This window comes from Pan paniscus, chromosome 21 (assembly GCF_029289425.2).
Source record: "Pan paniscus chromosome 21, NHGRI_mPanPan1-v2.0_pri, whole genome shotgun sequence".
NCBI classification, from domain to species: domain Eukaryota; kingdom Metazoa; phylum Chordata; class Mammalia; order Primates; family Hominidae; genus Pan; species Pan paniscus.
In genome coordinates this window covers 8,720,958-8,842,853 of record NC_073270.2, presented here as the reverse complement: position 1 = coordinate 8,842,853, position 121,896 = coordinate 8,720,958, and the positions used below count along the sequence as shown (strand labels likewise).

Genomic DNA, 121,896 nt, shown 5'->3' with positions numbered 1-121,896 from the left:
CTAAAGTTAATAAAATTGTATCATATTAGGAATTTTTGTTAAATAAGTTGATTTTAGCTGTTCTTGTCATACACACAAAAAAGTAACTACGGGTGAGATGATACATATATTACATTTGCCTCCCTACTGTAACCATTTTTCTGTGTATATGTATCTCATAACATCATGTTGTAAACCTCAAATATACAGAATGAATAAAACAATTAGCTGTCAATTTGGCCTTAATGTTCCATGTTAAAGCCAAATGTCTATGTTTGTAATCAGCTAAATTTTATATTGTGCAGAAGCCCTGAATTTCATGGATGCCCCATATTTCATGGATGCCCCGTTCAGTTCATAAGCTCTTGTTTATATGATTTGTGCATGATCCAAATGTGGAAAGAAAATGAGTGGGCAGCCTATTCTGGGTATCAAGCAAAGAGCACAGGCACAGACCATGTGCAAGAAGCAGCCTTAGGCAAAACTGAACCAAGAGTGGTTTCATACAGGTATTCCTCTAAGTCTTTAATTTTTTACTTATTCCTTTCCCCTTTTTAATGTGATAGACACCTAATCACCTTCTGCTGCCTCCCCAACCTCAACTTCGGTGTTCTTTGGCAGATAGTGACTTCGGTGTTCTTTGGCAGATAGCCTACAAATGAAATTTCAAAGGCTAAGCATATAATGTTTGCTCACTTGATGTAAGCAACAGAGAACTAAATCTGAACTTTGGCAAAAGTCTATTAATAATTGACAAATAACAGAACAGTGAGGATGTAGAAAGCAATACATTAAAAAAAAAAAAACAACAAACTCCATCTGGGATAGCAATAACCTGTGAAAATGCTCCCCCGGCTAATTTGTATCAATGATTATGAACAACATGCTAAATCAGTACTTCCAAAGTCTATATATGACTATTACAGGTCTGGGGCAAATGATGAAGAAACTTTGGCTGATAATATTGCAGCATTTTCCAGGTAAGAAAATTTATTTTTTAAAATCATGTTTTAAAATTACACAAAGACCGTACCAAAATAAGATCTCCTAGTTTTACGTTGGTGGTGTGTAATTATTTGTTCAGATTTGTGCTTAGTAGAGAGGGGAAAGTTCTTGGGGCTGTAAGAAATCTTGGGCCTTTAAATTGTTAAAAAATATTCCAAGCCTGTGAATCTTGAGGAACTGACTGCAAAAGCCAAACCTATGTTACTTCACTTGGAAATATGACAACAATTAATTTAACTACATATAAAAATAGCGATAAATTCGGATGACTTTTCTTTTTCTTAGTATGACAGTAAATGCTTATGTTCATGGTGTAGGAAACAGCATTAAATGCCAGATAACCATCTTATCCGGATGAACCAGACTGGATTGTTGGCTCAAATGTTCTCTTCCTGCTGGCTTTTCGTGTTATCATTCATTTTGATTACTGTTGTCTAAACTTTCACTTTAGATTTCAATTTGTCTATGCAGCATTAATCTTTCAACTTTGCTGTTTCATCTCTCCTTCAAAGCACTTCATCTCTCTTCCCAAATTAGTTTTCCTTTGGCTTTCATATTTCAAAGCACAAGATGGTGGGTGACATGGTTTATGTTTTCTGTTTGTAATAAAAACAAGAAATAAAATCATTTCAAAGGGGTTTTTTTATAGCAGTTACAAAAATGGTTTATTTGCTGGAGCAAGAGAGGAGCGCCTTCACTACACTACACTCAGTCTCATCCATCTAACATTATGGCTGTTAGTAAAGGCAATCAGTATTGTGGGTACTCATTGATGGTGATAAATTAAAGACAAAAAGGCAGAAAATATGCAGGGGGAGAGAATCAGCCTTCCTCCCTGATTTATTCTTTAGTCTACAACAAAATCACTCAAAATCAGTTTTCCATATTTAAATTAGGAGAAATAAAATTATCCTGGCCAAGGTGGCCTCTGGTAGGCAGCACTGATTCACCCACAAATCCATGTAGAAGACTGAAAACGGCAATGGGGTGAAGGATACGGCCTCTCCCCAACCCTTTCAAGCCTTGACTTTGTCTCAGGTTTTGCCTGGAACCCCAATGAGCTCAACAAATGCCAGGGAAGTCATGGGAAGGGAAGTTGACTGAGAGTAGAGGGGCTTAAAATTCTGCACCATTATTTACTATTTTGGACTCATTTAAAAGTTTCTGCTCTTGGAAGATGCCCCTTCTTGGGCCAATATTAACTTTGTCCACCAAAATTTGCCTATGAGTGGTCTCTTGAAAACACTTTAACCCAAATAGGTTATTACAACCAAGGAAATTTCAGACCCTTGACTGATTTATAGGGTTAGTGTCTCAGCATTGCTAGACCTCCAATGCTCAAGTGATTATTTATTTCATTTGTATACAGCCTTCCTCACTTCTTAATTCCCTTTGTCACATGCTAACTAATTAACTAGAGCTAATTAGGAGTCTCCATGAGCTACACTGTGTACTACATGCAGAGGACAAAGCAGTGAGCCAGACAAAGTTCCTGTCCCTAGGAACTTACATTTCACTGGATGCATATCAGCCTCCATAATGCTGTTGGGTTGAATTGATGCAAAATGGGCCCAAAATAGTTGGCCAAGTGGAGGTCTCAGAGAGGATGCAAAGGGGTGCCCCAAAGCAGATGGATCACCTATGCAACCCTTTAAAGTGTAGAAACTTTGGGAGACATAGAAGGCTTGGTGACTTCTAAGTTGTGAACTGGAGAAGTGCCTCATGCCTTATGTGAATTACATGGTATTCAAGTGAGTATTCCCATCCTATGTGTGTACCGAGTAACTTAGGGATAGGACACAGATAATGAAAATGAATTTGCAGTGCCACCTTTTCCATGAACCTTGATCATTCTCTTTTGTTCAGCTTTAAATTAAAAAAAATATCGATCAACTTTCTTTGGAGGACAGCTGATGCTATTTTATTATCAACTAGTTGGGTTTTTATTGCAACACATTTTGCAATGTGTCCTCTTTTGCTGTGTGACTCGCTAGGTGACCCTTGATTCCTCACACTGCATCATGTAGCTGGTCACGTGAAACTAAGAATAGAAATTCTGCCACGGTTGTGGAGACTTTGGGTTGATGGCATGAAGGAAATCAACCTGAAATTTCACATTCTGATTCTAATGAAAAGTTTAAAACAATCAAACCTCAGATAACCCATTGTGATACAAAGCCAGAGTATTTCAAACACATTTACGAAATTTATACACCTCCCCATCTCACAAGTACAACAAAAGGTCATTCACAGTGACAGCTTTTATTTCTCTGTACTCAGCTCTGATGATCACATTTTGGAGTTCTGGGGACATGGACCACTCATGTGACCCAGCAGTTGCTTGGAGATATTTTTGGGTAAGACTTGAGACTAATATTACTGTGGCAATAGAAAAAAATGTTTAAGAGGACAAGTAAATGGAACCACCCAGAAGAACAAAATTTCTTATGGTAGTTATAACAAAACAGGGCAAATGTCAACTTGCTACATTTTGCATGGCTGGAATAGATTGGGATTAATTCAACGAAGAACAGTAATTTGTTTCTCTTACACATTTATTCAAAGTAGCCTTCTCAACTATGGACTTCACATTGTTGTAGCTTTTTTTCTGAAATTATCAATGATGGAAGATGATTAAACAATTTGGACACTTAGAAGCCCTCATGATTTCAGAAAAGGAAACTCTTTTCTGCTGCGTTACCTATTGAGACTGAAGATTGCATCATTTTCTTTTAAATAACAGACGGGTAAAAGTGATGTCATTCTCTCACTTTAATATTTGAGAAGTGATATAAACTCACCAGTGACATTGTGTTCTCATAGGCATAAATGTCACAAAATAATTTATCTAGTATCCACAATAGGTGAATAAGGTGTTTTTGCTTTATATATTTTAACTGTTTAGAGTAAAAAATTAATGTGGAGAAAATTGGAATGCAGTATTATAGGATTACACAACTTACAAAACATGAATCCACTACGTCCAGTTAGTGTGATTCAGAAACAGCATACAGTTATAAAGCTGGGTGAGGCATGGGTGTCTTCCTTCAACAGGGCAGCTACTTTGTGAGGAGTGTATGTATCATTTGATTTTTTTATAAGTTAAATTTGAGGCCCTTGTTAGATGTGAGGGGTGGGCCAAAATTCCTGTGAACAGATTCTCACCTTTACCCCACTTCCTTTACTCTGGCATCTCATTTTCTATCCTTTGAAAACGGTTTATTGTTCAATTGGTTCAACTGTTTGCCAGTTGAACCAATTCTTTTTCCAAAGTGGAGGCCCAGGAGAGCACAGCCCGAGAATATAGTGAGGTGCTATTTTATGTATGATTGTGGGAAATTTACTTAAATTTGGGGTGGGGTTGGGCAAGGCTTGGAAAGCTAGTGAGCTATCTGACATAGTTGTTGTTACTACTATTTGAAAAATATCAAAACATGGAGGACTCTTTAGATAACATGCATGTTCCCATTCCATTGATTTTATCTAATTTTACGTAGCAATTACGTTTTGTGCATTGGTTGACAAGCCTCTGTATTATGCTCAGAACAGAAAATACTGTTTAAGGGAAATTAAGAGCCCACAGTTACTAAAGTGACTGCGCCACCAAGTGGACAAGTGTAAAGCCACTGTCTGGAGATGGAAGGATTTAGCCTTGCTTTATAAATGGGAATTTGACCTTTAAAAATGTCCCTTTTGGCACGCATGCGCGCGCGAACACACACAAACGCGCGCACACACACACACACACACACACACACACACACACACACACACGGCTGCTGCCCTGCAGATTTGCGTGTTCTTGTCATAAAGCTTTCATTGTTTCTCTAGCTCTAAGTAAATATTAATGCCTTCCAAGGCTGGCATGCCAATGGCTGCTATTAAGATCGTTTTCTCTCATTCTAATAACACACTTAGAGATGATTGGTAATAAAAACTCTCTTCAAGGCTTCTGCTTCTCCCCCTTCAAAATGGAGATCAAAGAATCATGCTGTGAGGGTCCGTCAAGAAGAAAAGACTTTCAGCAACAGAGCATGTGGTGTGACATAAAATAATGACAATTATAATGTTCAAAGGAATAGCATAGAAATCACACAGTAAAACTTCTTTATTATGCTTTTCAGGGACTGGATGTTTTTACTTTATTATGTGAGGAAGGGTTAGATTACAGACCCTTAGCTATTCCACAAAGCAATAGAAGGCAGAATTTCTTCTTCCGCTACAGGAAGCACGCTTCGATTAAGGGCTTTTTCTTTTTCTTCTTTTTTTTTCTTTAAGTTACTGCATTACTATACTATATCATACTTCACTATATTTACTAAACAGTCATGCTGTTTCTGGAAGTAGAGTTACATCTAGGAAGTACTAGGTGAATGCTGGTTAGATATGCATGTGTGCCTAAACAACACGTTTATTATACTCATGCATACTAGAAATAGGGCTGTATTTCCTTCAATTTTGATCAGTACTAATGAGAATAATAAATCAAAACAAATAGGAGATATATATTTTGCCAGGAGGAAAGAGAACTAGTTCTTCTGTAAATTTTACTGGTGAATTTTTGGTTGCTGGTTTATTGGTAATTTTCATTCCAACACAGAAGAATCACAGAAACATTCATTTAAAATAATTTTCCGGAGTCAAAAACTTTTTAACACCCAAATTTCAGTTTTTGTCAAATAACATTTTTGAGAAAAGTGTTAAATTAAACTAATAAAAAACCTTCCCTCATCATTAGACTTTAATGAATATAGCATATAGCTCAATAATTCTGAAGAAACCAAATTATAATTTTAAAAGTAATTGCCTGAAGCTGCTGTTTATCACATAAAAAGAAGACAAACTAGACATAGCATATCTTCTTAAACTCTAATCTAAACTCTATGCATTTGTATACCATCTTGATTTTCAAGATTGGGGAAGTGAAACAAAAACTATGTTCACACAAGAACCTGTACGTGAATGTTTGTAGTGGCTTTACTTAGAATTTCCCCCCAAACTGGAAGTATTCAAAATGTCTTTTAGCTTGGGAATGACTGGACAAATGATGGTACCCCTGTACGATGGAATATTATTCATCAACCAAAAGGAACAAACTATTGACACGTACAACAACATGAGAAAATCTCTAATGCGTTATGTTAAGTGAAAGAAGCCAAACTCAAAAGGCTACATACTGAATGATTTTGTTTACATGATATTCTTGCAAAGCAAAATTATCAGGACAAAGAAAAAATGCATCAGTGGTTGTCAGGGGATTGAACTGGGGAGAGTTTCGCTGCAAAAGAAAATGGGGATGTTTTTTGGGAATGATTGAACTTTTTCTAGATCTTGATTGTCATGGCAGTTACACCACTGTATGCATTTGTCAAAATTCACAAAACTGCAGACTAAAATGAATGAATACTATTATATATTAGTTATACTTTAATAAATAATTGCTTGGGAAATTCATTATCCTCTAATTGTTAACTTTCTAACCAAACAAACAGTAAAATTGCCTCTTTTCCATTAGCTTTATGAAATCATTTGCTTGTTTGGAAAAAATCCAATTATATTTTTTCTTTTAACTAAAATGTAATGTCAAAGTTTTGGTTATGATTTTGAAACTCTAAAGCCTTTTATTTTATTTTATTTTTTAATTCTAGATGGAAGCTGTATCCAAGGATGCTCCGGAATGTTGCTGAAACAGATCTGTCGACTTCTGTTTTAGGACAGAGGGTCAGCATGCCAATATGTGTGGGGGCTACGGCCATGCAGCGCATGGCTCATGTGGACGGCGAGCTTGCCACTGTGAGAGGTAGGAGGAAGATCGTCAACACAGGGACAGAAGGAGGCTAACGTTTATCGACTTCCTTCTCTGAATGCACCAAGCAAATATGTTCCTTGATGTTTTTACACTCAGAAACATTAAGCTCATGGACTCTATCATCAAAATACTTGTTCTTGCATGTCCTGCTCCTCTTCTTTCCAGCTGTGTGACTGGGCAAGATATCCTCTCTCTGCATTGGTTTCCTTGGCTGTAAAATAGGGACAAAAATTGTACCTGCCTCATTGGGTTATGGTGAGGATTGAATGAGTTCTGGTATACAAAGTTCATGGCAGAGAGTAGTGGCTCAGTAACTGTTGGTTATATTATGGGTATTAATAGTACTGTCTCAGGAAATGAATCTCTGACAGGTAGACTCGCCCAAAGTCACAGCTAGGTAGTTACAGAATTGGAATTCAGCCCTGTGGCTACCTTATCTCAAAATCCGCCTGCTTCCCCAAAACCAAAGTGGTTCTCACAGCCAAATTGCAAATGGAGCAACGTGGTTGGTTGTGTTTTCTTCCGTGGTTTTGGATCATGATTCTTTTTTATGGATGAGTTATATTCCCAATAGAGCAGTTCCAGCTGTCTTAGGAGGGAGTGATGAGAAAATCAAATATGATGTAAAGAAATCTCTTATTAGGGCTAATTTATTAACTTTCCAGTTCTCTAGCAACTGTGAACATTTGAAAGGCTGTGCAGAGTAAAAAATCTCCCCAAATTGTGCTCCAGAAACTAATATAAAAGTTGGAAATTAATTCTTTTGATGCTAAGCAGAGCAGAAAAAGAACACGACTATATAATATTTTAAAACATTTTAGTTTTAAGAATTAAGCATCTTGTGAATTCACCTCCCTTCTTGAAATGTCTGACATAAAATTCTGTCAGGGATATCAGAATGGCACAATGAGGTTTTGCTGGACAGACTTAGCAGCTTCCTTAATTCTAGGACTACATACAAATAAGTAGCTTTGGGGCCTCAGCCTTTTGTCTATGGTAATCCTGAAACATAAGTAGAGAGAAGAAAAAAAAGGAAAATACTAAATGGGTAAATATCTATACAAAATCAAGATAATAAAGGCCCTTTCAGGCTTGAAGCTATAGGCAACAACCTTAGAACAAAAGAAAACAAATGAACACCAAAAAACTAAAACTTTAGTGCTCTTAAATCTCAATGAAAATAAAAAGTAAATGGTAAACTGAAAGAAATGGAAAAAAAATATGAGACTGTGAAGGGTTAATGTCCTTTCCACGTAAAAAGCCCTTATATTTGAAGAAGAAAATAATATATTGCTCAAAGGGAAAAAGAGAAATAAGTGAACAAAAGATATAAATAGGAAATTTACAAATGGAGACATAAAAGTGACCAATAAACATATGAAAAATATTCAATTTCATTAATAAGCAAAGACATGGAAATTATGACCATCTATTTTATTTTCCGTATATCGAATTTATATTTTAAGATCAGGCAGTATGATTAGGTTAGGGAGAAAATGTGCATTTCAAACAGTGTTGAGAAAAGTATAAAGTGGAATAATCTTCCTAGAAAATAATCTGGCACTGTATATCAAAGCTCTAAAAATGTAAATTCCATGTGATGTTAAAAATTCTCTTCTAGGAATTCCAAGGAAATAATTATGATTTTTGAGGAAAAAAATCATTTCTGCAAGGATTTTCATGCTTCTTATTTTTAGCAGGAAAATAATTTGAAAAAAATACCCAAACATCTTATAATTGGAGATAGTTTGCAAAAAATATGATGCATAAAAATGACATCAAATTTAAAAATTATACTATAGGAAGAGTGCAATAATGTAGAATGATATTTTAATTTAAAATTGTGAGAAATCAGTTGCAAACAATAGTCAGGTCCTAAAATACATTTAGTTTCAAAGATCACAATTTACAAATGTTTATTTATAAGTGATGAGATTACTCCTGACTTTATACTCTTCTGATTTTTGGCTCAACCTTATAAACTCTTCTTTGAATTATTTTGTAAGGAGGAAATGATAACAATTAGATTTAAAAGAGTAGAGATAAAGGGACAAGGGACCATGAAGAGAATGGAAATAAAGAAAGGAAGCAGAGAAAGCAAAAAGCAGAGCTCACTTGGTAAGGCACCCTGGAGCCAGCAAATTATTTTTACCACATGTATTAGTTCCTTCTCACACTGATTTAAAGATACTCTTCGAGACTGGGTAATTTATTAAGGAAAGAGGTTTAACTGACTCACAGTTCTACATGGCTGGGGAGGCCTCAGGAAACTTACAATCATGGTGGAAGGCAAAGGGGAAGGAACGACCTTCTTCCCATGGTGGCAGGAGAGAGAAGTGCAAGCAGGGAAATGCCAGATAACTTATAAAACCATCTGATCTCATGAGAACTCACCCACTATCATGAGAACAGCATGGGGGAAACCACCCCCATGATCCAATCACCTCCCACTAGGTCTTTCCCTCAACACCTGGGATTATAATTCAAGATGAGATTTGGATGGAGAAACAAAGCCTAACCATACCAACACATATTGCTTTATTTGATATTTGACAGGTGTTTCTGTCCCTATTTTGTGGGCAAGTAGCTAAAGTTCCAGAGAAAACTGTTTTTCATAGCTCGTCAATGACAGACTTATTCTCCAAGTCACATTTGATGGTTCCAAGACCAGTCTTTATTCTTGGTGGAGTTGGGCTGAGAAGAAAGAGGAGAAGAAAGAAGAAAAGAAAGCTTCCTTAGAAACTATGATTTGACAGTGTAAGTAGGACTATTTCCTCCAGAAGTAACCATAAGAAGATATTAAATGCCTATTACAGTCTTATCCCCTTAGGTTTATTTAACACTTATAAAGCAATTATCACGTTCCAGACACTATTTTAAGTATATTACGAGTATTATAGCATTGAAGGCTCAGAGCGGCCCAAATAAATAGATCATATTATTAAACCTATTTTACACAGGAGAAACTGAGGTACACGCCAGGTGAATAACCTTGCCTAGGGATGCACAATTCATAAGTGATAGAGATGGGATTCAGATAGAGGTATTCTGTCTCCAGAATCTGGGCTCCTCACCACTTTGCAAGAGCTTTAATTTCAGAAACTCCTATGAAGTGTCATGAGGAGAAGCCCATTATGATCCCCTAGAAGTAATTATAGTTTTAGGAGCATGCAAAGCAGACCCCTCAGGAAGATAAGTTACACAATAGACATTTGGATAAGGTGGATCCAGCAGAACAAAGAGAGGGTGGTGACATCGAGATTGCAGAGGAATTGGAGAAGGCAATGGAAGTGTACACATGTTGCCCTCAAAAACATAGGGTGCTCCATTGGGTTCCTATCAGGGCAGCAACATCAGAGTTTCTATTCTGTATTTATACTAGAAACCTCTCTCCAGGGTTTCTAAGTTTTCACCTATGTTTTAAAGACTATCTATAGGTTATTAGTCTATTTAATATTTAGGTGTATCCAGAAAGCTGATGGTCATCAGCTCATAGCAGGTGTTCTTTGGCTGGTGTGTTTACGTTGTGGGACAGTGGGTTACTTGCAAGGAAAGGATGAATGGCTGGAGTAGATGGTGCTTGTGCTCTGCATGTATTCCCTTCTTACTTCCCATTTCCATCAGACCTACCACTTTTGCCTGACATTATCTGTTGCAACATGAGCCCATGGATAGGTGTGATTGAAGTAGGGGAATGGGAGAGAGGGTTCCCTAGCTAATGATGTACAGCAGTAGGTGGATAAATACCTCAGCTCTCTTTGCTCAGGTAACTGAAGCATTTTCTAATATGGTCACCCAGTGTTCCTTGGAAGGATTGAGTCCCAGTTGCCCACTGAGGTTGCCTGCCCATGAACACACCCTCTTTTATTGGCTTCCTTCCCATTCTTTCCTCACTTCCCCATTCCTTCAATTCATTGAGATCGTTTCCAAATAAGATGACTTGCTCTCACATCTCTGTGTCATTTTTGGCTTCTTGAAGTATGCAAACCAGGATAATAGCTAACTGAAGGCTATAGATAGCCACAGGCAAATTTAAGTAACAGTGTAAGAATATTCATACTTGGCATAGATTTATTTATAAACACTCAGAAAATTCACATGGAATTATGAAGTTATTATTGTATTTATTCCATCATTCCCAGAAAGAATATGGAAATCCTCTCAAGCAAGCCAGTCCTTGGGAATATTGGGAAATCTATGCAATTTGTTGTGGAGTATTTTTTTTTTGTTACCCTTCTAAATATCTGGCCGCTAAGCATTCCTGTCTCCAGGGACTTAGACCCTAGCAAGGAAGAGAAGTTGGGGCCAGGTTCAGAAAACAGGAGTTAGTTATCAATCTCCCTGGAGAAGTGTCCCCCTCAGCATGGTCAGTGAGAGTAAGTGAAACCCATTGGTGCCCACAGGCAATGGTCTGGTCTGAGTAATTAGAATGGGCCTCTAGAAAGTTCTGGGAATTGCTATGGTGCCATAGTCTCATTTCCCCCGTTGACTCTCCAGATTTATTCAGAGTCCAACCTCAAGGGCCTTTCTGCCCTTCCTCTCACAACTGTGGGATAATAATAATCCACCTTATTAACTAGGACCGAGAACTGAACTCAACTCTCTTTTTTTGAGACAGAGTCTTGCTCTGTCACCAGACTGGAGTGCAGCGGCGCTATCTCAGCTCACTGCAACCTCTGCCTCCCAGGTTCAAGCGATTCCCCTGCCTCAGCCTCCTGGGTAGCTAGGACTATAGGCACGCACTGCGACGGCTGGCTAATTTTTTGTATTTTAGTATAGACAGGGTTTCACCATGTTGGCCAGGATGGTCTTGATCTCCTGACCTCATGATCTGCCTGCCTTGGCCTCCCAAAGTGCTGGGATTACATGCGTGAGCCACTGCGCCCTGTCTGAACTCTACTTTTTTACACTGCTGCATGTTTGTAGAGTGACCAATGAAGCTATACTTTTTTCATTTTCAAAATGATGATGAATACAAGGTTATCAAATAAAACACAGAGGGCCCATTATGTTTGAATTTCAGATAAACAACAAATCATAGGTGTCCTGTATGTTTGCTCAATCTGGCAACCCTAGATGAATAAGAGCTCTCACCTGAGGATTTCTTGTGAGGATTCATGAAATAAATGCTAGAAATGCTTACACACTATCTTTATTTGCCCCTCAGAGCCCAAAGTCTCCGAAATCTTTATCTTTCACACACAAAAACTCACTTTCAGAAAAGTATATTCCATTTACATCTAGTGGAAATAAAAATTGTTCTTTTTCTTTGTTAAAAATATTTTTATTTTAAGCTTTATGCAGAAACCTCAGGGAAAAAAAAGGTACTTTTAGGAGCCAGGCTTGTAATGTAAATGTCCAAAAAAGATGAAATTGAAACAAACAAACAAACAAACAAAAAACAGTGCAAGCTCCTGTGTGGAGACTGCAGTGAGTCTGAGATTGCATGTTCCATCAGAAGGGGGCAGCCACATCTTAGCTCTTGATGATCCAAGGGAGCAGGGATGTGGGGTTGCCAAATCTTCCAAAATTTTAAGAAGCCAGAAATCTTGATTTCTATGTACAATCTCCTGGTTTTTAAATGTGGGCAAATAAATCAAAATTCCCTAAAACACTGTTTGGGGCAACAATGTGTGGGCCAAAGTAAATACTTTTGTGGGCTACAAGTGTCCCCTGGGCTGTACATCTGGGACATCTGATTTATGTGGAAATTTACCACGAACTAGTTTTATTTCTGTGGCAGGTCATTTTCACTTTCTAGGATTATGTTTCTTCATTGATAAAGTGAGCTACTTGAGCAAGACCAGTGGATTGAATGCCACGTCCCAAGGAGGCTGGGGTTGTTCCCAGGGATCTTACAGAACTTAGGTGTGATACTGAGCATGAGCTACTTGTGTTGCATTTTGGTGTTCAAAAGAAAAGTTCTTTAAATAGTTCTGCTGGAAAGACAAAAAAAAAAAAAAAGAAAGAAAGAACTTTCACAACAAAAATCTCCAAAAACAAAAACCCAGAAAACTGGCATAGAAGTGGATGATCTTTGCAATTTTTTCAGTATATAAATAAATGATTTTGATCCCATTTAAAATTTTATCAAATGCAAAAAGAAACAATTCAAAGTATAGAGCTACCTTTTCTTACTCTTCTGAAATCTACACTTTATGTCAGCCCTGGAGGGTTTAGATGCACTTTATGTCAGCCCACTTCTTTCCACTGCACTATGTCAGCCTTGGAGGGTTTAGATGAGGCAGTGAGCATTTGAATGCATTTGATTTCCATTTTTCAAAGTACATTCTTGGTCTATAGGAGAGGAACAAGATATGTAACTATCTCTGACTATTGCTAAAAACACAAACGTGTTTAATAAATGTTGCATAAACTCAGAAAGTGATACTTCAAAGTCTTGTGAAAAATGATGATCACCAGCATTTATAGAGCAATTAGTATGTGCCACACAATTTGACTTTATTATTTATTCATCTATCCTTACCACCATCTTAAAATATGTGAGTGCAAAACCCTGAGAAACTTTCTCCAACTCCTGTGGGTGTGGAAATCGAGGCTTAGAGAGGTTAATGCTTTGCTCAGATTATTAATCACTTAGGCAGTGCTACCTATAATACCCTGCTCTGTTACTGGTATTTCCAAATGTCATTAACTGTAGCAAGAATCCTAAGGCAAGCACTATGCTATCATCTTAAAATATTTATTGCAAACATCCTATGTTTTATTGTTTTATCTTTTTAACTTTGAGAAGATAAAATAAGCCACAGAAGTGAAATTAATTGGGAAATCATTCGCTTTTTGCAAAATTTGGGAGCATAAACAATGGGTCATGAATTACAATCAAACAAAAGATAAAATTCTAAGAAGCCTTTTAAAGTGGAAAAAAAATAACTGAAAAATACTGAATGGAGGGCAGGTTTTCATGCACTGTGTTATGAATAAAAAATTTGATTCAATGGATTACTTAATCAACATTTTAATAGTTGTAAATCTTATAATATTTAAGCTGTTTTATAAGTGCCTCTACTTATAATGGCACATCCGTTTGAAACTCTAGCAGATCATTTTTATTTATTTTTTTGAATTTTTTTCTTTATATTCTTTAAAGAAGAATACAAAATTATTTCTATGAATATTTAACATATTGAAGGAAATAGCAATAATAAACATAAATGCTAACACATATAAAATAGGTGGTATCATTAGGCTAAATTTTAGTCTTCCAGGATAAGTAGAACATCTCTGACTTCTCAAATATCCAATTAATAAAATGCTTACTATACCATTTGGTGCTTTAAGAACATTGCCATGGAAACCTCTCAGGTTTTATGCACAGTAGCTACAATAAAATTTTCCTTCATCTTTCATGGAGCTACTTGAGATTTTTTTTCTCCCTTTAAACATGAGAAATCAAAAAGAAAGAGAAAAGAAGGATTAAATATTCATTTATCCTTTTGCTTCTGACTTGTTATGTGGGCAAGTGCCACATGAGGGAGTGCTGGGACCTCATATCAAGAAAAATTAAAACCTACCTAATGCGTTCCAGGAATGTTCAGCATATTAGCAAATTCTTATTAAACTGTCAAAAAAAAAAAAGTTTTAAAAGAAATTCCAGCCCCTGGATGCAATTAGAGGCTACCACACAGGATTTGATGGGCCATAAAACCATTAAATCTAAACACTTTCTTTTTGAGCCTAAAAGGCCAGAACATTCCAAAGTGAAGTTTTGGGACTCAGCTATGACTTGACCACCTATTAAGATGCAGGTGGAACAGATTGCAGAGTAACACAAAGAGCCACACAGACCCCAGATGACTGCATTAGGGTGTAGGTGAGAGTTTTAGCTGTTGAATTTTCTGGATTTTCCAAGATTAAGTGATCAACCTTAACATTGAGTGAAAGACCATTCAACAGGAAAAATTGTCATTTCCTTTGCTCTAAACCCAAACGATGTATTTTTTGAAAGCTTTATTGATTTATATATTTATGTGTTGTGCTAGGCGACCGACTAGATATATGTTTCAGCATACCTACTAGGAAAATATCCCCATTATTCTCAATTTTACCTAATCCAGGCAAAGCACTGGACTTGCTTTAAGGAAAATTTTTACTCTTTCTGAAGTGGAGTGCCTGTCACGTATCAGGTGCAATGCTTGGACTTTATGTTCTTGTGATTAATCCTTACAATAGGCCTGTGAAGTAATTCTCATTCTGTTTGACAGTAGAGAAGAAGGAAGCCCTTGACCAAGGTCTGGTGCCAGTAATGGTGGTGATGGGGTTTGAACCTAAGTCTGTTTCACTCTAAAGTGTAACCAAATTTTATGTTTTAGACTTGCTTTTCTAACAATAAAAAGTCAGTGACATGCTCTTTCTGTGTGTAAGCACTCACACACACACACAAACACACATCCATATTACATATGCTTATATATGTATTAAAAGATTATGGACATTTGATATATATACATATACTAAAATGTATAATTCATTGCTAAAGTATTTTCATATAAATAGTGGCTTCAGTGTTAAAATCACTTTGCAATGAAACAAGATTGTTGATTAAAACACCTATTAAAAAATTAGAATCTAGCCATATTAAAGACAGCCATCAAATGGAATGATTTCTAGGATTTTGCACCAAAATTTAAGCTATTGGGTGGCTTTCTTGAGAGCATGAGATTGCTTCTTCTCAGAATTATTAATGTGCCTGATGACATTAAAATGTGACAGTGAAAAAAGTCAGAGGCTCACATGTGTATCCCAACACTGAAGTTGTTAAACACTGGTAGGTTGGTTGAAGTTGTTGTGTGCAAACTCATTACTCCTTAAAACCATTATTTAAAGGCCTATCACTGTGTTGTGGTCTCCATATGATCTACCATTTATGCCAGGACTTGACAATTCAGTAAAATGACAGAATAATAACACAGGAATCACTGCAGTAGAGCTAATGTTTTAGTCTGTTGCAGAGTTCTGCCCTAGAAATACAGTGAAAACAAGGAAGGGAGAGCTAAGATGTCCCTGAGACTAACTGTTCCTTGAAAATATTTTCATAAGTAAAAAAGAGGTCTAGAGGTGTAGTGGCAGTGTGATCACTCAAGATTATATAGCTCCAGATTCTTTCAATGGGCCATGATGAAAGCACGGCAACGATTAAGTCTGGTTTCCTGGTCTTTCTTGGCAGTGTTTAAATTGGTTCAGTTCCATAAATTGTAAATTAAGATTTGTTTGACAACTTTTAAGTATTTCAAGCATAATTGTAGTTGAAGGTTTGTTCTTTTAGATCACTGACTTCAGAACTTTATTTTTCTGGTTAATCTCAATTGTAATTTTAGACATTCATAAAATAATGTTGACTGAGTCTATGTGATGGTAGATACTCTGTGAAGACCTTTATGATGGTAGTTCCCCTGTGAAGATAGGATGACACACTCAATGGACATTATGGTGCACAGTTATGCAAACACTTCACTATGACAGGCCCTAAGTTTAGAACCACACAACTGCTTGGTACTTGGTCATTGCATATTTTCCCCATTACGTAATGACTTCCTGTGCAGATGACAAAATGCGTTTTCTCAACAAAATTATTTTCAGTGCAGCTGTTTTGATGACTAAGTTTTGTAGGAGCTTTTTAATCAAATGCACCTAAGAAAACCCCAACACTTTAGGCCCTTTGAACATATTACACTTTTTTGTTTCCTGTTTCCTCTTTTTCCTTAAAACCATAATTTGGAAACTTGACTCTGCCTTCCCATAAAAGAGAATTATTTTCAAAGAAATTATTTGGGTCTAAATTAACATGTTACTTAATTGTTCTCTTTGAATCTAGGTATATGATTAGTCCCATATGAATTGATGTTCCAAATAATTTACTCTCATTGATAACTAATATTTTCTATTTCCCTCTATTGTTTTGTGGTGGTGGTGGTGGCTGTGGATGAACATCATTCTCAAATATATTATAATTCCCTTCCTCATCAAGCCCAGCATGATAAACTTCAGTTTTGCCTGATGGTTCATCATCTTATTTCTGTGTGTAAGATTGTTGGACCTGACATTAAACATTTGGAAACTATTTTATAATTGATAAATTGTGCTTTCTCAGCTTTGAGTAAGCGCTCTCTTCTTCATCTTATACCATTTTATTTTTATTTATTATTCACTTCTGCTTCTGATCTGAGATCTAGGAAGCTGGACAAATCCCAGATAAGCAAGCTAAACAAACAAACAACAACAACAACAACAACAACAACACAACCCAAACGAAACCAAACCAAAATCATGGGATAATGGTTAAGTGTACTGAGGGGCCATCATGCGAACACAGTTTAATTCCTTGGCTTTAAAACTAATAAGAGAAGAATGCATAAACAAATGTGGCAAATGTACCTGTGACCCTCTCCAGAGGGTGCCAGGCTAGAAGAAAGGCAGATTTATCAGCAAGGCATGGTGGGCCATTGGCAAACCATGGGACAGCCACTACCAACTTCACTGCCATTGCTCCATATTTCCCTCCCATTTTCAATGAGCCCCAACTTTGCTCAGGACATCACACATATTCTACTAATTTGGATGAGTCCTTTTGAAAGAAAATATCTACCTCATGGTTCTCAAAGTATGGTTCTTGGAACATCAGCATCAGCAGGACTCTGGAGCTTGTTAGAAATGCAGATCTTAGGTCCCACTACAGACCTACTGAGTCAGAATCTGAATTTTGTTAACACACCCATGTGATTCCTCAAAGATTGAGAAGCCCTGATCAGAGCCTGGGATGAAAGTTCCTTTTGGTTCCAAGCCAAAGGCATAGTTCAGGTCTTCACACATGACACTATTAGATGTAGATGGATATTGTTCCCTTCTGAAGACCCTCAAGGTCTTCTGAGAGCCTATTAAGTTTAGAATGACTGCCTGAAATGAGTGAGAAGTCACAAGGAGACTCTAGATAATTAAGAGATGTGTTCACAGTAGTCTTTGATAAAAACCTGGGACAGGCAGGCTTAGTATGCAGGCCCCTAAAATTTATGTACACAGTGGATTTCCTATTTTTGCTTCTTCACATCCAGATTACCTGGATCAGAAATAAATATTTTCATTAAGACTTGATGTGACAAACAAACAAAACAAAACTCTGCCAAGCTCTAGAAGAACAATTGCATTTCCCAGCCACAGGGAGAACACTGCCAGTTTTTGCTGTTTTCCAAAGCTATTTACCTGTCCTAGCTCATTTAAATCACTGTACTTTGGAGTTCAGGATTAGCATCAACCCCAGAGGTAGCTGCATTCATACTTGATGAGTTCTTTTAAATCTCAGCCGTTGATTGTAAGTTCCATAGTATAGGAAATTTAGCCAACCCTCTATTGAATGTCAGTTTAGAAAGGTCGAGCTACACTTACCTTATGTCAGGTTATTGCAGACCCTTGTGGCATTTTTCCACCCTAGGACATGTGATTTAACTCTAATAGAAATCTTTATTATGGGTGGGTCTGAGATTAACTTTTATTCTATAAAACAGAAATCATTCCACTGGCTGTAGCTCATTTTTTGAGATGGAGTGGGGGGAATGGATGATAGTAAACAAGGATATTAATCTCATTTATTTTTATATCATTATATTTATAGTTACATTGCAAATGGAAGAGTAGAGAAACCAAAAACTTATACTGGGAACTTTACAATTTTTCTTCCAAGTATTACTGATTGATGTTTGGACTATGCAAGTGCTGCCAGCCCCTTAGACTCACTCTGCAGCTCCTCCCATGGAAATTTGTGAACAGGTTAGGGTGGGGATAGGGAAAAGCATGTTCTTGTTTCACTTCTTGGATTATTTGTTCCAGGCTCTCCAAAGTAATGTGTACCTTGGGAATGCAGAAATTATCTCCTTAGATATTCTCTCCCTATATATGTCCTCACAGGGAGTTCTTGGAATTGGAGAAGATTCCACTCTCCTTTAGGAGCTTTCTCCATAAAGGCATTGAGCATTGGACACTATATTTGCAAGGGAAAAGAGGAATGGGTCTCTTGAGCATCAAAATCATTGTAGAAGAATCTCCAAACTGTTTTTCAAAATGTCTGTACTAACTTACATTCCTGCCATCAATGGGTTCCCTTTTCTCCACAAGGGTTCCCTTTTCTTTGCATCTTCACCAACACTTGTTATCATTGGTGTTTTTGATAATAACCATTCTAACAGTTGGAGGTGATACTTCATTATGATTTTAATTTAAATTTCCCTGATAATTAGTGATACTGAGCTTCTTTCATATATTTATTGGCCATTTATATCTCTTCTTTTGAGAAATGTCTGTTCAGATCCTTTGCCCATTTTTTTTCTTTTTTCAACTTTTATTTTAGAATCAGGGAGCCATGTGCAGGTTTGTTACAAAGGTATATTGCATGATGCTGAGGTTTGGAGTGCAAATGAATCCATCACCTAGGTAATGACCATAATTCCCAACAGGTAGTTTTTTTCAGCCCTTTTCCCCCTCCCAACCCCACTGTTGTATTCCCCAGCATCTATTGTTACCATTTTTTTGACCATGTGTATCCAATATTCAGCTTCCATTTATAAGTGACAACATGTGGTATTTGGTTTTTGGTTACTACATTAATTCACTTAGGTTATTGATTTCCAGCTGCATCCATGTTGGTGCAAAGGACATTATTTTGTTATTTTTTATGGCTACATAGTATTCCATGGTGGATATGTACCACATTTTAAAAATTCAACCCACCATTGGTGGGCACCTGGATTGATTCCATGTCTTTGCTATTGTGAATAGTGCTGTGATGAACATGCAGGTACATGTGTCTCTTTGGTAGAATGATTTATTGTCCTTTGGGAATATACCCAGTTAGTGGGATTGCTGGATCGAATGGTAGAAAAACTCTCAGGTCTTTGAGAAATCTCCAAACTGCTCTCCATAGTGGCTTATTTAATTTACATTCCCTACAGCAGTGTATCCGCCTTCTCTTTTCTCCACAGACTCACCAACATAGTATTTTTTGACTTTTTAACAAAAGTAATTCTGACTGGTATGAGATGGTATATCATTGTGGTTTTGATTTGCATTTCTTTGATGATTAGAGATGATGAGCATCATTTTCATATATTTATCAGCCTCTTTTATGTCTTTGTTTGAGAAGTATCTGCAAATGTCTTTTGCCCACTTTTAATGGGGTTATCTGTTTTGTCTTGTTGATTTGTTTAAGTTTCTTATCGATTCTGGATATTAGACCTTTGTTGGATGCATAGTATGCAAATATTTTCTCCAATTTTGTAGGTTGCCTGTTTACTCCTTTGATTGTTTCTCTTGCTGTCCTTTGCCTATTTTTTAATTGGGTTATTTGTTTTCTTGCTATTGAGTTGTTTGAGTTCCTTTTTTTTTTTTTTGGATATTAGCGCTCATTAGATATACACTTTACAAATATTTTCTCCCAATCCCTGGGTTGTCTCTTGATTCTGTTAATTGTTTTCTTTGCTGTGCAGAAACATTTTAGTTTCATAAAATTCCTCAAAAAACTAAAAATAGAATTGCCATATGATCCAGCAATTCTACTTCTGGATATTTATTGAAAGGAATTGAAATCAGTATGTTGAAGAGATATCTGCACTTCTATGTTTGTTATAGCATTATTCATAATAGTCATGATATGCCATCAACCTAAGTATCCATTGACAGATGAATGGATAAAGAATGAGGTGTATGTACACAAAGGAATACTATTCAGCCTTTGAAAAGTGGGAAATTCTGTAACAACATGATAGACAGATACTATATGATCTTACTTATATGTGGAATCTAAAAAGGTAGGTCTCACAGAAACAGATCATAAAAAAAGTGGCTACCAGAGGCTGGGAGAGGAAGGAAAAGAATGAGGAAAGTGACATGTTGATCAAAGTTGTACAAAGTTTCAGTGCAACTGGAGTAATAGGTTTTAATGATCTATTGTACTGCATGGTGACCACAGTTAATAGTAATGTGTTGTATAACTTAAAATTACTAAAAGAATAGGTATTTAATGTTCTCCCTACAAAAAAATGGTAAGTTGGTGTATTAGTCCACTTTCACACTGCTATAAGGAACTGCCCGAGACTAAGTAATTTATAAAGAAAAGAGGTTTACTGGCTCACAGTTCTGTATGGCTGGGGAGGCCTCAGGAAGCTTACAATCATGGTGAAAGGGAAAGCAGGTATGTCTTACGTGGTGGCAGGTAAGAGAGCCTGTGTGTGAAGTGAAGGGGGAAGAGTCCCTTATAAAACCATCAGATCTCGTGTGAGCTCACTCACTAGCATGAAAACAGCATGGAGGAAATCACCCCTATGATCCAATCACCTCTCAAAACATGGGGATTACAGTTCCCTCGCTTGATGCGTGGGATTACAATTTGACATAAGATTTGGGTGGGGACACAAAGCCAAACCTTATCAGTTGGTGAGGTGATGAATGTGGTCATTAGCTTGTCTAAATTTGTCTGCAATGTATACATAGATCAAAACATCACATCGTACCCCATAAACATGTGCAATTACTATTTTCCAATTAAAAATAAATATAACTAAATTAAAAATAATTGCAAAGGAAAGCTGGCTGTGAAGAAGATTAACAAATAATGACATTAAGAAATTCAGGTCCTTGGCAAAATTAGAAATACATACAAAGCTATCCAGAACTTATTTTTCCAAATGCATTAGGCATCCTCTCACCTTACCCTTTACAATTGCATGGCTTCAGAGATTACACAGAAAACGTTCAGAAACATTGCCCCAGTAGATGATCTTGCAATGCTATGAAGTGGGAAGAACAGCTGTGACTATAGCAATTGTGCAGATAGAACGTACTTCATGGATGGCAAGACTGGGACTCTAGGACAGGCTTTCAATCCATTCTACCCTGTTGTTGTTCTGAAATGAAAGTTTTATCTCCCAGTTTATATATGTAGCCTTATCTTTGATGCTTCCATACCTGAGACCTGGCCAGTGTCCCTTTTAGTGATTGTATGTATGTGTGTGTGTGTCATATGCAATTTCCTTATAGCAATGGCACAGTGTATCACTGTTTAATTAAAGAAGAGAAAGAAATGCCAAACATACGAATAAAGTCTGAATATATCTGTAACATTAAAAGTGTAGGTGTCTATCTTTGAAGATATGTCTTAAGGACAATGAAAGAGTCAGTGAGTAAAAGTAAGAGAAGAGAGTCCTGGGATTTCATACAAGATCAGTGTTACTTGATGGTGTAGGCTCCTAGGTATTTCATCTTTAGGATATACCGACTATTACAAAAGCCAAGATTTTTAGATTTGGATCAACATTAGGGAACTTCATTCTAGGCAAGAGCCAGGCTTTGCCTTTATGTTAATATGACCTCAGCTGTGAGCTCCATTTTGCCAGGCATCGTAAAACTGCAACACATATCATTGGAATCTTCCGTTACAGTCTAATACATAGCCACACATTGGGAGCAAGAATGAAACCCAACCCCTGTCCTTTGCAAAATGCAATGAGACAGTGTCTGCTTTGGGAGCAGGGAGTCAGAATTTCATTGTGGACAATGGATAAGGCGAGTAAAAGGGCTTAAAACATTTGTGCTTTCAAGCCATAGGCTAGGATAACTATAGTCAGAACTTTTTGATGAAGTCTGACCATGCTACGTCATTTATAAAATTTTGAAGCTTGTAAGTATTACCCCAAAATGAGCAGTGTGAACTCAAAGGGTTTATCATTGTCTCTCAGGCAAAGGTAATATTTGAATTATTTAGCAAAGGACTTTGAGCAATTGGAAGAGATACTCAGCTGCTGGTCTCTAGTGCTCTAACAGGGTGGATGCCCCCCGCTCTGCCAGCACTGATGTTTAAGTTGCTGGATTATGAGGAAGTCTGGGGATTCCTTGGGGAGAAAAGGAAGTGATGACATATTGAAGCACAATGACATATTGAAGAGACTCGGGGGCTAGGGTGATAAACTTCAGAGCCGTGGCTATTTAACAAACATAATTGCCATTCTGGTATGTACCAACTTCATCTCAGATCTGTCCTTAAGAAATAGTCAAATTCTTTATTGCCTCTCTGAATGGTTCGTATAAATTCCCAGGCTCCCTTTGCTCATTCTAACATAAAACTGTATTAAAAATAATGAATGTAATTCATCAATAATTTTCCTTTGTCATAGCAAATAGTCACAAGTGGATTGAGATCAGGGTGATCACTCATATTTGTTCTGGGGAGAAGGGAGCCTGTTGTTTTGCTCCTCTGTTTTCTCCTAGGACTAGTATCTTAGCTTCAAATGATAATACCTTAGCACAGACTCTGATATTCCTCCTACATGCAGGAGCATTCTCTTGGAATAATTTTGGGGACGCCAATTCAAAATTTCAGCAATGTATGATTTACTTATTGGAAAATAATCACTGAGCAGCAATAACTCCAGCAGTTACTTGTATCAAGGTAGAATCAAGAAATAGATGGTATGGACCAAACTTGCTTCTCTCTAAATATGCATACCCAAGTGATTTGGGTAAAATGTTTGTGAGGGCTTACATTTCCTGCAAGTCAGATGGTTTAAGAGAAGTAGAAATTATGTGTGTTTTGCAGCATTTTGGTAATCTGTGTGGAGTGTCTGTAGATATTTCTCATGAGTTCAAGGGAATCCTTTTGTGGATTTTGATGTTCCTATTGGCAGAGCTGCTGCTTGACTACATGATGTCTTTGTATTAACTACAAAAACATGCCCTATCATCTGAGTGATTCTCTCTGCCAGACCCCTTTGTGCATCCACACTCTGCACCTCCAGTGTACGGAGGACCTTCCCACTGGATTCTAAGATTCCATGCCTTCCCAATGCATGGCAGTGTCTCTCATGCACACGGCAAACCTACTCTCTTGGATGTCACTGCCCTGAAATATTGAGGGAGTACATTTATCTAGGCATGGTACCAGGGAGTCATTTAGGCATGTAGGGAGTCTCGAAAGATCATTGCCCTGGGAGAGTGGTCAGCCATGCTGAGTTCTCCTACTTTGTTGCTCATTTCTGTGTGACCTTAGGTAACATCCTCTTCAGGACATTTTTTTTTTTTTTTTTTTTGACAGGGAGTCTCATTCTGTCATCCAGGCTGGAGTGCAGTGGTGTGATCTCAGCTTACTGCAATCTCCGCCTCCTGGGTTCAAGCAATCCTAGTGCTTCAGTCTCCTGAGTAGCTGGGATTACAGGCATGCGCCACTACGCCCAGCTAATATTTGTATTTTTAGTAGAGATAGGGTTTTACCATGTTGATCAGGCTGGTCTTGAACTCCTGACCTCAAGGGATCTGCCTACCTTGGCCTCCCAAAGTGCTGGGATTACAGATGAGAGCCACCAACCCTGGCCAGGACATAATTTCTTTCAGGTGAATTGATTGTTGGAGGATTTTGATCCAAGCAATCAATGTCCCTTGGTGTTCCTTTCAAACAGCAGTAAGTGACCTGAATTTATTTTCCACATTTCCAAATCTTAATGAAAATCAGACAATGATCTATATGTTCATTTGTGTTCTTACTTAATAAAATGTGGGTTTTAGACAATATTTTGCCAGTCATGAATTCCCATAGAAGAAATTCCCAAAGGAACTCTTTGGGAGAACAGACTAGTGATCTATAGACATGATGACCTCCAACTGAGATCTTCTGTAGTTAACCACTGACCGGGAGAACATGTATGAAAAACATCTTCAAAGGCATTGAAAAATTAACATTTATCAAAAACAAAATACATTTTATTACATTTGAACTTAGACCTTTACTATCTAATGGCTATGGTACTATTTAAATGTCAAAGTGTGATCTAGCATCAGCCTAATCTGGTTAGAAATGCAAACTCTTGGGCCACATCTCAGACTTACTGGACCAGAAGCTCTGTGGGTGGGACCCAGAAATCTGTGTTTCACATGCCCTCCAGGGGACTGTCCTGCTAAAGTTTGAGAATCATGGAAGCTTTTTAACCTCTCATTATAGCTTTATAAGCAGCAACTCACTGGATTCCTATCAACATCCTATGAGTGTCATTTGGACAAGTATATTTATACCCATTTGATGCATGGTAGGCACGCAGATGAGTCAAATGACTTGAAGGAATAGAGTTTTACATAATATACTTTTATATATTTATACTTCTAATATATTTATACTTTATAACAGATTTGACTGTTTTATATATTGCATATAAACATTATATCAGTTTCTCCTCCACTAAGGCTGACTCCAATTTTACTCCAATTTTACTACCAATTTTTGGAAGAAAGCCTACCTATCACTCATGTTCTCTCAAGTACCCTCTAAAACTATTAGTTAGATGACTCTAATTTTCCATTTATTTGCCCGTTTCTTGCTACCTTTCCCCCCAAAATGTAACTGCTACCTTGCTCAAAAGGATGTGTCTACTTGGGATATCTAGCACACACATTTTATGAGATTTTAAAAGACAACAATTTTGAAAGACAAAATTTTAAAATTAAAAAGGAAGAAAAAAATTAAACTAACCCCATAATTCTCCCACCCATCATTAGCATGTAGTTTGTTTAGATTCATCTACCAATAAGTAGAATTGTACAAATTTGATATCATGTAATACATGTCATTTTGTAAACTTTTTTCTTTCCTTAATATATCTATATATCATAAACATTTTTCTATGCCTATATTATTTTAAAATTGTAATACCCAGAGTTCTCCAGAGAAACAGAATTAATAGGATCTCCCCCTTGGAGATTTCTCATCTTTTTCTCTCTCTTGATACAGATAGATACATACATAAGTCTATCTCTCTATCTCTATCTTTATCTCTAAAACACCTATCCATAGATAGACATTTTTAGGAATTGGCTCATGTGTTTGTGGTAGCTTGCAAGTTCAGATGTGCAGAGTAGGTGGGCAAGCTACCAGGGAAATGTTGATGTTGCAGTTCCAGTCTGAAGGCAGGCTCCTTGCAGAATTCTTCTTTTTCTTAGCAGTCTTACTTCCCCTTCTTCTTCCCCTTCTCCTTCCCCTTTCCCTTCTTCTTTTCCTTCCCCTTCTTCTTATTCTCCTTCACAGACTTATTTTTAAGGCCTTGAGCTGATTAGATAAGACCCACTCACATTATGAGGGATAATCTGCTTTACCTGTAGTCTACTAATTAAAATGTTAATCTCATCTAAAAAACACCTTCATAGCAGCATTCAGACATGTTTCACCAAATATCTGGGCACCATGGTTTAGCATATTGATGCAGAAAATTGATTATCATAATAATATTAATTATTTTTTTTGAGATGTAGTTTCACTCTTGTCACCCAGGCTGGAGCGCAATGCTGCAATCTCAGCTCACTGCAACCTCTGCCTCCTAGGTTCAAGCAATTCTCCTGGCTCAGCCTCCTGAGTAGCTGGGACTACAGGCGCCCATGACCACGCCTGGTTAATTTTGTGTTTTTTTAGTAGAGATGGGGTTTCACCACGTTGGTCAGGCTGGTCTCAAACTCCTGACCTCAGGTGATCCACCCGCCTCAGCCTCCCAAAGTGCTGGGATTACAGGTGTGAGCCACTGTGCCCAGCAATAATATTAATTTTAATGGGTGTGTTCATTTCATTTTATATATGACCTACAATTTAACCAATCCCCTAAGGCTGGATGTTCAGGTTCTTAATATTTTTTGCCCATATTTACAGACACCTTTGACTATTGGATTTATTTTGTTCTTCAGGAACAATATACAAAGTGTGGAAAGAAATGTATATTTCTAATAATTGGAAAATAAACACTGAGCAGAAATAACTCCAGTAGCCATTTGTATCAGAGGAGGTAGAATCAGGAAATAGATGGTATGGGCCAGACTTTCTTCTCTCTTTAAGAGATTTGACTTCATATTGCCAAATTGCCCTTCTAGATGTCTTTACTCATCCAACTACAATTCAAAGGCTTGGGAGGGTAAGCAATGCCAGGCCCATCTTGATCATCCCCTTTCTTTCTCAGCCTGTCAGTCCCTGGGAACGGGCATGATGTTGAGTTCCTGGGCCACCTCCTCAATTGAAGAAGTGGCGGAAGCTGGTCCTGAGGCACTTCGTTGGCTGCAACTGTATATCTACAAGGACCGAGAAGTCACCAAGAAGCTAGTGCGCCAGGCAGAGAAGATGGGCTACAAGGCCATATTTGTGACAGTGGACACACCTTACCTGGGCAACCGTCTGGATGATGTGCGTAACAGATTCAAACTGCCACCACAACTCAGGTAACCATGATCATGTGGGCCCTGAACTGAGGTGAAAGGGATCTTGACTGGGAATGTTAGGGTCTGGGTTCTACTGATAGCAACGTTGCTAAACATCTAGTTAATCTTCAGCTAATCACATCCCTTTTGTAGACGTCACTTTTTTTGAGATACACAATAGAAACAGAAATGGCCTCTATAAAAGTCCAATAAATTTTCAGACCAGAGTGCATTAAGGGCTTTGGCTTTGGGAAGTATGAATTGCTATACAGATGGAAGATACTTAATTTTGCCCCAGCAGCAGTTTATTATTATCATCCTGGTGCCCTATTTCTTTGTTAAAGTCAAAGAGCCACCTTTACCTTTTATTTTTAATGGTACATGGGACAGCTAAGGCTAAGAAGATTGAAGAAACAAAATAATGGAGGTTTAAAAAAGCCACATCTTTGATCCCTCACTGTCTACTTCTTCTTTCAGCAATATTCCTTTCACTGTGGTTCGTCCATGGGTCAAGATTCATTCATTCATTCACTCAAATCATTCATCTCAGCAAAAACAATATATCACACAATCTGATGTTGAACTATAAAGGTTTCATCAGGTCATTCATTCACCCTGTCCACAAGCTGTGAATTATTATCTCTTTCCTGGTTGTATTTTGGGATTACAATCATCTTGAGTCAAAGCTGGAAACTGAGTGGAAGTCTCTGGGAAAGACTCAAACCTCCTTAAGCTATACACCTCTTTTCCCCATCAGATTTTCCTTCCTTTAGTTTCCACCAAAATGTGCTCTTGGATTTTTCATATGAATGTATAATGTACCTCAGGCCTATAAGTATTTTAAAAGGGATCAAAATCTTAGTTTTAATGGAGGACATTTTTATGATGGACTCCTACAGCATCCATCAGAATATGTAAGATGATGAGGAATGTCTTACTGTGTTCCCAGATCTCATGCCACAGAGGCCCTTGCTTACTCTATGTTTGAATTGTATTTGGAAAAAACAAAAAACAAACAAAAAAACTAGGGCTAGCAAAATTGAAAAAAGATAAAAGACGAAAGAAGCCACATGTAAACATACTGTGTTTACTCTTCTAAAATATTCAAAAATGAAAAGATCCAAAATCAAATTAATATTCCCCTGGAATTTCATATCTATTTCAGTGACTGTGGAGTGAATCTCACCACGACAGTTGCTGCAGAGTCTTGTATAAGTTTCACATAGTTTTACTGTGTTTGTGCCTATGTGAGAATAAACTACTGTGCATAAAATCTTGCTGTTGAGCCATGTGTGAATTAGCTGTGTGATGTTACCTCCCTGTTACTACCAGGCTGGTTTAGGATATTATTTCTGTATGTGGCACCAGGATTAGACCAATGACAGAAAAAGAAAGTGCTCTCCCTGCCAAACTGGCCAATAAAACTGTTCCACATATCCCAGACTCAGGGTTACCTAAACAACCTGTGTTTAAAGAGAACAAAAACAAAAGCCTCTGACATAGTCTTACTCCTTGCCAAATTCGTCAGAAAGCTGATGGATTCAAATTCCCCCAATATGAATCCCGTATTTACATTATTTCTCTATTTTGACTACTTTTTTTTTTTTAAACTTTCTAAATAGTTTCCCACTATCGAGGCTTCTTACAGGAAACATTTCTCATTATTTCCCCTTGGCCATTTGAAAAGGAATTTGTTCTTCCTTTTCCTCCATCTCTTAATACTACTACTACTAACAATAGTAACAACAATAGTAAGTACAGTAGGTTTTTTTGTTTTGTTTTTAACTTAAGACATACTTTCTTGTTCTGGATACCAAAATATGTTTCACAGAGGCATCTACTTAGATGGGGTGCAGATGACACAGTTGTTAACTCTGGCAGGTACCTCTTGCTTCTTCACTGCTGGGGCTACTCAGTGAGTGGCAGGAAGGTTGATTTGCTTTCCCCCCTTTTCTTTTGCTCCTGGGCTCCTTCCCAGATGATGTGACGGGCCATGAAACAAAGACTCTTTTCAGCTGTCGGTGTGCATAGAACTGGCTGTGGCTTCCTAGCTTGTCACATCTCCGGTCTGAAGATGATCAAATAATAGGCAACACATCCAGGTTATAGGGAACACGGGAAACACCCCGCAGCTGGGTGTACCCCAGCCCCTCAGAGTGCACATTGGTGTTGTTTGTCCTAGTGGACTTCGGAGTAGGCCAGTGCCTTCTGGTCAGTTCCTCAGTGGCCCACATTCAACTCTTAAAGGCAGAGCATGCTAACGGGAGGTCCAGGCTTCCGCCTGAGGCCAAATACACCCCAAAAGCTCATCTGTTATAGCCTGATATGAAATCGGTTTCTTTCTGCAACTGACCTGACTCATAGAAAGTGAAGCCTGGCTTTTCATAAGTGAGGTTTGGCAGGCAAGGGAGGCAGGAAATCCAGAGGAGAATGAGCCTGTAAAGCATGGCTCCTTCCAGCCCTTGTTACTTCCTCTGCCCAAGTGTGGGGGAGGGTCCCGTCTCTTGGCATCTGGGCCCAGCAAGAGTTCAGAGGTTTGGTAGTCTCTGCTTGGTCCATATGCAAAACACATGTATGTGTATACATTATTAATGGCACGGGGGTTCCTGAAACTGAGAGGGAGTAAGGAGACTTCTCATCTGCTCTTGGAAGAAGCAAGGAATGAAGCCAGTTCAGTAGACTGATTCCTGAGGCTTTGGGGCAGGAACTTTTTCTTTCTCCATATCCCCATGGAGATGGTTCATTTACCCTGAATGAAGATTTGGCCCTCCAGTGCAGTGCCAAGGCAGTTTAAAGAGAAGAAAAGTAATTTCTGATCATTGACTAAGATCAAGGTAAATCATGACACTTATCCTTTCTATGATTTGCCAGTGACATGTTTTCTTAAGCCCAGAAATGATTTATTGATCACGGCAGCCAGAATATATCACACTAAAACAGATCAGCCTGCCACTGTCTTCTCAGGTCTCTCATGATTAAAGTGGCCTGCTTTAAAGTAGACTCAATGTGAATAGGTCTCCATGACCTCTGCCTCACTGCGTAGCACTCACATCCTCACCCACTCTTCCACTCTGGCTTCCCTGCGGTTCTTTCAATATGCCAGGCATGCTGGAACCCTGGAGGCTTTGCACTGGCTGTTCCCTCCGTCTGTAACAGTCATTCGCAGAATCAACGCATGACTAATAGCCTCACTTCCATTGAGTCTTGACATTAGGAATGGATATACATGTCTCTATATTGGGAAACCACAATAAAAATTGATGGTAGAGATGCAAATACGAGCAAGATAACAGGGTGGGGGCAGGGGAGAGAGGTCAGTGGAGGACTTGGCACAATAGCCTCTTAAATGGCACAATAGCCTCTTAAATTTTTGGTTAGGAAATCATTCACATTGATAAGTATGGCAGGATAAAGGTGTCCATGAGTGAATCCCGGGAACCTGTTACTTTATGTGGCAAAAGGGACTTTGCAGATGTGATTAACTTAAGGGGCTTGAGATGGGAAGATTTTTCCTGTTTTATATCAGTAGGCTTGATATAATTCAAAGGGTCCTTATAAGAGGGAAGCAAGAGTGTCAGAGTCAGAGAAAGAGATGAAATGACAGATGTAGAGGTTGGAATGATGTGGTCAGGAACCAGGGAAAGCAGGGGGTATCTAGAAGCTGGAAAAGACAAGGGAATAGGGCTTCCCCTAGATTCTCCAGAAATACAGCCCTATTGATATCTTGAGTTTAGTCCAGTAAGACTTATTTTAGACTTCTGACATTTGGAACTGTAATCTAATACCTTCATGTTATTCTTATTGCTGTTGTAACAAATAACACAAACACAGTTCTACTAATTTCTTTCTCAAGGTAGCTTCTCAATTTTGCCAACGCTGGTTACCATACATACTTAAAGTTTCATTTTGAGTCTCTGAAAACTCACATCTCTCTTAATCTGCTCTACTTTTTTCTTGGCTTTGTATAGTGCTTATGTTCTGCTACACTTTGTAATTTATTGATTATGCTTTCCATGGGCAGGGATTCTTAACTGTTTTATTTATTTATATATCTTAAACATTGAAAACACTGGCATGTAGTAGATGCTCAATAAGTAATTGTTGACTCAATCGATAAAATATACTAGAACATACAAGATTTTCCCAATGTAACATAACTAGTAAGAGGCTGAACTGGGATTTGAACTCAAAATTCATTCCCTGAACCTTCTTCTAGCAGCCACATTGAGGAAGAAATTACCAGGGCTGTGTTCTCAACACAAGTGTTTTCCGAACCACATAATTAAAGGCTGGTGGCCCATGTATCAGTGTCTGTATTTATGAGCCCCTCTTTCAATCTCTTTCTTTTCATATTGTGTTGATGCTGTAGCCTCTATTGGTCATGTTATTTTTTTGTTTCCCAAGATGGAATTATGTGGCTTTATCTTTAATGTTGCATTATCAATACTTATAATAAATAATATTATGTATTACTCGATATTCATGATTATTAGTGTTACTATTGGTTATTTAATAATGTTTAACTCACATTAGCAGTTGTTACTATTTTTATGATGCTAAATTACTAACGGCTAAAACAACTTCTATATTAAAAAGTATATTTGAGTGTCACTCAAGAGATAATGAGTACCTTACAAAGAAGAAATCTTGTTTCTTACCTCTGCGTCATTAAACAGATCAGGATTTGGAGAATTAAGCCCTAAGTAATAGTGTTATTATTTTGATCTCACCCCTTTTTTTCTTATGAAATGGAATACTTTGGTTATCAGAAGCCACTTTAAGCGTATATATATATATATATTATGACATATATATATATGTCATAATCCGAATAAAAATAGCATTCATGGAGGTTTCTTTCGGAGCCCTTGGTAAAACACTCCATCGTGGGTCTCTGTCAAGATATCTGAAAACTTTTTCTTGGCTTCTGGCTTTGAACAAAGTTTCAGAGTAACAACAAGGCTTCATTGTGCACTGAAATTTCTGTAAGGCAACATTCATTCAAGTGTTGATTCGCATTTCACCATCCAAGAATAACAACAGTTATTTATATAATTTTATCCATGTTTCTGTTTTTTCCTATCCATTTCACCCTTTCACCCCACCCCTGCTGAAACACTGGAGCTTGTTTGGGATGGGGGTGGGGTGCCATGCAGACTACATACACATACAGATGTTTTTCTTTTTCTTTTCCTGGTCTTGCTATGGGATAGACAGACTGGACTTTTTCTTATTAACAATATTATTTAAAAGTTTGGAATTTATTATCATTTAATCATTTGTAAGTAATGAAATAGGTCTCCATGGTAAGGGTGTATTTATTGACCAGCGGTTAGCTTTATTCAAATTAGGGTGACCACAGAAAACCAAGGACTGTGATATAATGTACAATCCTAAGTGGTTTGATTTAAATAAAAAGAAAGTCCAGGCATTTCAGCTAAAATCCCCACCAAAGCCCAACGACTAGATGGGCATCCATATGACTCAATGAAATTTTCTATGATCTTAAATGGCCATCTGAGTCCGTGAAACTATAGGACTAACTATTCAATCCTTATTGAGAAAGCCTTGTTAATAGCTTGAATTGAGTTATATGGGATAGGAATGTTCATATCTTTATGACAATATATGCCACCTAAGCTACATAACCAGCTATGTTAGCTAAAATACTCTAAAGTGTAAAAAATCATAGTTTTCTATTAAAGGAAGTCATGATTGTTAAAAATAATTTTTAAATAGTGTGCCTAGATTCTTCTAGTATAATACATAATTTTTTTTTTTTTTATTTTGAGACGGAGTCTTGCTCTGTCACCCAGGCTGGAGTGCAGTGGCTGGAGTTGCTCACTGCAACCTCCGCCTCCCGGGTTCAAGTGATTCTCGTGCCTCAGCCTCCCAAGTAGCTGAGATTACACGTGCCCACCACTATGCCGGGCTAATTTTTTTGAATTTTTAGTAGAGACTGGGTTTCATCAGGCTGGCCAGACTGGTCTTGAACTCCTGACCTCAGGTGATCCGCCCACCTCGGCCTCCCAAAGTGCTGGGATTACAGGCATGAGCCATTGCGCCCAGCCGATATATAAATTTTTATATGGCTCCATGATCTTCTGTACATTTAATGACAGAACTGGTGGAGGGGAAGAAAGAGATGGGACTAAGCCAGAGATCAATATACATACAACTATACTTTGACCAAAAAAAGGGAGATTGACTGGCAGGGGAATTAATAGTATGCAGAAGAGCAAGGTGAGTCCAGTCACTGTCATTATTCAAAAACAGCCTTTCAGGAGAAGTTTGCCACTGAATTTGGGACTGTGGGCAGATAAGTCACAGGAATGATTCTATTGTGTATCCTGAAGTCATCCATCCAGCTAGGAGTCAGAGGTGCAGGCTGAAAAGACATTGGCCCTAGAGTGGGGAACTGCCAAAATCTAGCCAGGATATTAGGCCAAGAGAAAAGACCTCAGGCACAGGGGAAGCCAGCTTCAGAATCTTAGAGGTGAGTTAGAGAAATACTGGGCTAAGCTGGGTCAACAAAAATAGTGATACGGGAAGGAAGCAACTCAGTGGTACTTTGTCTCAGGTTGGGTTCTCCTAGAAGCAGGCTGTGAGCCTATGATTTCAGTGCAAGTAGTTCATAGGGAAGGTGAAGGGAATACTGCTAGAGGAGTAGGAAAGTGAGGCAAAGGAGGGAAGGCATTGAACAAACGGCATAATACCAAGACAGCTACAGTCGGGGCAACTAATTCTGGGAGCTTAGGCAGAATTTATGTCAGAGTTAGTCTACCTAGCAGTGAGGGAGCTGGGGTATTTACACTTCAACATCCCTAATGCCTCCAGTCTGCTGTGTGGGTTGTGACTCAGGCCCAGGAGCAAGAAAAAACCACTGGCAGAGAAATGAAGGTATTGATAATTGAAAAGCTCTTGTCGTTGTCAAACTTGTCTGGAAGATTAAAGAAGTTTGAGTCAGCAGACCGAGAAGTTCAGAGAGAACCACTAAAAGGGGGAGGGAAAGGCAAGAGGTGACAACTCATCTGCTGGGAAACAGTTCCCACTTCTCCCATGCCCACCACCACCATCACTACTGCAATAGCAGGCAAGAAGGAGTCTACAGGGGCAACAGACAGTCGTGTTAACACCTGTTACTGCGGTTCCAACCTCTTCTAGAATTTTCTACAAGGGCATTGGAAGGTTTCCTGAGGTCAGGTGCAATAACCAGGAGGAAACTGAGATCTGAGCAAAGAGAATAGTGTTAGGAATGAAGTCAAGGGACCCAGTTTGGAGCTCAAATACTGCTATTAGCTAGTTCTATATTTGAGGCAATTCATTTAGTACCTCTGTTTTTATTTTCTATGGGAATCATAGAGTATCAATGTTACTTTCTAAGAGTCTTTTAAAGAAAAATTGTGATAATTTTGGCATACAAAACCCTTTGTAAATTATAATGCACCATAAAAATGCTTTTTTAATTGTGATTAATTTGCATTGCTGGCTGAAAATCGTGTCAACTCTATTGTCTATATCCATAAACTGGCTTAAAAATGAGATGTTTGAATATGAACACATTTTTTTTTTTCTTGAAACAGATTTGTTTGTGTAAACACAGCCTAAGATGTAAAATAAAATTTAGGTCACTGATTAAGACCACTAGAGTATCACATTTAGTCTAGAGTCCTACATCAAAATATGGAAAATATGTGTGCAATTGACTTATAGATAAATGAGGAGTGAACAGCCAATTGATTTGAAAAGGGTAACATTTTTCATTTAATGAATCATTGGAAAGGTATTTCTAATTTGGCAAATTTCTCATTTTATGCATTTCTTATTTTAGGATGAAAAATTTTGAAACCAGTACTTTATCATTTTCTCCTGAGGAAAATTTTGGAGACGACAGTGGACTTGCTGCGTATGTGGCTAAAGCAATAGACCCATCTATCAGCTGGGAAGATATCAAATGGCTGAGAAGACTGACGTCATTGCCAATTGTTGCAAAGGGCATTTTGAGAGGTTCGTTTATTTCTCTACTTGAATTCATACTGACTTTGTGATCCTTTGTGGATACATTCATAATATTCTTAAAGGAAAATAACAAGGAAAAATTAACATGGAAATTGAGAGAGACATTCCAACTCTCAATTCTCTGTTTTCATGTTAGTGAGTAAATATTTCTTCATTCTTAGGTAATATTCTGAAGCAGAGCTAAACTCTCATGAAGCACAAAGTGAGCTTTTTCAAAGAATTGGGATGCTATTGCCTTATTTCAGAGCTGTTACTGAATCATGAAGCCTGGCAAGATCTTGGTAGAACGTCATGAGTTCATTGCTTTACCTGAAAGCTGCAACAGTTGCTCTCAGACCAAAGAGAAGCCCCAAGGAGATATTATGACAGACAGACTTGTTTTAAGAGCTTTTACTCTTTTTCTTGTGCTCCCTCCAGTACAAATGGCTAGGACTAGTTTTTGAGTGTGGTCAAACCCACATCACCTCTCTGAAGAGAATGGCTGACTAGTATGGTCAAATGCTCAATTATCAAGTCATGGGTAATAAGAAACTTAACTATTTCCTCCAGCATCCCCATGTATTCAGATCCCACAGGGAGATACCAATGACTATAATAATTTTGGAGTGTAAATGTGTTTACCCACAAAAATGTTTTCTTGCCTTTGAAAACATATTTTTTTAGTATGGTTATATAGATAACTGCCAAAAACTTTTTTTTAACTGAAATGTTTGAGTAAGTGACTTTAAGATGAGAGTCTGTCCATTAATGTATGTCTATTAAATGACTTTGAATCAAAACTTTTTCATAGATTTTACTTGAACATGTCTGAGTCATGTGGTCCCTATTTATAAAGGTCTACCTACTTTGACTATTTAATTTTATGTGTGAAGAAATGAGCTTATAAAAGTAAAAGAAATAAGCCCAGTGCAGCATTTAAGTAGTGGAGATATGTTTAAATCCAGATGTTCTTATTCTGTGCTTAAACAAATTAAATTAGTTTTTTAAATCGATATATAATAGTTGTACATATGCATAGAGCATATAGTGATGTTTCAATACCTACAATGTGTAGTAATCATATGAGGGTAATTAGCATATCCATCATCTCAAACATTATTCTGTACTTCTACAAAAATTGTTCACTGTTTCCTACTGATCATTGTCCTAGTTCAAAATTTTTGTGGATTATACTTCAATGAATATGTATTGGTTTGGTTTACAGACACCTTTAAATAATGGTTTCACTTCCTTTACTTGCATCCATGTTGTTATCCATGATTACTAGTGCTACTTACTGTGGCTGCATTCAACTGTGGGGACTAAATAATATTAACCTGAAGGTTCTGTGCCATTCATTTATTTATTCATTCATCCATTCTCTTATTCACTCACTCATTCATTCCATAAATATCATAACTACTGTGTGCTAAAATATTTTTATGAAATAAAATAATTTTAGATCCTTGGATAAAATGACAGTCTATTCTTGTAGGAGACAGTTATATAAACAAGCATTTTGGGTGCAATAAAATGTTGCATAGAAATCTATGGGCATGGCTTAAAAAAGAATATGGACAATAATGTAAGAGTGGGTTAGAAAACACTTTTCAGAATGAAAGATGATGCTTGAGTTTTGCCATGATATCAAGCCAATAGACTCTACTTCAGACTGAAGTACTGGCAGAATAAAGCAATTATGCATAACAATTTATAAAACACATAAGCCATTTAGAGAATTTAGACTTTAAAGTGGCTGAAAACCACTGAAGTGTCTTGATCAGAGAAGCAACCTCATCATATAAGCATTTTACAGAAATCATGCTTTGCACAACGAACGTAATGGATGGAGGTGGCAAAATTGTGGTCAGGGAAGACATTTAGGAAATGTTGTTGCCCAGAAAAGAGATATTTGTAGAGATGACCTAGAGTAATGGCAGGGAGGGGACTGAGAAGGTATAATTAAATTAGAAAATTAAGACAGTTAATCACAGAGACGGCCCAGGGGATCTGGCTTTAAAACACTAAGGAAGAATAGAATTTTAGTCTTGTTCCATAATTGTTTCAAATAAGGAACAAAGAAGGAGGTCATTTTATTTTTTAACCACCTTTTCAATCTAGGATTTCCAGTGTATATCATTTTCTACAACTTTATTCCTTAAGATATGTGCAAATCAATTGAATTAGATTTACTATCACACGTTATGTTGAAAAATATTTTGGTTTCTAGATCTTCATTCTGTTATCACTTTAGCTAGGACCACTGCCACCACCACCACCACCACCACCGCTACCACAACCTCCATTACCAGGACAACCACCAGCACTGCTGCCACCCAACACCACTGCTATCACCATCACCACTCCCATCACCATTATCACCACTCCCATTACCACCATGACCACCACCACCACCACCACTACCACCATAGCCACAACCTCCATCAACACCACCATTACCAGGAACAACCACCACCACTGCCACCACCACCACTGCTATCATCACCACCACCATCACCACTCCCATCACCACTATGACCACCACCACCACCAGCACCATAACCACAACCACCATCAACACCACCATTACCAAGACAACCACCACCACCTCCAACACCACCACCAGTATCACCACTACCACCACCACCACTCCTATCACCACCATGACCACCATGACCACCACTACCACCATCATCACCACCTCTCTTTTCTTCTTATCCATATGGATTTCTGGTTTGTTTCTAAATATTTTTGTGACATTTTACACATAGTAGATAGCCCAAATATTTATTTACTGAACTTCTTGATGAAAACTATGAGTCTATCTAATTAGAGAAAGCTCAAAAAAAAAAAAGATAAGGAGAGATGGGACATTTGACATTTAAAGGGAAATAACTTATTTATACATGTACAGTTTACATCGTCTACTTTTCTGTAACTATTTGGTTCTTTTATTTAACAAACAAGAATCATCTCTATGACAACAATTGCACCAAGTAACACATATGCTCAATCTGGATCGGAAGGGAGCAGTGGCAGGGCCAGTTCTGGGAAATCCAATTTTCTCCATTTCACAGGTCCTCATGCAGAAATCACATGGATTGACTGAGAGTCACCCACCCTCTTTCATTTTCCTTTTTCAGAAAAGTGCAGATTATATTTTCAGGAACATGAAATCATGAGCAACTGTGAAGATCTAGACCAAACATCTGACTGTCTCACCATTTTAATAATTGTATTTTAATGAATGCAAATTAGAATGGAAGATGTAATCTCTTACTGTGTGTGGTTAAACTGCCCTTAGAGAACTTCAACGCAAGCTCCTAACATGTACTTAAGACAGAATTTGGTCTTTGTCAGAACTCACACTAGCAAACAAATGGCTTTTTTCAGCAAAGGCATGGTGCCTTTTAGAGTTCTTTTCTTTTTCTTTTAATTTATTTAAATTAGGCTGTCTCACTTCTACTGTGGCTTTGTGTTTCTGAGAAACTTTTCTCTAGTCAGCTCTTCATATACAGGCATACCTCAGAGACATTGTGGATTCAGTTCTGGACCACCACGATAAAGCAAGTCACATAATTTTTTTGTCTTCCCAGTGCATATGAAAGTTATGTTTTTGCTATACTGTAGTCTATTTTGTACAACAGCATTATGCCTAAAAAACAATGTATATACCTTAATTTAAAAATACGTTACTCCTAAAAAACGCTAATGATCACCTGAGTCTTCAGCGAGTTGTAGTCTTTTTGCTGGTGGAGGGTCTTTCCTAGGTGTTGATGGTTGCTGACTGATCAGGGTAGTGGTTGCTGAAGGTTTAAGGTGGCTGCGGTAACTTCTTAAAATAAGACAATGAAGTTTGATGCATCGATTAACTTTTCCTTTCAGGAAAGATTTCTCTGTACCATGAGAAGCTATTTGATAGCATTTTACCCACAGTACAACTTTTTCAACATTGGAGTCAGTCCTCTCAAACTGCCACTGCTTTATCTGTGAAGTTTGTGTAATATTCTAAATCTTTTGTTGTTATTTCAGCAATGTTCACAGCATCTTCACCAGGAGTTGATTCCATCCCAAGAAACCACTTTCTTTGCTCATCCATAAGAAGAAACTCTTCATTCATTTAAGTTTTATCTCATGATTGCAGCAATTTAGTCACAGCTTCAGGCTCCACATCTAATTCAGTTCTCTTACTGTTTCTGCCACATCAGCAGTGACTTTCTCCACCATAGTCTTGAACTCCTCAAAGTCATCCATGAGGGTTGGAATCAACATCTTCCAAATTCCTGTTAATGCTGATATTTTGACCTCCTCCTGTAAATCACAAATGTTCTTAATGGCATCTAGATGGTGAATCCTTTCCAGAAAGTTTTCAATTTATTTTGCTCTTATTCATCAGAGGAATCATTAACTATAGCAGCTATAATCTTATTAAATATATTTCTTAACTAATAAGACTTGAAAGTCAAAATTACTCCTTGATCCATGGGCTATGGAGTGGAGGTTGTGTTAACAGGCATAAAAACATTAATCTTTTTGTGTTTTTCCACCAGAGCTCTTGAGTCACTAGGTGCACTGTCAATGAGCAGTGATATTTTGAAAGAAATCTTTTTTTTTCTGAGCAGCAGGTCTCGACAGTGGGCTTAACATATTTAGTAAACCGTGCTGTAAACAGATGTGCTGCCATTCAGACTGTTGTTTTATTTATAGAGCACAGGCAGAGTAGATTTCGTATAATTCCTAGGGTTATACTTTGCAGCCATGAATAGACTTCTCCTCTCTAGCTATGAAAGTCCTAGATGGCATCTTCTTCCAGTATGAGGAAGGCTTGTTTGGAAGAAGATGCCATACAGCCTGTTTAATCTACATTGAAAATATGTTGTTCAGTGTAGCCACCTCCATCAATTTTCTTAGCTAGATCTCCTGGATAACTTGCTGCAGCTTTTCCATCAGCCCTCAGCTGCTTCATCTTGCACTTTTATGTTATAGAGATGGCTCCTTCCTTTAAACCTCAGGAATCAACCTCTGCTAACTTCAAACTTTTTTTCTGCAGCTTCCTCACCTCTCTCAGCCTTTATAGGATTGAAGAGAGTTAGGGTGTTGCTCTAGATTAGGCTTTGGTTTAAGGGAGAATGGTGGCTGGTTTGATCATCTACCCAGACCACTCAAACTTTCTCCCTATCAGCAATAAGGCTGCTTTGCTCTCTTATCATTTCTGTGTTCACTAAAGTAGTAGCTTTAATTTCCTTTAAGAACTTTTTGTTTGCATTCACAACTTAGCTGTTTGGCACAAGAAGCCTAGCTTTTGTCCTGTCTTGGCCTTTCACATGCCTTCCTCACTAAGCTTAATAATTTCTGGTTTTTAATTTAAAGTGAGAGGTATGTGACTCTTCCTTGAGCGCTTAGAAGCCATTGTAGAGTTATTAGTTGGCCTGATTTCAATATTGTTGCTTCTCAGGGAATAGGGAGGCCTGAGGAGAGGGAGAGAGATGGGCGAATGGCCAGTGAGTGGAGCAGTCAGAACACACACATTTATTAAGTTCCTCATTTTAAAGGCGATGTTTCATGGCACCCCAAAACAATTACAATAGTAACATCAAAGATCACTAATCACAGATCACCGTAACAGATGTAACAATGAAAAAGTTTGAAATAGAGTGAGAATGACCAAACTGTGACACAGGGATACAAATTGAGCACGTGCTGTTAGAAAAATAGTGCTGATACACTTGCTTGATGCGGGGTTGCCACAATGCCACTTGAGCATTGTACATACCTTAATTAAAAATACCTTACTGCTAAAAAATGCTAATGATTATTTGAGTCTTCAGCGAGTTGTAGTCTTTTTGCTGGTGGAGGGTCTTTCCTAGATGTTGATGGCTGCTAACTGATCAAGGTGGTGATTTGCAATTTCTAAAAAACTCAGTAGCTGCAAATTGCTATAAAGCAAAGTGCAATAAAACAAGGTATGCCTGTATACATTGTTCAAGATACTCTAAAAAAAATTCACTTAATGTTCCTGGATTGTGTTTTAAAATTGCTGTCATGTGTCTGGGATTTAGTTACTACTCTCCTCTAAGTCAGAACAGATTCCTAGGCCAAAAGCTCCAAGGGTTTGAAGGCTGAGCTCAAATCTTGAGTACTTACATTTTGAGTACTTGAGTACTTATATTTCACTTTTATACCTTGTTTTAAATTAAATATGGAAATAAAATATTAATAAGATAGCAAACAATGCCACTGCCCATTGACGACTGTGTTTATCAATCAATGTACTTAATGGCAAATTCACAAATATGGAATGCCACACTCTTAAACTCTAAGAATTAATAAAAATATCCAAGATTCATGAACATTTTGCTAAGTGGGAATATTTTGGCCCTTTCATTAAGGCAAAATTGCTTTTCTCTCTGTGTTAAAATAAATTGTAAAACTGTGGACGAGGCTGCATAAGCAGCTAATAAAAGGGGCTTATATCTGGTTATAAATTATCCTTATTGTCTTTGCTTCTCTAGAAATTCACAATCCTATCCTCTGAGCAAATCATTATGTCATTTCTCCCTATATTCCCAATACTACCTGCAGAATATAAAAACCACTTGAAATGATGGCAGATAACAGACTTTTACTTAAGAAACATTTAATTCAAATGGGAGGCACTTTATCATAGTAATCTTGACTAGGATAAAACTGTTATAAACAGAACCCAAATAGAGTTGCCAAACGCATCCTGCAAATAAATCTTTCTCCACCTACTCATCTTTTTAGTTTATATTCCCTGCACCATCAGAGGAAAATGGTAATAATAGTTAATATTTATCTGAGTGTTCAACATGTATCAGGCACTTTCTAAACACACATTCAACTCATTTAATCCACAAGCTAATCATATGTGGATCTCTATCCTCATTTTATGGCTTAGGACAATGATGCACCAAGAAGTTAAGAAACTTGCCACTTACACAGCAAGCGAGCAGCAGATGTGGGATTTAAGTCCAGGTGGTCTGATGACTTACCCTAAGCAGTGAATCACTTCTTCCTCCTGTACGGGATCTGTTTATTGATAATATTTAATTTCTCATAATGCAGGTTGTAGCTACATGGTGGCAGACACAGGAATGTAAACTGGAGAGCTATACATATGCTCAATTACGAGGTTTGAAAAAATACCATTGTCTATGTTTAAGTGTTTTTTTTTTTGTTGTTGTTTTTTTTTACATTTGACTTGAAGTTCAGGATCCTGTACATAACTAGATAACCAGGGCAAACCACACCAATTCAGAATATTATTTTATACTGTCTAATAAGGTTATTTATGACTACACCTAGGTTTTTAAAATAAATACCATGCTATGTCTATTAGGACAGGTAAGCTCATGGAAACATTGAAGGTGAGCTGTGCAATATGACAGCTATATAAGTTAATTAAAATGAAATAAAGGCAAAATTCCAGTTTCTTAGTCACACTGCCACATATCAGTTGGTCAGTGGCTACATGACTAGTGGTACTGTATGATGGAAGTGCACAGATCTAGAACATTTTTATTATCACAGAAAGTTCTATGGTAGTCCATTGAGGCCCTATCTTTAGAGAACCATTTATGAAATACATTTGAGATGAAAGTGTACTGGGCTTCTGGTTTAAAATGATGGACTGAGTACATATGAATTCTCTTGTTAAGTCAAGACTCCATTGAAATTAAAGTATAGAAATGCAAATATTTATACACCAATGACAGCAAAGCAAAGGAGGATAGAGGACAGAAATAGCAGAGAAATTTTAAGAAACTTTTGAAAGCCTGTTGACAGCAGGAAAACATACAGAAAACTGTACCTTGAGATAGGCTTTCAGGAAATCCTAGAGGAGGTAGGGGTAGATTATGTAATAGAATGCTTGAGAGGCTGTAGGTATATAGTCTGCAAGGATGGCAGAGAGGGTAGTGAAGACGAAACGCAAGGGGACTGACTGAAGATCAATATAGGAAGCTGTTATGCCTGCCAGCAATCCTGCTCCCACCCTACTTCTTGTGCAACAATGGACACTTGGCACTGACTTCTCAATAAGAAAATAGCTGATCCTTTCTAAAGAAATTAATGAATGGCTGGGATGAAATATGGGTGGGTGGCATTTCCAATATGACATGATGCTGTCCTGATTCTGACACTTGAGGAGCTCACAGTCTAATTGCCTCTTAGTTGACATTTCCTGCATTTTCTTACATGGAGTTCCAAGAAAGAATTTCCACTCCAGACAAGGACTTGGCAAGAATGAAACTAATTTACAAAACAGGGCAGTTCCTCAATCTTTCTTCCTTAAATATAAATGGAAAATTTAGCATCACTAGGCATATCAGAAACACCAAAACATAAAAAATCAAGATGAATCTATGGAAAAGCTTATCCCAGGAAAAAGAGATAAAACAAGAAAAAGAATTTTAAAAAATCCAAATGATACTCAAAAAAGTTGAAAAAATATATATAAATAGGAAGAATCTGCCATGAAAAGAAAATTAGAGCATAAAGAAGAGTTCCCAATGATTAGAAAAATGACTTCTGATTTTTTTTAAAAAAGGGGAAGTTGAATATAAAAAAGAGCTCTCAAAGATTAAAAACATGATTGCTGAAATGACTGAATGGCTGAGCAGTAAAGTCAATAACATTTCCCAAAGGGTAAAACAACAATGAGAACAATAAGATAAATAGAAAGAAAAAATTATTATATGAATGTACATGAAGACAACTTTAAAATGTCCAATATCCAACTGATAGGAGTTTCAGGTAGAAAAGTAAAAGAAAGAGGCCTAGAGGAAATTATTAAAGACCAACAATTTCCGAATGCTGATAATGTAAGTCATTAGAGTGAGAAAACAAATCACAACTTATCATGTTCCTTATGAAATTTCAGAAAAGTAATGTGTATAAAGAGATAAAACAAACATAAAACTGTTTACTTATAAAATAATTCAAATCAAACTGGTGTCAGTCCTTTCATCAGCAATGGGTACTAGAAGACAATGGACTGATGTCTTTAACAATGGACTGAGGAAAATGGTTTTTCCATTTAGATTATTATACCCAATCCTATTGTCATTCACACACAAGAGAAGCTATTTAGGTGGTCTGTAAGTTTACCTCCCTTGGATCCTTTTTAAGAAAGTAACAAAGGAATCTACTACAAACAAATGAGAATATAAACCAAATGAGGGCATACTCAGACTACAAGATATTCAATTCAGACAGAAGAAGAGCAAACTCAAAGCTGAAGGCAGACATTATGTCTTGTGAGTAGCCACAACAGAATGGAACAGGAAGGCAGAGGGCTCCAGGGGTTATCTCCAGGTGGGGAATAAGGTGACCTAATAGGTTAGATCAAATAATTGAAAAGTTTGAAGAACTTGATAATATTCTGAAGTTTCACAGTAAATGGAAAAAAGAAAAGAAAAGAAAGGCAGTTAGAAATCTAATCTAATCCTAATCACCTCCCAAAGACCCCATCTCCAAATGCCATCACATTGGGGATCAGAGCTTCAACATACAAATTTTGAGAGGATATAAATATTTAGTCTATAGCATATAGGTTTAACAGTTTCCTATACCTATAATTTTAGGAGAAAAATATCACTATCATCATTTGAAAAAAATAAGAATAGTTGAAAAATAGCCTTGTATAAAACAAAGTTTGGAAAATGATAGCATATAATTTATAAAATAATTATCTTGTCTTTTAAAATTATTCTTAGTCAAGTCTGCCCATTATCTCCATTGCTTAATTTTACAGATTACCAACGACCTATACCCATTTGCTTAAATTTCCAAAACCTGATTTTTGCTACGCTCTTGAACCAGTTGGTTTTGCTTAGTATTGCATTTTGAATGTTAAACTTGAGAACCAGTTTTGTTTTCATGATTCTTTTAGCAAATGGTTTGTTATTAGGACATGCTAAAAATAATAGTTTAGAATATAAAATATGTTTTTAAATGTTGCAAGTAGATTTAAGAGAACAGTAATCTATTTTTAAACTGAACTTTCAGAAATTAATATATTTTAAAACATGATTAGAGATGTAGCATAGAATTTTAATTTTTTTTTTTTTTGAGACGGAGTTTCACTCTGTCACCCAGGCTGGAGTGCAGTGGTGCAATCTTGGCTCACTGCAACTTCTGCCTCCCAGGTTCAAACGATTCTCCTGCCTCAGCCTCCTGAGTAGCTGGGACTACAGGCACCTGCCAATAGGCCTGAGGCCTGGTTAATTTTGTTTTTGTTTTTGTTTTTTTGTATTTTTAGTAGAGATGGGGTTTCACCATGTTGGTCAGGCTAGTCTTGAACTCCTGACCTCGTGATCTGCCCGCCTTGGCCTCCCAAAGTGCTGTGATTACAGGCGTGAGCCACTGCACCTGGCCAATTTTTTATACATTTCAATGAGCAAACATATATTTACTTATAGAACAATATTACTTAAAATAGTTACTAAAGCTATTACAACTTGTTATTAAAGATTGTTTTTTGAAATAGGTTTGTGCACTGCCTGTTACATTTACAGTGCTTGACATTTTTACTTTTTTTTTTTTTTTGGCTATCCAAATTGTTGAGGAATAATTTTGCTAAATGATAAAATGGTATAATCTTATTAATTGAAAATATTTAGCAAGAGTATACCCTTATAAAGATAAACACGCTTTATGTCAATGTATTATCTATTGATACTTTTGTATATTTTACAATTAAATTGCCGTAAGTGGTAACATTTTTTTTGTTGTTTTTGGCCAAGAAAACTACCACTAATATTCTAGCGCTAACCCTAGGGTATACTTTTATGCTAAGATTATTGACCCAGGTATGCAGATGGGAGTCAGCCTCCATTTGACTGGAATGTGGAGGACTCTAAACCCAAGCTGCCTGTTAAGTTACAGTTTCCCTAAGGTGCTTGTTTTACTCTCTCCAGGTGATGATGCCAGGGAAGCTGTTAAACATGGCTTGAATGGGATCTTGGTGTCGAATCATGGGGCTCGACAACTCGATGGGGTGCCAGCCACTGTGAGTTTTGGCAAATGCTAAGATTTCCTTTTGGAGTTCCCATTTCCATCAGTGTGTTACTATCTCTATGTCTTCCTCCTCTCTGTGTGTACTTTGTGTAATCACTCAAGGTGAAATACGTGCAAATATGTGAGATCTTGGATTTTAAGTTTAGTGGCACATAACTACCCAAGTTAAAAATTTATTTATGTTTAATTAGCCCAGTGCATTTATTTGTAACCTATGAAAGTCTCTGTTAAATAATAAGTCATTTGTGGGCAAGGATTATTCTGGCATTCATAGATACACCAATAGGTATGTAAACTGGAGTATGAAAGAAAGGATTATGCCATGAATGTCCAAGGACATGAGCTAACAGAGAATTGTGGGATTTCAAAGGCTGTGGTAGAATCTGAGATCATCAGTACAATTGAGACAAGAAATCAGGAGGAGGGACATAATAGGAATTTCCTGTGGGGTGGCGGTTGAAAAGCTGCAGAGAAATGGTGGAGAGTTGGGAAAAGGAGAAAAAAGGCTTAGGTCCGGGCAACGGGAAGTGAGCTGCAAATAGGCTACTCTGGCTGAGTTGTGAACCACCTTGGCTGCACATTGGAATCATCTGGGGAACTTTAAAGAATCCTGATCTGCTCCCCAGGTCTATTTATCAGAATCTCTGGTTGGGGCTTAGGGGTGTATAGGCACTAGTATTTTTTTAAAGCTATCAGGAGATTCCAATGTGCATCTTTGGTTTTTATGCACTGGAGTAGGCAAATCAGAGTCCAAAATCTAGATGTAAAAGTGAACTAAACTGTCCTGAAAGGTGTGGGACTGAATAGAACTGTATCGAAGAGCAATTAGACCCTGAAGATCCTAAAGCCAAGAAAACCGACAGAGGCACTTAGGGTAGATTTTAAGATCAGAGACTGGGGGTCCAGAAATGGATCCGAAGCCATGGAGAGGGACACATTTCCTGGGGTGGATTTTATGGACCCATGATCCAGAATGGGGGCCGGGGGCCGTTGGTGGGGTGCTATCAAGTGGTTCCCTTATGTGCTGTCCACTTGTGGGGATTTGGCCAAGCCTCTTGTAGATGGAGCAATGATGTTGCAGATATTTTTTGCTTCTGCTCTGGCCCCATGTGGACCCTCTTTGCAGTGTGATAAGCCTAAGAGTAAAATGGGAAAGAGTGAGATGTGCTCAGGGAATACTAAATAATCCATCTTGTTTGCAGTGTCTGATGCTGTAACTGCCCAACCGTTTCTCCTTGTCCACTGTATAGACAGAGCCAATTTATCAAGACAGGGGAATTGCAATAGAGGAAGAGTTTAATTCATGCAGAGCCAGCTGTACTGGGAGATTGGAGTTTTATTATTACTAAAATCAGTCTCTCTGAAAAACTGGGTTTTAGGGTTTTTAAGGATAATTTGGTGGGGAAGGGGTTGGAAAGTGGCGAGTGCTGATTGGTCAGGTGGGAGATAAAAATCATAGAGAGTCGAATTGTCCTCTTGCTCTGAGTCAGTTCCTGGTTGAAGGCCACAAGACCAGATGAACCAGTTTATCAGACAGTGGTGCCAACTGATCCAGGTACAGGGTCTGCAAAATATCTCAAGCATTGCTTTTCGGTTTTACAATGGTGACGTTATCCCCAGGAGCAATTTGGGGAGGTTCAGAATCTTGTAGCCTACAGCTGCATGACTCCTAAACCATAATTTCTAATCTTGTGACTAATTTGTTAGTCCTGCAAAGGCAGCCTAGTCCCTAGGCAGGAATGGGGTTTTGCTTTGGTAAAGGGCTGTTATCATCTTTGTTTCAAAATTGAAGTATGAACTAAGTTTCTCCCAAAGTTAGTTTGGCCTACACTCAGCAATGAACAAGGAAAGCTTGGCCGTTAGAATCAAGATGGAGTCAGTTAGGCGAGATCTCTTTCACTGACATATTTTTCTCAGTTATAATTTTTGCAAAGGCGGTTTCAGTGGGAGTGGGAGAGTTTTGGGAAATGCATCTGCCTGGATAGATAAGGAAGGAGATCCTTGACTATTATGAGTCATTGGGTGTGCAATAGAAGAGCCTTGGCTTGGCAGCAATGAGTCTCATAAAGTGGATTTTGTCATGACAAGAGGCAGAAAGGCCAATGAGGTAGTCTTTAAAATTACCATAGCCAAGAAAAGACAGAAGGAGGGCCTGAACTGCAGAAGGACAGAGGGAATTGCTTTCTGCTCCCTATCTTGGTTTCTTCATCTTTTAAAATTTAAACCTTTCAACTGTAATGTTTCATAATGTGATTTACACAGGCAAAGTAACTAGCATCATATAACAAAACTTTATATATCTATGCATATTTACTAAGTAATATATATATTTGTTAAATATATATATGTGTATATATATATGTGTATATATATATATATTTACTATCTATCTACCTATCTATCTATCTACTAAGTAATGTGGGTGAACTTTCCAGACCACCACCTCTCTCAGAACTGGATTCTTATATAAATATTTTCCCTTTTATCGGAACCCTTCAGTGGTAGTTATTATATAGATGGTTGGAATTGGGATGACCATTTGAATTTATCCACACAACTGGAAAAAGAGTAGAACAAATACTTTAGCCAACTAGTAGTGGTCTGTTGTTTCACTGAACTAGCAGGTTGATTTAGTGACATTCATAGACCAATTGTGTGGCTGTGATGGCGGAGTAAATGATGGCAGGGAATATTGGGTGTGCATATTGCGTTGAGTTTTTCCTAAAGCACTAATGGTAGGAACCAAGTAAGTCTTTGTATATTGTAGGATTATACAGTCAAGTGGTGGCTCACGCCTGTAATCCCAGCACTTTCAGAGGCCAAGGCAAGTGGATCACTTGAGGCCAGGATTTCGAGAGCAGCCTGGCCGATGTGTGAAACCCCGTCTCTACTAAAAATGCAAAAATTAGCTGGGCATGGTGGTGCACTCCTGTAATCCCAGCTACTTGGGAGGCTGAGGCAGGAGAATTGCTTGAACCAGGGAGGTGGAGGTTGCAGTGAGCCGAGATCCATGCCCCTGCACTCAAGTCTGGGCGACGGAGTGAGACTCTGTCTCAAAAAACAAAACAAACAAACAAAAGATGAAAAGTAATGAAAACTGGAAGTTGTCAGCTCTTTGCAACTCAGTTTTGCTCCCAGAGACACACTGTTCTAGGTGATATTAAATGTTGGTTGCAGGTAAACAGACGTGGAAAGTGAAGACCTCCTCTGAGGAGGGTGGAGAGGTTGGTCACAGCACAAAGCTTTTTCTCAGATTCATGACTCACTTGTGTATGGAGATGTAGACTTAGTGGGCGGGCCAAATTGTTTTCTAAAAATTAAATATAAATATACTGAAATCAAATCTAACTAGATTTTAAGGGAAAAATAGCCAAATGGTGTTGCTTATTTCCCTCTCGCTGAGAGAATATGGACACGTCTAGAAGGGCTTTTGAGTTTGTTCCCTGAGACTGTTTTTTAAAAAACAATAACCGAACCTAAGACTTGAAACTATAAAAATTCTGTAAGATAACATTGAAAAAACCCTTTTAGACATTGGTTTAGGGAATGATTTCATGACCAAGAACCCAAAAGCAAATGCAATAGAAACAAAGAGAAATAGCTGGGAGTTAATTAAACTAAAGAGCTTTTTGCACAGCAAAATGAAGTCAGCAGAGTAAATAGACAATCCATGGAATGGGAGAAAATCTTCACAATCTACACATCTGATGAAAAACAAATATCCAGAATCTACAACGAACTCATACAAATAAGAAAAAAACAAACAATCTGATCAAAAAGTGTACTAAAGACATGAATAGACAATTCTCAAAAGAAGATATACAAATGGCCAACAAACATATGAAAAAATGCTCAACATCACTAATGATCAGGGAAATGCAAATCAAAACCACAATGCGATACCACCTTACTCCTGCAAGAATGGCCATAATCCAAGAATCAAAAAACAGTAGATGGATGCAGCGATCAGGGAACATTTCTACACTGCAGGTAGGAATGTAAACTAGTACAGCCACTATGGAAAACAGTGTGGAGATTCCTTAAAGAACTGAAAGTAGAACTACCATTTGATCCAGCAGTCCCACTACTGGCTATCTACCCAGAGGAAAATAAGTCATTATTCGAAAAAGATACTTGCACACACATATTTATAGAAGCACAATTCACGATTACAAAGTCGTGGAACCAACCCAAAAGCCCATCAATCAATGAGTGGATAAAGAAACCGTGGTACATATATATGATGGAATATTACTCAGCCATAAAAAGGAATGAATTAACAGCATTTGCAGTGACCTGGATGAGATTGAACACTATTATTCTAAGTGAAGTAACTCAGGAATGGAAAACCAAACATCGTATGTTCTCACTGATATGTGGGAGCTAAGCTATGAGGTTGCAAAGGCATAAGAATGATACAATGGACATTGGGGACTTGGGGGAAAGAACAGGGGGTGGCAAGGGATAAAAGACAACAAATATGGTGCAGTGTATACTGCTTAGGTGATGGGTGCACCAAAATCTCAAAAATTACTACTTAAGAACTTACTCATGTAACCAAATACCACCTGTACCCCAATAACTTATGGAAAATAAAATAAAAATTTAAAATTAAAAAACAAACAAAAGACAATAACCAGCTGGGTACGGTGGCTCATGCCTATAATCCCAGCACTTTGGGAGGCCAAGACGGGCAGATCACCTGAGGTCAGGAGTTCGAGACCAGTCTGGTCAACATGGTGAAACACTGCTTCTACTAAATACACAAAAATTAGCCGGGCATGGTGGTTGGCATCTGTAATCCTAGGTACTTGGGAGGCTGAGGCAGGAGAATCACTTGAACCTGGGAGATGGAGGTTGCAGTGAGCCAAGATTGTGTCATTGTACTCCAGCCTGGGCAACAAGAGCAAGACTCTGTCTCAAAAACAAAACAAAACAAAAAAAAACAAATCATAACCCTCCTCTTTGCATGTCGTATACATGAGGGGAGATACTTGCTTGAGTTTTGCCTCACATTTTAGAGCAAATTTAAGGCTCATGATGATGAGAGAAATGTGAGAAAGGATTTGGTGTACCGCAAAGTACAAAGTTCCCTCAGTGTGTGGGTTTTTCTGTGAGCGGTAAAGGTCTTGGGGGAGGCTGTGGTGTCCAGGTCTCAGTACTTGCACAGAAGAACTTGCTATACTGCAGATTTTGTTATGTCATAAGTCAGAGCCATGGAGGCAGCATGATGTCATGGGAAGAGCACCGAAATGGGAGTCTTGTCTCACCTTTCTCAGGGGATAAGGGCTAGGTGAGTAAGCCAATGAGACTTTTAAGCCCAAACATCTTCACAGTATTGTGTTGCTTACAAAAAGAAAGTGGACAACAATATGAATTATACACTTCTATTAGGTTGGTGCAAAAGTATTTCACCATTACTTTTAATGGCAAAGACTGCAATTACTTTTGCACCAGGCTAATATAAATCACAGAGTTTGCTTATGTGGAGAAATACTTACTCTCACTAGGAGTCCTAGAACAGTAATTTAACTTCAGTTCATCTTATTATGTTGCTTCTGAGAAGAGTTGCCAGCCTCTGCTACACCCCAGAAAAACTAAAAAATAAGATTGTGTTAAAAATATGCTTATTACCTCATGGTTATAATGTGATCCAGATTGGATCTGAAGTAATTAGAGAATAATAGGATGGAATCAAATTGGTTTCTAAAATACATAGCACTAGATCTTCTCAAATTAAGATTCTCTGGAGTATTTGAATCCTATGAGCATTTTTTTTTCAATTTTGCATTTTCATTTTGATGCTATCTGGACACAAACTACCTCAAGCTTAGAAACAATGACTTTCTTTCACAGTGAAAATTATCAATGGCAAAACATTTTTATAGAATAAGCATTTGGGTTGTTAAGTTCTTGAGGATGTTCTGTGAAGTGCTAAAGGGATTTAAATTTTCTTCTGTAAAAAGAGTCCATGCAATTCCATCTTTGAAAAACATTTAATGTATCAGATGGCTTTTGCTGTGTAACAAACCACTCTGAAACTTACTGGCTAAACCACAATCGTCATCATTACATTTTACAATTTTGTGGGTTGGCAATTTGGGCTGAGATCTGCTCAGTGTTTCTCTGGTCTTGGCTGGACTCATTCACATGTGTCTGTGGCCAGCTACTAGGCCTACTAGGAGGCTGTCATAGGATGAGCTCAGCAGGGATGGCTCTGCATTGTCTCACATCTTCCAGCATTCTCATGAAGTGGCAGGTCTCCTAGAGAGTGAGTGGAAGCATGCAAGGCCTCCTGAGATCTAGGCTTAGAATGGGCATCCTGTCACTTCTCTCAATTCCACTGATGAAAGCAAATCACAAGTTCAATTCAGATCTAAGGTGGCAGAACAGAACCCTCCTTCCTTTCCCTTTCTCCCATAATGTTGCAAGGAAATGAAGATAAAGAGGAGATCATTGCAGCCATTTTTGCAGTTGCAAACAATCAGCAAAATGTATATGAACCAGTGATTTTCTAAGTGTGCTTAGGAAAAGCCCCTTAGGGCTGCGTGGTGAAGTGTGATGGGTGGGGTGGGTAGACAGTCAAGGGAGGATTTATGGGCAGTGACTTGGACTCTGTCTCTTTTGCATTTAACTAAGCACCTCTGGTTCCATCTACTTTTGTTTATTTTAAACTATTTTGATTTGAACAAAGGTTTCCATACCTAAAATGTCAGAAATCAAGAGTATAACAATCGATGCAGTAGGAAGATGGAAAGGTGAGAGCTCCTTGCCAGCAGAAGTTGTGTTTGGGGGAGGGGTTGGGGGAGCAAGTTGTGCAGGGAGCATTCTGGAAGAGTGTGACTTGAACACAAATGAGAAAGAGGATTCTCTTTGCGAGTCAGATCCCTGTGGGTTTCTTTCTACATCCCTTACTCTGCCTGACGTTAGTGCCTTAAATATACCAGGTCCTTTATAAAGTGTTTGATAAAACAGTGAATAGAGGGATGAATGAGCAACAGTATACAGGGATCTTACCATATTTTCCTGGAGATTAACTCCAGTGGAGTTAAACCCACAATTACTTGCCCGAAGAAGCACTAAGGAAATAGCTAAAATGAATGGTCTCACAGATGTATAGAAAGCTGAAAAGAGGGAAACATAAACAGGGACATAACATAGTGAGTCTGTCTACTGTATTTATTTATCTAATCTGTTTGATCAGAATTATTTTGTGTAATATACACCTAGTAAAACTGCAGCGATTGAAAGAAAAAAGGGAGGATTGAAACACCTAGCAATAGATGGAACATTGTTGTTCACAGACACACGAAACACAAATCTGGGCTCTGTTTTTTAACTCAGGATTCACATTTTTAAGTACCTTTATTAGTTTACTTTTAGGCCGGGGTTGGCATTGGAAATTACCTAAACACACTTGATTTGACTGACTTTGAAAATGTGTATTGAACCCAAGCTAGATAGTATTTTTTTTTGGTTCTGGTTTCAAATGGGGAAATATGCTTAATTATAGCTTGCATCATGGCTTGGAAATTGTAGCATTTATATGTTGATGTAACTTGCCTGAATGCAAAAAGAGGACTATGTATAGGAAAAGGGACATATGTAAATAGATCCAAAGCATGTTTGGCAAGGCAGAAAAGCTAAAAGGGAAAGAGGAAAATTGCATTACCTGCCAAACATTTAGGGGCCACATGCCAAGTGTTACCTTCACTTCCTTCCAATCTGTAGCCCTGTTTGGTCTTCAGCCTCATACATAAAACCCTCTAAAGTTTTAGGGTAGAAGTGGGATAACCTCTGAGTGATTTCAGCACAATTATTTCTGGAAAAGGTGGACTTGAGTGTATGGCAGCTTCCTCAGCATACATTTTAAATAGGAACAGTACTTAATTTAGATTTTTACATTTTGGGATGAATGTGGGTGATTTCTACAGATTTCGACCTCTAGCTCACCTTGTAAATTGTTTTAATTCTCAAATGCAGATTCACATCAAAGTAGCCAATTGTATTAGTTAGCTACTGCCATATGACATTATAAAATGAACAATCCCAAACTCAGTGATTTAAATCATTGAAATAAATGATTTCCACGAAAGTTTGTATTGACCAGTGTCTACTGATCTAGGCTTGGTACTAGCTAGGTGGCTGGTATCCAACTGTCAGCTCCAGCTGGGCTTGGCTGTGCTAGCTCTGCTTCCTGAATATTTATCCTGGGGCCAAAGATGAGGGGGAAACAATACCTGGTGGACGGTCTTCTCATGGCAAATGACAAGGTGCAAAAAAGTAAGTGGGAATACATGAGGTTGCTTAAGGCCTATGCTCAGAAATGGCATTCTACCAGCTCTGCTCACATGTTATCAGCCAAAGTGGCCAAGGCTAAGTTGCAGGCAAGTGCACTTTGATGCCAACCTATGTCCATCATCACCAACTGCCAATCAAGACCAAGATCTTTACGGTGCAAGTGGTCATATTCCTTAAAAACAAGAAAAATGTTTTCACAGAGTGTTCTTTAATATATGGTTGGATGCAAAATATTTTGGATGAGAAAATAAGAGACTAAGTTGTTTTATTATTAGTTGTGTTTGCATTTTACACACTGCTTGCACTATTATCTGAGTATGAATTTTAACAATTGACTTGCAATGAGTAATGTTCAGAATAATTTATGTCAATAAAATACTTCATTTACTTTTATACATTTTATAATCTCAGCACTTTGGGAGGCTGAGGCAGGCAGATCACTTGAGGTCAGGAGTTCGAGACCAGTCTGGCCAACATGATGAAACCCCGTCTCTACTAAAAATACAAAAATTAACTAGGCATGGTGGTGGGCACCTGTAATCCTAGCTACTTGGGAGACTGAGGCAGGAGAATCACTTGAACTCTGGAGATAGAGGTTGCAGTGAGCCGAGATCACAAAACTGCACTCCAGCCTGGGGGACAGAGCAAGACCCTCTCTCAAAAAAAAAAACAACAAAAAAGTTATGAAAGATCAAGTGTTTTATGTTTATAATTTTTTGATGACAATCTTTGAATATAAGAAACAGAAAAAAAGACAACCTTGCACTTTAAAAGAAAAATAAGCTGCTCATTTCCAAATTTAGTTGGTGTTTTAGTTACTAGCATTTGTACCTCTCTTCTTTGAGGAGGAAATAATTTTACCATTTACCCCAAACCTACTTGGCTTCTTTCACTCTAAGCCCTAGCTGGATGTGTCAGTGGTTTTTGGAGGTGGAGTTGAATAACAATTCAGTGTTAATAGAGTCACATTATTGAACTTTTCTTTCCCCAGATTGATGTTCTGCCAGAAATTGTGGAGGCTGTGGAAGGGAAGGTGGAAGTCTTCCTGGACGGGGGTGTGCGGAAAGGCACTGATGTTCTGAAAGCTCTGGCTCTTGGCGCCAAGGCTGTGTTTGTGGGGAGACCAATCGTTTGGGGCTTAGCTTTCCAGGTAACTGGACAAAGAAATGAATACATAAAATAGACAACTTGACAGTAAAACAAATGAATAAAACAAGTCAGACTGATTTACACAATAGTTCTGTATCTTTTCACTTGGTTAGGGGGAGAAAGGTGTTCAAGATGTCCTCGAGATACTAAAGGAAGAATTCCGGTTGGCCATGGCTCTGAGTGGTAAGACTCATTCTTGTTTACAACTTTCTTTTCTTTTATGATCTTTAAGTCAAGGTCCTTGGTGGAGAGAAGTGAATTTGAAAGGGAAGAGTGTGGGATCATTTGAGTATATTAAATTTGACGTTGACTCCATATTTACAGCTTTGAGGAACTCTGCATGTGCAGTCTCTAGTAATTACTTAACCTGTTTTTCACAGCTTTATTAGGAATATTTTGGTGAGTACGAGTACTTGGAGGTGGTGGTACGAGTACTTGTAACATCATATTCTTCCTCATCTCATAACACATGAACACACACATCTACCTGGATAGTCAACAGCTCCCTTCGGACATCTAAGTGGCATCCCAAACTCTTACCTGTCCAAAACTAAGCTGCTAACTTTCCACGTTAAACCTGCTCCACCTGCAGTTTCTCCATCAGTTCATGTTAATCCCATAGTTTCAGTTGCTCAGTACAAAAATCTTCAGTCATTCTTGACTCTTCTTTTCTCTCACACCTTCTTACTCATAGGGGCTCGATCTTCAAAATATAATCAGAATCTGACCTCCCTGTCATCTCCACTGCCACCGCCCTGGCTGGAGCCATCATTGTCTCTCATCCCATGGACATTGTGGGTGGGCACGTCTATTCTCACCTATCTCCCCTCTCCCAGTCTGTTCTGATCATGGCGGCCAGAACGGTTCTTTTAAACATTCATTGAGATCATGTTACTTTTCTGATCAGAAAACCCCCAGTGGCTTTTGGTTTACTCAGAGTAAATGCCAAAGTCTTTATAGTGGTTTACAAGGCCTCATATGGTTTGACTCCCATCATCTTTCTGATCCCAACTTCTATTAATGTCACCCTTACTTATTCTACCCATGTGACATTTTGCCTCCATGATGTCCCTTGACTATGTGAGATATGTTTCAGCCTTGGGGTATTTGCAATGGTTGTTCACTCTGCCTGGATGCTCTTCCTCCAGACAGCTACATGAAAAACTTCTCATCTTTCATGTGTTCACATAAATTGTACTTTCTTAAAGGTGCCTATCCTGATTACTGTGTTTCAAATAGCAGTTTATCCTCCACCCATCTATTCGACTCCCAGTTTTCTTTTCCAGTTTTCTTTCATCCTTTTTCCATAGCACCTATTGTCTCCTATATATCATCTATCATAGAATTTCCTTTTAAAATTATATGCATTATATATTATCTGTTTCCCCTTTACAACATAAGATACATGAGGCAGGGGGCTTTATTGTCTTGATTGCAGTATTTTCAGTGTCTAGAGCAGTGCCTGGCACACAAACAATACATATTTGCTGAAAGACTAAATAAATAAATAAATAAATACACATTAAGATATTACTAGTGACTATTTCTAATTTGACTCAGAAAGAACCTGTAGCTAGAAAGAATGGCTGTGAGTTGATTATCAGCTACCCCATTTTTGAAGGTAAAGAGGGTTTCATTTTCTGTAATCCATATGATCTGGATTGTTCCCATAGATAAAACTCCCCAGATAAATGGTCTACTCACCACTGTACTCAGTCTGCAGACAGAGCCTCAACAAGAAGAATGCCATTCTGTGAATCCTCACTATGCATTTTAATTTGCTACAGACATATCCTAAAAGAGAGCTTTCAGTCACTGACTCTCTATTAAATGTGGCAGAAAGAATATACTCTTTGTGTTAATAAAAATATGTGCCAGTCATTTTGTGTTAAGGACTGTTTAGGTAATAAAAAATGGTCTCATGCCACATAAGATTTGGCAAGCCTACCTTGAATCATAAACCTTACATTTGTCAAATTTTACATTCCTTGGGAAAACGATTACCTGCCTGATTATTATTGCATTCAGTTCACATTAAATGTGTGCATTATTTTTTCAGGGTGCCAGAATGTGAAAGTCATCGACAAGACATTGGTGAGGAAAAATCCTTTGGCCGTTTCCAAGATCTGACAGTGCACAATATTTTCCCATCTGTATTATTTTTTTTTCAGCATGTATTACTTGACAAAGAGACACTGTGCAGAGGGTGACCACAGTCTGTAATTCCCCACTTCAATACAAAGGGTGTCGTTCTTTTCCAACAAAATAGCAATCCCTTTTATTTCATTGCTTTTGACTTTTCAATGGGTGTCCTAGGAACCTTTGAGAAAGAAATGGACTTTCATCCTGGAAATATATTAACTGTTAAAAAGAAAACATTGAAAATGTGTTTAGACAACGTCATCCCCTGGCAGGCTAAAGTGCTGTATCCTTTAGTAAAATTGGAGGTAGCAAACACTAAGGTGAAAAGATAATGATCTCATTGTTTATTAACCTGTATTCTGTTTACATGTCTTTAAAACAGTGGTTCTTAAATTGTAAGCTCAGGTTCAAAGTGTTGGTAATGCCTGATTCACAACTTTGAGAAGGTAGCACTGGATAGAATTGGAATGGGTGGCGGTAATTGGTGATACTTCTTTGAATGTAGATTTCCAATCACATCTTTAGTGTCTGAATATATCCAAATGTTTTAGGATGTATGTTACTTCTTAGAGAGAAATAAAGCATTTTTGGGAAGAATATATCTAGTCCTTTTGTAACAATATGAAATTTTAATTTTATTTTCTGAACCTTAATTATCTCCTCGTTTCCTTTCTGCATACCTTATTGGTTCTCCTATACCTCCTACTTCTCTTTCTTTACTCTTTTGATTCTTTACCACTGATAGCCATGTGCAAGGGTAGCTACATAATGTGTGAGGACTATGCCAAATTAAAATGTGGGCCCCTTGTTCAAAAAGCAAGACAAAACCCTTTTCCTTCCTTCCACAGTTTTTCTCTTAAGCTGTCATGGAGACTTGCTGTTTCATGTCATGCTTCCTTGGGCATGGGGATACCCACATGGCAAGAGTAGAGCCTTCCAGGTGCCTGGGGTATTGCCTTACAACTTGCCTTGATCTTACCTGTGCCCATGCCCAGAACCCTGCTGGGGGTGCAGGGCAAAAATACTAAGCAGAATGCCTGAGCCAGCAACCAAGAACTCTCTTAGCAGACATGGGGAGGTGACAGGAGATGGAACAATGTATGATGCTAGGCTCTCAGTGTCCCTGGCACAAGTTCCATTGTTGCATCGTGCATCACTTATAAAACACAAATTCAATGATAACATTATTAAGTATTTCAAGCCAATAACCACAGAGCATCAAACCCTAAGCCCAAGTCCCCTTTCTGAGCATGGAGCCCTGTCCACTGCATGAGGAGCATGCCCATGAAGCCCTGATCACGTGACTTTTATATTCATTCCCAAACCAAGCATTTTACAAATTGGAGGTGAACTAGGTAGCCAAAGTAATTTTGAAGTTGATTTTTCGTCATCTCTTTGGTTGTTCAACCACGGTGAGGTACTTAATGAAACAATTCAGAATCAATACCTGAAAATATGATTATTATATTATGTTTTATTATTATTATGCTTTATTATTCCCAGAACTCTTTCTCTCTCCCTTTTTCCTTCTAAATGCTAGGAGATTCCTAAATATTAGCATGAACACACAAAAAACTTTTTTCTGAAATTATATACCAGTCTGGTAAAAAATAATCACTTAACTTTATGAAAAAGAAAAGTTATCCCTTAACTTTTTCTCAAAATACACAGAGCAAATATTTCTATCACATCATGTAATTGGTTTATGCTTTTCCAATTAATATTAATCAATGAATAAGTATATAGTAAGCACCTCTAATTCCCTCAACAGATTCAAAATGCCTTCTCTGTTGGCACAGAATTTCCATTTTGACTACATCACAGTGTGTGGTTGTGTGGGTGCTTGCTTAAAAGTTGATAACTTCCCAGAAAATAGAGATCTCCAAGTGGTGTTTTATGTAAGGTTTATGCAAGTAACAGTGAGAATGGGGATTAGTGGTCTTAATTCGTGAGTTTCTCATAATTTTTAAGATTCCCTGAGCCACAATAACTCCTTGAATGTAGATTTTCATTTATTTTTTCAGAGTTGGAATATATCTGAATGCTTTTTGTTTGATAATTTTTTTCATAATCAAAGATATACAGCTTTTTGCTTTTACTTTTTTTTAATGAGTGATATGGACCCAATTGTAACAGTACTGAAATCAAAAGTGCGTAATGGTTAAAAGAGGAATGGTGTGTGTTAGTTGTACAATCCCTTCCAAGAGTTTTGAAACTTAGGCTTGATAGATAGATTGCTTTGAGGAAGCCAACAAATGCCTCTCTTCCTAAGTTTCTTGAAATATGTTGGCGGGAGGGGTAACAGGGCTTCATAAGGGCCGCCTCTGCCTTTTGTGTATGTTATTTTGTGTATATAGTGCTCTAGAGCAGTTTCTCAAGCTTTGATAGTGCATCAGAATCAATGGCAGGGCTCGTTGAAACAGATTGCTGGGCCCCACACCATGGATTCTGTTGCAGCCATCTATGTGAGCCAGCTATTGGGTGTGGGCTCCAGGCAGAGAGGCCAAGCCTCACCTTAAAAGGCCAGCTGTTCCTTAGCCAATTGATACCTTTTCCATTGAATTGTATTTCTTATTGACATATGAAATTCATACAGCGAGGTGTGTAAGGTGCTGAAACCTGAGTGTATCGGTGGCTACACTTTACATTTACACCTATATGCCTACCTCCCAGATAAAAATACAGAACATTTCCATCATCTCCAAACATACTCCTTCTACCAGAGATAAACCTATGCTGATTTCCATTGCCATTGATTGGTTTTCACTGGCCTTACACTTCACATAAGTGGAACCATACAGTGTGCACTTTTGTGTTTAGTTTCTTTTGCTTAACATATGTGAAGTCCATTCATGTTTTTGAGTGTATCAGAAGTTAGTTCTGATTATTGCTCTGTAGTAATCCATTGTAGGAATGTACCACAATTTATCTATCTCTTATCCTATTGGGTTTTTTTCCAGTTTTCTGCTGGAAGTTGACTCTAAATGATTTTTGCAAAAATGCAAATTCAGTGTTATTTTATAATTTTTCAAGAAATGCAAGACATTCAGATTTTTATGTAAAAAAATTTAAATATTGGACGATATTTAACATTTTGAACACTGAGCAGGTCATGTTAAACATGGATGTGGCCCCCAAGCCACAAGTCTGAACCCTAAAACATTTTATCCTCACAGATGTTTTCCTCATGGCTGAAATCACTCTTATGCCCTGACACAGAATAATGCCTGAGACCTGTAGCAGTGATGGGTGCCTTCCAACAGAAATTGCCAGAATCTCCTTTGTTTAAGCTTATTTATATTCAGCTACCTGGAAGAATGTGGGTGTGAAATAAACCTTCTTCTCTTTACGAGGCTTGGGGAGCCCAGGTTCCCAGGCCTGTAGGAATGAATTGAATAGTATTGATGCCTCTTAGCGTGATGTTTGCAGACTGCATTTGGGTCATTGCTGTGTTATTCATTTGCTTGTTTATCTTGCCAAAACATTGGCGTTTGTGAAACAGCTTTAGAGGGCTGTGGTGGATTAGGAAAGCATGAAAGGAAGTTGTGGCTTGCTCTCAAACAGAGAGAAAAGACTTTTCTCTTCATTGTAAAATTCATAACTTATTTACTGTCTGATGGACTATGTTCCATGTCAGTTGCATAGCAACATAATAAAGTTTGTCTGTTTAGGAAAGTCCGAAGATTTCTTTTAACATAAAGACAGAGGATGCTTTCCGAACTTATATTTGCCTCAGCGTGCATTCTGTCACATGCCAATTATAGAACAACATCAGGATGACAGTTTATTTTAGGTAATGTAAATGTTAGCTCAAATGATAGGAGGCTATTATTATATGTTTATGTGATGGGAAATCTCATCTATTCTAAAAGATGCAATTTCCTGTTCTTACCCAAATCAAACTTGAGCAATAGGTGTCTTCTTTCCTCCCTAATGTAGTTGCCCATTGTTGGAGGAAATAAAAAGATAGTTTTTTATTTTTAAATCCAGTTATCTGTTTGCTTTTCCACTGATATTTTTCTGATCTTAGATAATGAGTATAAGTTCTATTGAAAGTTTTCCAGGACCTTCTAAAAATTAAGAATTGTGTTACCCTGAATGATGCCAAAAGAAGAGCTGGAATTCAAGTGAGAGATAGGCTTGATTTTGTTTGTTCTTTTGATTCAGCATCACAGGGGAAAAGAACCTTGCTTGGTTTCCTATGTATCTTTTCTGGTTAGATCATCTGTCTTTAACGCTGATTTATTTTCCATTACAGTCAACATCCTGAGTCTGTTTCTAACAGTGGAATCTTCATATTGATAGAGTCTTTCATGGTAAGATTCTTTACATGGTGTGTTCGAGCTTTCTTACTAAACTTAATGAAGATCAAGACTAACCTGCTCAAAAGCACTGAGTTAGAATCCTGAAGATCTGAATGATTAGCTGTGTGAAATGTTATGTAATCTGAGGACCCTCAGATGCTCAGCTGAGAAATGAGGGCGGCAGCATCTGCCTACCTCTCTGGGTCATTATGAACACAGCATGGTGAAATAGGTGAGAATTTATCATGAACTGTAAATCAACAGTCAAAGGAAAATATTATTTTATATTAATAGTTTAATAATGATTATTATCAGGAAAGAGAATAAAAGACATTCTAATAAGTATTTTATGTTATAGTATTTATTTAGAGAAAAGTTGAATATTTTACAGAGTAAAATAAACATCACCACAGATTTTACCACAGAGAGATAAACGTTATTTATATTGGGTGAATATCATCTCAGACTTTGCTGTGTTTGAATAATCAGTAGCAACTGGATAGATAGAAGTGGTTTTGAAGCCACCTTTGCAAAAATTATAACAATGAGAAAATTATGACAGTGAAAAAGACCTGATCTAATCAACTTCCATCTTACCTTTGACCTCTGAACTTGGGCCAAGCTAACATTGGGAGATATTTAGTTTATAGTTTAAATAATAACAGCCCTTCTTAAAAACTAAACAGCCCTTGTAAAGCTAAGGAGGATGAGAGGAGCCTAAATTCTGTTAAGATGTAGGCCTAAAGGATGATCAGCCTTTATTCCAGGGGTCACAATATTTGGAACTTCCCCAATTACTCCTGCAGATAACATCACCATTGTGTACCCTAAGATCGGCCTTTTGAGATGTCTTTTCAGGCTTTGGCATTTCTGAGGACTGGGTGGCCCCACACTGATCCATGACTCTTGACGCAGCTGGTCCGGTGGCCCCCACCCAGAAGCAGACTCAGTGCGCAAAGACCATTTTCCAAACTCCTATGATTACATCCTTAGCCAGTCAGCATTACCCATTCCCTAGCCAGCCAAACTGCCCTTGAAAAATCCTCGCCTTTGGATTTTCAAGGAAGTTGATTTGAGTAATAATAAAGCTCTGGTCTCCTGTTTAGATGGCTCTACATGTATTAAACTCTTTCTGTATTGCCAATTTGTGTCTTGAAAATTTGGCTCTATCTGTGCAGTGGGCAAAATGAACCTGTTGGATGGTTACAGCTTTACTAAAATAGGACTATACAATACATGTTATATTTGAGTAAGAGATTCAATTTATTTTTACTTGAATTTGTAGAAGGAAAAGTAAAGTTGGAAACATTTAAAATTAAGGTAATTTTTTTTCAAAAAGATATATCGTAGATTAAAAGTGCCTGCACAATGTATTTGGAAAATTATGAAAACTTAAAAGATTAAAGTAATTTTTGATTTATGGCATACACTTTCTTTAATTTTAGCACCAGTTAACTCATTGCTATAAAAAATGAAGTAATTAGTCTCTTACATCTACTCTCCTTTTTTCCTCTTCTCTTCCCCTTTAGTGTGTGTGTGTGTGTGTGTGTGTATATATATATATATATATATATATATATGGATATAAAAGGATATATATATATATCCTTTTTTTGAGATGAAGTCTCACTCTGTCATCCAGGCTGGAGTACAGTGGTGTGATCTTGGCTCACTGTAACTTCTGCCTCCTGAGTTCATGTGATTCTCCTGCCTCAGCCTCCTGAGTAGCTGGGATTGCAGTCATGTGCCACCACATCTGGCTAATTTTTGTACTTTTAGTAGAGATGGGGTTTTACCATGTTGGCCAGGCTGGTCTTGAACTCCTAACTTCAGGTGATCCCCCCCCACTTCGGCCTCCTAAAGTGCTGAGATTACAGGCATAAGCCACTGCACCCGCTTTTTAGGGCCAGGCACAGTGGCTCACGCCTGTAATCCTAGCACTTTGGGAGGCTGAGGCGGGTGGATCACGAGGTCAGAAGATCGAGATCATCCTGACTAACACAGTGAAACTCCGTCTCTACTAAAAATACAAAAAATTAACCGGGCGTTGTGGTAGGCGCCTGTAGTCCTAGCTACTGGGGAGGCTGAGGCAGGAGAATGGCATGAACCCGGGAGGCGGAGCTTGCAGTGAGCAGAGATCACACCACTGCACTCCAGCCTGGGTGACAGAGCCAGACTCCATCTCAAAAAAAAAAAAAATATATATATGTATATGTATATGTATATGTATATATATAATTTTTAAATTATCAAAGTATAAATCATTGTCTTCTCTATCACTGATTTCCAAAATTGTTTAATACTGGTTTTCATTTAAATGGGTTCGGTACTTATAATTGTCATAGCTTCTCCATTCTCTGGTTCTTACCTTTGATTCACCTCCTGGTTCCCTAGATTTCACTGGCCAACTGTAATTTCAAAAATAGCTGGTATTCTTTAAGTTTGTGCATGTTTAAAAATCTACTTGATGTTCTTGTATTTGAATGACACCATGGATAGGTATACTACTTTGGGGTCACATTTTCTGTTTGTAGACATTTTGGATTGCTTTCTGGCATTGAATTTTATGTGAAGAAATGAAAACTGGCTTACTCTTTTGCTCGTGATGTTTTAACATAATCTCCCCACGTCCACTTTCCAAACCCAATGTCTAAAAAATTATTTCTTTATCTTTGAATTTCAATGACTTAAGCTAAGTTAAAGCTAAATGTCACATGGCTTACAATTGTGAAGCACAGCTATGCCTAACCCACTGTATTTTATTTTAAATTTGAATATACAAAAAACAACCAGCATAAGTCTCATATCAATTATTAACATATATTTTTACAACATTGTTCTCTACTTTTCTATGTGATCCTTACCAAACACATTATAATGACATTAATAGCAATGGTTATTATATTCTAAATTATTGAACATTTTTTCTTTGACAACAAACTTCCTTAGAGGTTTTTGTTATCCAGACCAGTGCTGTCTGGTGAATGTGCTGTGATGATGAAAATGTTACCTGCACTTCCAATATAGTAGCCATCAGCCACATGTGGCTATTGGGTGCTTGAAATGTGTCTAGTTTCAATGCTTCATTTTATTTAATTTTAATTAATTTAAATTTAAGTAGTCATATGTGCCTAGTGGGTGTGTATTGAATAGCACAGATCTAGATGTTATGAATAAAATTGAGCATTGGGGAAACGTAATCTAATAGACTCAAGACTAGTTTAAGTTGACCAACCCTGCTATGTGATTATCCTGGGGAAGTCATATAAAGTCTTTTTGATGTAGCTTTCCAGTTTAAAAAAATACAATTTTATAGTAGCTCTTACCCTTATGGTAGACAGATAAACTGCAATGATAAATGTAATACAATTTATAAGTTATTCTATATAGCATGTAAATTAATTGCAATAACAAATATAATAAAATTTTAAAATTATTTGGGTAAATGCTATATTGATCTAAAGCTGCTTTGTGGAATTATTTTTGGTTTGTTTTTCTTATTAATCTTTCCATTCAGTTTACTGTTACCTTTTTGGTAAGGATAACCTAGAAAAGCACAATAATTTTGTCTAAAGTTTAGAGTTCATGGCACAGCCCAGCTGTTGAGTGGACAAACTTGAGAAATCTCAAGTCAAACTTGACAAATCTTGAGAAAATAATCTTGAATGTTAGATTTCATCCTTTAGGTGGAATAGTAATATAGCTAATCAGTAAGACGTAATGACAAGTAGTGATGCTTTCAAACAGTAAAAATAATGCAGGTGTAAGCTATTATGAAAAGAATGGTAATAAAAATATTTGGCATGTAATGTAACGACTTATATCTTGGAAATCTGGAAAGAATGAACAAAACTTTTAGATATAATGAAATATTTCCAGCAGAGTGAATGAAACCCTGTATCCTAAACAGCAAAATGGCACCAATAAGAAGTCTTTCTCAAGAAATGTTGGCATCTCTTTGACATAAGAACACAGGTTTCTTTATCATATGAACAAATAGCATTGCCCAAGTCAATAACACATTTTGGCTCTGATTTTTCTTTATTTTTAATACTATGTTATTTAGTTTTATTATTAATGTGCAAACCACTCAGTTTTTAAAAAATATTCTGAATAATAGTAGACAATAGCTATCCCATATACAAAAATATAGTTTTGGTTTGAATTTTGTTTTATTTTTTAATCTCCTCAAGCATTTATCCTTGTTGTTAAAAACAATCCAATGACCCTCTTTTAGTTATTTTAAAATGTGCAATTAAGTTATTATTGACTATAGTCATCCTTTTATGCTATCAAATACTAGGTCTTATTCATTTTTTCTACTCTTTTGGGATCCATTAAACATTCCCACCTCCCCTTGAATCCCCTACTACCCCTCCCAGCCTCTGTGTTACATAATATTCTACTCTCTATGTCCATGAGTTCAATTGTTTTCATTTTTACATCCCACAAATACATGAGAACATGTAATGCTCACCTTTCTGTGCCTGGCTATTAAACTTAACAAAATGATCCTCCGGTCCTATCCATGTTGTTACAAATGACAGGATCTCATTGTTTTTTACAGTTGCATAGTACTCCATTGCATATATGTACCACATTTTCTTTATCCATTCATCTGCTGATGGACACTTTGGTTGCTTCCAAATCTTGGCTATTGTGAACAGTGTGGCAACAAACCTGGGAGTGCAGCTGTCTTTTCGATGTACTGGTTTCCTTTTTTTTGGGTATATACCTGTATTAGTCCATTTTCACGCTGCTGATAAAGACATACCTGAGACTTCGCAATTTACAAAAGAGAGGTTTAATTGGACTTATAGTTCCATGTGGCTGGGGAAGCCTCACACTCATGGCAGAAGGCAAGGAGGAGCAAGTCACATCTTACATGGATGGCACTGGCAAAGAGGGAGATTGGGCAGGGAAACTCCCCCTTATAATACCATCAGATGTCATGAGACTTACTTGCTATCATGAGAACAGCATGGGAAAGACCCACCCCCATGATTCAATTACCCCCCACTGGGTCCCTCCCACAACATGTGGGAATTCAAGATGAGATTTGGGTGGGGACATGGTCAAACCATATCAATACCTAACAGAGGGGTTGGTTTGAATTTTGGTTTAAATATTATTTGATACTATAACCATACTATCTAGTTGAAGTACTAAAGAGCAATATTTCTCAAGTCTTTTTTTGAGAATTTCTGAATAATAGTAATTTTATATAATATGTGTCATAGTGTGAACAACCCTGTTTTAAGTAGTAATATTTTGGTTTTAATACACCACAAAAGTAGTCAGGAAGAAACTCTTTTTAAAAATTCTTCAATTATTTGACTTAATAAAGCTAACATTCACTGTTTCCAAGATTCCCAGCCACATATATGACAAAATAAATAAATAAATAGAAAAGCACCACCAACAACAAACTGGACAAAACCACAAAAAATATTGGAAGACTCAGAAATTAGTAAAATGTTAATCTACCAAAAATTTAGTTTATGCAGTTATTATAAATTCATCATTATGGGCAGGGCAGTGTATAAGAAAGCCAGAATCCACAACTTCAAAAGGTAATCACTGATGCAACTGTTTTGTCTACATAACTGCATAAACAGTTTGCCTACTTTCCACTGAGTTAACCCGATACTTTGTTGTCATGTAAACACAATCTAAATGAAATCCACAGATTTTCCCCCGAAATCTTATTTTAGCTAAATTTTTCTTGGCTAATCTTATTCCAGGTCTGTTAACAATTTATCCAGAATTATTTGATTGGCTTTGAACTCTTTTGCCATCTCTTGTCCATCCTTTATTGGGCAGGCAAATGATGGAGAAAATGATGCAAGTGCAAGCAACTAAACATATAAAGAAGGTCTGTGGAAAGCAGAGCACTCCCCACAGTTTTGGGCCTTTCTCTGGAGGGGAGTGGTTAAAAGGACATGGGAGGTTAATGTCGAAACTGCCTCCCCATTGGAGAGACGTCCTTTTTCCAGAAGTTCAGGAATGAGAATCTCTCCCTGCTCTACTAAACATCCTCTTTGTTAACACTCCTGCTTCCAAAGTTCTTCAAGGCTTCAGGTTAATAAAATAACAACATTTATTTTAAATGTTAATTAAAATTATATATGATGAATCAATTACAACTATTCAGTCTCTAGTTGTTTTCACAAATATTTACATTCCTATTGCTTATTCAAACCTTCCTGACGATGAAGGTTTACATGATCCTCTAATGTCTTTTACCTTGCCCAGTAGAGGGGAAATGAGAGATGATACAGCTGCAACAACAATAACAACAAAATAAGACTCACATCCTGCAAGAATCTAACTCTCCTATCAATTATAATTTATTTTATGTACTCCTGACCATTCTGTCTTTTTGACTCTTGTTCAGGAATAAAGCATAAATCAGGTATTCTTAGTAGTCTATTCAATATAAAAGCCAACATTATTTTCCAGTCTAGATTCATTTGAAACTCAGAAATATTGGCCCCTATCAGAAAATGTTCATAATCAGAATTTGTCTGCACTATTAAAGCATTTACTAAAATCAGTAATTATGCATGTCCTCTGCTATCACATGATAGGATTTCAATTATTAAAGCAATATACTATTTTAAAAAATTTGTAGGCAGTTTCATATAGAGAGTGAGAGGAAAGTTTGCAGGGGTGGAAGTTTTTGGACACAACCTATAATTTTCTAGAGGTTGTCCAGATGCCATTAGATATTTCTCTGAGCACTGAGGTCATTCCCTGATGAGTATTGGGGTAAGAGCTGCCGTCCAGGTCTTTGGACTCCTGACAAAGAGCTCTTTCTGTCAGGGCACATTGCTTTCTGCTCTGCACTTTGATAACAGAAATACAGTGTCTGGAACAATAGAAAGACCACCCTTCAGTGGCGGTCTGTCTACTCATGTGGCATTGCCTCCAGTTCTGGCCACACTGAACGCTTTCAGGGGTGAGAAAGCATGTGGAAAAGATGCCTGGAAATCAAGTCATGCTTATAGAATCCATCATAGTCTTGGGGTTGACATGTGATGATCTTTACTTCCTTACATGCTGTTAAGTAGACGTATGGGTAAACTTAATGTCGTCCTAAGCACAGAAGAAGCATCGATATGGAAAAATGATGAGGAAATAGTGCTAGAAACTAGACTGTCATTTTCATGAAAGGAGGAAATGTATCTTTTTTGCTATCTTACCAATACCTTGCATAAAAACTATAGGTATTCAGTAAATATTTGTTAAATTAACTAATAAACATGTTAACTAATGTCATGGATATTACTGACTTTTTAAAAAACTCTAACATTCTATGCTTAGAATCAAATATAGCAAAGACTTAAAAGTATGCCACTGAGAAAATGTAAAATCACAACATTTAATGGAAAATTTTAAGAACATTGATTTTATAAGAATTTTTCATGATCATAAACTGCTATTGTAAAAATGTGCTTAATTTTCATAATAGAAATAAACAGGGAATATTATAATATGAAAGTATGATTTTCTCAAATATAGATTGCAGCATTTAAATACTTATTTGATTCTATTCTCATAGCAAATAACTATCAAATTGAGATTAATAAATAATTGAAATATCACAAAGTCATAGAATTTTAACATTACTTAAAATACGTCAGATTATGTGGCTAGAAGTTACTCGTGTGTAGTCTGTGAAGCAGTCTTACAATCCAGTCTTTGAAAAAAGAATTCTGTGGGCACCTCACAGTTGTGGTGTGCCCAATACTCAGTACTGGGCACATCAGTTGGATGAAGATACATGCTGCATCTCAATTATGCAAGAGTTAGTTCCTAAAAAGTGGTGAGTAATTAATACTCCTTTAGTCTTTGTGAGAAAGTTAATTTTTATCTAAGCATCCTAAACAATGTTCAACTAAAATTTCATAACTCATGATCTTTTGTTGGAAAGAACAAAATGCAACTTGAACCAGGTGAAGGAAAAGGAGGAGTGTTTAGTATCTCAATCACAGGAAGTGTTGAAATACCAAGCCACAGGAAAAGCGTGGATGCGATTGGGCCCAGGGAAACTTGGGACCATGGGTTTGAAAGCAACAAGGACTATTTTTGCTTTTCTCCAGGTTTGTTCCCTCAGAATGTAGCCTTTATACTTTTTTACTCTAGGTTGGCATCCTCCTCCTAGCGAGGCACATGGCCATCTGCAGCTCCCCAGATTCCTATCTCTTGGTTCTGCCACGAGGAATAATTCACTCTCTTGTTCCAGCTCCAGTTCAATATTATCTGAGAGCAGAACGCTAATTGAGTCTCTTGCCCATCTCTTGCCCAATCAAACTTGGTCAGGAAGAAAGGGCACTATATGAATTGGGGGCTACTTTGAGTTCTAAATGTTGTAGTGTGGAGAAGAGGGAAGAGAAGGGGTACCTTTTTTCCCAGAGTAGGAAAGCTTTATTGGAAACAAAACAATAGGCATTTCCCACAGAAATAACAAATAATTTTTAGTATAAAATATTTTGGACATTGGCAAGATTTTGGACATACTTGTTCTAAAAGAGTACCTCTTTTTGGCCGGGTGCGGTGGCTCATGCCTATAATCCCAGCACTATGGGAGGCCAGGCAGGTGGGTCATGAGGTCAGGAGATCGAGACCATCCTGGCCAACATGGTGAAACCCCGTCTCTACTAAAAATACAAAAATTAGCCAGGCATGGTGGCGTGTGCCTGTAGTCTCAGCTACTCAGGAGACTGAGGCAGGAGAATTGCTTGAACCTGGGAGGCGGAGGTTGCAGTGAGCTGAGATCACACTACTGCACTCCAGCCTGGGCAACAGAGCGAGACTCTGTCTGAAAAAAAAAAAAAATTACCTATTTTTCTAGAATTCATGTGTACTTGGCACCCTGTATATTCTTTGACCTTAGTCTTATAATACCTAATGGATACAGCATCACGTTGCAACTGGGAAGTTACATGCTTTGGAAGAAATGGCCTGAAGACCCACTATGAGTAGTGTCTTATTTTGTTTGCTTAACCACCTATCAGTGATCCAGAACCGTAATGTCAGTTTAAGACCAAGAATGTTTGATGGGAGTTTAACATGTTATTCCAAAGTTAATGTGTTTATTCTTGGAAATGTAACTTCTTGGTTACTTTATTATTGATGTGCATAAATTAATCATGTAAACTTAAAGTTGAGTCTTGTGGTTTGAAAAGACACTCTGCTCATTAGCATGTCTTAAGTCTTATGGTAAGAAAATCTCATTTGTTAAACCAGGGATTTCCCATTAGTCCTTTGTGAATGTGTACAATTAATATGGGAAATAACCAGAGTTCTGTGGAATGCTGTGTGAGAAATGTTAAAAATCCAGCCCCTTCATCTGTAGTTTAGGGAACTGACCAGAAAGATTATGACTTACTCAAGGCCAGTCAACTAATGGTCACAGAGCTGGAGATAATTGATACAGTTTTAATAACAAAATTCATCAAGGTTTAATGGTAAGAAAAGTAAAAGTGTGTTTATGCAAATTCCTGTTAGAATTATCTTAATCAGTTTAAATTGACTGTAGACTTCAGTCAATTATTACTTCTAAAAATTATCAACTTTGAAGTGGTACAATTTTGTTTTCCACATTACAATGCAGAAGGAACTATATGAGACAAAAAAGGTACAGTTGGACACTTCAAGATCAACAGACAGTAAAAGGAATTCACCACAGAGGAGTTGGAAATCCTCAGGCATGATGGAACCCTCAAATCCAAACCCAATGTGTTAAAGTGGCTGTTCTACAAAGGTGCCCTTCTCTAACAGGTGTAAACATTGACCCCATGGAAGTGGTATGAGACCCTTTTGTACCTTGCTAATCATCTTGATTGTAAGCATACTTCAGTATAGAGAGCCAATACTGTTCCTTGAATCCACTGAGTAGTCTATCCGCAGCAATGGAAATAAACAATCTACTTTTCTTGAGTTAGTGTCAGCTCTACATATAGGCAGAACACACAGTTGTCTATGTGATATGCTATGTGATATGCTTTTGAAACCACTAAAATCATTGAGGAGAAGACAGAAGGAAGATAATATTTCCCAGACAATCTCAGGAAGATGCAGGCTAAGTGAAGCATATTGATGATAACTTGGTATAGCTGTGATCAACAGCCAAATAAGGTGTTAATAAATCTCCTCATAGAAAAGCAACATATTATCTAGATAGCAAAAGTGGCAACTGAAGATAAAAGTAGAGAGAATCAGCTAGAAGAATCCATGTGTAGGATGGTCATATGTTACAGTGTGTTCATAACAATCTTGGTTTTATACTCATTCTCCCAGTGTAATTAATAATGCCCTGTTTACTGTCAAAAATCTCTCAATTTAGGTTATAAATTACATAGGCCACATTGATGAGCTACACTTGTGATATGCATCAAGTGATCTGATTCTGGGTATCCAATGTTCTCTTGTCTTGTTGAAAATTCTAGCTGTGTATTTGAACAGGGGAGGTATTCATGGGGGAAAATGCAGCATTTCCAGAGAAGGCAGAGGGATAAAAAAATATATAACTCAAATAGTGGTCTTTAACATGTAAATATCCCTTTCAAGACAAAGAAAAATTGCCAAATGAGAGATTTTGTTTACTTCTGTCCAAGATCAAAACATAGAATCTCTTGTAAACAAGATTTTACAGGCCACTTTTGAACCTGGTGCCTTTCTTCTCTGTTAACATAAGTGTAATGAGTATCAAACTGGAATGCTTTTTGACATTGTGATCTGATGTGATTTGCAAAATGAGTTTCATAGAGAAGGATGGACAACTAATTCTGCTCTCTGCTACTTCTAGCTCAAAATTCTCAGTCCTGGGCAAGGAATAGAGGGAGAGGAAATATTTTCCTGCCTATGCTAACTCAGCTGGCCTCCCAAATGTCTCTGGACATGCATGACAATCCATCACTCCTGTATGCTGTCCAGTTTTTCCTGCAGAAGGTCATTGCCTTTGACACTGTCCCATAGCTCTTCATCAGGCCTTATTCTGGTGAGGGCTGGAGCCAAGGAGAACACAGTTGAGCACTGGCCTCTGGCTTCCATTCTGGGCCTGGCAAGGCTACTTCAGAATGGAGAAAGAGACAGCAACCAAGCCATGAGCATTTGTTCCAGTCAGCTCTCTTGCCAGTCTGGGAACTGCTCCTTATTTGAACACCTGAGACCCTTTTCTTCATCTCTTTGGTTTGGTGGTTTAGAAAGTTATTTCCACTGTCAGGTATAGGTAATATGGCTAACCCCATAAAAAATACAGAACAATGATTATAAGAGATCCTGATCTGTAATAATGAATTAAAATTCAAAAATAGAGAATATTCCCAACAATATTTCACCAAGTAGGACCTTGTAGTTAGTGACACTTCTTACAAATAATCTTCCAACCCTAAAATTACCCAATAAACCCATCATGTAGGTAACATTTCTACAGAGACAAGGAGAGACCAAATATTGAGCTTTGAATAAAACATACTGATGAGGAAAGTCAAAAGGAGAATATTGGACATTGATACATACATTCTTTATCTATAAAAACATGTCTCACTCTTTACATTCACTAATCATTGGGGATTGATTAGCTGTTGTGCTGTTGACGTTTTTGCTGTTCCATTTTTTATTTCACAATCATACATTTAAAAAATATTATTTAAAAGTCATTTTCTATTAGAATCACAAACCTCTTTCTTGTATCAAAAGTTGTGCCACAATCCTGGTTACTTGTGGATTCACCAAACAGTCCAGCAGTCATCTGTAGAAATGAATGCTTGAGAGGGGGCTGTAGTACTATTTGAATCAATTTGTTCCACAATTGCATTATCACTGTTACTCATCACTTTTTGCCTCTTGGCACAATGCAATTTTCAGAAGTGTTGTTGACAAAGTCTTTACCACCACTTTCAAATATGCCTCCTGTTTTGAAGGTGACTCTTCAGACCTCTGTGTTACGGGGACCAGATCCAGGAGCTCAAAGACATATGGTTATGCTGAGCCCAGAACAGGTTTTGTTTGTTCCTAGACACTGATGGCTATTTGCTGTTTGTTACCCTACGGTCTCTTCCATTCACAATTCACCTTCTACTAAAGTTTTATTTGAGTGACAGACCCTGGAAGATGAAAAGATTCCAGATTTTAAAGCATTAATTTGTGAGGAATCTGGACGACAGAAAGACCAGATCCATCCCAGACCCTATGGCAGGCACAATTTTCATTCTTTTTATATCTCATCATTGAGGACCTATTTGAAATCTTATTCAAAACTGTTTTCCAATATCTCTCTCTAACACCTGTCCAGATGCTAACAAAGCAGTAGAACCAGGTCAAATCAATGGTTTTTTTCTCTGCCTTTCACACAATAAATGCCTCAGGTATCTGTCTAGTGTTTGATATTAAAAATCCCTGACCCCATCATATCCATTGATATATACTATCAATATTTTGAGTTGCTAGCATATTTGCCTGTTATGTCAAGGCATCTGAAAGTTTAAAGCTTGGCAAAGCAATGTTTTTCTTTTTCTTCTTCTATAATCCTAGGGTAAACATTAAGCAGACAGCATTTCTGCTTTGAACATTAAAGGAAAAAAAAAGACTGGATTTGAAAAGCCTTCTAGTACACTTTGGGGATTTCGGAAAGTGTCATTTGGCTGGGAGCTGAGTGGAGAAGCTGCCATTCTGCAGATGGGATAGGAGGAAAGCCGCATGGCCTCATTCATAACTTCACAGCTACTGCAAATATCAGCTGATGAATATTTATGTTTTCCCTGGCTTAGGCCCGAAAGACAAACAAGGGAAAAAAAAAACGAAAGTTAGGAAAAGGTCGTCTGAACTCTGGGATTTTTTACCAGCACTTTCCATGCGCGAGCAGTAGCCCTGAATGAAGTCATTCTGTACAGGGGCCCGGCACAGGAAAACACAGTCTGTTCATTAGCTCCCCGCACTTTGTTTGAACCTTGTACATTCATGGGGTCCTGAAAGGGAAACTCCTTTTTAAAAAAATCAAACACACAGGATATAGAGCTACCTTATTATTATTTTGATAAATTATTGCAAATTGCTCCTCATCATATAGTGACCTCAGTGGTTCATTGAAAGAGCAAGTCAGTGAAGGAGAGTTTAAAAAAAATTATATATTTTTTAAAGAGGGCCATTCCAGTTCAGGTTAATATTTTACAGAGTTACAGTTTCTAAACATATTTTGAAGTCTATATAAATAATACCAATACATTACTACATACCGTAGTAAAGCAAATTATTTTTTAAAAATGTACTCTAGATTTCAGTCTTATTTCAGGAAAAATAGCCTTTAAGCCCCACTGTAGAAGAAATAATCACGTCTTGATCACTTGGGTTTATTATTTAAATTCTGTTTTCCTCCTTTTACTTTTTCTTGGCCCATCAGTACTGCTTTCACCCTCTGCTGCCATCACTGCCACAGCTAGGTTGACCTGAGGCTATGGAAACAACACAAAAACCATCAACAAGATGAGGGATTTTTCTACTTGCCAATATTTCCATTATCAATTTTGTTTCAGGAGAGGAGGCTCAAAAATTTGGCTGAAATGAAATTTGTGACTGCCTTATGGATTTCAGTGGTAGATACATCATGAAACTTTCTAACATTCATAGAGAGGCAGGTGTCCTCAGTGGGGATCCCCAGAAATGTTCCCCTGTGATGAGAATGGGTGCCTAAGACTCATGAAGGAAGTACTTCCAGCAGACATGGGGAGGTGAGAGGGAGGAAACCAGACACAGAATGGAAGATGACAAGCAAAGGAAATGCCCAGCCTCAGCTGGGTCCTGCAAGGAGCTCTGCGGTATAGTTTTACCCAAAAGTTTGTCCCCATTTGAGGGTAAGGGCTGTCCATTTTTGGAGTTTGGTGTGGGGGGTGCACTGGGTGACCAGCTGTCCTGGTTTGCCTGGCACCATCCTGCTTTCACACTAAATTATCTTGAGAAATCTTTTAGTCTTAAGCAAACTGGAATTGTTGGTCATCCTTGAAGCCTGTAAATTCCCAGGTACTTCTGACTCCCTGGGCAGCAAAGTGGCTCCAGTTGCCCAAGATCAGTCTTCTGAATGGAGTCACAGGTGCAAGCCATGTGAAACAAAGTCCACTAAAGCTTGTGGATGGGCATACAGACATGACAAAAGCCTCTGAATGGAGCTCAGCCATCTTCCCTGTAGCAGGTACTATCCTCCACCCAGTTTTCTAAGAAACAACATGGGGTCGATGGAGACTATTGTAGATGTGGGATTGAGGGCAGGAGTTGCAGATGAGGAATGCATTTCATTCTGTACGTCAAGTTCTTAGTCCTAGTGGGACTTAAGGACTATGATATGTAGGTTCAGGACTAGTCAAGATTTCCAAGCAGATTTGTAGAGGGCATTAGCACTGATTTAAGTTGGCTACCAATCTTTAAGTGTGAAATTCACAGAGTGGACTTGAACAAAATCTCTGTAGTTATCAAGTGGGTAGGAGGTAATGAAGCAATTGCCTATCAGTGAGTCTCTCTCAACATGCTGCTTCTCTGGCCACTGTGAGGTTCAGTTCTGGAGGTGCATGACATATATGTAATGAAAATTGAGGACATGGGGAATGTAGCTTCAAAGAGGATATAATGAAAATGAGAGTGAACATTCCCTAGCCCTGCCCGAGATAGGTGGAATCCCACATTTCTTTTGATTTAACTTCTAAGAGTTAACAATAACTACCCAAAATAAATAGCGAATATTAGTCAAAATTTGCCTTTTTCTTGTCTTCTGTTCTTGCCTTCTAAACATAAGGGTGAGATTTTTTTTTGTTGTGTTTCTCTCTTGGCTTATAAAAATAAAATACAGTGAGTGAGAAGTTGGTCCATTGACTGGCTTGGGCAGACATACTTGGTAATAGTTGCATGTATTTAACTTTGTGTGTTGGCAGTGATAACAGCCTCAAGTTTCATGCTTGCTTCTTGCATTGTTTTGCCCAGTTTTTCAAGTTCCTTATGGAGCAGCTCACATAGAGGATTTATTGTAGGAGTGCTTTCTTCTGCCCAAAGCAATACATTATCCACATGAAAGGATATCTCACACAGCCCCATGCTGCATTACTGCAGAGGAGAAACGAGGACCTGAAGAAATGGTTTCTAGCTAAACAGCTGTGGAAGAATTGCCCAAACAGTAAACATAGTACCCAGTAGGTAGTCTTTCAATTCTTTTCTCCCCTTTTTCCCTCCTCCCTTTTGGAATCTCCCGTGTTTATTGTTCTCATCTTTGTATCTCTGTGTGCACAATATTTAGCACCCACTTAAAAGTGAGAACTTGCAGTATTTGGTTTTCTGTTTCTGTGTTAATTCACTTAGGATAATGGCCTCCAGCTGCATCCATGTTGGTGCAAAGGACATGATTTTGTTCTTTTTTATGGCTGTGTAGTATTCCATGGCGTATATGTACCACACATTTTCTTTGTCCAATCCACCACTGATGGGCATCTCGGGTGATTCTATGTCTTTGCTATGGTGAATAGAGATGTGATGAACATACAAGTGTAGGTGTCTTTTTGGTAGAATTTATTTTCTTTTGAGTGTGTACCCAGTAATGGGATTGCTAGGTCAAGTAGCAATTCTATTTTTCATTCTTTCAGAAATCTCCAAGCTGCTTTCCACAGTGGATAAACTAATTTGCATTTCCACCAAAGTATATAAGCATTCTCTTTTCTCTGCAACCTTGCCAACATCTGTTATTTTTTGACTTTTTGATAATAGCCATTCTGATTGTTTTGAGGTGGTATCCCATAGTGGTTTTGATTTTCATCCTTCCGATGATTAGTGATGGTGAACATTTTTTTTCATGTTTCTTGACCACTTGCATGTCTTCTTTTGAGAAGTGTCTATTCGTGGCATTAACTCACTTTTTAATGGGATTCTTTTTTCTTGTTGATGTGCCTTTTCCCCATTGTTTATTTTTGTCAAATTTGTTGAAGACCAGATCATTGTAGGTGTGAAGAATCTATTTCTGAATTACTTATTATGAATATTTTGGAAGGGCAAATACTGATGGTTGAAGACATACAAATTCACTAAAATTGAGAACGATAAAATTATGACTAGGCTATTAAAGTTATAGAGAGGTGAATTTACGGCATGGTAAAAGAATAATATTTATTGAAACGCCATCTTAAAAATGGCACAGATCAAAAATATGGCTAGTTTTGCAACATTTTAGATCTCATTTCATTACAGCTTTTGAGGTCTGAGGGAGAGCTTACCTAAGCAATTAAGCTACTGGTTAAGAAATTTTGTGTACATCTTAAGACTTTATATGACTGATGAGAGTTATTACTCAAGTACATAATACGAATGAGGATTTTGAATTGCAGCACATTGTAGGCAGTAAATAAAGACTTGCTGAATGAATGGATATTTTTTCTACCAATGATGAACTTCGATGCAAAGAAATGGCATGACTAAATGTTCAAGATATTTCTGTTGCAGGAAATTCATAAAAAGTAAGAGTAACTATCTATTTCTAAAACAACATCTATCAGAAATCAGTCTGGTCAGATTCTACCTTCAGATGTACAGTGTCAGAACTAGAAAGGTTATGAAGACTAACACACTTTACTTTTTACTCTACTGATGACATTCTCTGAAAATTCAGTTTTCTTGAATGTCACTCTAATACCAAAGTATTTTCCCCAATTAAAGACCAAGTAATTATGTCATTTAGGGATAGCATTTTCTCTAGATAAAGTTTGGCCTCTCTGTTTTCACTTAACACCAAATGGATTACTTCAAATGGATAGCTACAGATCAATTAAATCAAGCTTTGAATTTTTAAAAAGTTTTACTGAATTTTTATATTTTCCAAGCATAATCTTTATCATGTGGCGAAGCTTTAATTAAAAGATTACAGAAAGCCAAAGACTTCTAAGCCTTTAGGGCTTTGCTCATATTTTCTTCTCTTACTGCCCATTTTCCTCAATCAACCTGGTGAATGGATGGTTAGTGGACATAAACCAGGTTAATGCTTATGCCCTCATAATTGTTTTTTCTTACTGACCATGCTCTATACCCCTCCCTTTGGTGACCCTGCCGTCCTCTCTTGTGCTCCTGAAGCTTCCCATCATCATTCTGATACTGTTGTGCCATAATTTCTGACTTTATGTATCTATATATCCTCCCTAGGATGGTGAGCTGTTTTAGGATAGTTCCTTTGTCTTTCGATTCACCACAATATCCTGAGTTTATTTTTAGCACAATACCTTACATAACAGACATATAGAAAACAATTGTTAAATAGGAAAATTTTAATAGTGGACTAGAGACCTTGGGAAGCAGCAAGGAAACCACTGATAAGATAAATATTAATGTGGCAAACTGGCTTTCACTGTTGTGAGGATTCTTAACAGTTTTTCTCCCACTTCTCGCTGATTTACTATCACTCCTGGCATCATAAATTCAAGTCAATAAATGTTCTGCATATATGGGGCAACAACATTTGAACTCTTTGGAGCAGAGCTGTCACGTAGGTTGTAAGAACAAATGTATGGCTCCATGAAGGTTGATAGGAATGTAAATTTTAAGCTTGAAAAGAAAGAGACAGCACTCAGAACTGTATATTCACTTATTTGTATTAGGTAAGCTACCAGAAAAAAATTTTAGAGGCATTTCATATGGATAAAAATTCATGTTAAAAGCATCTTCAAAGATTGCAACAAATGTAAGCCCAATCCACTGTCCATATTTTTTGAGACAGGATCTTGCTCTGTCAGATAGCCTAGAGTGCAGTAGAATGGTCATAGCTTCCTACAGCCTTGAACTACTGGGCTCTGGCAATCCTCCTGCTTCAGCATCCCAAGCAGCAGCTGGGACTACAAGCATCAGCCACCAGGGCTGGAAAAATTGTATTTTTTGTAGAGATGGGGTCTCACTTTGTTCCCGAGGCTGGTCTCAAACTCCTGGCCTCAAGCGAATCTCCTGTCTTGGTTTCCTAAAGTGGTGAGATTATAGGCATGAGCCACTGTGCCTAGCCTTACTATCTATAATAAATTTTGATTCTTAAAATATTCATAATGTAACCAACTATTCATATTGGACTAAAAACTTACCAATTAAGTTTCCATTATTTAAAAATATAGGATATTTGAGGCAGGAGTCACTATTCATTTTATTTTCTATATTTCCTTTTTTTAAAGAACAAATTCATTTATATAAACAAATAGTGTATGAGGGTAGAATATACTTTTAATTCCATGCTTTTGAAAAATGTATTCCGGACTACAGACCATTTTAAACATTTTTTTTGTTATCATCTACATACAGCAAAATTTACTCTTTCTGTTGTACAGCTCTGAGAATTTTTTCTAATGCCTACAGCTATGTAATCATCATCTCAATCAAGATATGGAACAGTTTTCTCACCCCCGAGTCCCCTAAATTCCCGTATGTACTTTTGTGACCAACCTCTCCTCCCACCCCAGCAGCACCCACCACTTATCTGTTTTTTATCCCTATAAGATGTCCCTTTTCCAGAATGCCATTAAATGGGATAATACAATATGTAGCCCTTTGAGATTGGCTTCTTTCATTTAACATCATAATGCCTTTGAGAGTCATCCACGTTGTTAGGTGAATCACTTCATTTTTTATTGTTGAGTAGTATTCTTTATGCCATAGTTTATTGACCTCTTTACTGATTGAGAGACAGGTTTTGGTGATCACAGCTAAAGGAATTATAAATGGTCATACAGAATTTTATTTTGTTCTGTTTTGTTTCTTGAGACAGGGTTTCTCTCTGTTGCTCAGGCTGAAGTGCAGTGGGATGATTACAGCTCACTGCAGCTTTGGCCTTCTGGGCTCAAGTGATCCTCCAATCTCAGTGCCCCAAGTAGCTGGGACTACTGGTGCACACCACCACTGTCTATTTCTTAATTTTTTGTACAGATGGGGTCTTGCTATGTTTCCCAGGCTGGTCTCGAACTCTTGGGCTCAAATCCTCCTGCCTCAGCCTCTCAAAGTGCTGCGGTTACAGGTGTGAGCCACCACAGTTGGCCCAGAGTTTTTTTAAAAACATAAATTTTCCTCACTTTTGCGTAAATACCTAGAAGTAGGATTGCTGTGTCATATAGTAAATGTATATTTAGCTATATAAAGAAATTGTCAGACTTTTCTAAAGTGGTTGTGCCATTTTTTTTTATTATACTTTAAGTTCTGGGATACATGTGAAGAATGTGCAGGTTTGTTACACAGGTATACACATATGATGGTGGTTTGCTTCACCCATCAACCCGTCATGTACATTAGGTATTTCTCTTAACGCTCTCCCTCCCCTAACCCGCCACCCCCCGACAGGCCCCAGTGTGTGATATTTCCCGCCCTGTGTTCATGAGTTCTCATTGTTCAACCCCCACTTATGAGTGAGAACATGAAGTGTTTGGTTTTCTGTTCTTGTGTTAGTTTGCTGAGAATGATGGTTTCCAGCTTCATCCGTGTCCCTGCAAAGGACATGAATTCATCCTTTTTATGACTGCATAGTATTCCAGGGTGTATATGTGCCACATTTTCTTTATCCAGTCTAACATTGATGGGCCTTTGGGTTGGTTCCAAGTCTTTGCTATTGTAAACAGTGCTGCAATAAACATATCTGTGCCTGTGTCTTTATAGTAGAATGATTTATAATCCTTTGGGATTTATTATCCTTTCCTAACAGATAGGATTGAGAGAGTAAGAAGAATGTTTGTATTTATTGATGGAAAATTTTGATATATAATTGAAATAGGGGATAGTTTTTGTCATGTGAGGAGGAGCATGCTGGATGTCAGAGGAGTTCCTTGAGTTACTTCCGGAACTCAGAAGTGGAAGGGGGTTATTCCTAATTTTATTACTAGAGCTACTATGGGAATTCTGGGTCAAATGGTATTTCTGGTTCTAGATCCTTGAGGAATCGCCAAACTGTCTTCCACAATGATTGAACTAATTTACACTCCCACCAACAGTGTAAAAGCATTCCTATTTCTCCACATCCTCTCCAGCATCTGTTGTTTCCTTTTTAATGATCACCATGGTTGTGCTATTTTTTTATTACCACCAGCAATATAAAATATTTCCACCCACTTTGAATACTTTAATATTGTAAGGACATTAAACATTTAAACCTTCTTATTAGTATGTAGTGGTATCTCATTGTGGTTTTAATTTCCATTTTCCTCTTTAGTACAGCTATTGAACATTTTGTCTATTCAAGTCTTTTGACCATTTTTAAATTCAGTTGTTCGCTTTCTCATTACTGTGTTTTAAAGCTGAATATATGTTGGGGATACAAGTTCCTTATCAGATATGTGATTATAAATATTTTTCCCAGTTCATAGCTTGTCTTTTCATTCTCTTCACAGCATCTGCTAAAGAGCAGAAATTCTTAATTTTTGATAGTGTCTATCATTTTTTCTCTAATGATGTTATATCCAATATTTTCTCTTTGATGTTATATCCAAGATTTCTTTGCCTAACTCAATATAGTGAATTTTTCCACTACGTTTTCTACTGGAAATTTTTTAGTTCTATGCGTTTAAAAAATTTTTTTTTGAGACGGAGTTTCACTCTTGTTGCCCAGGCTGGAGTGCAATGGTGCAATCTCAGCTCATGGCAACTTCTGCCTCCTGGATTCAAGCAATTCTCCTGCCTCAGCCTCCCAAGTAGCTGGGATTACAGGCATGGGTCACCATGCCCGGCTAAGGTTCTATAGTTTTTACTTGGGTTTATAATACATATTGAATTTTTATACAAGGTGTATAAAAATTTCACACAAGATGTGAACTATGAGTTGAGGTTACATAGTTTTTGCAAAATTGTTTCAACAAAGTTTGTTGTAAAGATTATCATTTCTCTATTGAATTGCCTTTGTACAAAGGTAGAAAAATAACAGACTCAACGTATGGGTCTATATCTGCACTCTCTAATCAGTTCCTTTGATATTGATGATTAATTTCTCAAATTCCACAGCAGGATAGCTCTTTTTTAAACCTCAAAAATGTGAAAATAATTTTCCTTATAAATAGGAGACCTGAGAGCCTTTTGTATCCTTGGCGAATTCAGCTAAACTTTCTGGGCTCTGTTTCTTTAACTGTGGAATGTGGAATTGCATTAACAGAAATCTGAAGTCCTGTTTTTTCTTTCTTTTCCTCTTCCCTTCTTTTCACTTTCCTCTTCCCCTCTTTTCACTTTCCTCTTCCCCTCTTTTCACTTTCCTCTTCCCCCCAGCCTTCTCAGCCCTTCTAATCCTTTCTTTCTCTCTACCTTCTTCCCCCACCCCCATATTCTTTCTCTGTCTGGTCAGTAGATGGTGCTGTGCTGCAAGACATGTATTTGCTGGTTTCTTAAAACTTTTAAATATCACATTATGTCATCTGTTAATTCTACGCCTTATGACTACACTTTGAGAACTGATCCTTAAATTGTTAATGGAACAACAATGTTCACACCCCTCCCTCTTTGAGAAGCTAAACCCCAGGCATGAGTTGGCTACTTAAACTAGGTACACTTTTTCACTGGAAACTTTGTCAAGAGATAAAGGCCTTTGATTAAGAGGAAATATTTTTTAAAAGCAATAGTGGGTAGTGACCCTGAAAACCCCAAATGTCCTTCAGCCCCATGTGTGACATTTGAGTTGGTGTGTGTTTACCCAAGGGCAAAAAATGGATGGCCATGAAGGACATAGGATAGGAAGCCCCTTTGCTCAAAATAAAATCCCAAGGTTAATTTGTTTGTGAATCACAGAGCCAGCTGTCTGTCCTGGCCCAGTATGACTTTTGTGGTGACAGCTGTTTCTACCAAGATTTGACGAGTGGGAATGAGGGCAGAGCTGGTGGTTGCGAGATGGGATGGAAGTGGGAGATGGATTGCGAGTATGGACTCTGGTTTCTTTAAAAAGGAAACCCATGGGTTTTTACATATTCTCAATTGAACTTGTAGTTCCTTTAGTTGCACATAATGCTTTTACTTCCCGGGAGAGAAGAGGTGGGTGTGCATGGTTAGTTGTTTCTTCATGTCCCCTTAGGTTACAATTTAATGATGGGTGTTTAATTTTCCAAAAGTTTAGCAAACTGTGAAGGTTTCCATAAAGGGCACTATATTTGCTTGCAAAAATCCAGTCTTTATTCCTCTGGCCCCAAAACCCTGAGGTACTGTGGACTCAAGTTTCTTAGAGCCTGATTTTTAAAATACCAAATGAAAGGCACTTCTTGGGGTTTATGGCATCATCCTAGTATTTCCATGTATAAATAATAATAATGTTCATTTGATAGTGCTTTATGGTTTCGAAAAGTAATTTTACCAACATATGCAATTATGCCTTTGCTTAGAAAGTAGATATTTGAATTAGGGCATTGGAGGTCAAAGCCAGAGAAGATCAGTGAGGAAGAAACACGTAGGTTACTGATGACTTCTATCCTCATTTAGGTCTCCAATTGGGTGTTTCAAATTAACACAATTGAGCTTCTATATCCATCCCCTAGCCACTCAATTTCCTATCTCCTCCATCTGGATACATGAAAATGCCATCCTTTTATTTGCTCAGCCCCCAAGCTTTGGAGTTGTCTTTGATTCTCCTCTTTCTTATTCTACACCTGAGCTACAAGCAAAACCTGTTGGAATTACCTTTAAAATACAGTGTATTCAGAATCCGAAAACTTCTCACCACCTCCATTGGTACACCCTGGTCTGATCCACTATCATCACTTACATGAATTAGGACAAAAGTTTTCTAATAGATTCCCCTGCATCAGCCCCTGTCCCCACTTTAATTTAGGCACAGCAGCAATAGAAATGCTGTTAATATGTAAATTGGACCTTGTCAAGTCTTGGCCCAGAACCCTTTAAAGGCTTTTCGTCTCACATTGAGGAAGTGCAAAGACCTTACAGTGGCCTACGCAGTCCTGTGTGATGTGACCTCTTCTATACTTTGGGATCCTATTTCCTATCACTGACCCTCTCTTACTCACTCCTGTTCTCCTGACTCCTTCTCAGATGTTCCAGTGGTGCTCCTCTCTTAGGATCTATTTACTTGTTCTTTATCTTTGAATGCTCCTCCCCCAAATATGATTCTCACTCTCATATCCTTCAGATCTTGAATCAATGTCACCTTCTTACTGTGGCCTTCCCTAGCTGCTTTACTTAAAATTGGACCCTCTCTCACACTTTCTGATCCTTTCCTAGCTTAATTTTTTCTTCAGCACTTATTACAAACATAATCTGCACTTAATTTGTCTTGCTTAACTTTCTGGAATATAAATTTCATGAGGGCAGGGATTCTTGTCTATTTTATTCATTACTCTACTTCCAAAGCCCAGAGGAGTGCTTGACACAAAAGGAACACTCAATAACTATGACTAAATACATAAATGAATGTATTCTCCACCTTGTTTTCATGGTATGTGTGAGGCTTTGCAAGTACCAACCACCAAAGAAAAAGACTAATGCTTGACTAGATTCTTGGAGAGTAAAACTCAATGCTCCACCATCACTTTGTGAAAAGTAACAGTTTCATGGTCTAAGTTATAGATTCTGACTCAGTAGGTCTGGGAGTCCATATTTATGTATTCCTCAAGAAATTTTAAATCTTAACCAGATCTGGAGGCCCATTCGTCTAGAGAACAGTTTACCTTTAACTCAACAAATATTTATTGGATATATTCTATATTCCAGAAATTATGCCAGGAAATGGCCCTGCACTGAAGTCTGGTAGGAGAGACAGATGTGTAAAATTACACTTGCCATGTAGTATAATAAGTGCTTTCCCAAGGCATTTATTAATTGCAGGGGTTGTGAAAGACAAAAGAAGAAATTATCTGAAATGGATCTGAAGAGTTCTCAGAGGAAGTGACTCATGTTGAAGAGGAAGTGACAAAGCAGGTAAGGAATATAGGGCACTGTAGTTAGGAAAACATCTTGGCCTCTGAGTTCAAGACGATTGCCAGGTTCCTGAGTCATGCCTTATACCAATGAAGGGGGCAAAGTTAGACAGCCATCTATTTTTGCAAGAAGTTCCTACCTTTCTTTTTATAGCCCTCTCTTCCAGGTGTCTAGGACTTTAACTGTCTTGAGAGAATAAAAATACATTTCTGGCTTATTTATCAGGTTCTCCTTCAAAAAGAGTATAATGAGATCCTTTCTAATACTGAGTAGCTAATGATTTTCTGGGGTGTTCACATTTCAACAACAAGGCAGCCTTTAATAATAAAAAACAATGAGGCAGGTATCAGTGACAAGCCAGCAAGCAGATATTCTTTTCGGCTGGAATCTTCAATTTTCCTTGAGTCACATCACATGAGAAGGACCTTAAGGTTGGTGCTAGAATTGGTCTGCAGTAATTCTCTGCCAATTCATCACAATGCTGGGGGAAATGATAACCACTCTTGTCTCTTCCAAGCTTTGCTATAGGTCTTAGACCAATGCCTTTGTTTTTCCGTGCTGCAATTACTCAATTTTTAAATATCATATTTGTGTAGAGCATTGTACTCTGTTCATTTATATTAGTCAAGGAAAGTAGTGTTTGCTGCTATGACACACAGTCCCCAGGTCTCAGTACCTCAACACAATAAAGTTTTATTTTTTTGCTTGTATCATGGTCCAATGTGAATTCTAAGAAAATGGGGATGGGTCTGTTGTTTGGACAGGAGCCTCTGCTTTGTGCATCCATTCAGAGATAAAATCATTTTCATAATGGGGCTCTGCAAGATCCAGTCGTGCTTCAAAAACTGGCCTGACATCTTCCAGATAGCAGATGAGGAGCAAATGGAACAGGACCTCACTTTAACATGCCTTAAACCAAGAGTCAGCTAATTTTTTCTGTAAAGGATAGTACATATCTCAGGCTCTGAGAGCCACCCAATCTCTGGTAAAAACTACACAGTTCTGCTGATATAGTGTGAAAGGAGCCTTAGACAATATGTAAATGAGTAGGGTGGCTATGTTCCAATGAAACCTTATTTACAAAGACAGGTGATTGGTCACATTTGCCCTGTAGGCTATAGTTTGCAGACCACTGCATTATACCAAAAGGTATGTCTTCCATTCATATTCCATTGGCAAAAAACAGTCATATGTCCCCACCCAGATGCAGAATGTCAGGGGAATGTACTTTGGCTGTGTGCCAAGAAACTGGTGAGAATTTAGCCAGTCTCTGATGCATCATAAATTAGGGGTAGGATGTTCATTGATTATTTCCCAGTTGGTGGACGCACTGTTCTCTACTTCCAACTTGTTCAAGGTCAAAAATTTTCCTTTAGAAGACATGATCTCACAAGTTTTCTAAGCTTCTTTATCCTTTATTCTGGGGAACAATGAGGATGGTTTGCTGAAAGTGGTCGTGAAAGATCCTATGTAGACCAGGTGGGAGAGTTTGCTCCCAGGAAAAAAATAAGTATTACCTCAAGTAGGTGATTGAAGTACAACATGCTATCCACTGGTAACAAGTAATCATAACTGGATGGCAAGGATAAGAATCACTCTGTATTAACTCAACTTTCAAATTCAGCCAGGAGCTAAAGCTCTTCTATGTATTGGTTTCCTTTTTGTCTTCTTCCAAAGTCCCTGGAGATGGATGAAAACTTTGCTCTGCAAGTATGCATTCAAAAATCTAATTATACCAGCAGTAATTGAGTATGTGGTAATCTGATTCCTTGCATCTCTAAAGGCCTCCCACTTGATCTACTGTGAACTCAGAAATAAAGAGTTCTAACAATAGCCCTGGAAATTCAGCAGAGCAAACATTTGGCTAAAAATAAGCTTAGGGAAGGCTTACTATATAGGAGTTACAAATATCTCACAATCCTTGTTCTCAAACTCTCACACTTTACAATTGTTTGACAGACTGAGTGCAAGCAGTCATGCCTCCAATACTCCATGGCTCCCCTTGCATCTGGCTGGCCTAGTTACTTGTTTTGGCCAATAACATGGTAGATGTGATGGTGGAGGCTTGCATGCTCCACATTCTCTTTAAACTCTTCTGTTCCCATGTGCGAAAGCCTGGGCTAGCCAGGTGGGAGATGACAGAGAACATGGAGTAGAGATCAGCTGTCCCAGCTGAAGCCTTCCTAGTCTAGCCAGACTGGCAATGTGGCCTCCAGATGTTTGGACAGCTCAACAGAAACATGGACCAGATCAGCAGGGCTACCTAGGTGACCTGCAGATTTGGGGGTTGTTACTCAGCAATAGCTAACTGATAGTGTGTCAATTATGTATGCTTTTATTTTTAAGAAAAGACTTGCTCACAGGGGTTGGAAAGCAGGGACTTATTTGTCTTTATAATAGGAAGAATAAAATTAGGTACAGGGCTGGTTCAGTGCTTCAACATGACATAAATGAGTCTACTGATCATATCTTCCACAACTTAGTTTGCTGGATTTCATTCTGTCATTGGTAGCAACATGGTTGCCAGATGGCTGATTTATCTCCAAAATTATAATGGTGTTCAAGGTGGTTTGAAGAAACAAGGAAAAATGGCAAAAGAATGTGATGGCCGTTCCTTTTAACCAGAGAAGTAAAAGGTCTTCTTGAATCCCCATTTCAAAAGATTTCTGATTATGTGTCATTGGGCTAAGCCATGCTATATGGCTATCCCTTGCCTGGAAGGTGTCTGGGAAGGAGGAAGTTGTATCTGCCGCAAGAAATCAACAGACAGATGATTGGTAGGCTACGTTTCCAGAGAATGATTTTTCAGAGAAAGTCTCACAGAGGTGGTAACTTTCGGTATGACAAAGGGCTTCTCGGGTAGACAAGATGGAAAAGGGCATTCTGCTAGAGAGAGCTGCATATTCCAAAGTACAGAGCAATGAAGGAACATACCTATATGAGAGCTTCAAATCTATAACTGAGGCCCAGAAAAGGGCAATTATTCATCAAAGGTAATGAAACTAGAGATTGAGCGAGTAGGGTCCATCTTTAGATTGTAGTCCAGGGTGTTACCACACCTGGCAAAAGTAGAATCAATTCTTAGGACCTCAGAGTTTCTTGTTCATGTCCCCTTCATGGCCCTTATCACATTGAAATAGAGGCATCTTTTTACTAAAAAGTAGATCTAGAGGTCACATTATTAGTTGGCAAAATCGTGTACATTACTCAACCTTTTGGCCTTAGTTTTTCCCAAAGTACTGCTAAAGACATCACTCAGTTACTCAGAAAAATCACCTCTGATTCATCCTGTTTATAGACATGAGGTTTTGAGATCTATTCATTTCACATCAATAATCCCTTACATTCATCCTATTGGTACCAGCCAGTATAAGCCTCTATTACCTCTCAAATATCTAGTGTAATAAACTAAATATCTACCTATTTCCTCTGGCCCCACAAATCCAGCCTGCATTTGAATTTTGTGTGGCTCTTTCCAAAGCTCACTTCAGCCAGGCATGATTGGGCTCAATCCTCTGTCTCCCACTGCCTCTCTAAGTACAAATTTCTGAAAGTCACTCCAGAAATTTTTATCACTTTACCTGGAGACAGACCTCCCAACTTCAGGTTTGTCTGGGAGAGTCCCAGATGGATGCTCTTGTCCTGGTGCCCAGTCAGGTTTAGCATTTGTTCTCACCCCTGTCACTCTCAAAACTTAACCAGCTGGGATGCAAAATTACAGGACACTTTTAACTATTTCTTTTTTTATAGGCTTTATTATTCTCTGAAAGTACTGAGTTATTTATTCGAGGCACTTACACCGAACAGTCTTCTCAATGCCTGAGTTTCCCTCTTATAAGATTTAAGTGAAAATGAAAAATGCGTGTTTGCATGTGGAAAGAAGAGGGTGAGAGGTGTGAACCGGCAAGCAGGAAACAATTTTAAACTTTTACTCAACTGATGGAGACAGTGCACCAACAATTCTTATTTAAACATTGTGACTGCTTGGATGTTTTTCATTTTTATCTCATAATGTTGCTTCTACTAGTAGATGTAAAGAAAGGCATTGTTTTTCTTGGTCAAAGGAAGAATGATGATTTGCTCACTTCTTTGTGGGGGTTGAAGAATATAAACTGACAGACGTGATGAGAAAAGAGGATCAGTTCTCTTGTCCTCTTGTGTGGGAGGTGCGGGCTTGCTCTGCAAATTCATCTGGGAGATTTTTACTTGCAGGAACTTCCAGTCATCTGTAGTTTCCCATATCTGGAGAGAATCTGCTAGAACATCTATCTGTCTCAAGTCATGGGGCATGAGATGAAGGGCATCCAAGGACAAGAGTGTCACAGACTCTGAGTTGTTAGAACCCTGAGTATTTCTCCCCAAGGATGTCCTTTGCTACTTGTGGTACCTGGAGTCTTAATAACCCTCACCAATTTCCTCAGCAATACTGTGGATCACGGAAGGCTAACTATGGTTTACCATCATGCAAAGTACCAAATGCATTCCCAGTTCCAATCAGCAGACTTACACGCATACCTGAGTAGTGTCTATGCCAGCCAGTACTGCTGTGAGAGAACTCTAGGCAAAGATGGTCTAGGTCCCAAAGGCAGTCTACCTTTGCAGAGGAGGTGCACTCTCCACCTGCGAATAAGCTGGAGGCAGTTGCAATTATTACCATAAGACGAATTTGAAAAATGACCAGGAAGAGTCAGAATCATACCTGGTGTACTGGAAGTCATCCTAGATTAGAAAATTAAGTTTGAATATGAATTTAGTGCTTTCCTCAGCAGAGAAAACCAGAAATAAATAAGTTGTTGCTTGCTATCTGCTAAGAAATCATTGTTTTTTTCCTGCTTCTGGCCTCCTTTCTTTTTCTGATTCATTTATTTTTTTTGAAAGGGAAATAACTCAGTACAGCCAGAAAACAGATACACAGGGAAGGGGATTTACCAAAGGTAACAGATGTTTTTGTACTTTTGAAGAGGTGTAAGGTTGAATCATGCCTTTTAAAACTAGAGATATGCACAGATTACCACCCTGTGGGGGTTATAGGCACTTGGGGGCCTCTTGTCAATTTAATATTTTTTTGAAGTATAATATCTCAGCAGTGAAAGGAAACAGAAGCAGCTAATTCTGAACCTAGAGGTTCTTTCCTGACCCCTTGGTACCTAGGCACAAGAGGGTGAGTTCAGGACTGAGTTAAAGTCTAACTCCCTATTTCCTGTCTTTTGTTAGTTTTAATCAGACACTTAAACATACTTCAATGTGGACCTTTGTGTGGGAATGCCTTTGATTTTTTTTCCACTCCCAAGGAATGCCAGCTAAGAGAGGGAGAAAAATAGGATAAAGTTTTAATCATATGTAATATGTATCTTAAGAAATGATGTAGTGCTTTAAAAAAAAAAAAACACCGAAGTGCTAGACTGGTGACCTTGCAGTGCCCTTCTCTTAGAGTTAGAGAGAATCTAAACTTCAGTCTTAGAGAAAGTTGTATTCCCAGTCCTCTGAAGCATGCTTGTGTCTATGAGCAACTCCCACCACACAGGTAATGAGCCACATGGCTCCTGGGTCCATATCCTGTCTTTGTGAATGGAGGCTGAAGCTGTGGTCCGTGGGTTTGGAAAAGTGAGAGCTGTATCGTAAATGCTTCCCTTGAGCTAGCTGACCTAGTTACCTGGTCAGTCATTTCAGTGGATCATCGGTTGAGTGTGACTAATGGGCCATTAGATTTGAAACGTTTTTGCTTAATGCCGTCTGTTCAGCTGCCTTCATTGGGAAAGTTCCTATTTCCACTCAAATAAGTGGAAGGGGGATGTCTGGTAGGGGGATGATACATAGGCTTTAGTTAAGGAAAATGATGGAAAAGCAAATAACAGGCAAGGATGAGTAAGAGTGATTAAAAGAGTTAAGCAATAGAGTTAACACTGTGCCCTCATGACCACATGTTTAATAGAGTGTGATACATACTTGTGATGGAGAAACCTATAAACTTATAATTACTTTATGGAAAACATACTGACTACAATGTATCAGTTACATTTTAACATATACATATGCACATATTTATTTGTAGATATATATGTAGGGTGTGCATGTGTGAGTGTGTGTATGTAAACGTGGCAACCATTTGCTTTAAAGGGCCCTATTACATTATTCTGTTTGTGTTCTAATTTAGTATTATGATTTTAACAGATACATTAATTTCACTTCCACATTGCCTTACAGCTATTATGTTAAGTTTAATAGAAAACATTCTCTATATTCTATTAACACACAGTCAACCTATGCTATTTGGTAGTTTATGCACAGACATATTCAATAAAAATGTTCTATTACAGTGTTAAAGCATAATTTTCAAAAATAGTAAAATCATGACTCTCATCCAAATGTGAAATGAATGCATGTCAAAGATTTTATTTGACTCATTAATAAATGAGATAAATGAGGGGACCAGTAAGATCTTTTTTTTTTTTTTTTTTTTTTTTTTGAGAAGGAGTTTTGCTCTTGTTGCCCAGGCTGGAGTACAATGGCACAATCTTGGCTCACTGTAACCTCTGCCTCCCGGGTTAAGAATTCTCCTGCCTCATCCTCCCAAGTAGCTGGGATTACAGGGGTGCACCACGACGCCAGGCTAATTTTTTGTATTTTTAGTAGAGATGGGGGTTTCACCATGGCCAGGCTGGTCTTGAACTCCTGACCTCAGGTGATCCGCCCGCCTCAGCCTCCCAGGGTGCTGGGATTATAGGCTTAAGTCACCATGCCCGGCCATGGGGACCAGTAAGATCTTGACTGGTTCAAATGAAAATTTGACTTGCAGGGATTTGTGTAATTCATTTGCATTGCTATGGGCAGGAATCATTCACATTGCTATTCATTTTCTACAACTTAACAGTCACCCCTAAATAATTTAAAAATAGCCAAGAAATTTTTATGTCACTTTCAAGACTTGAGTGCATTTTCTAGAAAATAGTTTCTATTGCCTTCTTCATTAATTCAAGTACTTTTGAGGATAAACTTATGAGTATACATGGGAGACTGGTATATATACATGCTGGTAAACATGAGAAGGTGCTTGTTCCTTAGGAGCTCAATATTTACAAAGAGAGAGGGATTCACTGAGACAACCACAGTTTATTTGATATATGCCAATAGAATCTTAATGAATCATTCTCTTATGAAGAGGCATGCGTGGCTCTACAGAAGAAATATTGTTTGAAGAGCGTCTCACTGGTTGAGACAGCAAGGCAAAAGGGGTGATGGTTAGGGGGTTGAAAGGCAGACTTTTCATTCTACCTAGAGCGAATAGAATACCAAAAGCCTCAAGGGTATAAAAAAGCAAGGCATACTGCACAGATCAACAAAACTCCAGGGCACTATGAAGGGTCATGGCTGAGAGGTGAAGTTCTGAGATAGGAAAGGCAAACTTAACCGAAAAACCACATTGCCCTAAAGGAGGTGGAGGACTAGTGAATTTTAAGCAGGAGTGAGCTGACAACTTCCATATTTAGATTCACACTACAAAATAATGTAAATTTGTATCAGGAAAACTGGTTAAAAACATTATTACAATATACCAGAAGAGAGGATCATTACTCTGCCCCAACATTCTAACACTTTGAGGGGCAGAATTACGTTTGTTTCTGGAGAAGGGGCTTTTCCTTCCTTTTTGCCTCATTTCTTTGCCGTTACTCTTCCCCGCTCTGCCCTCCTTTCATTTGTCACTTCCTTTTTCCATCCTTTCACTCATTTCTCCCTCCCTCCTTTCTCTCTCTTTGTGACCCCATTTCCACTAAGTTTAGTGGCCTAGGAAGCACCTGTTGCCTGTTTAAATTACTGAGATCCCTCGTGTAGAATCAGAGTGATCCTGGGTGGTTCTCTGATTCTCAAGACAGTCCTGGATGAACAATAATACATTCTTACACTCTCTTATTTTAAAGTCAGTTGCTAAAGCACCATGACATCATCCTAAGCAAGGTAAAATACAACTGCAGAGTTTACTGCTTTATAATTATAACATGCCGTCCAATTTTCCTGAGCCCTCTTTGAACTGGAAACCCTTTGCTCCAACGACAAGGCATTTGCAGGTCAACTCCCAGAATGAACTATTTCCACAAATGGCTAATTTAGTCTATTTGTCTTGACTTGTGCTAATTTCCTTCCAGGGGATAGAATTTTTCTGACCATATTAATTTTTTTCTTTTTAGGTGGTAGTGGCGGGGAAAGATGAAGGAGAGAACTACAACGGTATTGCTATGTGATGTCCAATAGCCTAAATTTATCACAGTTCCATCAGAACACCCAACTCATTCACTGAGAGGGATTTTATCCAAGTGTCTGCCTACATTTAACCCAGTTAAGACAATTCACATTCAAGTGTGATCAATAACAAATCCATCTAAGCTTGACCTTCTTTTCAAAGTAGGAGATTATTAACCAGCAAAAGTTTCAAGCTGAGTAAATTTGGAGTATGATGTAGAAGGAGAACACATAAGGCAACTTCACAGGAAGATGTTTGATCATTTAGTATCTACTGCATTTAAAAATAAGATCATTATTTTTAAAGACAGGAACATTATCAACAAGATCAATTCTAGGCTGGTCTAAAGCAATGATCTCACGGTAGCTGTAAAATAGTTGGCTGTGTCCTATCTACTCTAGGGTCAGTTTGTGTGTCTGTGAAATAAGGGGGCTGGACCAGGATAGGGACAAACATGAGCTGTGAAAAATCAGAAAGCTATCATCGTGTTATTCCTTTTCAAATATGACAGTAAGCACACACACACACACACACACACACACACACTAAACCTAGCTGAAAAATGTATGCAAGTAATACACGCTCACGGTGTAAAAATGAACACCCCAAATCAGACTAAACTCCAAACTGGAAACCCTTTGCTCCAACGACAACCCTTTGCTCCAGACCATAACAACACAACATCCAATCATACACGTTGTTATGAAGTAACAGCAGAAGTTGCCTTCTACACCATTAGGACACCTAGTTCATTTCTCAAAGATAATTAAGATTAATTTCTTGCATATCTTTCCGAAAATGTTCTTAGGGCATTGTGTTAGTTAAGGTTCTCTGGGTTTCAGGCCACAAAAAATAAACTCTGGCTGACTTAAGCCACAAAAAAGAATTTACTGGAATGATGTCGGGGTATTTTGCGGAATCAAGGGAGGATTAAACCCCTTAGCCTTTGGAAAGAGTAGTCTAAAGGAAAGTTATGAGATACCCCAGCACCATGTGTCAGACAATTGCCATTAATGTGACTTCGCTACAAAGAATCCCAGCCTCGGTATTTCTGTTTTAAATTTTAAATAAGACTGGCCAAGCTAGGTTGGACCTGTGAGATGTAGTATAGCTGGATGTCTGGGGGTGAGGAGGTTAGAAGATGGGCAAATCTCATAGTGTAGAAAGTTGGGGAAACTTTCTGGACAGGGTGAAAGGTCACTTGCAAGATAGCCATCTCCATTTGCTCAGAAACAAAGCACATATCTACACTGTATGTGTTTGAATCTGAATCTACTATCTTTCACTTTTTAATTATCTCTGAAGTCAGGAATGCATTTTATGATTGACTCTGTCTTAGCTTTAACTAATAGTTTCTACAGACCACTTTTTCTTTCTCTGTGGCTTACAAGGTAGTGAAATTTCTCCAGCTTAGCATTCCAGTAACTTCCACACAGGTGGGAAAAATAGTTTGTTCCCTAGTCAGGTGTTCCTTACAGGCATGTTAGAATTGTACACCTGGTGCTATTTTTTAGGAATTCCTAAATTGAAAACTGGATGCTGAAATCACCTTCATAGAAAAGCCTTTTAGCTGTTACAATTAAATTAAACATTATATAAACACTATAGAGCTTATTTGAGGAGCAAAGTACAATGCTGGGTGCTGTGTGTTAGAATAAAATGAAGACATTGGAATTGCCTCCAGATAATTATAAATTGACACCATGCTTTTGGACTTCTAGCCTTCAGAACTGTGAAAGAATGAAATTTTGTTGTTTCTGGAAATTTGTGATAGCAGCCCTCAGAAACTAACACACCCAAGAAGAGGTCGCTCTCCCTGAGCGAGGCTGTACACTTTGATGAAAGCACAAAACATAGTGAAGGTTATGGGATTTTCTTTGAGATCTGGTTTTGGTGGAAGAAGGGTTGGTGGAAGAAGGGCTGTTATGTATCTGAAGCTGTGGATCTTTAGCAATTTAGTTCAAATATAGCCTGAGTTTCTGTTAAATCCACAGCTGGTGGGAATTTTCCTTCTGGTCAAGATGGATTAAGAACTTTATTTACCTGTTTAACTGAAATAATCAAAACAATCAGACTGCCAGTTGCGGTGGCTCACACCTATAATCCCAGCACTTTGGGAGTCTGAGGCAGGCTGATCACCTGAAGTCAGGAGTTCGAGACCAGGCTGGCCAATCTGGTGAGACCCTCGCCCCCCCATCTCTACTAAAGACACAAAAAATTTTCCGGGCGTGGTGGTGCACTCTTGTAATCCCAGCTATTCGGGAGGCTGAGGCAGAAGAATCGCTTGAACCTGAGAGGTGGAGGTTGCAGTGAGCTGAGATCATGCCACTGCACTCCAGCCTGGGAAACAGAGTGAGACTCCATCTCAAAAACAAACAAACAAACAAACAATCAGAAAAAATACATGGGTAAAAAAGTTTTTAAGACGTTGGTCACCAAGTGCCACAGAACAATGATTCTTGAGCGATAGCAAATAAATGTGGTAAGTCCTATAATTGCCACAGCTTACTGCCTTGAGAAACTTTCCAGACTCATGAGGAGAGAACCAAGGCAGGGCTTGGTGGGCAACCTGGGTAGAGGAGAGATAGCTGAAAGTCTGGGGAGACCTAGGTATTCAAACAACAGAGTATTGGAGGAGAGGAAGATATGCATGAGAATCATCCACACAAATGCATGTTGCTCTAATGCATTAATTTCCATTGAATGCCATATGGCCTACTTCAAGATAGAATACTTCACAATAACTCATCAAAGTTTAGGGCTTCTATTTGGAAAATCCTTTGGAATACACTATATATTTTAAAATATCATTTCTATTTAAGATCATGCATGAGTCATTATCAAAATGGACATGTGAATGACAGATGCACCTGAGAGAAATAACTTAAGCATATTCTTAGGAGTCCTTCTTAGGAGAATGACCCTATGATCTAAGAAGAAAGTGTGTTCAGAGTCCCGGACTAAGGAATCCAGCAATGGCCAACCTGGAGATCCACTCCTTATCTATGAAGGACATCTGAATCCCCAATCCATCCTTGGAATGCAGGCCATACAGGGGATAGAGGGCCTTTGTTTGGCTTAAATGGAGGTTGCCAGGTGGAAGTTGCTAAGTGAAAATGCTATACAACCTGCATGCTTTTTACAAATGGTTGCAGTTCTCTTGTCCATCCTCTGCCACTGGACTGTCTCCGTATGTAAGTCCCCTTAATAAACTCTATGTCTCATTTTCTGACTTGGTCTTTTCTTCAGCCTCTCGTACATGGTGCCATCCCTATTGGAATCGATAGAGATCTGGTATGACAATGGAAAGCATTCCTCTATGCATGTTCAGTCTCTCACATCCACTGTAGGACAAATAGGACTTTGGCTCCCTTCAGTTCTGTCATCTGAGGAGGGTCAGTCCAGTCCTTCTGGCAGTTGTGATGGAGAACCAGAGCATGACCATAGAAGGATGGGATCTGAGACGTGAGAGGAGAGGGGAAAGGATTAGCAAAAAAAGCAGCCAACCAATTGTCATAATAAAGTGGTTAAGCAGTGAAGGGCCAGAAGTAAGTAGGAGTCAATTTCTGGAAGGTAGGAGGGTTAGAGGGAAATATTCATTTGCTATTTTGAAGAAAGTATCTTGGAAAACTCTTCTATGTCTTCTGCGGATAAAAGTAAAGAGGAATTTTAAAGTATTATTGTAGATTGTCTGTTCTCTTCAAGAATTTCAAAAAATGCAAATAAAGAATTTATTTTGAGGAGTCTTATTTTTGTATAAACGATGTCCCTTTGACGGCATCACCTCTCTGAGGCTGAAATCAGAAAGGAACATAGAATAGTACATCATCCATGGGATATTATATCATATTATGAGACTTTAGAAAACATTTAGTTCTGCTTCAGGTGACATATCTCATTAGAGACAGAATTATTTTAAGAATTTAGATTCTCACCTAACTCTTTCTTCTGTAAGTCACATTTCATCATTTTAGTCTTTCTTCAACTCTTTGAATGAATGAAGTTTTCCTGCAGTCACTTCTGTTTCCTACCAGTTTGTTATTAAGTTTCTTGCTTTCTGATTGATTGCTTCTGTTCCTTATATTTCTAAACCCAGACTGTCAGATAAGATCTGCAATGCCCAAACACCAAGCCACAAAATCTTAGTTTGTTTGAATTCCTCTAAGATCAATCTGTCTGCAAGGAGATTGGCATTCAAATGTTCAGAATGGACATGTGGGGAAAGAGTGAAGAGCACATCTCATCTAAACAAATTTGAAAAAAAGAGATGGACTTTCTTGAGCCTGGTGCTTATGAATGTGTGTCCTCTTCTCCCCTATGAAAATTTTGTTCTGAATATCATTTTAAAATAAGCGTAGAAACTATTTTCCAAGGCCCTTTCCACATACAGGTGGATCAGTATTAACATATTATTTATATTAATAATTCAATGTTATCTCTCATAACTAATATGCTGCAAATATTGAACGGGGAAGCAGCTGTGTAGCTGCTCATATCTGAAATAAACAAAGAGCCAGTGTCTGTAAAAAGAAAGAGCTCAATTCATAACAAAACTGCATATATTTCTAATATAGGAACTATAGCTGCTTTGCAAAGTTCTCTCTAGAATAGTGGGAGACGTTATTTTACACATTCAGCATTCACCAGCTTTAACTTTCCAAACATAACCTGTTTCAAATATTTTAGGGATATTTTTTGTTCTGTTTTGTTTTTACTTTCCCTAAATTGGAAAGCCAAAGACTGCCTTCTGGGGGTCAAGCACTTGATTGACAGTAGAGCTCTGGTCTGAGCAATCAGAAGGTATCAGGCAATGGTGCAGACAGGAAGAAGCAGAGAATCATCAGGTAGAAAAAGGGCCAGAGGCCCTGGGCTTGAAGTCTTGCCCCATGTCAGAAGTGAGGTCTGAGTAGGCTGGGATGAGGGCCAGGGGAAGGCACATGATGGTGGGATGTTGCAAGGGAGTCAGAAGGAGTTGGGAAAGGGGCATACAGAGTGCTGGAATTGTCTTGGGTGAGACTGACTTTTTCTATTGGGGTCTGCATGCAAAAAGCCTGCCAAGTCTCAGTCCTAAACTTAAGTAATCAGGTTGGTGGAAGGAAAAACTATGAAGGAGGTAAGGATTGCTGCCAACATTCTGCCATGACTTTTCAACACCCCTTAGCTCTTTTGGCAGATTCTCCCCACCCAGGTGTTCAGACCCCTACCCTCCCTTTTCCTGAACTACAGCTTCCAAGGTCACCCACACTGTAGTAATCATTAGGTATGACAAGCTTCATATGCCAGACTTTTCTCTCCTAGTTTTTCTGCTTCCCCCAAATCTGGTTCCTTCTTTGCTTGTGCCCTTGATCTTTGTTGAAGTTAATTTGACAACTGATGGGAGCTGGAGTATCAATGAGTGATAATGTCTCAGTGTTTCCTTCCTTTCTGATCGCATCTGTACTCTTCATCATGCAGTAAAGCAGGACTTCTGGAACTGGGCAGGAGAGAGGCCTTTCCTTAATTCCTTCAGATTGTAGCTTATTACTTTGCCCATGAACGGGGGCCGAAAGGATAAAAAAAAAAAAACCTTTCCCTCATCCATCACAAAGGCCATGACTAACACTCCTATAACAAAAGACAGGTTAGCAAGAGAAACACATCACATATTTATTTAACAAAGTTTTACATGACATGGGAGCCTTCAGAAATGAAGACCTGAAGACCCAGGGAAAGCTGTGTGTTTTTATGCTAAGTCTAATGAAAGAAGTGGATGGTTGTGGAGAAACATGATTTGACAAAAAAGATATGATCTAATGGTAATAAACTGGGGGAAAGAGGAGACCCTAGCAAGACCTGTTTGTTCAGATTCTTCCTGATCTCTCTGTGTAGCATTATTTCCCCCTGGATATGGGGCAGGACCCTCTGGAATGAGGGTCTTATGGCCTACTTTCAAGGGAGGTAAGTCAGAATGTGGCCTTTCTAAGTTTTATGGTTTGCTTTGGGGTAGAGGAGTTCTAATTTCTATGACCCACCTTTGGGAGAGGAATCTGGTTTCTATGACATGTCTTAGGAGAGAGAAGAAAGAGGGAAAAGGTTGGAGATACCTTGTTGCAGAGGCCTTTCCTATCTCCTCCATTTCAAAGTACTCAGCATGCCAAGATGTCATACTTGGTAGTATTCTGCTCTAAGTCCCTACAGGGCAAGCTTTCAGAGTATGAACTTAGCTGTTAGAGTGGCTGTGGTTTAGGAGAAGTAGAGGGAAGGATAGAGTTTGCTAGGGGGGAAAATCATTCAGAAACTGGATGGAGAATAAAGACCTGTAGAGCTGGGGTGGGAGCTAGGTTGAGAGTGTACATAGACAAGCTTTGAGGGATAAACACAAAATATTGTAAGAACATCATGAGTGGCTGAGGAAATTCCATAAGCCATTTTTTTTAAAACCATGGCTTGAGCTATTGGATTTCTATAGGATGGTTTTTCTCTTCTACTCTGTGAGTATAGCCCAGCCTTCCATTCTTCTAATGCTCATTGGTTCTGTTACAGAGTCTGGGGATGGAAAAGGTTGCTTAGGTGTCAGCCAAGACACTCCCTCTGCTTGGGGGAGAGCAAGCTGCCAGCCCGACTATCCGCTTCCTGCCAGCTTAAGGAGCTTATGACTCAGATTCAAGCAAAACACTGAGCTGAAGCAAAAAGGGAGGGAGGGAACCTTAGCTCAGATGAAGGCTCTAGGGCCAAACTGCATCACTGAAACATCCAAGTCAGGGAAACCCATCAGACCAGGAGGCTATGTGATTTTGTGTTTGTCCTCTGCTTCGAAAACCACACACATATGCTTACACACAACTCCATTTCTCTCCTACTCATACAGACATATTTCCCCCTGAGCTGAAATCCTGAGGCTGTTGCACCCTCCTGCAGGAAAAGCTACTCTTGGGAGCTGGTCTGAGTATTAGCCATCTCTCAGATTCTGTGATAACAGAGAAGTCTTCACCAGATGTTATGATTCAGCTGGTGTGTCCAGTTGTCCCTCCTTGCCTTGTGTTGCCCGAGTTTCCATTTCTCACAGAAGGAGGTGTTGAGGGAAGACTACAGACTTATTCAGGAATAACACTGAAATCCAGACACATGTGTTTCAAAATCCTCTGTGATTCCAGTAGCTTCCTGGATATTGCTCTGGTGGCTGAGCTGCTGCCAATGTTGACTTGCTAGTCATTTGAAAGCCAAACTCTACCCCTGAGGAAAGGTACTGGATGAATTATAGAAATCTCTATTCTTTCTTTTCTTTCCTCCTTCCATTACTCATGTACATACCCACATCCCTCCAGCTCCTTCCAGTTGTCTCCTTGTGAGTAAACATTAGTCATTTTCTACAAGTTCCTTACCTCCATTCACTAAAGAAGAATGTGTAATCTCTTTGATTGAAGTTGAAAGTACTGACCTATGTACTTTTGTGTTAAGTATAGTTTATAGTTAATACTACACACATACTCCTTCATGTATGATTGTATTTAATATACATAATCTTCCTAAAATTCAACTTTTGTCTATGTCATTATTTTTCGAGAAATCCTAAAAACTCTCATGGTCAACTGCCTGGGGCCAGATTCCTTAATGCCATTTGGAAATCTTTATGATTTGGACATGACTTAAGCTTCTAGTCTCACCTCACTTAGCATCACTCCTTAAACTGGCTGAGGCTGGTCTACTTAATCCCCCAACCCAATTTAATTGCCCCTCTCTTTGAAATGCCTTCTTCTAACATCTGTCTAATCCCAAATATTTTTAAAACCCAAGCCCACGTCAGTTCATTATCTTTGTTGGGGCAAATTGAAGGAGAGGGAAGAGGATAAGAATAAGAAGAAATAAGAGAGAACAGAGATAAAGAATAAATAAATGTGTTGAAGTTTAAGGGGAAAGAAGCCCGGTTATGATGTGTGGTTTCCTTGGGAAAGTCTGGCATTATTATACGAAGTTCATTATAGATAGCCCCTTCTTCCTGCCAACATTTCAAGAAGCTCAGAATACAGATTTATCAGTGCGCCAAGAGCTGCTAATTCCAGTCAGAAAAATCTATTATTTTTATTCGAGGGAAATCATATTTTCCACGCTTAACAGTGACAGATATGTGGGATGTCAAATTAGAATCAGATAGTAGTTTAGTGGGCATGGATACCATGAAAGTGGAATTAGTTGGAAGAACTAAATTCCAGTTACAATTTAGCCTGATAGTTTTATCTCTTTCATCCTTGAGGACTCTTCAATAGGGGTACCAGTGGATCTAAATTGTGCTAGACAGGTTCTCAAGGTTATATCTCTATGCTTCCAAGGCTGATCAATGCTGTTTCTATCAAATGCATTTCTTTCTCAAGTATGCTAACACTGTCCCTCTGGGAACTATCCAGGCTTAGATGGAGAGTCTCCTGCCTCTTTAAGGTATGTATCTCTACTCTAATCCATTACCTGGGAGCTTCACTGTTTAATAATATTACCAGTTATGCCCCATAGTTGGTTCCAGTGAGGCTCTAATACTAATCAGTTTTATATAGTACTTTGTCTCTAGTAGTTTCTCAGTAAATATCTGTTGACTAATAATTTGTTTACCACATTTGTAGGCTATTGTATATTCCCTTGTCTAGAAAAGGCCAGGAGTATAATTAATAATTCAGAGTCACTGGCTGAAATTTTCCAAAAAGCTTCAGATCAAGAATGAGATCACTGGAGAAGGGGAAATGGGTAAGGCATACAATATAATTTTGCTTTAAAATACAATTAAATGGCCGGGCGCAGTAGCTCACGCCTGTAATCCCAGCACTTTGGGAGGCCGAGGTGGGCGGATCACGAGATCAGGAGATCAAGACCATCCTGGCTAACATGGTGAAACGCCGTCCCTACTAAACAAAATACAAAAAATTAGCTGGGAGCCTGTAGTCCCAGCTACTCGGGAGGCTGAGGCAGGAGAATGGCATGAACCCGGGAGGCGGAGCTTGCAGTGAGCCAAGATGGTGCCACTGCACTGCAGCCTGGGCGACAGAGCGAGACTCTGTCTCAAAAAAAAAAAAAAATACAATTGAACAATTTATATTTTTCTTGATGTAAAGGACTTCAGATATATTGAAACTAACCATTTCTTATTTCATAAATACATTAACTAAGGCTCATTTATGTTGATTGTGTTGCTCAAATTCAAAAGAATGGTCAGTGACAAAGTGGGACAAGATTCCACATCTTCTAACTTCTAGGCAAACGGGAAGAATCCCATTAAGCCATTTTTCAATTCTGGAGTCTAACTGAGAATGTTGTTACTTGTTCTTTGTATTTCTTCATGGCCTTCCAGGGGCCAACAGAACAATAGTCACCAGATTTAGGAAATTTCACTATTGTTACCAAATATTTATGTCCAAAGTTCTTTATGTTCATTATTATAGTTTGTAATGAAATAAACATTGCTGTAGTTACTATGGAGTTAGACTAAAATTTCAACATATGCTGCTTGAAGGGATTGATCCAGCCACTTCAGATGTAATTTCCAAGGTAAAGATTGTGGTAAGGGTGACTCTTATGAAAGAGTCAGCTTTTGTGAACATTGGGCGTCCAATTTGCAATGTCATCTCATACATTTATTTATTCTGGGATGGGTGAGGTTTGGAAATATTGTAGGATTAGACTGCCTGATACCATGGAGGCAAAAGAAACAGTCATTTTTTTTTTTTTTTCTCCAGGGTGATACATTGGGTACCGAACTACTTTTATAGCAATTTGGGAGTAAATTTTTCTCTATGTGCTCAAATGTAAATCAATTATAGAAACTTTAATTGGAAATATTTTGGAGTAACTTTAACCTAACAGTTCTAAGAATGATATAATCTGTTAAATACTGAGTCATATTTGTTCAGTGACTTTTTATAGTTAAAATAATTTTGGAATAAAAGTGGATTTTTAAAAAGCTTAACCTGGTTGTAGTAAGTAGCCCTACAAAGACACATTTTGTGTCTTTTCAGTTGTTTTCAATGTTTTGTTCTGCTCTTTCTTTCAGTAGACTTTTTTTATAATTATAAAAGACAAAAGAAAGGTGTCAATTTTATTCACTGTCTTGTAATTAACTCAAGAATTTACTATTCAAAATATTTCAGTAATTTCTTGAACTGGTATTAATGTACAAAGAAGGTCAAGAAGATATTTTAGTTGGTTTTATCATTGAAGATAATCCACTGGAATGGCCCAGGATCATAATGACAAAGAATGCTTCAAAGAAATAGTAGAACAATGAACATAATTTCTATCTCTTATAGCTAATTAGACTACATATAGATTCCTTGCCCCAAAGCTAGGAGGTACTATGTTTCTAATGAGCATATTTTTTTTCCTGTGTCCTAAAGACCTGAATAATAGATTGACTACTAAAATAAAATAAAGCAATACAGCCAGTAAACTACCAACTATCACGTAACCATAATACTCCCAGGCATGAATCATTTTGTAAGTATTATGTTCTGTATGTTTTGTGATAGCAATTCTAGAAGAACACATATTTGTGAAATATTTAGTCTGGTTGGTAAAGAAGATTTAATTCCTTTTTGTGGGATCTTGGATTTGTTTCCTATCAGTCTTTCTTTCACAAACTCATCTGCACTCTTATAACACAAAGAAGTTCAGAAGACGTTTTGCCATAATAAAAAAAGAGGAAAAGTATAAGAATAATAGAATTCTCTAAATATTATAGATTTTGTGAATAAAAAAGTGGGAGGAGAGGTGAGATAAAACCATTTTAATTCTGTGGACAAGCATGAGATCAAAGGGAAGAAATGAAAAGTGCTTTGTAGTTATTATTCTTATTTATCTATAGTATCTAGATCCTTGATACTCAGAGTGTGGTCTGTGAACTGGCAATGTGATGTCTCCCAGAGCTTGTTAAAAATGCAGAATTCGGTTCCCACTCATGACTCAGAATTTGCATTTTAACAAGATCCCAGGTAATTCATATGCAAGCTAAAATTGTGAGAATTGCTGATATCTAGACCTTTTTTTTCCCGAAAATACCTATGAAGATAGACATATGGAATGTCTCTGCTTGATGATGTGGTGTAATAAAGCGAGACACCTCTCTTCTGTTTATAAGAGCAAAGATTATGAAGGTCTGAAACCACATAGATAGAACTGTCAGCGCTAGTCCAGATGGCTAAAATAGAAGTCTTTTTCTACTACTGTTGTTTCTCTTGCAAAATAAACCAGATCTTGAAAGGATCAGATGTGCCTTAACATCATCATGCTGAGGTGATTTATTTATTATTTCACAAGGAGCAGGGTTAAGGTCTTGTTAACAGGAGGAACTTGTTTTCTTATGTTAGATAGAACTGTGTTGTTTCAGGTAAATATTAATTTTCCTTTTCACAAGGTGTGGTTATTTCTTAGGTAAATAGTGAGAAAATTATTTGCAGCATCCTACAGTCAAGGCCTGAAGTGGATTCAAACATTCTATTTTCTTCTCTGGTCTTAAAACTAGAACCAGTTTTTGCCCCTTGGGATTCTGTAAGGATGAGCTGCATCTTGGGTTAATGGAGGTAACTAGATGCTGAAAGCGACCAAGATATTCTCCAACTTTTGTGGGAAGTGAAGAGTTTTCTCAGGGATTGTGTTGAAAAACAAGAGCCAGAATTTGGAAACTAAGGGTTGTGAAGTATGATGAAATACTTAAAGAAGGAGAGGAGTCACAGAAGAGAACATTCAGAAGGGTCTTCCTCTAATTGGTGGCTCTCAATTGTCACCGAACATTGGAATCACCTGGGGGTCTTTTTCAGATTTCTAATTCTTGGATTGCATGCAGACAAATTATATTACAATCTCTGGTGAGACCTAGGTATCAGTAATTTTTTAAAAAAGACCTCCAAGACATTCCATTTTGCAGCTAAGGTCAAAACAATTAAAGATCTGATTTTGTAAAGTTTCCTGTCCTTATGTGGTAAATGTGTTTCATGTGGGGAAGGCTGGTGAGCAGGAAGTGTTCCAGTATCTTGATCATTTGAGGAAAGCTCAAAGGGTGAATGAAACATGGAGCTTCCTTTGGGGAATCACTAGACAAATCTATGTTCAGGCACGAGACAGTGTGACTAAATTCCTTGGTAATGTTTTTCACTCTTTGTGCTTAACCCCTATACTCTAGCAAGAAACACTGTGGGCTGAATGTAGGGTAGTAGTTGGCCTCCAAGATGGCCTCCATTGACAATTGTGCCCTGACACTCATGTCCTTGTGTGCTTCTCACCACACTGAATCACTTGGGGCTAACCTGTGTGACCAATAGAATATGGTAGAAGTGATGGTATGAGACATCCAAAGCTAGGTCATAGAAGGTATATCAGCTTTTGTTTTAGTATTTGGGATTACTAGCTCTTCCAGAAGCTAGTCATGTTGTGAAAACACTCAAGAAGTCCCATGGAGAGGAGCCAATTTGCCATTTGTGTGAGCCACCTTAGAAATGGATCATCCAGCACCACTGAGTCTTCAGATGGCTAAGCCCCAGCTGGCATCTGACTGCAACCTCATGAGAGATTCTGAGCCACAACTGCTCAATTTAGCTGCTCCTGAACTCTTGGCCTATAGAGATCATAGGAGATAATTAATGACTATTGCCTTTTCATACTATTAAATTTTGGAATGATTCCTTACACAGCAATAAATAATGCTGCAGGGCTAATTCAAACCCTGGTTACCCAGTAAAGTAGCCTGTTTGTGAGTATATTTGTAGATAACTTCTAGAGTGTGGCAACAGAGTGGAATATTTTAGCAACAATTGCATTTAATTCTATCTTAAATTACATCAGCTACCTTGTAAGCCAAATATTAAAGGTTATAACAAAACTACAGTTATTAAAATCTTAGCTTTAAATTAGGTTTTAACAAGTAACTGGACAGCATTTGATATACGATTCAGCACTATCCAATAGAACTCGCTGAATTATAAAACCGTTCTCCCAGTTATGGTAGCTGCTAGCTATAGTTGGCAACTGAGCACTGGAAATCTGGCTAGTGCAATTGCTAAACTGAAATTTTAATTTTATTTAATTTGAAATTATGGCTACCATATTGATAGGATAATTCTATACATTTTTGGGGAAGGTTATAGACATGACAAAAATATTCTGCTCTAGGTTGTAAAGTTATGAACTGAGAAGTGGAAAACTCAGTAAGGGGAACAGTTTATCTCTGGAATAATGAATTAAAAGTCTTCCTATTTTACCACCAAATATGTGTCATTTGGAGTGATAGATGACAAACAACAAAGAAACAGATCACATAGTATTGTGTATATCCAAGATGTAACTGAATTCAGGCTCTGTAACAAAAACTTTTGTACTAGAATTTGAGAGGAACTTTAAGATATTGTCAAAGCACAATTATCTCTGTGGTAGGTACTTGATGAGGTGTTTTCAAAAACATTTTTTTTCCCTGCCAGCTGCCATCTTATTTCTTTTGCTCATCTTATAAAAAGTGACTAGATACTACTATAAGATATGCTCAGGAAGAATTCTACATAATCTACCACCAACATAATCTGCTTATAATTTCTAATATTTTAGTGTTGTCACTTACTTATGATGGTGTGATAATGATAATGAAAACAATGATAACTATTAAAATCATTATGTTTGAATCAAGTGAATTTATTAGGTTTACTTAATCACTAATATTTATATTTTTTGTATTTAATCAGCACAAATGCTCAAAATTAGGGTACAGAAAAAAGGTAATAGAAATTCCTGGCACCTTTTTTGTTCTCTACCTTGTTCAAGAGATGTAGAACATCTAAGAAAAACTGGAGATAAACTAAATATTGCAACCTAAATTTTACTTAAAATGGATGTGAAATAGTGCTAGTTTGAGAGATGAAGCCAGCTGGACTTCCTGGGTCGAGTGGGGACTTGGAGAACTTTTCTGTCTAGCTAAAGGATTGTAAACGCACCAATCAGTGTTCTGTGTCTAGCTAAAGGATTGTAAATGCACCAATCAGCACTCTGTAAAAATGCACCAATCAGCGCACTGTGTCTAGCTAAAGGTTTGTAAACTCACCAATCAGCAATCTGTAAAAATGGGCCAATCAGCACTCTGTAAAATGGACCAATCAGCAGGATGTGGGCGGGGCCAAATAAGGGAATAAAAGCTGGCCACCCGAGCCATCAGCAGCAAACAGCTCAGGTCCCCTTCCATGCTGTGGAAGCTTTGTTCTTTTGCTCTTCACAATAAATCTTGCTGCTGCTCACTCTTTGGGTCCGCACTAACTTTATGAGGTGTAACATTCACTGCAAAAGTCTGAGGCTTCACTCCTGAAGTCAGTGAGACCATGAACCCACTGGGAGGAACAAACTACTCTGGATGCGCCACCTTTAAGAGCTGTAGCATTCACTGCAAATATCTGTGGCTTCACTCCTGAAATCCAAGCAAGACCACAAACCCACCAGAAGGAAGCAACTCTGGACACATCTGAACATCTGAAGGAACAAACTCTGGACACACCATCTTTAAGAACTGTAATGCTCACTGTGAGGGTCCGCAGCTTCATTCTTGAAGTCAGTGAGACCAATAACCCACCGGTAGGAACCAATTCTGGACACATTTTGGCGACCATGAAGGGACTATCAACTATCGCCAAGCAGTGAGCACCATCAGACCCCTTTCGCTTGCTATTCTGTCCTATTTTTCCTTAGAATTTGGGGGCTAAATACCTGGCACCTGTCAGCAAGTTAAAAGTGACCAGCGCAGCCACCGGACTAAATACACAGGAGTCAGGTTTTCTGGGAAAGGGCTCTCTAACGACCCACTACTCTTCGGAGTTGGGAGTGTTGGTTTGCCTGGAACCAGCTTCTGCTTTTCCTGTACTTCTGGGCTGAGCTGAGGTTCGACAGAGAGGAAAGCCATTCAGCTCCAGAGTCCCGACAACAAGTTGGTTGACCCTGTGGCCCTGAGTGGAACTCTCAAAGTCATGTCGCCCAAGCGAGACTCTCCCATCTATCCTATCTATCCTGACCCTTGCCTCCTGGGTCCTGATGCCTGCCAGACAAACTTCCTCTTGCCTCTCTTCTCCGAGGCTAGTCCCGCTTCTAAAAACCACTCCCTGTCTCTGGTGCTTTTCTAGTTTCTCTTGCAAGAATTACTTCTAGTATAAACTTCAGGACTCTATCCCTTTCTTTAGGCACCCAGGCTCACCAATCAGAAAGACATACTTTTTGCCCAAAGCCCAATCGTAGGGGGGACTACCTGGAATTTTAGGAACCCTCCTCAGACAAGCAGGCCTGACAAAAGCTATTCTGGAACGTAGGATATGGGGAGCCTCAGACAATGTATCCTTCCTATTCATATAAGTGAGGACAAAAGGCATCACTCTTCCAACTCTGGAGTTCCCTTCCCTCCCTCAGGGAATGGCCCTCCACTTCCTTTTTGGGGCATAACATCTTTATAGGACAGGGGTAAAGTCCCAATACACCAATCAGTGCTCTGTGTCTAGCTAAAGGTTTGTAAATGCACCAATCAGCACTATGTAAAAAAGCACCAATCAGCACTCTGTAAAATGGACCAATCAGCAGGATGTTGGCAGGGCCAAATAAGGAAATAAAAGCTGGCCACCTGAGCTAGCAGCAGCAACCTGCTCAGGTCCCCTTCCATGCTGTGGAAGCTTTGTCTTTCGCTCTTCAAAATAAATCTTGCTGCTGCTCACTCTTTGGGTCCTCACTACCTTTATGAGCTATAACACTCACCGTGAAGGTCTATGGCTTCACTCCTGAAGTCAAGTGAGACCACAAACCCACCGGAAGGAAGAAACTCCAGACACATCTGAACATCTGAAGGAACAAACTCCGGACACACCATCTTTAAGAACTGTAACACTCACTGCGAGGGTCCACGGCTTCATTCTTGAAGTCAGTGAGACCAAGAACCCACCAGAAGGAACCAATTCCAGTCACAAGTTTATGATCCTCTAATGTTATTTCAATAGGAAAAATGGTAACAATGTATTGTTACTGTAATTAGTAGTAAGTGGCATGTTCTTTGATAAAGTAAGGATATTTGCTGCCATTAGGCATCTATAAATAATATCTTTTACTTGATCTGCTTTCTTGTTTTGTACATTTGCTTATACCAATTGCCAATATTTTTTGCTTATTACAAAATAATTTGCTTTTATTTTAGAAAAAGAAAATCAGACATATAGATAATTAAAAGTAGAAAAAAAACGGGCTTTGCACGGAGGTAGGAGCCGGGAGTGAAGTCTCATGAGAAGAGGTGGATTGCCATGGCAGAGCCCTCTGGGCTGTGTGTGTCTGACGCTTGGCCGCCAGAGCCGCAGTTGGTTTGCTGAGCCCATTAGTGTGCCCGACTGAGACACGACGCCTCCATGTCTTGCTACTTGTGTCCCCCTAACACGTCTCTCCTTATCAGGAATGTGGCCGATGACACCAGGTCTGAAGATTTACAGTGTGAATTTGGTCGTTATGGTCCTATAGTTGATGTGTATGTTCCACTTGATTTCTGCACTCACCGTCCAAGATTTGCTTATGGTCAACTTGAGGATGTTTGTGATGCTGAAGATGCTTTACATAATTTGGACAGAAAGTGGATTTGTGGACGGCAGATTGAAATACAGTTTGTCCAGGGCATTGGAAGACACCAAATCAAATGAAAGCCAAGGAAGGGAGGAATGTGTACAGTTCTTCACACTATGATGATTATGACAGATACGGACATTCTAGAAGCTGAAGTTATGAAAGAAGATCAAGAAGTCAGTCTTTTGATAACAGTTTAAAATATTGTATCTAGAAATAGACTGACTGGAAGACCACGGCATAGCAGAAGCCATTCTGACAATGACAGACCAAACTGCAGCTGGAATACCCAGTACAGTTCTGCTTACTACACTTAAACAAATATCTGAAAGTGGAAAAAGAACCAAAGAAAGGCAGTTCAAGTGACCAAAGGTTGGGTGGAAGGTGCTGCAGTATGATGACTGCACGACTATTTTGACTCTGGTCAGAAAAGATACAAAAATATTATCGAAAACTACATGGAATAATTGAAGTCCTTTCAAATTTGAAAGTAAGCATTTTAGGACAAGTAAAAGGAAATTCAACTTTGTACTTGTGGAAACTAATTCCTCAATAGAAATAGGTTTATACTGATTCATGGCTAATGGGTCCATAATAAATTATTGGAAACTAGGATGTCTGAATATCAAGGAAGATAGCCATAGTGTCTGACAGTGCCTCTGTTGGTCTGTCTTAAACTGAATTGAGTGGGAAAAAGTATGGTCCAATATAAAAGTTCAATTTTTGCCATTATTGGCAAATCTTGTGTTTGTTTATTTTGGTGCCAGTGTTTTCTGCGTAATCATTTGCTGTGGTGGCATCTGCGTTTATTTGCTTGTACACCACATGCAATTTACATCTTCCTAACTACTCTCCTTCCCAGGTAAATTCCAATTATATTTAATATCCAGCTAAGAGGGCCCATCTCTTCTCACCTCTTTCTTGGTCAGTATGTTCAGCAAATATTTATTGAGCCCTTACTGTGGGCAAAACATTGTACTGGATAATTGAGGAGAAAAATAGATAATTCCTTATTCAGTAAATGTCTGTTGAGCACGATCTAGTGAATCATTACAGTGTGGCCTCGTTGTTTTGTTTGAGGTGTATTATTCATAACAGTATTTTTCATCATTCATATACTAATGTAATTATAGAACCCAATGTACTATCAAAGATAAGTAATTGTGTGGTTATCTGCCATTTAAAAGTATCCCATATTTCTTTGATCCCATTATTATAAATAATGAAAAAATGATTTGTTTTAATCTGTAATAATCTGGTTTATTGTGCAGTGACTGTAATATACTAGAGTTAAGTTGTTTACTCTGCCTCACCAAACATATACTAGGAAATAACCCCCCAAATAAGTACTTAACTTTGCATTAGATATAAAGAAGACTGGGGGCTATAATTAGATTATTTTGAGGCAGACAGAGAGCTGTCATCCCACCTGATTAAGTATGTACTGTAATTGAGAAAATGTTCACCAAATTATACTTTTTAGTGATTTACATGTACATTTTATAGGGGACATGGACATGTTCTGTGTATAGTAAATAAATAACTTTTATAGTATCACAAAAAAGTAGAAAAAACACTCAAAATTCTACCATCTGTATCAATTATGTTTACACACACATACACTCACACATATGCACATGCTTTTATTAAAATAAGCATACATTATAATACTACCTTGAAATTATTTTTCATTTAAAATAGAAGAACAGTAATTATATTTCATGCCATTAAATGTCTGATGCTTATTTTACACAATAGTAACATAGTTACTTATAATTATGAAGTTTTTAGAACATTTGATATAGATTTATCATATATTAGTACTCTAATTTTAGCATAATAATTCTAGAAGAATTTCTTTGACAAATAATGAGTCAATGGCAAAATGGGGAAAATAATAGATGTAAAAGATTATAATGAGAACCTTTCTATTTGAAATAAGAGTCAGATGTATACAGATGTTTCACTTAAATATATGTGAATCTGATGGGGAGAAGTCAGTCTTCCCTAGGGTGCCAATGGGGAGAACATAACTTTGGTTTGGAAAAGTGGGGAAAATGCTTGAATGTGAAGTCACTGAAACATTTGTCACACCACCAACCTCTTGAGGTCTATCTGAATGACTACTTCAATTCTGAAGATTCAGGGAGGCATTCTGAATGTTCTGGATGGAAGAGTTAAACTCTTCATTCTTCTTTTGCCTGTCATGTTTCCTGAACTTCCTTCCCAGTGTTTCTTGCCTGAGGTCACCTCCAAAATAAATTGCTTTCATGGGAACTTAAATTAAAGCATCCAGTTTTGAAAGAATATTGGGCATAAGAATAAGAATAAATTAAGTGTTTCTTGGAAATACAGTAACAAATGACAGAAAGAAAATGGAACTCCTATTGTGAATTAGTCTTCTTCATTAAGGAAAATATTTTTGTAACTGGAAGAAGTAGAATGAATATGGCAAAAAAATATTGAGTAATGAGAAAGTTTGAGACCTAAGCCCTAGCTGGATTAAATTATTTTTCCTTAATTTAACATGTCTCCATGCAGTGAGTACATTATGCCTTGGGCTATATTTTAGGCACTGTGAATACATTATTGAGATAGATCAAGGTCTATACTCATGAGCAGGGGTAGATAGAGAATTCCAAATAAAGTGAACAATAGATTACCTCCATAGGGTGATATGTCGAAATGAAGAAAATAAGGCAGGATAATGGAATGATTCATGTATCTTTTCATTCATTTATTAATTAGTTCATTCATTCAATAAATATTTAGTATCTACTAGTGTAAGATAACTACATGCTAATTTTTAAGAAGTATTAGAGAAGATTTCTGATAGAAATCTGAACTATAAAAATTATGTATTGGCCTTCAAAAATGGTGATGATGACATCATCAGGATTACTGTCTTTTCTTTTTCAGCTTAATACAATATTCTAGAATAGATTATTGTGCATGTGGTTTATGAACCTTTGGAAAATGATATAGCTAATCTCGAGGAGCTAGCATACATTTGTTCAAGACAAATCATGCCAAATTCACATGATTTCTCATTTTGTTAGAATCTCTAGAGAACAGAAAATTCCACGCATAAAATACATACCAATTGTTTCAATTACATCAATGCAGGTGACAGTATTTTTTGCAAGAATATCATACGTAAATAGTAGATTGAATGATAGAAGTGTTGATATTTAGTGTCTAAACATATGCCTGTTATGTGTTGGCAAATGGCTCTGTAATTTTCTAATGGAGTTTGACTGGCTATACTCTTAGCCCTGTTGACTCAGTATTTCTATGGATAATTTTGATAGAGTTTTAGATGTGAGGATGCATAGATGGCTAAAACTATAAGTGACAGACTCAAGAATAAAAGTCGTCAATTGACAGCAACACACTGAGCCAAAACCATTGAAATGAGATTAAGCAGAAACAAGTTTCAAGTTCTGTTTAGGTTCAGAAAGTCAGCTGCCTGAGTGAGCTTGTTTGGCCACAGTACAGATGGCAGAGGTCTGGGATTTCCATTTGATGACAACCATAAAATAAGCCAATGGTATGATGTGGCTGTTAAAAAAATAGACCAGCACAATCTTGGGTTGCGTTAATGAAATATTGTGTCTAGCACAATAGAGGCCCTAGAAAAGACAATTTCACCGAATTCTGTGAGATGATTTATGGGATGAAGTGTCAAACTCGTTACACTATATTTTAAGGCTTCTCCAATTGGAATATGTTCAGAAAAAGACACACAGAATTTTGAAAATTCTATCTTTTGAGGCAAGGCCAAAAGTAAACGGGTATTGTTTTCCTTCAGGAGAAAAGACCAAGGAGATATTTACAGAGTGCTTTTGTCTACGTGGCAAGCTTTCATGTTTAAGAAGCCAGGGAATGCTAATCTAGGATATTGGTTTAAAGTTAGAGAAATGAAGATTTTGGTCTAACGTGAGGAACAAAATTGTGTTGTCCAAAACTATTGGTTCATGGCTAATGTGAAGGAAGATACCTCGCATTAGAGTCATTTAATCCAAAAGATTCATCCCAGAGTAGGGACTTGGATTAGATGGTATATCAGTTAGTTATCTATCACTGTATAACAAATTACTTCTAAATGTATAGGCTTAAAAATTTATTTTGCCTTAGCTTTTATGGGTCAGGAATTCAGAAGGGTTTGCCTGGGTAGTCTCACTTGGCGTGTCTCATGCAGTTGAAGCTATATATTGCCTGTAGTTGCAACCATATAAAGAAGGCTTACTGGACTGAATGTCCAAGGTTCCTTACTCAGGTTTTCCTGGCACTTGGCTGAGAGATTAGCTGGGGCTGCCACTGGAGCATGTATATGTGATTTTTTTCTGTGTCCTCAACTTCTGCACATTATAGTTTCTTCAGGATATTTGGGGTTCTTATATGTAAGCTCATGGATATAAGTAAAAGCATATGTCCCTGCGCTCAAGACAGAAGCTGCATTACCCACTATGATATAGCCTCAGAAATTGTGCTACCTCTTTTGACCATTTGCAAGTGAGTCAGAAGCCCACAAAGATGGATGAAAGAGAGATGTAATCCCACTTTTGAAGGAAAGAGTGTCCAAAATTTGTGGACATTTAATAAAACTGTCACAGATGACCTCAACTTCCAGCTTGAAGTCTCTGATTTTATGTTAATTACTGATGGTAAGATTTTTAAGGGAAATAGGGAATGTAGATGTTATCTTCTAAAAGTTTGGGGTTAATATCTGAGCTTTCTTGACATTATTCATTTGTACTATCACAAAGGATTTTTAGTTTAATTTTATACACACATATACAGGATGTTATGAGAAATGCAAAGCTAAAGAAATTTATTGGAAATTATGAATATAAATACATAAATCAGGAGAGTTCAGTGGGTTTAGGCCAGTGGTAAGGCCATGATGAGACCAGGCATGCAATTGACAAGCTCAGACAATGGAGGCTTCTACACTTGCCTTGTTGGGTAGAAATATCTATTGGAAATAAACATTTAAATTTAATCACTGTGTTTGGTGATAGATAAACTTGGAGTGTTGTGCCTTATGAAGTTGTGCTCATCCAGATGGAGACCTAACTCTTCGCAGAATCTCAATTCCAACCACCACCAAAGACAGTATATATACGCTGGTTTCCAGTACTACTCATTTTGATAACTTCTAAGGGCCTTGATTCATACCTAACTGTTGCTCTCATCTGCCCACTAGAGTTTGATGTGGCCTTGGGTTCTCCTGATATCTGACCCTGGCCATACCCTAACACTACTTCTGCTACTATAACTAGATTTTAGCCTTTTTACTACTTCTTAATAGCATCTGACACCAGCCCAAACGGGATTTGTCTTGATGTCCCTAGGAGGTGCTGACGATCTCCCCACCCTTATTACATCGCTGAGATTCACCTATTTTTTTGTTTGTTTGTTTGAGACAGAGTCTTGTTCTGTCACCCAGGCTGGAGTGCAGTGGCGGGATCTTGGCTCACTAGGAGCTCCACCTCCCAGGTTCATGTCATTCTCCTGCCTCAGCCTCCCAAGTAGCTGGGACTACAGGTGCCTGCTACCATGCCTGGCTAATTTTTTTTGTATTTTTAGTAGAGATGGGGTTTCACCGTGTTAGCCAGGATGGTCTCGATCTCCTGACCTCATGATCTGCCTACCTCAGCCTCCCAAAGTGCTGAGATTACAGGTGTGAGCCACCGGAGATTCACCTATTTCTAATTACACTTTAGAGATTCTAGTAAAAGGACTTTGTTTATCATAGATTTTTTCTCACTTGAGGAAGTATATCTATGTTTTTATAGAGTAGCCTCTAAATAAATATTTGGTGGAGTTAATCAGACTTGAATCCTTTCTTGGTATTTTCCTCTGCTCTTTTTATCTTCTCTTGAGATGAAGAAAATAGAAATAGTGATTGATGACTTGCCTTTTCCACCATTTATTTTTCTTACTGACTCAAGTTTTAATTAACTTCTTTTACATTGATTGGTGCTTTTTTGGACATATTTTGCAGAATATTTCCCAGAATTCCTGGCTGCCGCTTTACTTGTACCTCTCAAGCAGGAATTAGCCAGTACTTTCAAAGATGATTTTGTTGAAAAAGTATAATCTGCCACTTGCACAGTAAATACTTTTTGTATTTTCATATTTTGACCTTAATTTTATTTCAAATCCTACTTCCATTCACTAGATCAAAATAGGAGACCTCTAGGTGAGAAGAAGCACCAGCTATAGCTCAACAGAAAAAACAAATAATAACAATTTTTTAATTATAAAATATTACCTTAATTAGAACTTCCCCTTGATATACAAAGTACGGTGAAGAGTCATGAGATCTAAATGGCACTTATCAATGTCCCCATGGATGGGAATTCACAAATAGGTAATTTGGATAAACAACATGCTGGTTTTCAAGGATTGTAATGAGACTCTTATCTCATTCTTTAACTTTTTTTCCCCTTTAAAGAACAAAAACATACTTATTTGCGACAAAGCTACAAAACAATCCCTACAAGAAGTCCAAATCTTCCTCTTCACCAATACACTTTCTGGTGGAATATTTCTACCCCAGACTAATTTTAAACTTCTTCAGACCTTTCATGTACAGCCCAGTTTGTGGTAACCCAATTGTGTCAGATGTATCAACCCATCCAGGTATACGCTCAGAGTTCAGGCCAACATTTGGCCAATGTCTGCAAAGTCTGGCTAAATAGATTATTTACTTTTTTGGCAGCTGAAAAAGAGCTGAAATATAGTTTGAGTTTTTGCGTCAAATGTTTTCTTGAAAAATCAGAGAATTTACTGCTGTAAAATGTCCAGTGATTGAGTAAGAATATACAATAAGGCAGCCTGTTTTTCAGCAATATATATGCTCTTATTAAAGCATCAGTGACACATATCCTGTGTTATTCTTGAATCGTTACTGGTGGTTACAACCATCCTTTACCATAATCAAAAGAATGTCAAAAAAGAGAAGGCAGGGAATATTCTCCTGAAGTCATTATCGCTTGATAAATTTGGAGTGTTTGACTGGTCTCTAGAATTGTGATCTCAAAAATATTGGGTTACTTTGGACGGGTAAAAACTTGCCATTTCATTGTCTCAGACTAACAATGGATCCGGAACCTGAGTTGTGGGGCCGCTCATGGCAAGAGGCAATTGAAAAGATGAGAATAGATGTTAAACTTCCTCTTACTAGAGACTGCGTCTGAGCTAGTGCTAATGTATACACAATTTTCAGTGTTCAGATGACTTAAAACAAGAAGAAAAACAACATGTTGATAACTTTTATGCAATTTACAAGCGACTACAGAAAGTGCAGTCATGTTTTCTAATGGAAAAAGAAAAGAGAAAAGGTATTTATTTTTTAATGATCACAAATAGAGTCCTTGCCAGTTAAAAAATTTCTACTAATAAGGAATAACATTCTTTGTAAAAAATTAGACGTAAATAAAGCACAGGTATAACAAATAAAATGACAACAACAAAAGTAAAACCCAAGCACATCATGATTCTAGCTTAAATAATTACTGATAAAATATATGTAATCTATATAGTACTTCTAAGAGTTTTGATGCACATATGTTAAATGTATATTTAAAATATTAAAAATATTGAGTAGATAAATTAAGTAGATCTTATTTTATACTGTATTTTATGCATACTTTTTCAGTTAATATATGTTTTTCATGTCACATTTTTTCTAAGCCCATTACTTCTAGTTATATCCTATTTTATTATAAAGATACAGCAACTGACTTTTGAGTAAGACTTCCTGTTGAATACTTAGGTTTATTGGCCATTTGAAAAAATTAATAAACACTACTATGATAAACCAGCTTGTAAATTAAATGTTACATAACTAAGTAATTTTTCTCCTCAGGAAAAATTCTTGAAAGTGTAAAGCCTTCAGTGACTTCACATTGGCTATAGAATAAAGTCAGGTTTTCTCACTTGGGCTCATATTTCCTCCACTCAGTTCCAGCCACGCTGGACACATGATTAGTCTATTCATTGAGAGTTTGGCTTTCTTCCAGCTGGGTACCTAGTAGGAGTGCATTTCCTGGGCCCTTTTGTTGAGGTCCCATGACTAGTCTTATTATTATTTTAAAAATTATTTTTTTTAGTTACATAGTAGATATATTTATTTATGGAGTACATAAGATAGTTTGACACAGGCACACAATGCATAATAATCACTTCATGGTAAAAGGGCATCCATCCTCTCAGATACTTATCTTTTGTATTACAAACAATCCAGTTATGCTCTTTTAGTTATTTTAAAATGCACAATTAAATTATTTTTGACTATAGTCACCCTGTTGTACTATTCAATGGTAGATCTTATTTTTTCTTTCTAATTCCTTTTTGTATCCGTTAACCATCCCTACTTCTCCCACACCCTCACTACCCTTCCCAGCCTCTAATAACCACTCTTCTACTCTCTATCTCCATGAGATCAATTGTTTTAATTTTTAGATCTCACAAATAAGTGAAAATATGCAACGTTTGTATGTCTGTGCCTGGCTTATTTCACTTAACATAATGACCTTTAGGCCTTTTAGCCTTTTCCTCTTACCATTGTGACTGATAATATTCTAGACAGAGGCTGATTTATCAAATGGATCCAGAGTGAGAGGAATGAGAAGTAGAGCTGATTAGAGCAATGTCAATTCACAATTGCTATAAAATGTGAGTACAAAATAAAACTTTGGGCCAGACATGGTGGTTCATGCCTGTAATCCTAGCACTTTGGGAGGCTGAGGCAAGCAAATCACCTGAGGTCAGGAGTTCGAGACCAGCCTGACCAACCTGGTAAAACCGTCTCTACTAAAACTACAAAAATTAGCTAAGTGTGGTGGCACACACCTGTAATGCCAGCTACTCAGGAGACTGAGGCAGGGGAATCACCTGAACCTGGGAGGTGGAGGTTGCAGTGAGCTGAGATCGTGCCATTGCACTGCAGCCTGGGTGATGAGAGTGAAACTCTTTCTCAAAGAACAGAAGAAAGAAAGAAAGAAAGAGAGAGGGAGGGAGGGAGGGAGGGAGGGAGGGAGGAAGGAAGGAAGGAAGGAAGGAAGAAAGAAAGAAAAATTTTGGTAGTTTAAATCACTGAAATGTTAGGCTTGTTTGTTACTGCAGCAAAGCATGGCTTACCCTGACTGATACACTGACCTTTATGTGCTTCATTCCTTTTCCTTCCTTATGTTATTTGTACATATTATTACATTTGCCTGCCACTTCCCTTCCTTTACTAGTAAACATTTACTTACTCAATTCTTTAAGGCTCACTGCACCCTAGAAAATTTCCCCAAAATTCTGGGACTGCCCAATTTACCTTTATTAGGCACTTTTAAGTCCACATAGATCTTTCTCAGTGCTTGCCAAAATGGCAGTTTTACATTGTTTACTTTATTAGTATGCCTATATTTTTTGTAATGTGTATCTTGTCTTACAGATCATAACCACTGTGAGAGGTAGATATTTTACAAAGTGCTTGGCACATAATAATCACTCAATAAATTATTTGCTAAATGAATAAATAAACATCAAGACACATTTGTAAGTTTTATCATTTTCTAGACAAATTGATTTCTGAAAACATTTCATACCATATTGCATGAAAATGGCCATTCTTCTTAACCTGTATCAATAGCTTGCACATTTTAGAAATAAAAAGATCTCATTGCTCATTGTTTCAATTTTAATTTCTTTCGAAGTATGAAATATTTTCATTGCTTCATTGGTCATTTATATTTCTCGTGGCCTATTCATATTTTTTGCTCAATTTGAATTGGGTTTAAATCACTTACAATTGAAAGGATATTGAATAATGTAAAATACCAAAGCAATTCAGGTTTGTTCTGCTCTGTGGATATTGCATGTCACATCTTTCTGGGTATCCAGTCCTTTCTGACTTTTTCCAGAACACTCTGAGTGTGAAAATCACTAACTTGACAATATCAAAGGTATTGAGCAGCTAGTAATAAGGAAATATTTTTATTCCTAGTCCACTAATTTTCCTTCTGCAGAATGTTTTTAAGAATCCCATGAAGAGACCCAGGTAACTAATAGGACAGTATTTGGACTGTGAAGGTATTATCAAGTCACTAATACTTTAGAACTCTGATACTATCTTGTCTAGCTGTCAACTCACCAAACGAACTAAACTCAGTCATGTATGCACAAACGAAAACCACACAAATTATAGCCTAATTTCTGTTACGATACATAGGACATGGCATAACAAGATTACTTGTAAACTAATTGTTTTCTATTCTTTGGACCCAGATAATTCAAAGTATGAATAAACTCATTCAAAATAAATATATTTATCTATGCTGTGTGGTTCCCACTTCTGGTCAAATGTATCCTTTTATTTTCCTATAAGGGTTTCCTCTATAAAAAGTCACAAAATAAGTTTTCTATTAAGCTTTTTCATCTTTAGCCTTAAAATATAAATCCTGTTCTCTTTGTAGGAAGAGCTAATTTCTGGTGAATTCTATTTCCTAGAGAAAATGCTCTATATTTATGTCTTTGTATATATGCATATATATATTTATATACATATATATGTCAAAAAATGTATATACACACTTTCCTAATTTGATCCTGACATTCACATGAAAATTCTAGAGGGCCAACTTTGCAGTGTTGAGCTTCATTACAGTGTTGATCTCCACAAAACAAAACAACAATAACAAAAACTACTTTCTTTTTGTCTGACACTTGTGATCTTTTCCTCTAGAATTTGGTGTTGTTCAATTGATTGCTCTGTTTCAGTGAAGCAAACTGCATTTCCAGATTTAGAGCGCACCATCTGTTATAGAGGTATGTTGAAGGAATTATTAATAAATATCTCATATATGTCGTGCATTGTTTCAGAAAGCAGATACCTGCAGAGAGGACCAATACCAGTGTCCACTAGATTCACTGAACTGTCTTGGTGTTTGAGTGAGTTTTCCCACCTTGTCACAATCACGATATCCTTTGTGTCTTGTTGGGCTGGCCTACAATATATTACTGTTCTACGTACCACACACATGTGCCACAGATGGTCATTTTTAATTTCAGAGCTCAACTGTAATAAATTCAGCACATTAATATTTGGCTAAGATTAAGTGCTGGGAGGCTATCACGGAAAACTCACCAGTCAAGTCCATCTCTAACCAGGCAGTGGTGATTCCATTTCTACAAAATAAATCTTTGTTATTCTCTCTCCTCTGCCTCACAACCTATTTTCTTTCTTTGCGAGGAAG

The 121,896-nt window shown here is 37.9% G+C and overlaps 1 protein-coding gene and 1 pseudogene across 1 annotated transcript; both read left to right on the top strand.

The window, feature by feature from the left end:
* The first annotated feature begins 386 nt into the window (after positions 1 to 386).
* HAO1 (hydroxyacid oxidase 1) lies at positions 387 to 58,240 on the top strand. The gene is made up of 8 exons (XM_003821359.5): positions 387 to 959; positions 6,633 to 6,784; positions 26,779 to 27,034; positions 34,845 to 35,020; positions 45,952 to 46,043; positions 55,344 to 55,502; positions 55,615 to 55,684; positions 57,561 to 58,240. Exons 1-8 carry the CDS (start codon positions 823 to 825, stop codon positions 57,629 to 57,631), a joined length of 1,113 nt encoding a protein of 370 aa, XP_003821407.1. The 5' UTR covers positions 387 to 822; the 3' UTR covers positions 57,632 to 58,240.
* A 52,193-nt stretch (positions 58,241 to 110,433) lies between these two features.
* Positions 110,434 to 110,958, top strand: LOC100968024 (serine/arginine-rich splicing factor 10-like; annotated as a pseudogene).
* The last annotated feature ends 10,938 nt before the right edge of the window (positions 110,959 to 121,896 follow it).

Coding starts and splice junctions, on each gene's coding strand:
- HAO1 (XM_003821359.5), top strand. CDS start 823: ATGCTCCCCCGGCTAATTTGTATCAATGATTATGAACAACATGCTAAA. Junction 960..6,632: donor AATATTGCAGCATTTTCCAG/GTAAGAAAATTT, acceptor TTTTAATTCTAG/ATGGAAGCTGTATCCAAGGA. Junction 27,035..34,844: donor AAACTGCCACCACAACTCAG/GTAACCATGATC, acceptor TTCTTATTTTAG/GATGAAAAATTTTGAAACCA.